Raw genomic sequence first — 107701 nt, forward strand, 5'->3', positions numbered from 1 at the left:
CTTCTTCTGGTTCTTTACCTCCATTTGTCTTACTAAATATATTCTATGTTAACTATTCCTAATGCTAACATGTTTCAAGTATTCTTGTTATTTACACGGTAGACGCCTTAAGTCAACATTCATTTCAGAAGTTGTAATTATTGTCTTTTCTTTAGTAAAGTTAAGTGAGTACCAATAACAAAAATCTTTGAATATTTTTAACATAAAAAAATAGTAAAAGAAATACAATAAAAGGGTACTCGCGATTTACTGATAAACTAGGAACTTTTATTTTAATTTGTTTAGATTCAGTCATACAAGAAGAAAGTTAATCACATCCATTAACTTGAAATATTTCAACATGTTAAATGTATATTACTCATTGTTAAACCTGATCATTTAAGCCTAACGTACTAATTATGTACAATAGTAAAAACGAGCATTGAGCTCATATCACTGTGTAATATCATATACCTGTTTAAAGGTTGGAAACAATCCATGGTCAAGAAGGTAATGATAACAGTATGCAGTAAACAAGTTATGTATGTATATATGTTGTGTTAGGAAGAAAGCCAGAAAACTAGTCTCGAGACTTTTAGGCGTCCTATTCACTCCTATATAACCCGATCACTTACTAAAATGGATCTTTCATCTTCAGGGACAAATATATTTTTCAAAATTGTAATTCGTTTTCGTTTTTCTTTTGAAAGTACCACATTAAGTTCTATTGTATCTGCTGTGATATCTTGGAGTTTTCGCTACTGTGAAAAGTAATATTATTTTCTTTTCTTCTATTTATTCGTTTCACCAAAATGTGAATTAATAGACATATGAGTGTTCTTTTTTATCAGAGAAAAGTTGATATGAATCAGTAAAGTTCATTCAAAAACGCTTAGTTGACTAGAATGGCCAAAGTTATATTTGCATTCAAAGATAAACACGTCTGCTACTGATAAGCTATATTTATTATACTTTTAAAAGAAAGCAATCACTCATCTCTAATTATACATATGTCAAAACCTGCCACTATAATAGTTGAAAATGACTTGTTATTTTTAATTACGTGTGTCTTTTTTTAAAAGACTGTTGTGTTGCTGAGCTATTATTTAACTTTAGAGAAATATTTATGTTATGAAGCTCATAACAAAAAGCTGAGTGTTAGAAAATAATGTTGGAACGTCAGTGAAAGTAGTTCGTTATTGATATAGAAATTAAAAGTTAACTGTACTGTTCATCTTGTTCAATATGTACAGTTACTAAGTATATAATGGTACTGTCCATCTGGTTAAATTATGTATAGTTAATAAGTATATAATGATGCTGTACATCTGGTTAAATTATGTATGGTGATTAAGTATATAAAAGTACTGTCCATCTTGTTCAATTATGTATAGTTACTAAGTCTATAATGGTACTGTCCATCTTGTTTAATTGTGTATAGTTACTAAGTCTATAATGGTACTGTCCATCTGGTTCAATTATGTACAATTACAAAGTCTATAACTGTACTGTCCATCTTGTTCAATACGCTATGTTCAGTACTTTTACTGGTATTATATTTTTGTGTGAATAGTTATCAACTTTATTTAAATACTCTAATAAACTTTATTCCAGTTATTAACTTTATACGTCGTATTGTTCTTCCAAATTATTATCTAATTGTCGTTTTGTGTTCAGCTGTGATTAATACATTAGATGTTTGTGCATACTGTTGTTTGTTGTTATTTGAAACTCGAAATGACCTTAATTATGAATATAAAACATAATGAATAAGAAACTAATATACTTTGGTGAAAAATATGTTCAAAGCTCTAAACGAACAAAACAATATCTTATCTTCTGTTACGGATATTTGTTGGAGAGATGTGAAAGCAAAATATAATTAAAACTATTTAGGTGACGTAGATACTAAAATTAAATAAAAGGTTGAACAGTCGTCATGTTTTTATATATTTTTGTTTAAAGATGGATGACGTTTTGAGCTAACCCTCTTCGTCAGATCGAACAGTTTACAACACTAGCGTTTAGTATTTGGTCAATTAGATCTGCGATAAATGTAATTGCTATATGAAGAAGTATATCTCTTTGACGCCATATTATCCGTATAACTTAAAAAGATTCCCTATTTGCATAGCGTTCCAATATTATGTTAATCGCCTTTGGTGTTGAAGGCAAACACATTAGCCTCAAGGAAAGTGGACAAATTTGGTTACTAAAGGCATGCCTTCAAGGACGACATCTAGTGGGGACAGGTTAAAGAGGAAGTCGACAGGTGACCCCGTCCTTGATCTATGGATCATGCAATGATTACACGGAACTAGCGTAGAGCAAATTAGTCAGGCAATCTTTGCCAAGTTTTCTATCTGTTCTTCGTGGCCTTCCGAAGATAATTTGGTCATCACGAAGATGTAACTGGAAATACCAGCTGTGAATCTGTCTTTTTCAACATAAAAAAAAATGGTGATAGTTTTCCCCCAAGAAACACGACAGTTTATAAATCGTGAATACTCCTTCGTACTACTGGTGTACTTTATTTGTATATTAACATTAAATCAGATTTATCTTGAATTTATTAGAAATATATATAACAAGAATGACAGACTACAATTCTGACCCTAAATATATTTCTACCATTGTACGTTGGGGAAAGGGCCAACAGTGTCATAGAGCCTCGTGTGCCAAATTGTGTGTCTAAGGATTCATGGTTTGTGTCCCATTACCATAAAAAAACAAACAAATCGTTATCTGTACGTTGTGTTCAAGGTGTGTTAAAAGAGTAACGCTCAAATCTCACAGTTTCATTAGGGTTGCTTAAATTAGAGACGGCTAGCGCAGATAACCCTCGTATAGCTTTGAGCGAAATTCAAGACAAACAAAAAATTACTTTGGGAGTTAATTATGAAAGACAAAATTCTTTTCACGCCTAATTTAATCATTGTTATGAATTACGTTTCGAAGAATTAAATAGAATCGTTTATTTCTAAGAAGGTAGTGGAATTCTGTGTTTATAAACGTGAATGATTCATGTTAATTTCTAAACATTATGTAGACTCGGAATATCCATGACGAAGTATTCGTTATTGTTGTATTAGAATTTGTTTGTTCTGAATTTCTCGCAAAGCTACGAAAGGGCCATCTGCACTAGCCATCCCTAATTTAGCAGTGTAAGACAAGAGGGAAGGCAACTAGTCATCATCACCTACCGCTAACTCTTAGGCTATTCTTTTACCAACGAATAGTGGGATTGACCGTAACATTATAACGTCCCCATGGCTGAAAGGGCGCGAAAGTTTGGTGCGACGGGGATTCAAATTCATGATCCTTGGATTATGAGTCGAGTGCCTTAACCACCTGGGCATGAGGGGCCAATATTCTTTGCTATTGTTGTTTATGTTTGGAGGGTTCTCTTTCATAGCTTTAACTTTGTATATGAAGGTCTATCTCCTGGTATGCTTTGGATGAAGTTTAGGAGCCTGTTGCTATCCTGAACCCTCCATGTAAGGGTTATTTGGAAGACTGTATTCAGTGGTGTGTAAGTTTACTCTACATTACTTAAAAATATTGCTATGTGAATATTTGTTTTCGAAAGGGGAAAAACGACGAAGCTCTCCAACTATAAGTTTATTTGTAGCGATATTTGCACTGTCAAGTGGTTAGGAAATTACAGTGAACCAAATATATAGCTATTGAGCATCTCACCCCTGCTACCATGGTTCGCACCCCCAGCGTCATTCTACCATATTAGTATGTGAGCAGTGTCATCCCATTGTATAGGCATATGTAGATCATCCGGACATTTGTCCTCGTGTGGTACATTTTTGCTTCTGAAAGTTAAGTGGTTTCTACTGTTGTCAGTATAAGTGATAACAGACAATCAAACGAATAATTTAAACTTCAATTTCAGAATGTGAAGGATCATTATAATAAATATACATTCATTTATCCGTAATATTTCTGACTACTCAAGTTAGGCCCGGCATGGCCAGATGGTTAAAGCACTCGACTCGTAATCCTAGGGTCATGAATTCGAATCCCCGTCACACCAAACACGCTTGCCCTTTCAGCCGTTGGGGCATTATAATATTACGCTCAATCCCACTAATAGTTGGCAAAAGAGTAGCCTAAGAGTTGACGGTGGGTGGTGAGGACTAGCTGCCTTCCCTCTAGTCTTACACTGCTAAATTACGGACGGCTAGCGCAGATAGCTCTGGTGTAGCTTTGCTTGAAAATTCAAAAACAAACAAACTAGTAGCCTCAGACCATGAGTGTGTGTGTGTGTTTTCCTATAGCAAAGCCATATCGGACTATCTGCTGAGTCCACAGAGGGGAATCGAATCAGATCATGAAGAAATTTAGAATAAATTATTATTCTGACGCTCTGTTTCATGTCACTGAAGCCTTGAAAAATTTCTTTGTTTATAGTTAAGCACAAAGCCACACAATGGACCTTCTGTGCTCTGGCCACAGTGGGTATTGAAACTTAATTTTTAGGAGTTTAAGCAGGAAACTGCGTTTTCTTTTCTACATTTATTTACCTAGTGCATTCAAATGAATTAATAAGGCATTTTATAATTTTTGTCGAATTTGTTTGTTATTTTTCAAAAAATTCGTTGCAAGAAGAAATAATATATTTTTCTCCCGAAATTTCTCATCCTTCAAAAATAAACACAAACGAACAACAAAACACACACAGATAAAAAGTTTGTCAACAAAACTCACATAAAATTGGATTTGTTCTTGTAGATGGAATGATGAGAGACAAGGATCGTGGCACCCTTTGAAATAAAGTGTCAAAGAAGAAAGATTTTTCACTAAACATATAAGGTATAATAACAAAAATAAAGTTTCTACTTTCCGGAAAAGCCATTTTATTGAAAAACTTCAGTTGTACAAACCCCACCCCGACAACTATAAGAACTTTAGCTGATTGAGCATATGCCACAGATTGAGCGAGGCTTTGAAAGGTGTTGAAAATTACCATAACAGCCAATTCTGTACCGTTACTTTCAACGCAAAGACGTCAAATGACTTCAGCTTGATCGTGCTTGTTAAAGTTATTTGTTTCTATTTATGGTGCGTTATGTGTTTCAAGTGAAAATAGCAAAGGACCTTGGTTTGAGAATATTTGTTCAGCCTCTGTGCGTTTTATGTCATGTTTTTCGCAAGTGCAAAGCTGACTAAAGTAACTGCCTGCACTGTGTCCACCACTGGTATCGAACCACGATTTTTAATGCTATAAATTATATTTTACCTTTATAAGTTTCATGCTATGAGGGTAGGGGGTTGGCTTTCTGATTGAGATATGAACATCAGAGTTGGCGAGCTTTACTCAAAACTACACGGTGCCACAAATTATTCTCCACACGCTTTTAGCTGCAAACGCATTATAAGAAAGACATTCAGTCCCTTAACGTCTTAACATTACTACCCTTAACGTGGTAGGTAATATGATAGTGCTTGCTAGCTGCCTTAACTTTGGTCAGTAGTTAGACACTAGAGATGATATTAGATAACCTTAGTAGCTGTGTCATAAATACAATATATAAATCCACACTAGAAAGATTCAATGTTATAAAATATCCATTAAATATGGCGGCATTTTTTAGTATATTGTGAATCCACTACCTGTGTTTATTTGTTTTGTTTTTCCTTTACAAACAGTGCAATCACTTGAAGGGGTAACAAACTACATGTAATACCTGAAGTAATCATTGTACATCCCTGAAAAGCGATGAACTTGGTCATACCAGTACCTATAAATATAATATATTTATTTTCAGGGTCTTAAAGTGCTTCTCTGTCGAATAATTCAGAAGAATAAATTTGTATTATTATTGTTGGATAAAATTCATTTTTTTTATAAATATAAATGGTGAGCTAAAAGAAAACTTGAAGCAACTTACGTATAAAGTTGAAAAAATGTTGAACCCTAAATTGTAGATGAAAACCTTCTTTATTTTGTAGGTTAGTTTCTATTTTAGAATTTACTGTCTTAACCATTAGAAATATGACTGTATTGGTTTGTTTTGAATTTAACGCAAGACTACACGAGGGATATCTGCGCTAACTGTCCCTAATTTAGCGGTGTAAGACTAGAGGGAAAGCAGCTAGTCATCACCACCCACCGTTGGTCTTTTACCAACGAATAGTGGGATTGACCGTCATATTATAACGCTTCCAAGGCTGAAAGGACAAGCATGTTTGGTGTGACGGGTTGAAATATGAAGTTATATATTATACTACCGTAATATTTTGATAATAAGATCCGTTATTAAAAAGGTTAATTAATTCATCTCCGAAACTATAACAAAAATCAGTCAGTATTCTAACTTAGTCATATCATGAAATGTCACATTGCAAATTTTCCCGTTTGATCCACAAACAGCCGGATAAATAATTTTCATCAATGCATATATTTATTCAACTGGTTTTTGCTTGTTTCGTAAAACAAACTTGTTAATATGTACTTTTCTTATCAAAAAATAAAATAATACAAAACAAATGACACATTTTTAAGCAAAATTAATTACACAGGGTGTACAAACATCATGTTCTATGCTACTCGTGTGACAATAAAAATTTGTTTGTTAGTTTGTTTTATATGAGTGTTTACATTCCTTTCAAGCGCGACATAATGTTTAGTATTTCTCCGACACTACACTTTGATCAGCTTAGTAGTGTCAAGCACTCCGAAGTTCTGGTTGAGGACGTAGTATTTCTCGGACTCGCTGCAAGAGATGGCAGCTTCGGGGTCAGCACAAGTCATGGTAGCTTGGTCGAATACGGTCAGGTTTCCACATATGAAGCTGTAGTGCTTCTTCGGTGGGACACACACGTGAAAGACCTTACAGTCATTGGACATGTCAGCGTAATATCCATAGATTCTGTCTTGGCACGAGAAAGAAATATCCAAGTTACTCACTAGAAGCTCTGCTCCCGCAGGTAACTTGAAGGAAAAAACTTCGGACTGGCGTCTAACACGCTAAATATTTACAATTTGAGTGGTTAGTACATGGTGTTATGTAAAAAGCTAGGAACAGAAGATAAAATTATGAACATATAACATATGGAAGGATATATTTCGTATCAATGTCACATGGTACTTGCATATATTCCAAAAACAAAGTCACAAAACCAAAAAATCATAATTTGAGTGTTTTCTGAAGGTAGACGTACCTCTCTTCCTCAAAGCTAAATTATGGAAAAAACCAAAAAAAACTTCGAGTTATCAGGTGTTTAGTGATCTGTCCTAAATTCGAATTTCTTGTATCATCTGTGATAAATTACAAGGAACAACAGCTGCCAAAGTTTAAATTACCTTAGTGCAGGGTTTCTCAGCCTGGGTTGCATGAAACCCTAAGTTTCCGAAAACCGGATTCAAGTGTTTCGCAAGAAATAAATTTGTTTGTTTTTAAATTTGGCGCAAAGCTACACGAGTGCTATCCGCTCTAGCAGTCCCTAGTTTAGCAGTGTAAGACTAGAGGGAAAGCGGCTAGTCATTAACACCCACCGCTTTTTACCAACGAATAGTGGGATTGACCGTCACATTATAACGTCCCAACTACTGAAAGAGCGAGAATGTTTGGTGTGACTGGGATGCGAACCCACAACGCTTAAATTACAAGTCGAACGCCTTAACCATGTGGTCATCCCGGCTGCTTAGAATGCTAACAATTTAGAACGATGTACATAATAAAAATTGCTAGCCGATTGTTCAGTTAACCACCTGGCCATGCCGGGCCACACAACTTTGTAACAGTAGTAATACTGTAAACTTATTTACAAATATTATTGTGCTACTAGGTTAAAACAAATATATGTTACTAGGACTAATTACAATTAAATAAATTTAAATTCATGTTATCTTTCATTTTCCCCTGCAACAATAATATAATAAATATAATGTGTTTCTCTTATAAATGTAAGCTTCACAGCGGTATGTTTCAGGACTTAACTGGGTTTCAATAATCATAGTGAGCAGAAAACAGAAGCCAGTTGTGTAGCTTTGCGCTCTTTTACAAACAAAGCTCACATATATATGTAAGATAGGGTTCCAGTACAAATACATTTTCGAATAATGGTTCGATGGTAACATAAAGGTTGAGCTACTGGTTTGGTATATTTTGTACTACGAATAAACAGTTGTATATCTCATTCTGTTTTCTGTCGAGTTACGACAACTAAAGACAGGATACTCTGTATTTGAAGAGAATAAATATTTCTGATACTTCTGTTCATTAGCTGAAACATAGAAAGTTACTGAGAAAGCAACATTTATTAATTTGAAATACATAATCATCTTATAAATTTTGTGATCATGTTGGTAGATAAACTGTTAATAAATGGAAAGAATCAGTCACTATCACGTGAAGATGAAGAAAACACAATAAAAAAAGGTGTTAATTAAGCTTCCTGTAAAACATGTTTAGGGTTAGGTCAACTAATCTGACCCCGACAGCAGTTGAACTAGAACTTACCAAGAGATTTGAAGCTCTTGCAATAACAATGCAGACAGCTAGAAAAAGAAATAAAAAAACAGGAAAATTTCAACGAAATACACTGAGAAAAAATGTTATTTAAATAGTAAAGGGAAATTATTGTTGACTTTCTAAGTGAATTTGACAAAATCATTGAAAGTTAATATGCATGTGGTTATGTATTCTGTTGAGTTTCAGTAATGGTTTCTATTATGCATAATTTGTTTTATTGTTGGTTTGAAAAATATAATTATTTAATTAATTATATGCCAAAATGTAAATAATTAGTAAAAGTAAACACAATCTCAGTGTTTTACTTTTCTGTTGATATTTATATTAAAACTCTTATAAATTGATATTATTACAATTTTAGTTTATAAATAGATAAAATAATTCCTTATTACAGAGAATTTGATTGGGATCGTTATAGATTTTCGAACTTCAAGAAATGTACTGGTGCTACAGGTAGAGGAGGTTTAACATTGAGAAAGCGACTTACCCAACAGGAATACAGCTTTCATAATGATGTTTGCTAACACGAAAAAGAAACAAGAAAGCTTTGCTTCAATTGGTGGAAAATCTTGCGAGTTTGTGAGAAAGCTAATGCTTTGGTTAAATTGATATATTAAATAGTAAAACTGAATATGCTAAAAAGAAAGAGTTATAGCCATAATTAAAAAAAATGTTTTAATTTGTATTAATATTAAAAAAACAAACAGTACAGATTGGAATTTCAGTGTCTGAGAAACAATAGGTCTTTAAAAGGAGTAACGAATTTTAAAAATAATATGCAATTGAATATAGAATATGAAACCAAAAATTTCAAGATCTTTATTTTAGATAGTCATTCATTTATATCCGTGATCTTACCTCAGCTACATAAAACCCACAGCCAGCGTCTCCTAGGGAAGATTAAATATTTTCCTTGTTCATTTTCCCCTTTTATATCAAACTTGAGTTCTCTGGTGGCTTCAAGGATACTATCGAAGGAGATATGTGGGTTAGGAAGTGCGTCTTAAGCGTTACGGAAAAATCAGTCATTTTAAGTTATTCTACGTCATTAGGTCAAGGGTCAACCAGAAGATGATCCTACCAGGTGAACAAGGTTTGTTTACTTTTTCGTGTTAGAAACAGAGTTGTTGAACAAGTAGCTAGAATGCAAAACAAAATTAGAAACCTGTTCATCCAGGGTTACTAGTTACAAATAAAACATGTAATTTATAAATGGCATTTATTAGCTTGTAACAGATTCGTTTGGCGAGATACCTAGAAACTAAAGAATGGTTGAGTTGTAGCTATGGCAACATGGCAGATTCTTGACAACTACTGTCATGTTTCAGTCATGTAACATTTCGAAATACAACAAAAGATAAACACTTGTATAATTTAATGTTGAGGTAAAATATTTCAGAAAAAAACCCCACAAAAATATAGTTTTTATAGCACTATAAAATTCTCGAATGAAGATTTAATTGTTTGCTTGTTTTTGAATTTCGCGCAAAGCGACTCGACGGCTATCTGCGCTGGCCGTTCCTAATGTAGCAACGAATAGTGGGATTGACCGAAACATTATAACGCTCCCATGACTGAAAGGACGGGCACCTTTGGTGCGACTGGGATTCGAACCCGCGACCCTCGGATTAGGAGTCGAACGCCTTAACACACTTGGCCATGCCTAAATTTTGAATCCGACTAGTGGCTTAGCGATATGTCCGTAGACTTACCCCGCTAACAACCGGCTTTTGATACTGGTGGACACAGCACAGATTGCCATCGTGTAGCGAAGATTTAATATCGAGCAAGAGAAATATTTCCTCTGCAAAAGTTACACATCAGGGGAGAGGACATGCATCGTGGATTCCACGGAACGCATTTAAAATAATTATACTTTGGATAAGCGGATTCTAGCGATGTAAGATCCGCAGATATGCCGCTGTGCCACTGGAGGCTGTTTATTATGTAACTTACGTAAAACTACACAATTTAAAAATTCTTTGTTGTTGTTTATATCCCTTTGTTTCCACCATATGAAGGTTACTCATCCTACAAAGTTGCTAAACCGAAGTCGTCCTTGGGTTTGTGGCATTCGCCATGCCCACTTGGCGCTAATGTGTTGTTTTGTTTTGTTTACAAATGTGCTTTGTATTTAATACCTTGTATTAGAAAAATAACATTTAGTTGCCAATGAGTTTTGGCGAGAGTCACAGAAACATTGAATACGTAATCTATGAATAACTTGGGTTTCACCTGTTTCAGGTTAGTCAATAAAACGTAAGCGACTTGCTAACCTTGTTCTCAGGTATTAAAGAAAGTTTAGATGTTGATAAAATATGGAATAACCAAAGTAATAAAGATAAACTACTTTTGTATATATCTTGCTTTATAATTTTCGGTTCTAAGTAGATCAGTTTAAGATTTAGCATTGCCATTTTTATTTTTAACATTCTTTTTCAAATTATAAAAATAAGAGTTTTTAATAGAAAATAAAACTGTGATATTCGAGATTGTAAAATTATTACAAAACACGATGGTTAAAACTTGAAAAGCTTAATGAAACAATATGTCTGTCGAATAGTTTAAGACAGAATTTTTAAAAAATTGTCGTCGCGCAATAAATTTTGCCAGAACTGTAAATCAGTTGGTCAAACTTATAAATTTTACATTTAATCGAAAAACAAACAACAACTATTGTTCTCGTTCAATAAATAAATAAAATAATAATAATATAACACTTTTAACAACTTTAAATTCGTATGAACAATACAAATTACAATAAGATAACGTGATCATTAGTATATCTGTATTTTATTTTTTATGTAATTACTACTCTATAATTTACTGATGATTATATTTCGCTCCAGCTGGTGCAGCAATAAGTTTAAATTTCGCGCAAAGCTACACGAGGGCTATCTATTTGTGTGCATGAGCTATCCTTAACTTTGAAGCGATAGACTAGAAGGATGGCAACAAGACAGCTTCTGATTCACACAGCTACTCTTGTCTGACCAAATACTGGAATATGACTGTCACCTTTATAACGCATCTATGGACTTCATATCCACAGTCCAGCACGATAAATCTTAAACCTTTATAGTTTACCTTGTGTTCTTCCTCACAGTTGCAGCATTTTGGTTTGGGGTTTTGCTTAGTGCTTTTGTAATATGTGGTGGTTATCTTCACAGCCTACACAACGCGCAGTTGCTTGACATACTGCTGCTACATGTCCAAACCTTCACTGAAGTTCGGTTGTTTGGTTTGGTTTGTTTTTGAGCGAAATTCAAAACAAACAAACACACTGATTTTTACCTTTACACAGAACTCAAGGTGAAAACTCTTTAAAAACTATTTTATTATTCAGTTGATATAATGTTGATATAAAGGGTATGATGTTGATAAGGATATAATGTTGTTGAGGTTATAACGTTACTAAGGGTATAATAAACATTATAATGGTATAATGTTGATAAATATATAATGTCGTTAAGGATACAATGTTGACAAAGATATAATGTTGTTAATGTTATAATGTTGATAAATATATAATGTTGTAAATGTTATAATGTTGACAAAGATATAATGTTGGCAAAGGTATAATGTTGAAGACTCAGAACAAAAGATAGTGTCTTCTTGAAGAAATATGAGAAACCAAAGTTTTACGTTATAAACAAAACACACCAAAATGAAAAATTAAACAAAAAACCTTTTTTAAAAAATATGGTTATAATATAATTAATCAGAGGTTGGGATTTACTGTTTTTAACAGTCCTTCCTCATGATTTTGTTTACCTATTGAACTTCATTTAAATGTATTTATTTAATTTCACTAATATATATTTATATGTAAATATTTCTAATTTAATTTAGGTTGCTATACCGTGAAGAAAAACAGACTGAAAACCTAATAGAAAGTGTCACTTTGCTGAGACAAAAATGTTTGTTTTTGCAGTATACGTTTTGCAAATCCAAGTGTTACTACGATCGTGGGCCCGGCATGGCCAAGCGCGTTAAGGCGTGCGACTCGTAATCTGAGGGCCGCGGGTTCGCATCCGAGTCGCGCCAAACGTGCTCGCCCTCCTAGCCGTGGGGGCGTTATAATGTGACGGTCAATCCCACTATTCGTTGGTAAATGAGTAGCCCAAGAGTTGGCGGTGGGTGGTGATGACTAGCTGCTGCTTTCCCTCTAGTCTTACACTGCTAAATTAAGGACGGCAAGCACAGATAGCCCTCGAGTAGCTTTGTGCGAAATTCCAAAACAAACAAACTACGGTCGTAAAGTCGTATTATTACTTTTGACATACATGCATCTAAAGAAAACAAAATAAAGTGTAAAAAGCAGAGGAGATGATGAAACGTGTCAAAGCAGGTGAGAGGAAATGTGTTGAAAGAAGCTAAGATGATGAAATGTGTTGAAAGAAACTAAGGTGATGAAAGGTGTTAAAAAGTAGCTGAAGTAACAATATTTGTCGTAGGAGCTAAATAAATGAAGTGTGTTTAGAATGTCTGAGGTAAAAAATGATTTTATAGTAGTATTTGTTTGGCCCTCTAACGGTGTCAATTCGTGCAACTTACCACCAATTTGTTTATTGAGTATTTTCAACTATGGTAATGAACAGATTGATTTAATGTTTTACAAATTCGATATAATTTTACATGCCCACCTTGTTACGCTAACGTATACGATAAAAATCGTGCATTTAGATACAAGAGAGAAATCACACATTCCTTTTGTGAAGAGCCAAAGAACGTTGTTGTTTAGTGTGTACTAATGCCATTTAAAAGTACAATTACAGTGTCCTACTCTTTGTTTTGTTCTCATTTCAACCCTGTAGCTATCCTCAAAGTAACGAGGATTAAATCAAAACAAATGAACCAACGGTCTTTTAACATGTTCCACGAAAACAGAAGAACATGCCATTCTTTTCATTTTAATTCGCATGCTAGAATGTTTGATTTTTTCATTGAAAATGTGATAAATTTGTAGACTTTGTCCTTGATTTTATATACATTTTCTACACAACGAATCCATTACTTACCCTACAGTTTTTATATACATTTTCTACACAACGAATCCATTACTTACCCTACACTTTCGTTTCCAGTGATATTTGAAGAGAAATGTTATTTTGTTTAATATTTACATATTTTACTATACTAGGCTATTAGTTAATATGTTGCCTCCTTCGTGACAATAGGTTTAATAATTATTTGTAATTTTAGTGGGTTATTCCTTTGGTTTTAAAGGTGCCACAGAACAGCGTCCTCCTTAGTTTGTACTTGTTAAAGGGAAACTGCTTTCCAACTCGACAGCCTTTCCATGACATATACTTATGAAGTGGGTAGTCTCAAACAGTTCTGACCCAGTTAGCAAGCAATGCAGAAGAATGACGTAGAAAATTCAACATCTCTGTGTTATTCGTTCAAAATAAACTGTGTAAGTTACTTACTTCTCTTTGATAAGTTTTTTCTTATCCTCTGGTACTTAGCCCTAATTTCCTTGCTGCTCAAACTCGCTGTATTATCGGTGTTAATATTATAAGCTATGCCTAATCACGCTTTCTCCCTTGATTTGTGTCGATATTCAGTAAAAATCGAATTAAACGTAGCTTCTAGAGAAATACTTCAGATCCTGTTAGCTCAGCGGTAAGCTTGACAACTTATAATGCTAAAATTCGTGGTTCAGTACCAGTGGTGAGCAGAGCGCGCGTAGACTGTGTGTAGTTTTGTACTCAGAGACCAAACAAACTGAGAAAAATCAAAGCATTTTTAAATACGTTCGAGCACCAATTAACAACTACAACTCCTCCTCAGTAGAGATGGATACTCATACGACTATTTCTATTTTGCAAAAACGTAAAAGAAAAGAAAGCAACGATACAACTTGGCGAAAGCGAAACGTTTTACAAGCCAAAAGTGTAATTAGGTTTCTTGGTCGTTTGCTGTTAAGTGTAAAGCTTTACAGTTAGTTTTCTACACAGAATCCACAGCAAGGATGGAACCCTCAAATTAAGAGTTATGAATATCTTAAAGTCTATCGCTGAGCCACCGAGAGTGGTGTATTTAAAAGAATACCCAAGCTTGCTAGTTAAAAAAAACCAACAAAAAACTGAAGATAGTCTATGAAGTTTTGACTACCATAACGTTTCGTTATGGTAGTGAAATTGAAAGTTCTTCACGCCTGAAACTAACAGTAGAAGATTGACGATGTTGGTTATATAATTAAGGCTATTACATTGAATTTGTTGTTTCTATACATTATGTTAGTTATCGAAAAAACAAAGACAAAAATCGTTTTATACCAATATGAAATGATAGTAATAAAGAGAAGTAACACAAATCCTGTTTGACAGTGTCACCTACAAGTAACAATATTAGATATATAATTAATAAAGATACTGCAAATCCTGTTTAACAACGAAACCTGCAAGTAACAATATTTGATGCATAATTAATAAAGGTACTGCAAATCCTGTTTAACAACAAAACCTACAAGTAACAATATTAGATACAAAATTAATAAAGATACTGCAAATTCTGTTTAACAACGAAACCTACAAGTAACAATATTTGATGCATAATTAATAAAGATACTGCAAATTCTGTTTAACAACGAAACCTACAAGTAACAATATTTGATGCATAATTAATAAAGAAACTGCAAATCCTGTTTAACAACGAAACCTACAGTAACAATATTTGATGCATAATTAATAAAGATACTGCAAATCCTGTTTGACAACGAAACCCACAAGTAACAATATTAGATACAAAATTAATAAAGATACTGCAAATTCTGTTTAACAACGAAACCTACAAGTAACAATATTTGATGCATAATTAATAAAGATACTACAAATCCTGTTAAACACCAGAACCTACAAGTAACAATATTTGATGCATAATTAATAATGATAATGCAAATCCTGTTTAACAACAAATAGCTGTTACACTATTCTGTCACGACGACCTTTAGCGTTAGATTAAATGAATCACCGTGTACAAGTGAATAAACTTAAAACAAACAGCAGTTGTTAAAGTAATATTACTTTATAATCTGGGTTATTGAAGACTGAAGAGGACTTTTATATTATTATTTAAACCTTGAAACTAAAGAAAGTTGCTTGAATCTTTCTACGTCTTCACCGTACTCAACAAAACGGTTATTTGCTCTCTAACCACCACGGTTTCTAGATTTGCAAGCCTGCTGTATCACTGAAAGCAATCAACAAAACAAAACTAGAAAAGGTGTAATACAACCAAAGCATAATGTTAGTGAAAACTGTCAAAACATAAGAATATCTTAACTGTTGTAATATTAATGTGTCAGTTGGTGTTTTTTTTCGTGATTTCTTAGTTAGACAACTGCTTGCTTTACTTGCGTCAGTGGAAGTTTTCTTTTTGGCTTCTCAACTAGACAACTAGCCAATAAAAGCATGCAGCCGTGCTTGCTCTCTGGGCTTGAAATTTTACTTTTCATTAGGAATAATAAAGTTTAAACATTATAAGAATAAATAGAGATTGTATGTAAATATGAATATCAAGGTGTGCTTCTTTCTTTACAAATTCCTGGATACGCCACGTTTTATACGATTGTCTCTCAATAGAACTGACGTTATTGTTTCAACGAATGACGAAATCGACTTTTAATAAATTCCCGGTTTTGCATATACGAGTATTGTTAAAACGTTAAAATAACGCTAATTCTTTCTCTTTCTCATTTTAGAGAACTAGCTAAAGTTTAATAAGAGGACTGTTCTCATTTTTTACACATGTGAAGAAATGAAGTTTGTGAACATTAAAGAGTTTGTTTTATTACAATAGGTGACTTAAAAAAACAACAACCAACAGTTAGAGGAGGCCTAGTTTCTTTAATCATAGCCAAATGGGAATTCGTATTTCTTCACGGCTCGTCAGTATCACAAGATGTTATCACTATCACGAAAGAAGAAATATAACCACGTTTGTTTCGTTATATATTTGTTCAAAGTTTCCAAACATTTTGTAAAATGAGATGTCGCTTTCGTTTGAGGGAAAAGGGGGAGAAATATTTTTTTTTTTAATTTCGCGCAACGGGGATTCGAACCAGCGACCCTCAGATCAGAAAGAGAACGCCATAGCCACCGGGCCTAGGGAAGAAAGAAAAGAGAGGGAATGAAAGAGGTGAACAAGATAAAAAACAATTTATTCTACGCAGTGACGTAGCCACTCGGTGTGGGCAGAAAATTTGAATGGGATAATAATAAAAAGGCTGAAATTGATTAAACATCTGAATGCAACTGTCATTAAAAACAAATCAAATCAAATCAAACGTAACCCGAGGGTTGCGGGTTCTAATCCCTATGACACCAAAACATGCTCGCCGTTTCAGCCTTGGGGGCGTTATAATGTGACGGTGAATCTCACTATTCGTTGGTAAAGAGAAGCCTAAGAGTTGGCAGTGAGTGGTGATAACTTGCTGCCTTCCCTGTCATCTTACACTGTTAAATTAGGGATGGCTAGCGCTGATAGCTCTCGTGTAGTTTTGCGCGAAATTAAAAACAAACAAACGTAACAGCGTTAAAAGAAATTTTACTTTTTAAATTGAATGATACACAAAGAATTTACCATATATAAAACCTGTGTGATCAATATTTCTAGATTTTACAGGGGTGCCGAGCCCCCCTTCCCGGCCACGTATCTGAATCTCGGATGGTACATTTTATTTTATTAAGGTCAAGAAAGGTAAAGTTTTACTCTCAGTCCTGCCATACAGCTTCGAGATAAGAGAAAGTGGACTCGCTTTTGTTAGTCCACTAATTAACACAGTGGGAGTTAGGCTTGTAGGAGTATACATAGCCACTACCGGGTACCATAGATCTTATCAAAAATGTTCAAAGACCATGACTTCCTGCTGATCCCCATCAGTGATCTTTTTCTAGATTATTGAACATCACATTCTAAAGTATGAGTAAAATGGAACCACGCGACTTATTTCACATGCGTTTCTTTAGTTATTTGATAAAAAAAGTTTATACCTTCGAATTTTTATCTCACCTGATAATAGAGCTTAACAAAATTATCTCATACGTTATATATAAAAGGTTGGTTGACAAAAGTCTAATTCTAAATACCTCAGGTAAGCCTCCCACATAGGTCTAATTTACATATTTATTATACGATTTACAAACCCTCTCACTTCTATACAATAGCATAATGTGTCGGTCCGGCATGGCCAGATGGTTAGGACCAACGATTCGTAATCGTAGGGTTGCGGGTTTGAATCCCCGTCGCACCAAACATGCTTGCTCTTTTAGCTGTGGGGGCATTATAACGTGACGGTCAATCCCAATATTCGTTGGTAAAAGAGTAACCAAAGACTTGGCGGTTTGGGTGATGAATAGCTGCCTTCCCTCCGGTCTTACATTGCTAAATTAGGGACGGCTAGCGCAGATAGCCCTCGTACAGAGTTGCGCGAAATTAAAAACAAACAAACAAAACATAATGTTTTGTCGGGTTTCGACACGTGGGTGTTGCAAACTACAAATAGTTTATGTGTAGCTTCCTATATCTATAATTAAATAAACAAAAAACTTACATTTATTTAGCGATGTTGAAAAGGAGGTAGGTAAAAGAGACATCTGATACCTTAAACATACATGTTTAATTATTTATGTTTAATATCGCAGAATGAGCACTTTGAATGTCAGAAAAATCTATTACGTGATTCAATGTTACTTATTGTTGTGTAGAACGATTTTAAAGAATAAACTTCTCCATTCATCCATAGGGAAGCTGTCTTTCAAGGTATTAATGTCACGTTCTGGACGAATCTTAATTATATGTGTAATGTATTTTTTTTTCGAGTCCTCAAATCACTTACGATCGTGGGGTATATTGTGCTAATTCTCGGGCAAGTGTACTTGCTAGTGCCCACATTCTCTCCATGTAACTTCACTTTTTAATATCAGAGACAGTTATGAGCAGATAACCCTCTTGTTGCTTTTCACGAAATCCAATAAAATAAACACACAATTTTTGCTACAAATCGGAGAGTACGAACGGATTTTACAAAATTCACAATACATATATACATGTAAATACTGTTCAGTTTCGAATTCAGATTATTAATTTATTCCATTTCTCGCGGCATGACGACATTGTTTACTTCATCAGCTGAGTACAAGAATAAAAATATAAAATAGCTTTTTTTTTGTGACTGTGCGTGTATGGATGACGTTTGGCACACTTTCTGGACACTGACCACTGACTGTCATCGCCTCGTTTTGTCACTTCTTTGCCTCGGCCACACACTTCTGAAACCCAATGTGTAAAAGGAAAATTACCCAAATTCACAAAACATTCCAGTCTTCTGGTCCTCACGAGTGGGTGACGAAGGAGAATGAAAACATTTTCCAGCCTCCCAGTTGGGACAGAACGCTTCTAGCGCCCCCTTCTCTACACTGAATAACTGGCGCAGTTTCTGTTCTGTCTGTAAGAAAGCTAGAAATACATCAATTATACATGATTTGTGAGACACAGAGGATACGATCGAGTAACTTAAAATTGGATTCGTATTATAAAATATTCCAAGGAATAATAGCTCATTAGTTGTTCGTTTGTTTTTCTAAAAAGGGAATTCGTCTGTTATATCTAAAAGTTTATAAATGGAGCTGATTTTAATGAGAAGTAATTATCAAAGCAGTTGTTTGAGTATCTCTAGTTTTTGCTTGGGTAATTAGGTGATAGAGCCCGTTAAACCTTTTTTTACCACGGTTTTGGACTGCCCATTAGATTGGTATTTTTAACGCAGTTTTGTTGATTACTTTGAAAACTGGCGACTAAACAATGTGGATACAGAGGTCAGAATAATTGAGGATCACGTGCTTTCACGGGTTATGCAAGTACAATATATACTCGTATACATAATTTTAATGTAGCAGAGAGTTCTATTTTGTAATTAAGACATCTACAGTAAAAAATAAAGAACGCGATGTGACGTTTAAAATAAAAGGCAGTGGTATTAGATAAGACAAAAAACACATTCTTGTCCTGGTAGCAGTATTGGTAATACTAAGTGACCCCAAAACAAATTCTTCTTCTGACAATTGTGTTGTTAAAACTAAGTGTCCACAGAACAAATATTTGTTCTGGCAGCTACATCGTCAGAATACAAAATACATTCTTGTTTTGACAACTATAATTTTAACACTAAGTATCCATAAAACACATTCTTGTTCTGGCACCTGTATACACACTAAGTATACACAAACGTATTTTGAGGCTAACTTAGGTTCAGGATAATGTCTTTCAATGCAGTCTTTTCGATAATGAATTTTGTCAGCAATTTGCTGGAATATAACTTGAAGAATATGAGTTATTTGGACTGGTCAGCCAGAATAAATGGAGTTGTTTTATTGTATTTCATGTGAAGAAATAAGTTCGGAATAAGTTGGTTGGTCATGTTTGAACAAAGCCAAACGGGTTAATGGGTTATCTGCTGTGTTCACAGCGGGGAATCAAACACTGAATTTTAGTGTTCTAAGTCTGTATACCTCTCACAGGGGGACAAGTATACCTCTCACCCTCTCACAGGGGACAAGTATACCTCTCACAGGGGACAAGATAAATTCAGGTTCTTTGGTTGAATTCTTTCAGCTTTCTCATCAACACTTGAAAAGAGCCAAACTGATCAGTTTAGTGACGCCAGTATAAAGAAACCCACAATTTACATTTGCACAAGTAAAGTTACACTTGGGTACCTTTCGTATAAAATACCATCTCTCATGAATTAATAATAATACAATCCTCATCCATCTCAAATTAAATCAAATACGAATTTATTTGTGTGTGTTTTTTTCTTGGAGCAAAGCCACATTAGGCTACCTACTGAGTTCATCGAGGGGAATCGAACCCCTGATTTTGGAATTGTAAATCCTAAGACTTATCACTATACCAGCGGGGTACACGAATTTATGAAGAAAACAAATCCACATGTTTCAGATTTGGTATTTAACTTTGCCCAAGGAAACAAATTTTATGTAATACTTCTCTCGAAAACAAATACCATGTAAATGGATTTTTATTAATTTTCTCTTAGCTGTGATAGTTGACAGAAACGTTTAACCTTGCGTGGGCTCTCAGCTCAACTGAGCGCTCCGCACTATGGCGTAATTTGAGTATATGTGTCAATCCAACCTGACAAAAAATGTCTCACAGAAATATTCAATTGAGATTTCCTCCCAAGCTTGATCGTGGCGTCCCTGAAAATGACGTCCCCTGTTATTCGACATTTTCAGCATGAACGGTTTCGTTTGAAAGACACATGTGCTAAACGCTAAAAATCATAGAAACTAAAGTCTTAATCATAGCTGCCTCTAGTTTAGAACTTGACAACTGAAAGGGGAAATGAAAGAAAACAGCCCCCCTTCATCTTCTTGGTACACTTAACCAAATAGTGGGATTAATTGTCTTTCTTATGACTCGTTCGCAGTGTGACCAGCGACATATTACATACTCGTATCTTGATTAATCCAATTCATAGTTTGACAGGCTAATCGCTAGAACATGATTAATCCATTTCTCAACTACATACATTATATTTATTGAAACAAATCAGTAGTTAAATACTGAAACACACAATATAAGCCATAATTCAAAGAAAGTGAAACCAACAAGTACAAAAATAATTCCAAAAACATTTAAACATTTCAATAAAGGCCGGTTAACAATTTATATTGACAAAGACGATAACGTTAGTCTGATGTCAGATTTCTTTGTTAATGGTTTCTACTAACTAAAATGATAATAACGTTAAATTTATATTGTCAGCTCTTATTGTAGATAGTGTCTTCTGATTAGGATGATGAAAATAGGCTTATGCTACTTATTATTATGGAAGATTCTGTTGCCCAAGACGATAACGTTAGCCCTGTTATGTCAAATATCTTTGTAAATGGCATCTTCAGGCTATAACGCTAAAGTTAGATTTATGTCAATCATCTTTATAAACCTGTATTGGCTGAGACACGTAAGGCGTACGTACGCTAGATATCTTTGTGAAAGGGTTTCACTGATTCCAAAAAGTAACAATAGGCTTATGTCAGTTATCTTTGTTAACCACTTCTACTGACCAAAATGATAAGTTTATGTCAGTCACGCTGTTCAGAGATATCTATGAGAAGTATCTCACGTTTAGATGTGATTAAAATCTAATATCAATAATATAATAAACAATAGTAATTAGTTATGATTCCGATTAGTTAATGTCCCTCACACGCATTAAGACACACTCTTTAAGTTAAGCAGATAAAATCATTAATGTATTGTTTATACAACTGATTAATGCGATCTCATGTTTAAATGTAATATATGAAAATGAAAACGAATCTTTTCGTTCACAGTTAAAAATCAGTTTGTTTGTTCTTTGAATTTTACTCGAAGGTTTTCTAGAGCTATTTGCACTGGACGTCCCTAATATAGAAGTGGCAGATTAGAAAGAAGGCAGCTAGTCAATACTACCTGCCACTAACTCTGGAATTACTCTTTTACCAATGAATAATGAGATGGACAATCCCATTATAATGCCTCCACTGGTGAAAGGACGAGAATGTTTTATGATGGAGGTCTGAATTCATGACCAACAGATTGCGAGTCGATCGCTCTACCATCACACCTAATTAACTTAAAACAGTGTTGATTACCATCTTTCATCATTTTTATAATGTGGTAAGTACGTAATCTTATACCAGCACTGCCATCTTTCTATACAGAAAGCGAGAACACGGTTAACAATTCATGTATCTTTATGTAGACAACAACCTGTTTTTAAACGATTCAGGTATCTTGTTGACCCAAAGATAGGGAGTTGACACAAGAAAGATGATGATGTCATAATTCCGTGACTGCACGAGTTGTTCCCTTGTACGGCATGTACATATAGTGATTATGGTCGATTTTTTTCTCGCTACCAGCCCCTTTTCTTGCAGATGAAATATTCGGCTAATCTTATCTTCGTTAATAAGAATGATGTTACGTATATTAATGAAAAGGTTATAAGTATTGAATAGTTTTATTATTATACCCAAGCCAACTTGATGATAGATTACAAGTGTAAAATGTTAATGGCAAAAAAGTGCTTTTTTGTTCACACACACAAAACGGAAATACATCCTGTAGAAAGGGAGGGGGCGCTGCTGCTCGTTTTTGATACAGTTTTATTTATTTACATTTGTTTTACGCCCGGCATGGCCAGGTGGTTAAGGCGCTCGATTCGTAATCTGAGAGTCGCGGTTTCGAATCCCTGTGACACCAAAGATGCTCGCCTTTTCAGTCATGGGGCATTATAATATGACCGTCAATCCCACTATCAATCCTTCCAGTGATGTAGTAGTTCAAGAATAGTCTTACACTGCTAAATTATGGATGGTTAGCGCAGATAGCCCTCGTGTAGCTTTGCAAGAAATTCAAACCAAACAACTGTTTTAACAAATCAGGATTTAATAATACTTAACAATGAGTATTATAGATAATATAATAGTGGTCGGTAAAAAGTTTCAACACATACATATATATAATATACACTGGAATACCAGACTATTTCATTTACTCCCTCTCCTTTATTTCTTTCTTCTACCAGTTTCTTGATTTTAAAGGATACCATTCAGGACACAAGTTTACTGAATCTTTTTCTTCTCTGTAGCCCCATCCAGTGATACAGTGGTAGGCTTACAGAGTTACAACGCTAGAGAGCGGGTTTCGATACCTGTGGTGAGCACAACACAGATGAACCATTGTGTAGCTTTGTGCTCAATTTCAAACAAGAGAAGAACTTTGATTTTCTTTGATTCTTAAACGGTTTCACAGTTTTCTTAAATATATATATATATATGTCTTGTCGAACATATATTATTTCATTAATATTACACTGATAATGGAATACACTATTTATCTGAGACTTAATAAAACTGAAACTGTACAGCGATCATGATAAGCTAACTTAGGAGTTGTAAGAAGACAAAATTTATACAATAATGGAGAAATACAGTCTTCCAGGAACTGCAAACAGACGGAATTCATAAAGATAAACCGACCACCGAGTACCCCGTTTCTAGAGTATCGTGTTTTCTCTTTGTTAACCTGAAGATGGCCTAGGAATGTCAAAACGTTTTTTTTTCCTGCTTATCACTAAAAGTGTAACATATTTTAACCACTTTCATTATTCATATATTTGTGCAGTAGTTTTAAGCTAGCTACGACACTATGGTCAAAAGCAGCTTTTACACCAGACTAATTTTATTGGTCACTTTGAAGTCGATGAAACATTTCACATCTCAACTGAAATTGCTAACTTAATAATATTCGCACGTCTTCATTGTTGTGTAAACACTGACATCTGTACACATTTGGCTCAATAATTTTAACATTATGGTTCAACAATGTTAAGTTTTTTGTTTTTGTAACGGCTGAACAATTATAATGCTTTTTTTGTTATGGCTTAACAGGTTTAATGTTTAATCAGAAATAACTGCTATTTTCGTCCTTGCATAGCTTAGTTTTGAAGCAGAAAGAGTGAAAGCTCCTATTCTCTGCAGACAATGGATTACTCGCTGCTAGTATAATTTATATATTAACTAATTTGAAGTTTCGTAATAGTTTTGCAAGGCTAAAGCAAAGACCCTCGTTAAGTGCAGATAAAAGCGAATGTGGTTTCGAATCCGCCTCCTTAAATTTGTTAACACGCTCTGTCCTTGTTTTTAGGGTTATGTTAAAGTCTGTTGCTTTTATAATAATTTTCTCTTCCCCCATCCTAATTAATGACTTGAACAATGAGTGTACATGCGCATGCCCATTTGTGCATGATTGAGATGTATATTATCTTCTTTGTTTTCAAGAGCTACTATAAGTGAAACTTCCTCAACATTAATCCTCAAGTTATTAACTTATTTTGGTTTTGTTTGGTTTGGTTTGAATTTAGCGCAAAGCTACACGAGGGCTATTTGCGCTAGCAGTCCCTAATTTTAGTGTAAAACTATAGGGAAGGTAGCTAGTCATCGCCCCCCCCCACTCATCACCGCCAACTCTTGGATTACTCTTTTACCTTCGAACAGTGAAATTGATCTTAACACTATAACGCCCCCACGGCTGAAAGGGCAAGAATGTTTGGTGCAATTTTACTTGGTAAAAGAGTAGCCCAAAAGTTGGCGGTGGGTGGTGATTACTAGCTGCCTTCCCTCTAGTCTAACACTGCTAAATCAGGGACAGCAAACGTAGATAGCCCTAGTGTAGTTTTGCACAAAATTCAAAAACAAACAAAAAAGCTTACTTGTGTAAAAATCAGTATGTTGAAACAATAGAAATAAGGAAACAATTATTAAACGAGCTAAGTAATAATAACAATACATCACATTAGGACCGTGCATTCTTGAATACGAGTTAAATGTATTTGTTTATTGTTAAGCACAAAGTTACATTACGTGATCTCTGTGGTCTACCCGCCGTTTTCGTGTATATCGAAATCAGAATGGTAGCTTTATTAGCCCTCAGACATACTGCTGAGCTATCATGGCGGGATTAATGAATTTTTTACCAAAAAAGTTTAAAAGAATGACTGATTGAATGTTTAAGGACTCATTATTTATCAAATTATTTTAAAATAGAAAACACGATAAATTTTCCTTTTGATGAATAAGGACACGCACGAAAGAATGTGAACAAGGGATACACAACAATTTTTTCTGGGCTTCCTTAAGACGTATGGTCCTAGGCTCGGGGAAAATGAGCTAAATAAGAGATTCAACTATGCTCTGTAATCAATAGAATGATGGACAAGTGATTTGATGCATAAATAGTTTAGAAAAATATGTTGAAGAAAAAGTGATATAGAACGTAACTCCATATTGTTTTAATAACAGCAGCAATGAAATGATGGAATAACATTTCCACACAGTTCTTTATTATCAAAATTATATAAAAATATACTGTATTTTAGGACAATACACTGATTAGTTTGTACATTTCTAGAAGCAATTTTAAAGTTAAGCATGCTTTGCTGTGTAGGGGTTGAGTATGTTACGTCAAAGCGATTTTAAATGTATAAATCAGCAAGTTACGTGACATGTACATCTGATCTAAAGTCGCTGTAGAACTATTATATAAGAAATTTGTTTGGCATTATGTGGGTAGTGTGATAGCACGAAAAAGTAAAAAATGTACGTAACAGGTCTTTTTGACACATAATACACCTACAGTAAGATTACAGATATGTAGATATCACTTGTACTTATTAGCGATGGAAAAATTATATGTATCAACTTGGGACACCAGGACCATCTCGAAAGAGATCTAAGTCTCTAAAAATTTAATACAACACGCGTAACTTCTCTGTAGGTAATTAAGGATTCCCAAACAGGTGGATTTACTTTTTTGTAACAGCCTGCTTTTACGATGTTCAGAATCTAGTTTCCCCTCGGTAAACTCAGTAGATAGCCCGATGTGGTTTTGCGATTTGAAAAACAAACACACACACCGGATCTGGCTCCCCCACATAGAAATGTTGTGCTGCACTTGCAACAATACAGGCTTGTCACCGCTAAAATATATTCGTGCTTTATGTTCTATGTACTATTAATTTTATCGGATATACATGAAAACTGTGCTACTTTTCAGTAGACGAACAACAATTTTTACTCTTTTCTATTTATTATCAATAAGAAATTTATTTTCTTTTATATCCAGGTATTGTGTTACACCGTAATTATCTGTTTTTACGTTTATTATAAATCTATAAATTTACATGCAATAACTATACGTACTTATGGTTCACGTATTGATCAAATAAGCAATAATAATAATAATAAACTCCACTCGAAAGTTAACAGAAAAATATGATTTTAGCTAATTACATATTAATACATGTCTGCTTGCAAATTAAATATTGTGTACATTATGTTCAGTTATTTGGGTTGAAGGTTGTTTTTCGTAAGATTTTCTTCTGATTTGAATTTTGAACAAAGCTAAGAGGACTATCTGGGCTAGCCGTCCCTAATTTTACAGTGTTACAACATTACAGTGAAGACAGTTAATCATCACCCCCCCGCCAACTCTTGGGCTACTCTTTACCAACGAATAGAGGAATGACTAACATTATAACACTACCACGGCTGAAAGGGGGATCTTGTTTGGTGTGAGGGGGATTCGAACCTGCGACCCTCAGATTAACAGTAGAGTGCCTTAACCACCTGACCATACCGAGCTTGCTCTACTGAATTAACGTAAAAAAAACGGAACATTAATATAATAATATTTAGTGTTTCTGTTTATTCCGTAGCTCTACATAAACCGCTATTTGCACTGACTTCTAAGTGACACCAAACGAATCATATCGATTCCGATCTTTGTCCAACGGGTTGGGTAGTGAAAATATATGCCTGACAACTAAATTGGTATCAATAACGAAAGGGCCTGGCATGGCCAAGCGTGTTAAGGCGTGCAACTCGTAATCTGAGGGTCGCGGGTTCGCATACCCGTCGCGCCAAACATACTCGCCCTCCCAGCCGTGAGGGCGTTATAATGTGACGGTCAATCTCACTATTCGTTGGTAAAAAAGTAGCCCAAGAGTTGGCGGTTGGTGGTGATGACTATCTGCCTTTCATCTAGTCTTACACTGCTAAAATAGGGACGGCTAGCACAGATAGCTCTCGAGTAGCTTTGTGCGAAATTCAAAAACAAACAATCAATAACTATAATATATATTTTATGTCGCCACAATTAAGGAAAAGATTTGCTTTAATAATATTAATTCTTCGCCATATTCACAATTAAAGCGTGGATACTCTTTAATGAAATTAATTATATAATGTAATTTAAATTACAATATATAAGTTAACCCTTTAGAGGACCCACATGTTTCACAAAACGTCTTTAGTGGGATTTCTAGAAAGCGGACCCAAAATTTGGCACTGGTTTACGTTACAACACGTAAACAAGTAATCCTACAAATTATGCTTCATAACCTGGTTAAAGAAATTAAAATTGCATTATAACGGCTCTGCAAATGTGGGCCATGAGCTCACGGGTTCTTTGGTAAAAATATACGCGTGACAACTAAAGTATTAATATTAATAACTATAATATCAGTTTCATGTCGCCACAATTAAGACAAATATCTTCTTTAATAATATTAATTCTAAGTCCTACTCACAATTAAAGCACGAATCTTCATTACTGGTACTAATTATATACTGTAATTTAAATTGCACTATATTAGTTATATTTGCTTACTAAAGTAACTGTTGCTTCAGCGTTTCTTGTCTAGATCAGGGCTGATGAAACCAGTCTAACTAATGAATATGGAAAAATAAACTGATATTTGTCTAGCTGAGGTAAAGAGAGTTTGGCTGTTCAGATCAAAGCTACAATGTAGTACATCATGGAGATTGTTAACAAAAGAGTATCACGATGAGTTACGCTCTGTTGCTGTTAGCCTCACTTTTGATTAAGAGAAGTCACAGAAACTGGAGAGTGATAAAAAAGGGACAGCTGTATTACACCTTATTTGAAAGCTTCACAGTGTCCCACAAATCATTAAAGTAACAATGATAACACGTTCTCTCATCTCCCCCCTTCTAGTAGAACAAAAGTCCTCGAAGTATATAATTCTGTGAGCTCTTTGTCCTGTGACCTACACAGAAAAGTAATCTTTTTGCCGGGTTAGGGCTAAAGGTGAACCAACAGACTTTAACGATACAAAAGAAAATGACAGATTTTTAAAGTAACAGGATCAACTATGTGAATTTAATTAGTAAAAAATGGGTCATTAAAGGCCGTCATGAAAACGTTAGAGAAACTCTTCCTGCAATTTGACCAGGGACTTCTTACTCCCACTCATTCTTTTGTCCAAGATGGTCATCAGAAAATGGTGATGGATATAGGATAACAATGCTTCAATATTTACCATAAACACTGCTGTTGCAAAACACATTGTTCCTTGAAATAACACTCATTAAACTGTGACGTACAAGACAGGAATTACCGTAATTTTTGGTATATAAGGACTGGATTTAATTGAGATAGTCAAGAACTGAGGCCTACTAAAGTACTTTTAGACCCAAGAACTAGTCAGGTATGATGTATAAATTCGCTTGTTGTTTTTTTAAACCAGACAAAATCTTTATATGGATTTTTTTTTACTTAGTCCTTCAGCTAATTTAATATATTTTAAGTTGCGTTTACTTTGGCGATCATTTGACTTGAATTTATTTACCCTGGATATGTTTTTGGGTTTTAAAAATTGTTTTTTGGATAAGAAAACTTGTTAGCTATTGTCCAGTGGGAGGTTAAAAACCTATGAAAAATATCAATTTTTTTTCAATCAAACTCCAATAAATCGAACGAAGCTGGATTCCAGATAAAAATAAAAACTGGATTATACAAAAGTAAACTTACAATCTACCGTTTTAACGTGTTTTTAATAGTTCTTTATATGCAATATTGTGTTTTATTTCTTTAACTAAAGCACCTCACAGATAAATAGCTCTTTGAACAATACTCCCAAAATATTCAATCTGAGTAATATCTGATTTAGGCTTAAAAGTTGACTATTAAACAGATGAGAGCATCCAGCATCCTCGAAGTTTTGTCCTTTTTTTTCTATATGCTGGAATCGAATATCAGGTGTTTCTTTCTCACAATAATTGGTTATTTTCTTAGCGCATAAAGTTTATTTGTTTCTTTTTAGCTCAAAGCCACGGCGTGGAATCGAACTCTGGATTGTAGTGTTTGAAGTTAGTGAACTTAACGCTGACTTATCGAGAGTAAAGTAATTCAGTTTTAAAAGACGTGGAAGAAAAAGGGGTTGCCCAGCAACCTTGTGCGCAGACTTAAACAAGTTACAAATAGTCACAAAATATTATTTTGTAGGAGGAAATAAATGGAACCAGGAATTACAGCGACATCAAAGTCAAGGACCACCACTACGTAACACATCCCACAATTAAGTTCCAAGGTTTTAGTAAAACAACTCAATTTTATTTGTTCAAATTCGTGCTTTTTTAAAAAACACTGTAGATTAATGGGTGTGGAGTGTTTTAATGCAGAGGTTTCAAACATTTCTCAGCACGAGACCATTCCACATGCATATTGAAATCCCTACCCAACGAATCAGAGGGTCGCGGGTTCGAATCCCTGTTAAACCAAATATGATCGTCCTTTCAGCCGTGGGAGCGTTAAAATGTGACGGTCAATCCCACTGATCGTTGGTAAAAGAGTAGTTTTAACCCACCCGGCCAAGAGAGCTGAAGCAGACTAACTGAGTGGGTGCAAAATAAATTTAATTAATTAAAGCAGATTCCCCTGTTGACCTCGTGTGTGATATCTCTCTTCTACATGAGGAATACACGTATAAAATATTGTTTGTTTGTTTTTTAATTTCGAGCAAAGCTGCACGAGGGCTATCTATGCTAGACGTTTCTAATTTAGCAGTGGAAGACTAGAGGGAATGCAGCTATTCACCACCACCTCTTTGGATACTTTTTTACCAACGGCTGAAATGGCAAGTATGTTTGGTGTGACGGAGATTCGAACCGCGACCCTCACGTTACGTGTCGAGTGCCCTAACCACTGGCCCATGCCAAGTTATGAAATGTTGCACCTTATATTGAATTTCACTTACTGTAACTGAATAAAGGCTCTGAGGTTCATACTAACACCAGTCCATGATTTTCTGGAGGCCATGAGAGGCTATGTACAAACGTAGTTTATTTTATTTGGTTATTTTATTGAGTTTTGCGCTAACCTGCACAAGGACCGTCTGCGCTACCAGTTCCTAATTTTGAAGTGACAGAGGAAAGGAAGCTGGGCGACACCATTCACCGCCACCTCTATTGTTGCCTTTTGCTAACGAAGGGATGAATTGACCATAATATTATAACGCTCCCACAGCTGAAAGAACAAGTACATTCGGTGAGGGGGATTCGATCCTGCGACCCGCTGATTATGAATCAAGTAACCTAACCACCAGGCGAACTTGTTTTGTTTCATTGTTCAACAGTGTTGTGGGAAGTAAAAGTCAAATTGTTGGCCATATTAATTGTGTTTGAAATATTGATGGGACTAAGGATGAATATTATAGTGAAATGACATACATACTAGCGCTGAATAAAACACAGACTTGTTCAATCCCTTTACAGAACGACTTCAGAAACGTGATTTTGATTTACATATTTCATATTTAAACATACGTTTTTATTAAGCACTCAGTTATCGAAGACCGTTTATCAGTGAGGAGTTCTATACTGAGTAGCAATAAAAAATATATTTCTATATTGTCCCGCAACAAAGATTGACCCCTATGCTGTGTAAAATAGATCTTGTTCGATCACCTACCGATTAAAGATAAAGTGAAATGACAAATTATTTCGCTTATTTTAGTCGTTAAAGGGTTCTGTGGTTTATGTTTGATCTGTGTTCTAAATCAATCTGCAATACAGGGTTCATCAGCTGTGGGTAGTAAAATATAGCAACAACAGAAACTACACTGATACAGTAATTTCTAATTGCTTTATGGCCTGGCATGGCCAGGTGGGTAAGGCACTCAACTTGTAATCCGAGAGTGGCGGGTTCGAATCCCTGTCACATCAAACATGCTCGTCCTTTCAGCCGTGGGGGTGTTATAATGTGATAGAGAATCCCACTATTCGTTGGTAAAAGAGTAGCTCAAGATTTGGCGGTGGGCGGTGATTACTACCTGCCTTTCCTCTTGTCTTACACCGCTAAATTAGGGACGGCTAGCACAGATAGCCCTCGTGTAGCTTTGCGCGAAATTCAAAACAAACCAATTGCTTTATATTTAATTTTTTATTCTTCCCACAATATTTTGAGAAGCGACTTGAAACCTTCCTTGTAGACTTTACCCCCGAAAGTATAAAAGAAGAAAACTAACATCAGCAAAAAGTCATAAAAAAGCCTCGAAACGGAGGGTCAAAAGGCGTTTGGGTTTTTCTCAACGCTAAATTCAGGAATTTACGTGAAAATTAACAACAGCATGTAAAGGATTGTTGAAAGTATCGCAATGGGCCCCAGAATTAAGTATCAAATGTTTTTCAGGGACTATCTGAACTCCATAAGCGAACGTACTTCAAAAGTAAAAGAAACATTAACATTAACTTCCAATCACAGGACATTACCAACTTACATCAATAAAATAAAAATCAACTTGGAAATGACTATAAATAATTAAATATATTGTTGTTACGTTCTTATAATTTGTTATTGTTGTTTTTGAATTTCGCGCAAAGCTATGCGAGAGCTATCAAAGTTAGCCGTCTTTAATTTAGCAGTGTAAGAGGGCAGGCAGCTAGTAATCACCACCCACCGCCAACTCTTGGGCTACTCTTTTACCAACGAGTAGTGGGATTCACCGTCACATTATAACGCTCCCACGGCTGAAAGGGCGAGCATGTTTGGTGTGATGGGGATTAGAACCGCGACCCTCAGATTGCAACTCGAACGTCCACTAGCCGCCATGCCATGATGGGCATCTTACTTATAAAGATTAGAATGCATTGTTTTATCAGTTTAGTACCCTCGCAGTTAACAGTGTTTTCGGACATAAACCCAACCGTATCTTATGAGTTTTTTCCAACCCTCATGGTTCATTAAAACAACAATGAAAGCATTCCTTTCAGTAGTTGCTTTCCATGTATAGTTTATTACTATTGCATTATTTAAGATATTTCCTTCATATGTTTCTTACTTTATGATGTTTTTCGTAAACTGTCTCCATTTTGTTTCTTCGTTGTTTTACCTAAGTATATTAAACAAACGATTCACTGCATTACTTTAAAAAGAATTTTTGTTGCACTAAAACAGGAGTGAAAAGACTGCACAAGAAATGGAGGTACATCTACTTGTTTCGGCGGTTCTGATGAGTACCCTCATTTGTACCAGTGTAGTGTGGTCGGCGTCATTTCGAGTAAGTGCATATAATTCATTAAATCCGTATTTCTGTTCGAAATACAGTCTTTCGCTTCGTTACGTTTCATACTTACTTGTTTAAACGTTAATACAAGTCCTACTTGGATTTAGTGAAACAATTTTCACGTGTGTCATAGGTTATTGCTGTTAAAGAAGTAAGCATTGTTTTATGCATAAGACTAGAGCAGAGGTGTGTGAATGTGTCTCTCTTAACACAATATTTTTAACGGATATAATCAGTCAACGACAGCGACAGAAAAACAAATACGGGACGGTTTTCCATCCATTATTTCTTATGTGTACTGAAAGTTATATACAAAAATGAGCCTATGTCTTTGTTGAGATATGCTTATAAGCTTTCTATAATGCCAACAGTTCAATTTTATTTATATATTAGAGACCCCCAGTAGTACAACGGTATGTCTCTGAGCTTACAGCTCTGAAGGGGAGCCAAAAATGATGATTTTTATGAGACGCATCTAGCCAATCAGGATTAACACATATACGTAAATGGCTACGTAGCGTAGAATCCCTAGCTGAATAAGGTGATCAGTCTTATTTTCACACTCCTTCCAAGACTTGCAAAATAACTATCTTGGGTGAAACCGTTTTTGTTTTTTTTATGTATATTTATATATATGGGACCATAGGCCTAATTAGTGGAATTAATTTCAATACTGATGGTATTTGTTCAAGTTTGCTTTCGTGTGCTACTAACATGTTAGTAGGGGATCTGCAACCAACAAAGGCAAAGATTCCCAGGAAATTTGGTGCATGAATACTTCAAAAAACACATTTTAAAAAGTCTAAAGAGACTATCGGTAATTCTAAGGTTAAAATGACAACACGTTTATAGCAGTGAAATGCATATGAAAACTCATTGAAGCAACTGCACGATTTTTTTTAAAAGTGATGCCACAATCTGTGTTAATTTGAGGACAATTAAACTTTACTTTTAAAAATATCTTTTTGAAAACGATCATTTATAATTACTTGTAAAAATATATTTGTATGAAAATAGGTAAAAATTGAATTCAGTTTTTTCAAACATTTTACTGGCTTAAATTCCAGATTTTAGATCCCCCCATGTTTTTCTCAACTATGTGTGTGTGTTTTTCTTATAGCAAAGCCACATTGGGCTATCTGATGAATCCATCGAGATAAATTAAGCCTCCGATTTCTCAACTAAGTTATCCTTCTGTTATATAACATATAGTGTTCAGATAATGTTATAAAAAGTGTAATGTGTTTTTTATGTACAATATTAGCATGTATAAACCTATACTGAAGTTGTTATGACTTTGTTTCGAGTCTATTCTGCAGGATAATGTACAAAATATCACGTTTTCTTAAAAATGATAGTTTAGTATGAGAAACAATTATTTATGATTCAATGTACAAGGAGACAGTATTACCATACATGTTTATAACTTAAGTTCTGGTGTCCAGTGATTTAGTGGAATACTTCGCGTATTTTAGTAGTTACTTATACGTGTTACTTTGAACTACTGACCTCTTGTATTCCGGCAATAATAACACTTAGAAAACTCTAACTGCATGCAGTTTGAGAAGTTGATGTAAGTACAGAATGTTTGTTTTAGCTTACAGACAACGAAGTGAACATTAACATAATTTATGTTCATAACTTAGTTCTGTCATTTTATTCGTCTTCAATGTAGCAGAAATTGGCGAGGCTTAGCAGTAACATAAAATGAGAACAAAATTTCCAGATGTCGCTTTCCAGATTTCTTCCACCTCCAGATCAATGTGTTTATCTTTTCTTTATCCCAGAGCAGCAACTCCAAACTACATTCACTTGAGAAACGACAAACCTCTGACCAGGACTATCCGACCTACAACACTATCCCACGCGACCTAACTTTCTCCTGTAATGATAAGATACCAGGATACTATGCCGACCCCCAGACCGACTGCCAGGTATGTAAGAAATGTTTTCTTTCATGTTTCAAGAGCTAGTTTTGTGATTAACAACTAATTACTTACACTAGGCATCGCGTTGTCTCTATAAATACTCAAGTGACATTTTCATCATTTCACGATCTCTAATAACTCGTTTCTTTAATTTGTTTGTAATGTATTCGTTCTGTTAATGCTAAGACGTCTAGACGTGTTACGTGACGATAATTTTCTTGTATTAATTATAAGAACCCGATGTTGCTTTAGATATTGCATTTGATATTATGTGACGTATCCCTCCCGAGAATTATTACCCATAATGCAGTAGCTTCATATACTCAAGTATAATAATAAATATAATTGTAGGAAACTATATATAGAAGCAGGTCTATCACGTGCGCAGAAAACTTTAATCCACTGTGGTATAGAACTGAGTATTTCATCTTGCTTAAAGATCCAACAGTTTTATGGGTGATAATTTTCAACTTTCTAAAACAAATAAATTACTTTCTTAATAGGATTTAATGGGCACAAAGCGTAAGCATTGGTCATGTCATGGGCCTTATAAGTAGGACATGCATAGCAAATCGTGAGACGCCCTCTGTAGGACAAATCTTATCTTTATTACAATTGCCGGAACCTAAGAACGAGGTCAATTACATGTCCTGAGATCGAGGAGCAGGGTTCAAGACTGGATTTAGACAGGTGATTAGAGAAGAGGGTAATCAGAAATAAACAAACAGTGGCAAACAAACAATGAAAGAAACGAAAGAAGTCAAAAGTTGTAGCGGAAGTATTTAAATCGTTAGATTTGAAGCTATCCTTGGAAAAATTAGCCTAGAAGAAAACAAACAAACAAAAAACTTCTAATGTATTACTAGCGCATCTTTAGCAACTTTCTACAGAGTGTGACATAAGCTGTTTAACATCAGATACAATTTTGAAGCAATAAAAGCATTCTCAAACATAGCTCGCTGGAACACAGTGAAGTGTAGAAATGTCTCACAATTATTGAAAGTTTGAGACAAATTTTGAAGAACACTATGAAGTTCAGAAATCAGTGATAACGACAAAACCCACTTGTAGAGAAATATATAAATCTTTTATGTAGAGAAGTAAACAACGTTTCGGTCATGGTCAGCTTCACAAAGAAAGAATGAACCTGACGATGACCGAAGAAGGTTGAAACATTAAAATTTTTCTCAACCCAAACCAGCCGTTTTTACATATATATTAAGCTCAGAAATGTCTAATAATTATTAAAAGTTTGAGATGCACTCAAGAAATGAACAGGAAAAAAAGTAATTTCAAACGTTTTTCCTAAACTTTAAAAGAACACAATATATTTAAGCTACGTGCTGTTTTTCTGTGTGAATACTGTACACTTTGGTGTCTTCTTAAAAGACGGATTCACTTTAACATTCTGCTATTCTAAGATATTTAACATTCTGATATTCTAAAATATTTCAACATTTTAATATTCGTAAATCTTTTAACATTCTGATATTCTAAAATATTTTAACATTTTAATATTCGTAAATATTTTAACATTCTGATATTCTAAAATATTTTAACACTAATGTTCTTAGATAGTTTAACATTTTAATATTCTAAAATATTTTGACACTAATGTTCTTAAATAGTTTAACATTTTAATATTGGTAAATATTTTAACATTCTGATATTCTAAAATATGTTAACATTTTGTTATTCTCAACTATTTTAACAATAATATTCTTAAATAGTTAAGTATTTTAATATTCGTAAATAGTTTAACATTCTGATATTCTAAAATATTTTAATGTTTTGATATTTTAAAATATTTTAACACTAATGTTCTTAACTTGCTTAACATTTTAATATTCATAAATATTTTAACATTCTGATACTCTAAAATATTTAGCATTTTAATATTCTTACATGCAATCTCGTAACTTACTTACTGGAAAAACAAGAAAAGAATTAGTACTATAGTATGTATAAACCCTAACCTTAAAAAGTAACTAGTGAGAACAAACTTTTAATCGCTATATTGAAAATCTTTCTTTTCTTTTGCACTTGATAACTAGCACTAACTTTTTTGATTTCAGGGATTTATAAAAAAATATCAAGTATTATTTTACGATGATAATGTACTTGTAAACTGCTACAATTCTCGTTCTTTCACCATTACTTTACATTACATTCATTTGAGAGAACATCTTTGAACTCGTATGGCTATTTAGTAACGACCAATGAAATATTAAATTGTACATTGACTGACTATCGATAAGATTTGGCCCGGCATGGCCTAGCGCGTAAGGCGTGCGACTTGTAATCCGAGGGTCGCGAGTTCGCGCCCGCGTCGCGCTAAACATGCTCGCCCTCCCAGCCGTGGGGGCGTTATAATGTGACGGTCAATCCCACTATTCGTTGGTAAAAGAGTAGCCCAAGAGTTGGCGGTGGGTGGTGATGACTAGCTGCCTTCCCTCTAGTCTTACACTCCTAAATTAGGGACGGCTAGCACAGATAGCCCTCGAGTAGCTTTGTGCGAAATTCCAAAACAAACAAACAAATCAATAAGATTTTGAGTGGTCACCTAGTGACTACAAATGAAACTATGATAGTTGTTTGTTGCTTGTTTACGTAATACGTGATGACCAAGATAGAAAGAGGCAATATGTTGTTCTGGCACAATTAAAAAAAAAGAAAAGAAAACGTAATTAAGAATAGAGATCGAAGTGAATTGAAAATTAAAATATTTGACTTCATTTACTTTTAAATTATTAAACCAATTAAAATCATTTAAACTCAGAAAACTGTTGAACACGCAATTATAAGTTTCGGAGGATAATTTAAGAAAACAGTTAAAAATTCTTATTTTGTGAATAACCGCGGTTGTTATTTTAAAACATAGACAGAGACTATATGAAGTGACACCTTAACTTGTGTTCTGAAGCTATTGTCTTTGGTTAAATAGAATATATCGAAGATGTTTTATTAATCGATCATTTATGTAAACAAATAAATAAAGAGAAATGTCAATAAAGAATCGTCGTCACAATTAATAATCAATGACCTGAATAATAAAATATGTATTTAACAATAGGTTTGGCACTGGTGTACACCTAGCGGCTATAAGTACAGTTTCCTGTGTCCTAACCAGACGATGTTTAACCAACCTTATCGTGTGTGCGACTGGTGGTACAATGTTGATTGTGAACAGGCCACCAGCTTTTATGATGTTAACAATGACCTATACATCGTTAATGGAGAGTCAACGCTTGAAGCCTAATATGGAACGTCATTGAGTATGTGTGAAAACAAGTGTCCTTTAATTTAAACTATATTTTGTTTATAAATTCCTCTATACATAATATACATAGGTGAAACGGGTGTTTTTATTTGGCCAACGTGGTTGTGGTGTCAGATAATTCTTTTATAATTGGTGGTTTTAATTTTGTGAGTTTTTCGAGTGGCACAGTTATCTATTATTTTATACCTTTCGTAACTAGAACTCCTGCAATATTCTTTAGATATACAACGTAAAAATATGATAATTATATATATATATATATATGTTATGTCCTCTAAGTAAACTTATATACTGTTTGGTTGATGTAAAGTCAATTTTGTTAACCATGGAATATCTTACCGATCTGGTTTTTGTAACACTAATTATGAATTGCTAAATTTATTATTTTTTACACAGTATTTTTCATCACAATTGGTAAATAATGTACACAATAAAAATATTTTTAAAGCCTTTTACGTGACTTATTGAAGGTATTTTGTGTAATGTTTGATCCTTTAAGATTACAACTGGAATTCGTTTTATTACTAAAGCATGGTTATGAATTTAAACTAAAAGTGAGTGCAAAAATATCGCGTCAGAAGACGTGTTAAGTAGCTTGTCTCATACTTCGAGAGCCGACCAAACGATAAAGGTATTGCAGACCTTGTGTTCAAATAATGTAAAAATGTGTTGCACACTGCTTGGAGATGCAATCATTCCTGTTAAAGGAATACCCTCACTTCACTCAGTTCTTCAGAACTGTACAAACAATTCTAACAATGATTTTTCAAATAATTTGCTGACTCGTGGAATTAGTATTATTGGATGGCATGACGGAGCTAAAATTATTTGAAAGCGATTAATCATGGTGCATAATGATTAGAAAAACTTAGTATTGATCGCTTCTTATTAATTTTTTATTGTATCTCTGTTTTTGTCAATCAAGTTTTTTCTTCTATAGATATTTTTACAACTCACAATGTAGTCTGTTCCTTTTATTCTGTAAACACAATCAGTTACAAAACGTGTAAATAATATTCAGGATACAACCATAAACATCTATATTTTAATAGGAAGAATATTTAATTTATATTTTAAGTCATGCCTTAAAGTGGTTTTAAATTGTTAGTTAATTAACACGTTGTGAGAAGATCGTTTCTTATTGTGACGTAGCAAAACTGATCGAAATAAGTTAAATTAAAACAGTGAAAACTTATCATTCCCAGAATAAACTATTGATTATTTAAAAAACAAAACAACGAATTAATTAAATAAAGTACCTGTTTTATAAACTAATCTTACTCACTGTAAATTGTTATAAAATAAAGCAATGGATTATTTTAACAGCATGATTTTAAAAATCATTCGAATTTATTTGTACTTTTTATCCACATCATTCACTGAACACTATTTTTAACCAACAGATTTTTTTCATAATCTCCCACTGATTCATAAGTAAAAACCAAAACGATGTTATGTTGTACCCCGTTTTTCTCAAAATACATTTTATAAAATAATGTTTTTTATTTGATTTTAGAAGAAAAAGCGATTGACATAATTGTAATATCGACTATTTGAAAGCCAAAATGAAATATTTGAAAATATTTGGTCAAGCATTATTTATCTGTAATTGAAGTTTTTCTTTATGCTATACAGTTTATTCGCTTATACGAATATTTATGACTTTATAGTATATAGGATTTGTTAATTATGAGAACGCAGTTCAAACAAAGCGTATTTCTCTATCATTACTTTCATCTTTTATGTGCTTATTAATTTTATAATTGACATTTGTTTCGCTTGAAAGACTATACAGATAGTAATATTAAATGGATGTGATAGGTTATGCAAAATCGCTTGTAGGTCAGACTGTGCTACGTTGGGAATAAAGATGTCATGAACAGTATTACAAAACTTATAGTAAGAGAATTACAACAAAGGTCTAAAAAAATATCTTTATCGTAATTCGGTAGACTTCATTCAGTCTGAATTATAAACAATATTTCCAGTACCTTCTTGGCAAGACAGCGATAAAAATGTTTTTATCATAATCCACTAGACGGCGAAACTTGAATTGAAGGATGTCACCACTCATTCAATAACATACTTCATATATTAAAAAAACTATATATTTTTTCTTAATATACGTAAAGACATCTAAAGGGTGTTACGTAATGAATCGGAGACGTTACAACCCGTGTTACATAGGAGTGCGTGGGTGTCAGAAAGGGAAACAAATTGCATAACATAATTATCGAATGATTCCTTAACTGGTGTGTTTGTCGTTTTGAATTACGTTAGATTTTGTCACCAAGATTTTAATTGTTACCGAGGAAATGAATAAAACCTAAAACCGTAGAAACTTTTAAAAAGTGTACAGAGCGATATTTTTAGGATATCAAGATAAGTAAAACGAAAGTTGACAAATAATAACAACAAAGAACTGAAACATCAATTTGCGTGATGAATTTCACTGTATTAGTTTTTTTCTGGTCAAGAGCACTTTTTTTTTTAATTTTATCGAAATATAGTCGATAACTAAATGAACTTCCGCAGGTTTCCCGAAAGTTTTTGTTTCAAGAGTAAGTAAAACCAAAATCATGAGTAACAAATATTTTTATTTATTGCTTTTAAAATCATATGTGATGCTGCGTTCTAGCTTTGAAAGTGTATGATGTTTCTTGTCATTCATGGTATCCACATGTTTTACTGACGTCACGACAGTACAAATTACAAAGTTAAGTGTCACTTGTGTGACACCATTTTAGTACCTATTGACCGATTGACAACAAACACACTACTGTTTGTTTGCTTGTTAATTTCATGCAAAGCTACACGAGGGTTATCTGCGCTAGCCGTCCCTAATTTAGCAGTGTAAGACTAGAGGGAAGGCAGCTAGTCATCACCACACACTGCCAACTCTTGGGCTACTCTTTAACCAACGAATAATAGGATTGACCGTCACATTATAATGCGCCCACGGTTGAAAGAACGAGCATGTTTGGTGGGACGGGGATTCGAACCCACGACCCTCAGATTACGAGTCGAATGCCTTAATCCACCTGGCCGTGTCGGGCCCACTACTGTGTAGTGATCGAGTAAGTAGAGCAGGTGACCCCTACAGGTAGCCTTTTGCCCCCTTTCGGAGAAATTAACGACTTAATTTATTATTTTACACCTCAGTGTAAAAACAGCTTGTCTTCTATATTTACATGTAATTTTGGTTGAGTAGCAATTGTGTACTGTTTAATTATTTTTACCACTTATATTTATACTCCACTAAACCATTAAATGTATACTTATATCTTTTAAGTTGTATATGGAAACTATTTCGTGGCTTATCTATACAATAAGTTGTTCACAAAAGTTATATCTAATCATCAACTCAACTTTATTATCACTGTTTTGAACTATTGATGGCTATTTGTAACACGGATTGATTGATACACCAAAAATAATTTACACTACGGTGAAAAGAGTAAATTATTTTGTGATACGTAATATTAGAACAAAAGTGTAATTCATAAATACATATGAAGAAATTTGATTCCTAGAGGACAATATGAACTTTAGAACAAACAATCTCCAACACACATATTTGTCCAACTGAGATGTCAATATATTTTATAATGCATCCAACTAAGTCTAGGTGACGTGCTTCAGGGAAGAGCAGAACAATTCCAATAAACATTTTGAATAACTTAAGCTTTCAAGGTTCAGCTCTTAATGCTTGGCTAATCCAGTTTCTCAAACTTTTCCCTTCTGTTGCATTAGATATAAACCATCATGGAATTGTCTGGACGTGTGTGCTAATTGTTTTAATTACGAAACATTAACCCTTTCTACTTTATAGTCACTTGTATGTATACATACCGATATGTTTTTATTACTAATTAGAGATACATAAGATAGAAACGCAAATGACTTCCTACATGAGAACTGCAACAAGGGTTACTAAGCACTTTGTAATCCTGGTTTTTATTAATTTTCAACGAGGGTTAGTAAGCGTTGAGAAATCCGTATCCTGGTTTTCACTAATTTTCAACAAGGGTTAGTAAGCGTTGAGAAATCCATATCCTAATTTTTATTATTTTTTAACCAGATTTAGTAAGCGTTTAGAAATCAATGTTCTGGTTTTTACTAGTTTTCAGCAAGGGTTAGTAAGCGTTTAGAAATCAATATTCTGGGTTTTGTTAACTTTTAACAAAGGTTGTTAAGAGTTTTGTAATCTATATTCTGGTTTTTGTTAATATTGTTCACTCTGTCTCATAAAACACTCGGATGATTGCAAACTATATGTTTTCGTTTCTTTGTCCATTTTATTTTATATATCATGAGTTGTAAACGACACATCAGTCACGACTAGAACACAAACAAAATTTGCTTTATACCATCCTTAAATTTAGTTAATATATACGAATTCGAGAAAACTAGTTTTCACAGAACAAAAATATTTCCAGACAATACCAATATAATAAACGGATTTACATATTAGAATATGTAACATTATTAGAGTATGTAACATTATTAGAATATGTAACACCAAGTGTGAAAAATATAAAAAAGGAAATTTATTTATTTACAAGGAACTAATCTTTTGTAAAGAAAAAAAATCATAAAGTTATTTAAGTCCAACTATAACATTAACGAAACTAGTCAGAATAACAACAACAGTTTGAATGTCAGTCAGTAACAAAAATCTACACTGAAATATTATTTTAGACTGCGGAATTAAAATTAAAATTTAAAAAAGACTTACGTCATCTTATTAAAAACAGTTATGTTTTCAAACCAGGAATATGTTTACATATCTTTACTTTCGAGACTGGAAGATCTATATTAATTAACACTAAAAGGAAATTATAAAAGTATAATATAATAAACAGAATGAATTAATATTAATTATATTATGATAAATAAATATTTATATCGGCTCTTCAAAAAAACAAAGTTTGGCATTTCATTACACTCTCACAATCTTCTTTCCTTATAGTAAATTAACGAAATAATCTGTAAGACAAAACAAAAACGCCCCTCAGTGGCTCAGCGGTATGTCTGCGGGCTTACAACGCTAAAATTCAGGTTTCGATACCCGTGGTGGGCAGAGCTCAGATAGCCCATTGTGTAGAGTTTGTGCTTTATTCAAAACAACAACAACAACGAAACAAAAACCTACTATTGGAATTTCACAAGATCTTTTGATATCGATATGAACAAATACGTTTAGAGATATCACCTTAAATAAATACAAGATCAATACAGAAATAACGTTAAACTTTGGAGATTGACACAAACCACCTAAAATGAGGTTAAAGAATACAATAATACGAAGAGATAACCTTGTAAGAAACTGAAAATAAATCATATACAGAGGAGGAAAAGATAAAAAGTGTGTTTCATCTATAATAATAGCTGATTATTTATCAAAATCATTGATTTGTATTATCCCGTAAACCAATATTTCCATTTTTTAGTGAAGACGCATTTAAAGTATAATCAATCAATAAACCTTCAATATGATGCTACGAACCTTATAAATAATAACTGTCAAAATACTGTGCAATGTAACAGACAGAAACTGTGATCATGGTTACTTTAACGATAATCATTGCACTTACGATCATATATTTTACTTTTAATAAATTCGCCAACACTGTTTTTAGAGTGTAACAAACATTACAACAAGTTTCATGAATTCCGGAGACAGGTGTACGTTTATCATGAAAGACGACTTGTACTAGAATAACACTGAATACACAACTTATTCTGAAACTACATAAATGGTGAGTATATCTCCACTGATTGAGTGTGCCGTGTTTTGAGAAAAATATATCTTTCGTGTTATTCGACCGATTCCGTAACAATTTTTTGTATCCGCTGAAAAAACATCTCATTGGTTTCTGTACTTTCAGCTTCTCCTTCCAGCCAATAGGTGAGTATTTTTCCTTTTCCCTGTAGCAAGAAATAATGATTTAATAACATGTACAGTTTGGAATATCTTTCAATGCTATCATTTTACTACTTACTAGGTTAATTCTTTGTTCTGTTGTTAAGTACAAAGCTGCAACATGAAATAGATGTATGTGCCTTGCTAAATGCAAGAACCGAAATAAGAATTTTAATATTTTAAGCCTTCAGGTTTACCGTCAAATCACTGTAAAAACCGGGGAAGGAGCTCAAAGATATGTGGGTTATATTTTATAATTTTTAAGGAATTATTTTAATTCAGTTTATAGACAGAAATAAAAACAAGTCCGTGATATTGTGATATAAATCCAAGGACTGGGAATTACCGAAAAAATTTTATAATTTATGTAAGACTAACTAGTATTTAAAACAAGTAACTAAATTATATATTACTTAATCCAGTTACTGAAGTCAAGATAGTTAATATATTACATTTTATATATATTGAATCTTATTAATTCTTATTTTCTGCGTATGTTACCTTAAAAATATTTGGTTTAATTAAATAAACAAATTAGTTTGTTATATAATTTTTGCGCAAAGCTACACGAGAGCTATTTGCGCTAGCCATCCCTAATTTAGCAGTGTAAGACTAGAGGGAAGGCAGCTAGTCGTCACCACCCACCACCAACTCTTGGGCTACTCTTCTATCAAGGAATAGTGGGATCGCTGTCACTTTATAACGCCCCCACGGTTGAAAGGGCGAGTATGTTTAGTATGACGAGGATTCGAACCCGCGCCCATCAGATTACGAGCTGAGTGCCTGAAACACCTGGCCATGCCAGGCCTGCTCAAACTTACACAAAGGGCTACTTCTGTGTCATCATCTCTTATTTTGAGATGACTGATTAGAAGGAAGACAGATAGACAGTAGCACCAACCGCAAACTCTCGAACTACTCTTGTCTGAGAGATAACGAGATTTGACTGTCACTCTTCCAGAACACTCGCCGCCAAAAGTGAGGAGGACGTATTTGTGTAAAGGCCACGCAAAACTTTAGTTCTCATATTCATAATAAAGGTACGTTAAAATCGCTTAGCAACGCCTATCCCATAAACAAACATTTAAGTGCCTGAAAGGAATTAAGCATAGTTTAATTTTTATATGAAAAGTTACACTATACATTTGTGTATTTTAGAACATCCAACTAAGGTATGAGTATTAATGAACGGTTAATCCATATCTTGTTATACGACATGAGACTCTGGGGTACGTAACTATTGTAACATTATCTAGTTACCGTGAGTATATTCCATCGTCTTATCGAATTACTCAATATATTAATATAAAGTAATGTGTTTTTTTTTGTTAATTTCGCGCAAAGCTACACGAGGGCTATCTGCGTTAGCCGTCTCTAATTTAGTAATGTAACACTAGAGAGAAGGCAGCTAGTCATCAACGTCTTTGGCTACTCTTTTACCAACGAATGGTGGGATTGACCGTAACTTTATAACGCCCCCATGGCCGAAAGGGCCAGCATGTTTGGTCCCGTAATATGTTTTCAACATACAGTAAATAATTGTAAGTAATAAAATATGAAGATGACACTTACCTTTAACTCAACCTCCCCTCTTACTGACATAATGAATGTTCCAAAAATGTCTAAAGTGGCCTTTGAAGTGGGGCTAACATGGATTTTGTTTGCTGAAAAAAAATCTCACATTTAAAAATATATAACAGTACACATATTTTCAGAACTATATGTTGTTTTTTGTATTCTTAGAATAATAAACTTACACAGGAGAAAAGCAAACGTATAGAATATTTCTGTGGTTGAATGGATCAAGATGAATAGGAAAAGTAGGTTCGGGTTTGTTGTAATTTTCGCGTAAAGGTACACGAGGGCGCTAGCTGTCCCTAATTTAGCAGTGAAAGTTTTGGTTTGTTTTGAATTTCATGCAAAGCTACACGAGAGCTATCTGTGCTAGCAGTCCCTAATTTAGCAGTGTAAAACTAGAGAAAAGACAGCTAGTTATCACCACCTACCGCCAACTCTTGGGCTACTCTTTTACCAACGAATGGTGGAATTGACCGTCACTTTATAACGCCCCCATGGCTGAAAGGGTGAGTATGTTTGGTGTGACGGAAATTCGAACTTGCAATCCTCGAATTACGAGTCGAATGCCTCAACAACCTGGCCATGCTGGGTTAGTAGTGAAAGGAAAGTTAGCTAGTCATCACCGTCCACTGTCAACTCTTGTGCTATTTTTTATTTTAGCAAACTTTAGTGGAATTGATAGTCACATTATAATGCTCACACGGCTGTAAGGGCAAGAATGTTTGGTGAGACAGGGCTTCTAACCCGCGATTTTCCGATTGTGAGTCGAGCGCCCCCTAACCACCTGGCCACGTCAGCCCCGAGAAAATTAGGGTATACGTATTTGAATAACATGAACATACATCCAACTTTTCTACAGCTTGTATTAGATATTAGATGGGGCCATTTACATCAAGCTGTTGGGTTAAGCAAATCGTCGGTACATGTTGACAAAATCCACTCGAAATAAACAATGCAATCTTTCAAGCGCTGAATGAATTTACAATTTTTAGTCTTCTTAATGAAGTATACGTATGTTGTTAGTATAATTCTACTTGTTTATCAAATACACCAAATATCGCGTGTGCGATGTTGGAAGAGTCAGGATCATGTCCTGAAGATAATACTTTCTCTGTTTGTCTGATTTGAATTTAGCGCAAAGCTGCAAGAGGGACATCTGCGCTACTCGTCCCTAGTTGAGTACTGTTGAACTATATGGAAAGCAGCTAGTCAACACTACCCACCACCAACTTTTGAGCTACTCTGTAACTAACGAAGAGAGTGATTGACCTTCGCATTATAACTTTCTCATGGCTGAAAGGGCTAGTATGTTCTGTGACAAGGATTCGTGCGTGCGACCTACAGATTGCGAGACGAGTGCCCTAACTACATGGCCATGCCGGGTCTAGATGATGGTGGAAGTCCAGTTACCATAAAATACATACCAATCAGCACATCACATCACTATCCTCATTCCTTAGTGATGCTGAAAATATTAGGAACGTTCTGTGTGGTGGCCAACTGATGGTGTAGATTAATTAGTACATGAAGTAAGCCTTTGACACCAATGATATGAATGAAGATTGATGGTAACAGAAAATTGATATGTTTACGATGGAAGGAGACATAATTGTGACATTCCCCTATTTGATCTGATATTTACCAATAAAAATGGCTAAATTGGAAAGATGGAGAAGTCAGGATATACAGCCATACAGAAGTTAGTCCTCACTTTAAAACATCCAGTCGACAATCGGTACTGGGTCTCTGATTCAATGAAACCAAAACAAAATCACTGCTCCTTTGACATGATGAGTAGAAAATCTAATTTTGGATGTGAATGTTACTGGAAACACCACCAGTCTAGGCTTCTGGATCGTTATGGGTAAAGTATCCATGCTCCTAACGTGGAAACACTTAGTTTGTGTATCACCCACCAGTACTCGCCTCTTCCACCTACGTTTTGCACATTCGACATCCTAACAGAACTCTACAGGGTATTGAATTGAAACCTGCCATAAATTAACGTCTTTGTAGTCACAGAATACTCTGTGAGTGTCAGTTGCACACTTTGTAATTGGCTATGTTCAATCACGTTGTTTCCTGTATACCTTTTATGGTAAAGGACTGCCATTAAGTGTGGTACTGGTGGCATGCCTTCTAATGGGTCATGCTCAGACATGGTGTACTTTTTTACCTGCAAAGGCACCATTCTTAAGCGTGAAACTTATTTGTTTTATTTCGCGCAAAGCTACACGAGGGCTATCTGTGCTAGCCGTTCCTGAGTTAGTAGTATAAGACTAAAGGGAAGGCAGTTATCATCACCACCCACCGCCAACACCTCTTGGGCTATTCTTTTACTAACGAATAGTTGGGTTGATCGTCACATTACAATGCCCCCACGGCTGAAAGTGCGAGCATGTTTCGTGTAACGGGGATTCGAACCTGTGACCCTCAGATTACGAGTTAAGCACCCTAATGCCGGGCATAATCTTTTGTTATCAGGTTACATATACCATATTATCTTCAGCTGTTGAAATTGCATTTCCGCCCCATTTGTTTCGATATGCAGGACATGCAATTACTGCAGATCAGTGCACTTCATATATCAACAACTAAGATGTTCAAATATGAATAAAACGAATGTAAAACATTGTTGTTAGTTGTAATTAATTGAAGCTGTAATTAATACGTAATTTAAAAGCCCTACCAGGCCCAATGATACTTTAACATATTTTACGTATTTAGCTATTTGTTCTCTTTTTCCTTCATTTATTTTCCTCGGGATTAAGTCCATGTTTTGGACCAGGGAGGGTCAAGCTCAGCGTGGACATCTTACCCTGTGTGAGGAATTGTTACTGAATCCTATGTAACAACCCTTCTTACTTTCTTGTTACATTACTCTCAGTATGTTACATTTTATCACTTGTAGGCAGTTTTAATTATCTTACCCTTTTCGTGCCATGTCCAATTCACGTGTTCCATTTTTAAGGCTATGAATATGAAAGACTCAGAATGTCCATCATTTTGTATGGTGAGCGACATCTGGTTAGAGACAACTCAACTTGTCATGAGGGAAGTTGTATTGACAGTGTCAGGAAACAGGAAATAGAATCGCATTTCTTTTTCTCTAAGACTAACCATACCGTCCAGCATGGCCAGATGGTTAGGGTCGGGAGTTCGAATCCCCTTCACATCAAATGTACTCACCCTATCAAATGTGGGGGCATTATTATGTGATGGTCAATCTCACTATTCGTTGATAAAAGAGTAGACCAAAAGATGGCTGTGGGTGATGAGGACTACCTGGCTTCGCTCTAGTCTTAAACTGCTAAATTAGGAAGGCTAGAGCAGATAGCCCTTGTGTAGCTTTGCCCGTAGTTATAAAAAAACAACAGCAACACATAAACAAATCTAACCATAACCAGCAGTACCCACAACTGATTTAAGAAGCTTACCTTCACCATTACTCTCCATACGGGAAGCTGTGTTGACAGTGTCGCCAAACAAACAGTAGCGTGGCATTTTCAGACCAACCACACCCGCAGCACACGATCCTGAAGTGATGAAACACTCTAATTAATTCCCATCTATGATTATTAACACAATTCAACATTTTCACAGGTTTCTGTAAAATTATTTCTAATTAACCCCCCAAAAAAAAAAAAAGAAAAGAAAGAATGAATGAGCAAGAAAACTGGATTTACGAATTCTTTATCTAATAACGACATCAAGTACTATCAAGACCTGATGAACAGACTTACTGAATTCTTAACTCAGTGAGTGGTTATTTACAAGTCTTCTTTAATTAACAGATGTCTCCTACTGGTAATTATTCTAAGCTACTCGGTTTTAAACAATTAGTGGTGTGCATTTTACATTATAGACAAGTAATAATCAAGCTTTCTCAGACCGTTAACCTGATGAATTCACAGATTCAAAAGTTTATCTAAATTTTACTTATTTGTTGTTGTTTGTTTGAGAATTAATGAATAATATATTCAATGAGTGGTCATGGCCCAACCCTCAAAATTTCTAAGACTTACCGGATCTCGTTAATTTAGCAGATTGTCAGGACCCAGACTTACGGACCAACGTGCTGAGACTAACTCACTTACCAGTGTGCATTCCAATTCTGATTTGCATTTTTCTGCCAGGACGGTGGCGGATTTTAAATTTACAAATAGCTTCTCTGATGGTCAGAGACATTCTTGCAATCTCTCGGGCGTGTTCATTCCCGTTGGGGACTGGTACTCCTGACACTACCATATAGGCGTCACCAATGGTTTCTACCTAGAAATAACATCTCCGCTTTTACTTATTTGCCGTAATATTAAAAACATGACATTATTCAGTTGGAAGAAAGTAAGAATAATTTCACCAATCTTTCTTTTCCTTCTCACTGGCCTCAGGCCTGGTATAACCTGCTGGTTAGAGCACTTGACCCTCAGTCTGTGGTTGATCATCAGACATGCTGGACCTTTCAGCCATGGGAGAGATACAATGTGATGGTCGATCCCACTATTCGTTGGTAGAGAGTAACTCAAGAGTTAGCGGAATATCACTTCAAAATTAAAGATATATAACGCAAATAGTGTTCGAGTGGCTTAGCGCAAAATTCAACAAACCAACTCAATGGCCACGTGTTATTGTTTTTTATCTTAGCAAGAAGTTCAGATACTCCACAATAGTTTTCGTTATACCGTAAGATTCAGTATACGTTAGTTCCTCGAAGGAACATTCGCTTTACTATGCAGAGTTGTTTTTTTAATAAAAAAATGAACTACGTGTTTCTAACATTGTAGTTTTCCTTTTTTTTAACTTGTCACTAAAGAAGATACTTATTTGTTTGTTTCCGAAACTTTCACGAAGATACACAAAGTCTAGTTGTGCACTCATCCTTAAGTCTGAGATGAATATCCACCGCTAACTCTTGGGCTTATAATACTAGGTGGTTTCTGACAATAACTTTTATTGGATATTCGCACCTCGATGATTCGGAGAGCATTTTTGAGTAACGGGCCACAAACCTTACATCTCAAATCCACAGTCCTAGTAGTTAACATGCTGGACTGTGGAATTTTGCGACATTCTAGAAGATTCTCAATTATCACTACAGCAAGTCACTTGCTAATCAAATCTAAAAATGTGTAAATGTCGCAAAATTCAAAACATCTCCTACGTTTTTGTGAACAATAAATAAAACTAGAGTTTTTACGAGTAATGTTGAGATGTTGTCAAAAGTTTTTGTTTGTTTTTGAAATTTCGCGAAATTCCTTCTGTTGTTAGTTGTTTTATTTTCTTAACACCAACTTGCGAGGTTTTCACCAAACGTGTAAACAGACTCTTTGTTTGTTGTACAGCAAAGCCACATTGGGCTGTTTGACATATCCTCACCAGCGAAGTCTACAACGGTTTTTAACGTTTTAAAGTTCGATAGTTTACCACTGTTTCACTGGGGGACTTCTATAGATTCAATAACCGTTTCAAACTTTTTTTTTCTTTCACGGTAGCACAATATATACAGATTCTAGAGTCACGAACGTATACTGTTAATTAAATAAAACTGACCCAAGAGATACCGACATTTCAGAATAACTTCTTTATACGTAACCCCACGGTGATTCAGAGATAAGTCTGGGAATACTAATAACACAAAGAACGAGATTTCCATAACCGTAGTGGGCACAGCCTAGTTGTGTAAGTTTGTGCTATATAACGAACAAGTGAAAAAAATCTTAATATGTGAATTCAGGCTTAACTTTAGTGTCGTAAATCCATTTTATATTCACCCACTTGGTCCTAGTATAATAATTACAATAACGCGATAAAACTGTCTCTCATTAATGTTTAATTTCACTTTAGGAGACACGAATAATAACTGTATGGTTATTAATAATTTCTCTTAGCTTAACTCGTCATTAATAGGGTTGTACACTTGTAGTATCATTTTTATAATAGACGTCATTAATATCGTAGATAATTTTATAAATATTAACTGATATATTTGAATATGTAGATAGAACATTTACAGAGTATTATCTGTTTAAAATAACCTACGGGAGTACTTGTTACATTTGAAAAAAAATGTATTTCATTTATAAGTAAGCAGATCTGCTGTTTATTCTCTTACATAACTACTAATTACTAAGTTTGTGTAACTTGGTATATTTTTAATTTGAAACACATTTGTCGCTGTTTATATTGTTATATACTGGTACAATTAATTAATTTTGTGTTTTCTCTGTTCTTTTTTTAAGTTAAATCAATTTCTATGTACAATGAATACGGGTTGTTTTGTTTATAATTAAGCACAAAGCTACGCAATGGACTATCTCCGTTCTGCCCACTACTGTGCCACAAGGGGGATATGATTGTTTGTTTTTTGAATTTCGCGCAAAGCTACACGAGGGCTATCTGTGCTAGCCATCCCTAATTTAGTAGTGTAAGACTAGAGGGAAGGCAGCTAGTCATCACCACCCACCACCAACTCTTGGGCTACTCTTTTACTAAGGAATAGTGGAATTGACCGTCAAATTATAATGCCCCCACGGCTGAAAAGGCGAGCATGTCTGGTGCGACGGGATTCGAACCCGCGACTCTCATATTACGAGATGGACATGAACGAGGGACCTCAGGACTAATTGAGTGGATTAATTACATGCCTGATTGGATTTTTGTTTTATTATTTTACATGACTCATATTTTAACCTTGGAAGTAACGAAGTCATGACCCCACAAATAATTTGTGTATATTTATACTTTAGGAAAAATTTGTTTAAAGACTGATGGAGTATATTAAAACCCTACATGTAATTATGAGATTAATTGAAATTACAACATTTCCTCACATTTTAAACATAACAGTCTGGTTTTCCTATAGATATAATTTAATCACCTTGTACATATTATAACTTCCCCATACCCAGTGATGATACAACATTTAAAACACTCGTACGAGCTAGTTTCGTTTCTGCATAGATAATTCTAAGGTTAAATGAAGATAAAACATAAAAAAATACTTCCTCACCTTGTAAAGGTTATGAGTTCCCCAAAGATAATTCTCTGGTTAAGTGCAGATACAATACAGGAAACACTTCAAATGTACATATAGTAGTTTCGTCATATATAATTCTAGAGTTATGTGATGATATAGTATAAAAAACAAAACAAAAACATTATCTCACCTTGTATACACCATAGTTTTCAATAATTGCATCGAAGGTTGTGTACAAGTCGTTTAACAGGTCGACCACCTGAAAGAAAACCAAACATTTAAATGGGGTTGCCTTGAAAATGAAATACATAAAAGTAAAAAATTAAACTCATTTTTCTTTCTCTACAATGAACGAAAAATATGTGAGTATATCTGAAAAAGTTATGAACTAGTTTTATAACGTTTTTTTTGGCATCCTATCAAAGAATATGCTAATAAAAATAAACATTTGCGATGACTTAATGTATTAATTGTTTGGTAAATCATAAAAACCACAATTCTACGTGGGTTAAAAATTATCACATCGATTTAAATGTGTAAGAATTTTATTTTCGCTTAAAGAATACTATAATTAGTAATTTGTTTCATTCGGCAGTATAATCCTTAAATGACTTCACAGATTGAAATATTGATAATAAGACAAAAATATGTATACGTATGGACAAATACCACTCGAAGAAGTAATGGTATATTGCTGGTTTAAAACATCTACTAGAGAAATGACATTACTAATTATTAATGATCCCATTTAGCTTAGCCTAAACCAGATGAAAACGTTATAATGCTTGTAGAGCAAAGAAAAAGCCAACAGAAGAACATTTATTTACTTCTTATTAATTATGTTTAGCAGGAGGCACACGGCAGTCCCTAATTTTGAATTAGTTAGGAAGCAGCTTGTCAACAACATACACTGCCATCTATCGGATTACTATAATCGAACCGAAAAGCAGGAATGCCTTACTTATTAGTATGCCCCCTTCCCCAAGTAGCAAAGAGTTTAGATAATTGCGATAGGCAGAGCGCAGACAGCCCATAGTGTAGCTTGGGGCCTAATTATAAACTTATTAGTACACCACAACTTCTATGTTTGGAGATCATTGTCTTTGTTTGTAACGGGTCGCAAACAATAAATAATCCGATATATATATATTTTTACTCCTATCTATTTGTTTTAAGTTGGCAGTTAGACAACAACTAAGACTCGAGCTAGATCAATCGAAGAAACAAAGTTAATCTAACGATGCGTTAGTTACATGCACTTACCGGATTCTTTTTAGCAATGTTTTATTCAACTGGTCAGTCGATCATACGTTATAGTCCAGATGGATAAGGTTATTGTCACTTAATTATTTTTTAGAAACTACTTTCACGAAGATTCAAACGCTATTGAATATTAAATAACTCACTGATAGATTTAAAGATTGTTGAAGTGAATATGAAGTCCATCCTACAGCGATATTTCTTACTAATATTTTCTTGTAAACAAAGTTGAAGTATCGCTTAACATATATGAATTATTATTAATTGTATCAACACAGTTCACATAAGTTTAACGATAAAAAATCTAAAGGTGTATTTTTTGGTGTGAGCGTATGTGTGTTGTTGTTGTAACTTTAGTTCAAATTTTGCTTAACAAGGAAAAACAAATTTTCTTACCTCCATTGCTGTACTCTCGGCTGAGAGCGAAGTGAAACCCACAATGTCACTGAAGTAAATAGTTACACATTCGAATGTCTCAGGTTTAACGTGATGTCCTGCCTTCAGCTGATCGGCTACGTACCTGAATTTACAAATTAATAAATCAGGTGTTTGTGAAATAAGAGAGTGTCTACAGAACTCATTCTCGGATTGTTTTAACACGAATGATAAAATTTAAGGAAATTTGTATGAACAATTAAGATAAATTAAAATAGTCAACGACCAATGTTAAATAATACACAATTAACACTTTTAGTCGCGGTATAGCGGCTCATAGAATGGTTCTGTACTTTTTTTTTTACTCGAGTAAAATCGTTTAACTTATAGCTCCATCTTTTGATTGCTTTGAGATATACTTACAGCCGCGACTATTAAAGTTTCACTTTACATGCTCCGACGTCGTTAATACATGAGGATAACGTGAAACCATGTAGAGTGCTTTTCTTATGGCCGTTGATCAGTTTTTTTTAAATACAAAATAATTGTGTATTATATAACGTTTATAATCGATTATTTTAATATATTTTTAACACGTTATAAGCCTATAGCTAGCCAATGGCCTCTTATGCTTCTACTAGAAAGTAAGCATGATGAGACACGTGGTTTTATGTAGGTGCACAATATGTCATTAACGTATCAAGACACTGAATTTACGAAACTAACTTCAATGAGGCATTAGGTTATTTTCTTATAAACATTCATATTTAGTGTTTTAATTGTTTCAATTGATTATGTTTTTAAGCTCTGTGGTATTTTCAGTGTTAAGTAATATTAGTACTATTTAAAACACGTGATAAATAGAAACATTATCTAATGAGTAAAACATATTCTGATTACACATTAGGCTTAGTAAGTGAACAAGCTGAATGATCCCTTGACCTCTTACCCCTCCCCAGGCTAAGGGTCTGCGTTGTAATCTGATTTAGTTTATCTATGGTATTCTAAGTATTAAGTAATTTTATTACTATTTAAAGCACGTGACAGAGAGAAACTTTATTTAACTTGTAAAACATATTATGATTCCATATTAGGCTTAGTAAGTGATGGATTACTCCTTGACCTCTCATCCTCCAAGGGTACGGGTCTGCGCTGTAATTTGGTTTATTTTGGTGTTTTGAATTCACAAAATGTTGCAGTTCATTCAAAAACAAGAATAACAAAAAATAAAGAAACATGTTTTTGAGTTATCAAATAATCATATAAGTATATATTATTACTTGATAGCTGATTCGTTATCAAGCTATCTCATGCAATGGTACCAATTGACATCCATGCTTTAAACAAATACAACATGGACATTCTGGTTATCGACTTTTGTTTTTCTACTGAAAATACCGAATTTAATATAAATTTTGTCTTAACACTTTTCTAATTGTTACTTTCCTCTGACAAGTATGATCTAGTGGAATATGGAAAAATAACCTTCTCTAAGAGATTTTGTTAGAACCTAAATACATTGGTGTATTCCTAACATGAAATATCTATCTACTTGAACAAACTACCGTGTTTGTACCTCGAATTCTCTTCGGACCTAAAATATGGAACTGAATACATTAGTTTATACTTACCATGAGGCTCTCTATTTAGACCTGAACACAGAAACTAAATACGTTAGCTGGTTCTTATCACCAGTTCTCTATGGTACTGAAACCAGGAACTGAATACGTTAGCTGGTTCTTATCACCAGTTCTCTTTGGTACTGAAACCAGGAACTGAATACGTTAGCTGGTTCTTATCACCAGTTCTCTTTGGTACTGAAACCAGGAACTGAATACGTTAGCTGGTTCTTATCATCAATTCTCTATGGTACTGAAACCAGGAACTGAATACGTTAGCTGGTTCTTATCATCAGTTGTCTATGGTACTGAAACTTGAAATCATATGTTTACTTTGTTCATAGAGAAATATTTAATAAAAATATATTTTCTAAAGGTAAACAAAGCATACATTCTTATCGACTCCTGAATAATTTAAAAGAAAAAATTATTACGAAAAGTTAACGTAATTTTGAGGGTTTGTTAAAATATTATTAATGTTTGTTGAGATACTGACGCACTTCAGAGATGAAATAATTAATGAAATCGTGAGTGCGTTAAAAGGGTTATGTTCAACTGCTACTACTTGGTGAAATAGGATAAGATGAGAGTTAGTCTGTTGATTAACTGCCTTTCGTCTAATCTGCCAGGTTTTAAAAAAATTAGTGACAGCTAGTACAAGTTACTTTTCTGCAGCTTTGTACGAATATTCTTTTGTATTGTGGCATATCACACAAAGCTACTCGAGGGCTATTTATGCTGGCTGATCCTAATTTTGATGTGATAGATATAAAAGAAGATAGCTAGTAAACACCACTCACCTATAATTTTGGGCTACTTTAACAATCCTTTTTATATGCACACACTATCCCAATGTACACAGCACGTTTTCATTTTGTCCATAACGGGGCGCGAACATGGATCCTAAGACACACAGTTTGGCTCGCTAATCACTAGGTCAAACTTAGTCAATTTCTTCTACCAATATGATATCAGTTTTACTTTTAATACATCTAATTTTGACAACAGCCACACACTTCACACTTTCTGAACTGTAAATGAGCTCAGAAACCACATATCTAGGTTTCAGTTGTTCACAAAATGGCTTCCATTTCTAGTTAGAATATGTCACAAATCTTACTTTGGGATCACCTGATACAGAAGTTCCTCACTCTTCTTCTTCTCTTCTAGGAAAGCAGATGTCTTTTCTTCCACCAACTGTTCCAGGTTTGTAGCATATTGTTCCATTCGAGTCAGGAGATTGTCCAGAAAATTCCCACTTCCCATTGACCTATGGAGTGCGAAACAATTAAAACTTTTAAATAAACGGAGTCCCAAATTGATGTCTACGATTACAAATGCAATGAAACCATTTATACTGTATATATTTATAAGCATAGGCGGTTTTACCTAATGGATAAATGCCCAAGGCCCCACACATGAAAGGGCCCCCGATGCTATGCCTTTTAATTTTAGTCTACTTTTCAGTTTTCTTATCATTATGGGGCCACATTTACCGAATTCTGTCCAGGACTCCAGAATGACTAAGGCCGCTACTGTTTATAAGTAATATTAATTTAGGTAAGTTGGCAGCATTCCCTTCTCCAGATTACATCTTAATACCAGTTATATGTTGCAAATACAGAAACCGAAGTGATACAATATGTTCTGCCAAGTAATGCGACACTGTATAGGGTGGTATAACGAGCCTCGTCGCTAAAACATTCCACTAGAAATTATCAAATTAATTTGTTTTGCCTGTACATACACAGCAACAGAGAACATTCATAAATAAATCCTACACGGATAGTTAATGGTAATCCCAATGCAAGAAAATAACATTCCTTGTGAAGTCATATGAGTTAGTTCCATAGACTAACGCCAGAGGGAAGATAGTTCCACATTGTGCCGCCAGAAGCTGGAATTGACCGATAACGACATGTCATAAGTTCTAATTACCTCAGTTTCATCTTTCACCGATTGTATAGCTGTTTAACCATTAGTACAGAAAAAAAGGAAAAAAAATAAAAAGCGTACTTTTCAGGAGCAAAAAAAAAGGTAAGACCAGCCTTTCAGATTTCAAAACAGTTTAGTTTATATGATTATCCACATACCAGTTTACTTGCAGTCTTTATGTCTAGACTAGACCGTTTTCCATGTTATATATAGAAACTTTCAAGCTGTAGGTATATCACACATATATCTTAATAAATAAAGTGAATACAGCACAGATCAAGCATTCATTTAGTATACTTCGTATGAATATACATATACTAGTTTAATTTAAATAACTAGTCTTCAAAGTATATTTTTCGTGTTAACTTAACGGTTAAAATTTTCAATAACCAACCCATCAATCACATTAACTAAAGACTAATACAGCATACCTAAACTTAAATGGGTTTTGATACACAGTAAAATTATTCAAACTTGTACTCAATGTTTGTTTCCTAGATGAGCCTAAAATGGCTGTTTTCATTCGTAACTTCTATTAAATTTGATTTTACCCACATTTCTTAAACTATATATCTACCCGATAGGCCTGGCAGAAACAGATGATTAGAGCGATCGACTCGCAATTTGCAGGTCGAGGGACTAAATCCCCGTCCAACCCCACATTCTCGTCCTTTCAGCTGTGGGGCATTATTACATGACAGTCAATCTTATAATTCGTTGGTAAAACAGTAGCCCAAAAGCTGGCGGTGGGTAGTGATAACTAGCTACCTTCCCTCATGTTTTTCACTGATAAATTAGAGATAGCTTGTGCAAGTATACCTCATGTAGCTTTGCGTGAAATTCCAAACAAACAAACAATATATTCAATACAAAGCATTTTATTCTTAAGTAAAAACAATGAATATTATAAAATGTAACATTTTTAAGGCATGTTTCGTAACAATAAAGCCATAAGTATATGATGTTATGCTGTACCAAATACTATCGGCCCGGCATGGCCAGGTGATGAGGGCGCTCGACTCGTAATCTGAGGGTCGCGGGTTCGAATCCCCGTCGCACCAAACATGCTTGCCCTTTCAGCCGTGGGGGCGTTATAATGTGACGGTCAATCCCAATATTCGCTGGTAAAAGAGTAGCCCAAAAGTTGGCGGTGGGTGGTGATGACTAGCTGCCTTCTCTTCAGTCTTACACTGCTAAATTAGGGACGGCTAACGCAAATAGCCCTCGTGTAGCTTTGCGCGAAATTCCAAAAACAAACGAACTATCCTGTGTCGTGACTCTTTCTTCACGTATGGTTTACTCCAAAAATAGCGAAAGAACACGAGTATATAAAGTTTGAATTTTTTCTAATGACTTTCAGTAGTTCCAGACCAAAAATGTTTTATAAGTTACATCAAAAACATTTTTTCGTTTATTATTTGTCATAAAAAACTTAAAATACACCCATTAATGCTAAAAGCTGCCCTTAGTTTATTATTTTGGTAATTTTACAATTGTAATCAAGTTTATCTTCTATTTTCTAATATACAACATAATTTCTATACGAAATTTTATCAAAATTTAATGTATGAAAGTGGTTTCTAAACACGTTGCTGCTCCGCTGTGGCTCGGGTATGTGCACGTGTTTCGTTAACAAATCAAAGTTGGACTGAAGAGGGCACGTGAACGTGTTCAGACGTGTATCAATCCATACAATCCATATATGTTTTTAATCCATACAAACTTGTTCTTATCGTTCCATTATGGTGGACTTAACCTTTATTTTTCTTTATTTTAAAAATTATTGCGTAATAATAGGTTGGAAAACGATTTACAAGCGTAATTAAATGACCCATTTTTTAGGAAACATACTACATGTTTTGGAGCATTATTATTAAAACTTATTATTCACACAGAAGGACGACGACCAATGTTCTGTCGAAACATGTAGCATGTTCTTCCAGAAACGAATCATTTAATTATTTAATATTTAATAAATAAATATTAGCATAACGTGCTACCAGCTCATGTATGGTAAGCAACAACCTTGTCTGAATAGCCGTAATCTCTATTTGCCTTTAGTAATAGTATAACAGGAAACGTGTATTGAGGTTTAATGATTTATGGGTAAGTTAAAATGTAAATTAAAATATACTGTGTGTAAAAGTATTTTTACAAAAATAGTCAAACTGTGTTGTATTACGTATACTATACTATAACTTAGAAAGTTGATCATGTTATTGTAAAGATAGTAAATTTTACAGTTAAAGTTATTATGTCGAAGTCACCGGTTAACAAGCCAAACTGGTTAATAAGAACTTTTGGCGACACTCTATGGGACTAGGTAAAGCTGTCAGAACATTGTGGAACTATCTGTTCCTTGGCAGCCTTCTGTGAAACCATGTGAAACTATTAAAAAATTGTGGAGCTAGATGTTCCTTGTTAGCACTCTGTGGAACTAACGTCTATTGTGTCAGTTCGTTACGTGATAATCCACCTTTTGAGTTTCACTTTCTGATGACAGCCCAGTGAGGCGACTTCTTTTGATAGGTCCCCTCACCACTCGAAGGGAGTTATTTCAGTTTCAGGTAAGTTAATCTGGAGGTCTGTGTCCTTTTACAGAGTTGTGTTGGCCGGTACATGGAAGGTTATTCATGTGGGTGATAGCTTTTGTAACCATGAAAGGTAAAATGTAAAATAACACTAGGTGGCTTCACGTCTCTATTATACCACCCTTGGCTAAATGTCGCTATTCAAACACTTAAGGTTACATGCCACTACTATAACACTTAAGGGTACATGTCACTATTCTAACACCTAAAGTTATGTCACTATTCTGACACTTAAAGCTACGACACTTTTCTAACACGTAAGCCTACATGTCACTATTCTAAAACTGGAAGCTATGTCACTATTCTAAAACTGGAAGCTATGTCACTATTCTAACACCTGAAGCTATGTCACTATTCTAAGACCTAAAGTGCTACATGTTACTATTCTAACATTTAATGCTACGTGTCACTCTTCTTACATTCTAGGATGCTAGTCTTGGCTACATGCTAATGTTATAAATAGTTAGATTTGATTAGTCAGTCACTTATGATTACTAACATCCTAGGTGTTGATGTTATTGGCTAATAATTTACCTAAAGATTTCGGCTTGTATGTAAGGTAAGTGTTTATTATTTTTAAGTACCAACCTTACTTCTTAAGTTCTTACTGTTGAATGATGAACATAAGTTACTTTTCAGGTTCTGACTGTTGAATGATGAACATAACTTACTTGTCAGGTTCTTACTGTTGAATGATGAACATAACTTACTTGTCAGGTTCTTATTGTTGAATGATGAACATAGTTACGTTGCAGGTTCTTACTGTTGAATGATGAACATAACTTACTTGTCAGGTTCTTACTGTTGAATGATGAACATAAGTTACTTTTCACGTTCTTATTGTTGAATGATGAACATAGTTACTTTACAGGTTCTTACTGTTGAATGATGAACATAACTTACTTGTAAGGTTCTTACTGTTGAACGATGAACATAACTCACGTGTCAGGTTCTTAGTGTTGAATGACGAACATAAGTTACATGTCAGGTTCTTACTGTTGAATGATGAACATAAGTTACTTGTCAGGTTATTACTATTGAGTAGTAAACATAATGTACTTGTTAGGTTCTTACTGTTGAATGATGAACACAGTGCACTTGTCAGATATTTGCTGTTGACTGATTAAAAATAACCTTACTTATTAGGTTCTTACTGTTGAACGATGAACATAATGTACTTGTCAGAGAATTGGTGTCGACTGGTAAAAATAACCTTACTTTTTAGGTTCTTACTACTGAATAGTAAACATAACGTACTTATTAGGTTCTTACTGTTGAATGATGAACATATCGTACTTGTCAGATATTTGCTGTTGAGTGGTAAAAATAACCTTACTTATTAGGTTCTTACTGCTGGATGGTAAACATAATCTATTTGTCATGTTTTTATTCATCACTATTAAATATAGCCTTACTCGGATATTATTGACGACTGTGAAAGATAACCTTACTTGGCAGGATGTTTTCAGTAAATCATGGTGAGCGTAACCTTACTTGGTGATTTTCTTCATCTGCTGCTTGATGGAGGAAAAGGCTGGCCTGGAAGCTGGGTTTTCATCCCAACAAGAAAATATCATGGATTGAAAGTCAGATGGACACTCATCAGAGGATATCTGTGGCCGGAATGGTGGCGTAGTTCCCCGTTTAACCTTGTGAATTATTTCTGAAAGACCCATTCAAGCACGTATGTAAAATTTCTTTAAGTATTATCAATTACGTAAATACACTACCACTTAAAAAAACTCGTTTGAACGGTTTCATTCAGATGTATGAAAATATAACAGAAAAGGTGATTACAAATACGTATAACGGTTTTACAATAAGAAGTAAAAAAACCTGTTTGCTAATTAACGTAACTGCAAGATAGACATGTATATGTCTATCTACACCTACACCTTGATTTATGGATGGCTATGCTTTACAGGTCCCGAACAAGGTATGAAAAACAGAAAAATTAAATTATGAAAATAACGTCGATATAGCATTTAGTACTAACAATTACTGTTTGGGTTTTCTGAGTATTTGAATGTAAAATTAGTGATTTTATGCGAATATTTTGAGGTTTTTGTTTCGTTTGCACTAAGTGTTGTAAGAGACAAAAATCTTGAAATATTTTTATGCGTTGTAATTTGTAGACAGACGTATAGGTTAGGGTTAAAAAATAGGTTAAAAATACCTTGAACAGTCGTAAACGTACACTCTTTTATTACTTTAGTATACTATATTAAGTCTCCATCGTATAATACAAAAGGAGATAGAATTAAATATTTAATTTTAATTTAAAGATTAACTGAAATGATTTAATAACAACAGTTTAAAAGAGTGATATACGATATCTTGTTTTATTACATTATTACAATTATTGTCTACAATATTTCTGGTTATTTTTCATGAACGGTTTAGGTGAAAGGCATTAATGTAGCCTACATTTTGTTTTCATGCGAGGGTGTTTAATATTTGTTACAAAATATGTTTAATTTTTTCCTTTAAATTTTGCACAAGCTACTCTAGAGCTATTTGGGATAACCGTCTCTAAATTTGATGTAATAGCCTAGAGGGAAGATTGAAGCAACCTATTGCCAGCTCTTGGGCTACTCTTTGTCAAGGAATAGTGAGACTAAACAATACTCTCACGAGTGAAAGGGTGAGAGTATTTGGTGACGAATTTCGAACCCACTACCCACAAATTGCGACTTGAATGCCTTAACCACCAACTTCTTTTATATGTGCCACTGTTTCTTATATTACATCATTAAAAAAAAGTCCCTAATGCTGAATTGACATACTAGAGGAAAGACAGTTAGGGTTATTTTAGCATAGTAGTCCCGAGCTTTCAACTGCTAGACTGGAGGGATAAAAGACACTCAATGGCATCTACCACCAGCTTTTCAGTAACTCATGTTTGACCAACGAGGATTAGGACGTTATTTTTGTAGTGCATCCACGGCCACAAGGTGCAAAGAGAGGTTTTGCGGCAGCGAGCCGCCAACATTGAAACCTCGCATTCACATTCCGAGAGCGCTAACAACTAGATCATGCCTGGGCCAACTCGCTTCCGGAGCCATGTTTTATTATAATATCAAGCTGTTATTGTAATTAAACTTTATCTGTGATTATTTCACTTAAATATTCTAATTGGAATATCCTGATAAAATCAGATATGTGATTCAGACTGGTATTTTTAATACTTACAAGAATGTATCCTGAATCGATAGAATTTCAATTTTGTTTTATGAATTTCGCGCAAAGCTACACGAGGGCTATCAGCGATGGGTAGGCAGCTAGTCATCACCACCACCGTCAGCTCTTGAGCTACTCTTTTACTAACTAACAGTGGGATTGACTATCATATTATAACACCCCACGACAGAAAGAGCGAGTGTGTTTAGTGCCAGGATTCGAACCTGCAGGTTGCGAATCGAGTGCTCTAATCACCAGGGGTTGGCGTATTTTTAAGTATTTTTGTATTTTTCGATGTTTCATGAATTTTCTCTGCAAAAAAACTGGGGAGCGGTACTAATACCAAAGCTCGTTCCTTTTAGTGATATAAAGTGTTTGTTAATTTAGCGCAAAGCTACACGAGGGCTATCTGCGCTAGCCGTCCCTAATTTAGCAGTGTAAGACTGAAAGGAAGGCACCTGGTAATCATGACCGAGTACAAACTTTTACCACTCTTTTACCCAGTAATTGTGGGATTGATCGTCATATTATAATGCCTCCACAGCTGAAAGGGCGAGCATGTTTGGTGGGACAGGGATTCGAACCCGCGACCCTCAGATTGCGACTCGAGCACCCTAACCACTTGGACATGTCGGACTGAATCCTTAGATAACAACAACAGATAAATTAGAAAACAAGAAAGTAAGTAACTCTCGCACTCTTGGAAGGTAAACCTTACTTCTCTGCGAATCTCTCTCGAACGATGCATTATGTACGTGGTTATTAACGACTAGGCTAGAGATCTCTAGCCTCCATATATAACAATTCCTAATATACACTACCGACTGCAGTTGGATCAGTTAATAAGCAGCATCAACAGATAGGTTCTGTTCAGCTTTTTGAGGCCCGGCATGGCCAAGCGTGTTAAGGCGTGCGACTCGTAATCTGAGGGTCGCGGGTTCGAATCCCTGTCGCGCCAAACATGCTCGCCCTCTCAGCCGTGGGGACGTTATAATGTGACGGTCAATCCCACTATTCGTTAGTAAAAGAGTAGCTCAATAGTTGGCAGTGGGCGGTGATGACTAGCTGCTTTCCCTCTAGTCTTACACTACTAAATTAGGGACGGCTAGCACAGATAGCATCGAGTAGCTTTGTGCGAAATTCAAAAACAAACAAACAAACAAACGACTCTTTGAACTGAATACCGGGATTTACTGTTATTTTTGTCACGAACCCTCAGTTGAAAGTGTGTATTGGTTTCATTTCTCGAATCTTATACTTCTCAACCTTCACTGATCACATCAGTTCCCTGAAGAAAGATATGAAGTTCGTCTTCCAAAAGCACTCACGTTTGTCGGGTCTTTTGCGTTTTACGTTAATGATAAAGTTCACTTAGTTACTCATGAACCAAGCTTACCTTTCGGCCTATACATCTTGTTCGACTTCGAATCAGTGGACTCGAACGGCTCTAATCTAGTAACGATTTCTTGAAGAATAATCGCAAAGCTGTAGACGTCGCCTTTTTGTGAACCTTGAAGACCGAAGATTTTATTACGAATGTGTTCAGGGGCCGTCCACAATAATGTTCCTACAGGAAAGAGAAGGAAATATTTAGTCACTAAATACAGTCAAAGCTATTTCCTTGCTAGGTGTACAGTCAATCAAAGTTGATTTATTATACTAAACGTACAGTATATATTGCGACACGAAGAAATAAATAAGTAGATTGTTATAATATTTGAAGAATGTATGTTATATACAAGTACTAATATTATGTATGCATTGAAGAAATAAAGGAGTTGTCCTTAATATTACAAGAGCACGTATCATCTACGTGGATGTGGTCCACAGGTTGACTCAATTAGCAGAACCTTAATATTGCAATAACACGTATCATCTAGGTGGGTGTGGTCCACTGTTTGACTCAACTAGCAGAATCTTAATATTACAATAACACGTATCATTTACATGAATGTGGTCCATTGTTTGAGTCAGCTACAAGTCCTTAATATTGCTATAATACGTATTATCTACGTGGGTGAAGTTGAGTATTTGAGTTAACTACAGAATTTTTATTTTATATTTATACGTCACCTACGTGGGTGCGGTCGTGAGTGCATCTCGGCTTGTGATAGTAGCGATTGCAAACCAAAGTCGGACACTTTCACCATGAATCTTCCATCGATCAAACAGTTGGTCGACTTCAGATGACCATGAAATTCTATTGAACTCTGATGAAGAAACGACATTCCCTGGAAGATAATGTGGACTATGGATTATATATATATAATAAATATATATAAGAACAAAAATAAACAATACAGAGAAAATGAGAGGGACAGAAACAATAAATAATTTATTTTGATACGTATTTAATTGACTAATTAATTGATTATACGATATTGGTTGCTCCTCCTCCTAATTATGAAGTCCTGTCGCAGCATGTTTGTTATTGCGCATATCAGGTAGCGTTACATCGCTCCAAATTCCTAACCACCGACTATAACGAGCAACAGATCAACAGCAACTATTTTTACTTCTCTTTCTATTATTATTCATTATTTTACACATATTATTATTTATTTTTATTTCCAACACCAATCACACAATGTAAATGAAACTGAATTAATTTGTTCTATTACAATTATGCGCTTTAGAAGTTTGGTAACAGCTCATAATATGTTTTTTTTCTTCAAACGTATTTTATTGATAATAAACTGTCAACTGTGGTTTTGTAGACCATTGTATCGGTGAGCATGAAACTTTCAAGTTATGGTTCGTTCAAAGTGTGCACTAATAATTCTCTCGATAGAAAATCACATTTCAAATTTGTGTGAGAGAAGTGCACACGAAAGCCCTTGTTCAAATAAATATGTGTTTACATTAACGTCAAAGGTAAGCAAACCACTAAATGTATATGTAAAAACGGCTCGTTTGGATTGAGAAAATATTTTACGTAGAAAAGCGAACAACGTTTCGACCTTCTTCGGTCATCGTCAGGTTCACAGGTTTGTTAGGAAGGTCAAAACGTTGTTTTCTGCTCGTCAATAAAAGTGTTAACACCCACACCAGCCGTTCTGAGAAACAATTTTTTATTTCATCTGGGTTTCTCTTAATGAAGAATCAAGAAATGAATGTCTTTAAACTATCTTAAATAGATTTCAATGTATTTCTTTATTTGAGGAATTCCGCGGACGGTTTTCTACATTAGACACCCGACTTTTGTGGTGACAGACTAAAGAGAATACCATCCACCGCCAGTTCTTCTCTGATCCAATAATGGAATTAGTTCGTTCCTTTTATAACGTACTCATAGTAATAACGTTCAGAGCAAGATTTACTTTTATTATTATTACCTTGTTCTTTTTTGGTAACGGGACACAGAACACGGAAACTCATCTCCAAAATCCGGTATGGTTATTACCGGATAATGTTCGACACACGTATGCTGAATTTTCTCTCTATTCTCAGATCATTTTAACGTTTTAAAGCCAAGTACAATTTTTTAAAGACTGTATTAGTGACATTTCAAGCTGAAATATTCCCATCAACTTACCTCTACAATGTCATTTATGATGGAACATCGAAAGGGCCAATCAATCTTAAAGGAATCGTTATCCAGAAGGTCCTGTGTTATTAAACATGAATATTTTAAACACCTGGAGATCCTGTGTTATTAAACATGAATATTTTAAACACCTGAAGGTCCTGTGTTATAAAACATGAATATTCTAAATATCATCTTAATATCTTTCTGAGACATGAGGTTCTGGTTTAAGAAAACAAAACTTTAACCCTATCTACTAGACTTTAATGAACAAACATAGATGTTTAGAGTAACAAAAAAACACTGTTAAAATAGTCCTAATACTTTTTTAGCCGACCTATCTTGTCTTAAATTAAAAAAACGGAAACTTTTTATGTGATTTGATAAGTCATAGATACTTATCGAGTGATTATTTTTCATTGATGTCTCCTATGTCAATTGAGATTTAACCTTAACATGTTAAAATGGTCAAATCCTCTAATTACAGTTACTGCCAGCCAGTGTGCTTAATTTATGTAATAATACAATCTGGTGATGTTGTGCTGATTATTATAACACCAGAGCCCTATCAAAATTTGGCAGACGTATGACGTCATCATAATGGTAAAGATCTCAAAAGCTAAGTTCAGTTGTTGTGAGTCCATTTTAGGTAAAGAAAATGTAGTTAACACCAATTGTTGCCCCCTAGTGGCACAACGGTATGTATGCGGACATACAATGCTAGAATTCGGATTTTGATACCCGTGGTGGGCAGGGCGTAGATAGCCCATCATATTGCTTTGTGCTTAACTTCAAACAAACGCTAATTATTTGATACGATTTACAATAGTACTAAACTGCATATTCCTACAGTATCAAAAGAAAACGTGTAACTCAACTTCCTTTATATCAGCAGCAAAACAAAACAAAAACAAGAGCGGTTTGCCAAATAAAAATCAGTAACATTAAAACAAGTTTTATATTCGCATACTATTAATTTGCTGTCTTTGTAAATGCAGTACACTGTTAACAACCTTTACTTCTATAATGCCTTGTTGTACATCTCCTGTCCTGTCAATACAACTAGCCAAAAAATAACGACCTTCTTTGTATATCATGTAAACAATAAGTCGTTTGAAGACGTGCGGGTTTTGAACACAGAGTATAATTGTAAAAGTTACTTTTATTAAGTGTTTTGATAACCACGTGACGTATGACAAAAAACATTTCACCATTTTAACTCTCTAACACATGCTTTTAAGACAAGACGGTTACATTGTGTCTGATGCCTGCTCCTGAGAAAGGATGAAACACTGTGTACTGAGAGGTCTGCGAGAGGGAAGTCTACTATTGGACATGGGGAATCGCAAACAGGTAGAGTGTTTTCTGGCACTCTAAGTGTTTGATTACACTATGTAACAAAATTTTTACTTTCTCTTGTTCCTGGGCAGAAAGCATTATTTCCCAATTTCTAATGCCTAAAGTAAATGGAAAAGACCTATTTTTCTCTTCAAACTTTGTTTTTCTGACCTGGGTTACAAAATTTTCAAAATTACACATTTTCCAGAACAATCCAGGTAGATTCAGTGCTGATAGAGAATTTTTCCGAACTTACAAGAATTTTCAAGAACTTTCTAGAATGTTTTAGAAGCCTCAAAGCTGTGTTGCTTCTTAATGGAAATCTTTCTAGAATGTTTTAGAAGCCTCAAAGCTGTGTTGCTTCTTAATGGGAATAAGTATCCGTCTCTTCCCCTGGCTCATTTGGTACACCTTAAAGAGGAATACAACAGCGGCAAGACCTTGCTAGAAGCCTTGAAGTATGATGAGTGTGGCTGGGAGGTTATTGGAGACTTCAAAATGGTGGCATTCCTGATGGGTCTCCAAAGAGACTTTACCAAGTTTTCCTGTCATCTTTCCCTTTGGAAACAGGAAGCACTGACCACTTCTCTGTGGGGAGGCACAATGTCAAGTGTGAGTCAGAAGGTATTGTTCCCACCATTGCACATAAAGTTGGGTCTTATGAAACAATTTGTCACAGCTCTTGATAAGGAGCCTGCAGTCTTCAAGTACCTTCGAGACTTTTTCACTAAACTGTCTGAGGCAAAGGTCAAAGCTGGTGTCTTCGTTGGACCACAAATAAAGAAGAAGATTTTGGAATGCACAGAATTCCTCAAGAAGCTCAGTAGGAAGGGAAAAAAGCCTAGGGCAGCTTTGTTGCAGTGGTTTGGGGCTTCTTTGGCAATCACAAGGCCGAAAATTATGTGGAACTGGTTGAGGCTCTAGTGATTAACAACGGCAAAATGGGCTGCAGGATGTCCCTGAAAGTCCATATACTTGACGTTCATCTTCAAAAAATTCAAGGAAAACATGGGAGCATACTAAGCGCTTCCACCAAGATATACTGGACTTTGAACGCCCCTACCAAAGAGCGTATAACGAAAACATGATGGGAGACTATATTTGGGGGCTGATACGTGAAAGTGATTTACATTACAGTTGCAAATCTCAAAAAAACTACTCACTTTTGAACCTTTTTGTTCATTTTTGTATAACTGTAGTATAAATACATGTAAATCTTGATTCATATGTTGTTTTATTCAGACCTTAGGTAAATGAAAATGTGCAAATTTGCCCGTCTTTACATAGAAAATAGGTTAATTTCTAAATTTCTTTATCCAGGTCACAAAAGCAAAGTTTGAAAATAATAATGGTCATTTTCTGTACTTTTACAACATAAGCAATTTAGAACTAGCACATACTATCCAGGAACAAAATTTGCGTTACATAGTGGTATGAAATACACTTAATTCCAGGTATAAATTGAGTAGCTTTATATATGTAGTTTCTGAAGTGTCGGAACTCACTTCAAATTTTACGTGCCCGAGCGGTGCTCTGGTGCACCCCAACAGCACTACATCCCTAATCCAAACTATTTATAACTGCTTCATAGTTTATGACAAGTTTATATTTTAAACTGATATGATAGTAAGACGACATGTTAAAACTATTTATCTTCTGACCTGAGCCGTAGCATACATCCTCGGTATATTTATATTTATTCTGTTTTTCTATTGTTGGTCAGTTTATACCTAAGAGGAGTTTTTCTTTTAATTTTCTGACCTTAAACGGATGTTTGACAAACGCAAACGAACTTGGCAGGTGTTTAGTTTATAGAGAGACAAACTTGGCAGGAGTTTAGTTTATATAGAGAGGAGTTTCAAGAATTCCCTCCCCAACTGGAGTGATCAGGAACGTTGCGGTTCCTCTTCGTCCCCTCACGTGAGATGTTATTTAACTGTACTTGAAACTTTGCCTGTATTTAATATTTAATTTTTTCTTATTTAAGGTATGAAGTGCGACGGGACATTATAAAATTGGCGGGTGAGAAAAAGCGAAGAAGTGAGCCAGTCCAGAGCCAGACAAGCAGATGTCAATGTAAATATCAACATAAAACGACCTGATTCAGGGCTGGGCAGTAGTCTTGGCTGGCATCTAAAGAGTCAATGTCTGGAATTTGGATGTGGGGGGAAACAGGAGTGCCCCAAGAAAACCCACTTTCACAGGACAGGCGCCGAAAGTTTTACCTGTCCTGTGCCCGAATCTAAAAGAGAAATAAATATAAACATGTATCTACCTAATCTGTGCTTATATTTCTTGTTGAGTGATTTGTGGTTGTTCAAACATGCTATATGATGAAATGTATTTTGTTGATGCACTGGATAGTTTACATAATGATGCAGTTGGTTTGTTTCTGGTTTCTGCTTTCAAGTAATATTTGTAAGATATTTCTGTGACCCTGTTTCTAAGAGTTGGTAAGTTACTGATTTGGTGTATATATTTGACCGGTGTGTATATTGGTAGTCTGTTTGCTGCTCTTAGTATTTTATTTTGTTGTACTTGGATTTTCTGTAGTGTGTTGTTAGAAATATTGTATGTGACTTGACATCCGTATTCTATTAACAGACGGATGTAAGCATTGTATATTTGGATGATAGTCTCTGGTGAGCAGTTTGAATGTTTGCTGGATATGGTCATTAAATATGAAATGCGTTTTTTTGATGGATGAGTGTATGTTGTTGACATGCTTTTTCCATGTTAATCTTGAGTCAAATGTGATGCCAAGGAATGTGATGTGCCTGCTCATGATGATAGGCGTATTGCCAAGTGTGATATTTACTTTTGTCAGAGTTATTCTGTCTTTTTACTTTCCTATAAAAAGTGATTGCTTGTGTTTTTGTTGGATTTAAAACTACTCTCCACTTGTTGCTCCAGCTCGTGACATTGTTTGGTGATTCTTGAACGCGAGACATGGCCATTACTGGGTTTTTAGAGATACTCCAGAGAGCAATGTCGTCTGCGTATTGTAAGTGTACGTTAAACTGAGAAAAGTATATCACTGACAAAAATAATTTATAGAAGTGTCGACAGGACGGATTCTTGGGGCACTCCTGCAGTTATATTGAAAGATTTTGATAAAGTTTTATTGACCTTTACTTGGGCTGTTCTATCAATTAAGAAGTTTGATATCCATTTAATAATAGTGGGATTTATTTTCAGATGAGTTAATTTATATTAATGGCGTTGTGTCAAACACTGTCAAATGCTTTTTTAACATCCAAAAATACACCTATGGTTACCTGATTGTTTTTAAATGCTTTGTAAATTGATTCAGTGAGTCGTGTGAGGTGATCTATTGTTTGCCTGTTTTTTCTGGAAGCATTTTGAGGTTCGGATGGAATGTTATTTATTTCACAGAAATGGAGGAGTCGATTTGAAATGATTTTCTCCATCAGTTTGCCAAGACAACTTAAGAGACTGGTAGGACGGAAGTTATCAGGATGTGTCCTGTTTGTTTGTTTCTTTGGTATCGTGGTGATAATGGCTTTTCTCCATGTGTCGGGATAATAACCTGTTGTTAGTGAGATGTTCATGATATTGGTGAGATGTTGTAATAGAAGACTGGAACTTTTTTGTAAATAATATTTGGTATTTGATCATGTTCTGTGGTGGTGATTTTTTTATTGATTGAATTTGAATGGTTTTCTAGTGTCTTACCGGGGAATTGTGGCGTGAAGGAAGATTGATTTGTATGTATGTAGTTATTAACATGTTGTTGGCGTTGTGTGTCAAAGTCGACTGATTTTAGGTCACTGAATGAGGATTTGTAGTAGTCGGCTAATAGGTCTGCTTTCTCCGAGTCGGTCCTTGCGATTGTGTGTGATGTGTTGTATGAAGTAATTTGTGTTTTTGTCGGAAGAAATACTCTCACTTTTTTTCCAAAATTTTTTTGGGTTATTATTTTCAAGATATCTGCGTTTTTATAACCAGAAACTTTAAAATACAATACCCTTAAGCTGCCCCTGGAGATAAATTCTGAAATCTGGGAGGTACACGGTTCGTCAGGACAGAATCCGATAAAGCGAACTAGATTCTCGTGTGTGACGTTCCTCATCTGAAATAAACACGAATTACAAGTTTTATTAAGAAACTCACGGCTGAAACCTTTTTAATACATGCAAAATGAAAACAAAAAAACATGTGACAGTTAGAATGAAAACGCTAATTTTTGCAAACCTTTAATATGTTTGGAATCAATGACAAAATGGCCAATAAGAAATCAAAAAAGACAAATTACCCTGGTGGCAACAAAACGAATAAATTATGAATATATGTGAGTGTTTTCGTATAATAAAGACACAACGAGCCATCTGCCGATTCCCTCGAGGGGAATCGAAACCCTATTTTAGTCTTCTAAATCCCAAGACTTACCACTGTTCCACCGGGGGACAAGTATGAAGGGTAACGGGAATGAACAGTTCTTGAAATCATACTTTTAACACTCAGATTTATACTACTTCATAATTAATACTTAACTCGGGGGACACGTTTACAACTACTCCCCCGTGGCACAGCGACATGTTTGCAAACGTATCCCACAAGAAATTGGGTTTCAATACCCGTGGTGGGCAGAGCACAGATAGCCCTTCGTGCCTAACTACGAAGCAAACAAATATACACCAATAAATATCGAAAGAAGTTATAATTTCAACGGTCAGTTTTCTATTATTTCACGAAAAGTAGTAATAAATTAAAGGCTACTGATAATAATAAATAATTATAATAATAAATTAGAGGTTACTGATAATAATAATAAATAATAATATTATTAAATGAAGGTTACTGATAATAATAAATAATAATAATATCAAATGGAGGTAACTGAAAATAGTAAATAATAATATTAAATGGAGGTTACTGATAATAGTAAATAATAATAATATTAAATGGAGGTTACTGACAGTGATAAATATTAATATTATTATAATAAGAAAACTTAATTTTAAAAGTACCTGGAACAAAAAGTAATAACAATGAAACTAACGTTATATGCTCTTCCACAATAAAGGGTATTAACTAAGTTCAATTATTTCGTCCCCAGACAAATATAACTCAGAGAATATAGCTTTCTTTTCATGTTTCGGATATCCATTTAGTAAGCTTCACCTAGTATTAATATCCACTTAGTAAGCTCCACCTAGTAATAATATCTACTCAGTAAGCTTCGCCTAGTAATAATATCCACTTAGTAAGGTAATCTACTTATAATATCCACTCATTAAGCTCCACCTATTCATAATATTTACCCAGTAAGCTAATCTACTAACAATATCCACTAAGTAAGCTAATATGCAAATAATATCCACTCAGTAAGCTTCAACTAGTAATAATATCCAGTCAGCAAGCTTTACCTAGTAATTTGTTTGTTTTTGAATTTCGCACAAAGCTACTCGAGGGCTATCTGTGCTACCCGTCCCTAATTTTGCAGTGTAAGGCTGGAGGGAAGGTAGCTAGTCATCACCACCCACCGCCAACTCTTGGGCTTCTCTTTTACCAACGAATAGTGGGATTGACCGTAACATTGTAACGCCCCCACGGTTGAAAGGGCGAGCATGTTTGGCGCAACGGGGATGCGAACCCGCGATCCTCATATTACGAGTCGCACGCCTTAACGCGCTTGGCCATGCCGGGCCCTCACCTAGTAATAATATCCACTCAATATTAGTATATTATCATATAGTTAATATGCTCCATGTACAACTAGTCTGCAGACTTGTCTGTTTTGCACTTTTGCATAAACATACTCGAGGGGTCATTTGCGCTAACCGACCGTAATTTAAAAGTGAGGTAACCAAGAACAGCATTTATCAACCGTTTTAATATCATGGACTAGCTCGCTGTCTCCTTAAACTACTGACCCACTAAAGTACAAGTACAAAACAATAATCACGATTTACATATTAATAAATTAATATCCTGTCAGTTTTTCTTTTTTGGTTGTTGCTGTTTTTAAAATCCGACTGATCGGCAAAGTAGTTCTGATAGGCCTGCGCTGGTCTGCGGTTCGGTAATTGACAAACATGGATTAGAAGAAAGGTTCATTCGCTTACACCTGAGTCAATGACCCGTTAAGAAAACAAGCGGATTCGCCTAAAACGGTCACACGGTAAGACAAAATAGATTGGTTCACATAAATTGGTGAGCATAACCAGCTGGTGGCAACTCTCGAGTTATTTTTTTTTCAACGAAAAATGAGATTCATTGTCCCGTTATATTACTCCCAAGGCTAAAAGGGCGAACATGTTCGGTGACTGGATTCGAACTAGACCCTGCAGTCCCGTCATGCTAAATAATAGCATGACGTATTTCACTTATTATAAAGTATTTATAATGAAGAAGGAAAGTCCTGGTACAGGCTACTTCGACATCTTACCTTTTTGAAATCCAGAAGAACATCTCTCGACACATGGAGTCTTTTAATATCCAAAGGTTTTACTGCTACTTTGGTGCCCTGTACATGAAACCAAAAACTTTACGATTCAGTAGTAGCTCAACACTAATAAACTGGACGTAGCACTTTTCTCATTGATTTATTAGTATTCAGTAGTAGCTCTACACTAATAAACTGGATGTAACACTTTGTTTATTGATTTATGTATTTTTATAACAGACTCCCAGAATTATATGGAAGGACTAGATGATATAATCCAAACCTCCATTATTCTCCTGACTCCTTAGATTTAAATGCTCTTTTCATTTTGATTTTTTGATTTTTTTAACTTAGCATGTGTAACATATTTTCCTTTCTTTTCACCAAGTTACTGTATACCAACACTTTTGACTCATTAGATGTAACCGCTTTTATTTATCTCGTTAGATTTATTAAACTCTTACTGTTACCTTGACCCGTTTGCCTAAAGCGGTGACTCAGTAAGAAAAACAAGTCGACTCGCTTAAAACAATAGCTTAGTAGGACAAACAAGTCGATTCTTTTAAAGCGATAGCTTAGTAAGAAAAACAAGTCGACTCTCTTAAAGCGATAGCTTAGTAAGAAAAACAAGTCGACTCCCTTGAAGCGATAGCTTAGTAAGAAAAACAGGTCAACTATCCTATGTGGGAAATCGGTATGTAAAACAGCTCGGTTCGCTTATGCCAGTGACTCATTAAGAAAAACAAATCCATTCGCTTAAGCCTGAGTCAATGACCCGTTAAGAAAACAAGTTGATCCGCCTAAAACCGTTACGCGGTTAGAAAAATAGGTTGGTTCACATAAATTGGTGACTCGGTAAGAAAAGTAGTTCGCTCGACTAAGGAGATAATTATATATGTAAAAACGGTTTGTTTGGGTTAAAATTTTTTACGTAGAGGAGTGAACTATGTTTCGACCTTCTTTACATATATATTTCTCTACAGGTGGGTTTTGTCGACATCACTGAAGGAGATAATTCTGTAAGAAAAAAAAAAAATAGGCCGATTTGCTTAGGCCCGTAAATCGGTAAGAAGTGGTTTTGTTAGATCTCAATATGAGTTCTAATATTTTCATGTTTATGTACAAAGCTTTAATTGTAAATTTTATGTTTTAAAAAGAGCAACACTAAACTAAATATTTTCATTGAAAGAGTATAAACAAGTAATTTAACCACAATACTTCTAAATAAATATATATTTTGAATACAATAAACTATAACTGCTATATTTCCTTATTACTTATCTATTAAAGGGGGAAACTTTACTGCAATAACAGGTGTATACACGTTTAAGCCGTCTCTTTACCTTATAGAGTCCAATTTTGATTCCCATGACGTCACTGTCGGTCAAGCCATCCATTTGTGATTTAGTACCTTGTCTCTGCAAATACAAGGAGGATAGAACACGTTACGTTAAAAGGTATCTTATAATACACGAATCTAAGCTCTGAATTTCTAGTGTTTCTCCGCTGAACTATAATAATGTTAAGGTTTCACATAACTCCTAAGACGTAGTCCACTCCTTGTATCTTATTGAGTAAAATTATAATTATAAACTATGGTTTCACTTAACTCTTAAGTAGTGGTCCCCTTATTGCATCATATTGGGTAAAATTATATAATTATGGTTTCACTTAACTCTTAAGTAGTGGTCCCCTTATTGCATCATATTGGGTAAAATTATACAATTATGGTTTCACTTAACTCTTAAGGCGTGGTCCGCTTTTTGCATCTTATTGGATAACATTATAATTAAATGAAGGTTTTGGTGGACTCGTAAGACGTGGTCCACATTCTGAATCTTACAAAATAAACTTAAGATTTATCTGTGTTAACTCAGAGTGTGAAGAAGTTTATAAAGATTCGGTAAAAGTATTAATTTTCTGAGTGAAATATGTACAAAAAACTCCCAGTATTAAGTGTTGAGATTATTGCTACACCAACATTATCTTTACGTGATGTATTGATTATATAAGATCGTATAAAGTAATGGACCTGAAATAAATTTTTTTTATAAATACCGTTTAAAACTGTATTAGAAACCGATGTAGTTCATTTCCCACCAAAAACTTAAAGGGGAAAATATTTAAACTGTGCCACCTGTTTGGGATGAGGAAGTTTTGATATTCATTTTCAAACTCCTCATTCAGGTATACATAAAACACTTACAGTATGAACACTTCATCTTAAGATACATCAATACACTTAAATTACAATGACTTCATTTAGGTATACATAAAACACTTACAGTATGAACACGTCATCTAAAGATACATCAATACACTTACAACACAATCTCTTTATTCAGGTATACATAAAATACAGTATGAACACGTCATCTAAAGATACATCAATACACTTACAACACAATCTCTTCATTCAGGTATACATAAAATACAATATGAACACTTCATCTTAAGATACATCAATACACTTAAATTACAATGACTTCATTTAGGTATACATAAAACACTTACAGTATGAACACGTCATCTAAAGATACATCAATACACTTACAACACAATCTCTTTATTCAGGTATACATAAAATACAGTATGAACACGTCATCTAAAGATACATCAATACACTTACAACACAATCTCTTCATTCAGGTATACATAAAATACAATATGAACACGTCATCTAAAGATACATCAATACACTTACAACACAATCTCTTCATTCAGGTATACATAAAATACAGTATGAACACGTCATCTAAAGATACATCAATACACTTACAACACAATCTCTTCATTCAGGTATACATAAAATACAGTATGAACACGTCATCTAAAGATACATCAATACACTTACAACACAATCTCTTCATTCAGGTATACATAAAATACAGTATGAACACGTCATCTAAAGATACATCAATACACTTTCAATACAATCTCTTCATTCAAGTATACATAAAACACACGGTATAAACTCTCAGTCTAAAGATACATCAGCACACTTACAACACAATTACTTCATTCAGGTATACATAAAACACTTACAGTATAAATACGTCATCTAAAGTATATCAATACACTTACAACACAATTTCTTCATTCAGGTATACATAAGACACAGTATGAACACTTCATCTAAAGATGCATCAATAAACTTACAATACAATCAGTTTATTCCGGTATACATATAACACCTACAGTATAAACACTTCATCTAAGGATACATGAATACACTTACAATACAATCACTTCATTCAGGTATACATATAACACTTACAGTGTAAACACTTCATCTAATGATACATCAGTTCACTTGTAGTATGAACATTTCATCACGAGTCACGAAAGTGGTTCATAATCGAGATCTTAAAAAACTGCATAAAACTACAGTAAAACATTTGGTCACAAAATCATCTTAATCGCTAGTGATTCAGTTGCAACAACCTTTTAAAACTTTACTATTCGCTGCTAAGGCTGTACACGTATAAAAATACAGAATAAACAAGCAAGGCGGACTTACAAGGAAAACAAAATCCGTTGAAAACAGCTTTATAAGTTATTATTTTGCCAGTCTAAAGTAGGGATATTAAAAACAACAACAACAACAACATAGAGAAACAAGGCTGGATATATTGTAGTCATTAAGTACTCAAACTACAAACCTCTATTCTAATTCCATGCTCTTACCTATAATTACATTTGATGGAGGCAAACAGACATTCATCCTAAAATACATCAATACATTTTCAGTACAAACACTTGATCTAGAGATACATCATTACACGTAAAGTACAAGCGCTTCACCCAGAAATACATTAGTACACTTGTACTGGGTCGGGGGTAAGCTTCAGGGCTGGTAACGCTAAATTTGGGCGAAGGTACTCGAGCTGGACATAAATAGATAGTCCTCTGTATAACCATTCGCTAACCAGATAAAAACAAAAAATTAACAACTTACAGCAGATGCTCTAGACATACTGTCTTCACTTCCACCAATGCTCGCCAGTGACTTTACTTTCCCGTCGTGGAAGATGATTTCATCCCATCGGATTTTCCACCACAGGTTGTTCAGTTCCGACTCCAATTTTACTTTCCTATGTTTGTCAGAACAATTTGTTAAAATAATGAACTCGTTTATAATAGCACCAAAGCTGGACTCTGGACAACATCAGTATATTGATAGCTGAAGATTATCGTTATTTAGCTGGCGAATCGGAATTGAGGTCGCAGTTGAGCATTACTTTGTGTGTTTGTGTGTTTTGTTATAGCAAAGCTACTTCGGGCTATCTACCGGGCCTAGTGTGGAGAATCGAATGCCTCAAGTTAGCATTGTAAACCCGAAAATTTACCGCTGTTAGACCAGGAGACTGGGCATTACTAATGTACTACTAACCCTAATATGGATTAACATGCAGTTCTTTAGAGCTAGTGTAGAAACACACGTTAGATCTGACAAGTAAAGCGTTTGGTTTGCAGACCCATAGAAACTAAATTTCATTGAAATGATTAACTTAGCTTTGAATGGCTTCAAGGTTGAATTAAAACACTGAATTGGTATTACAATATTGTTCTTTGTCTGCTAAAAACAAGTAGTAGTTTATCCTGCACAAAATCCAGGGAGGTGATTTTATAGCAATGTGTTTTCTTCAAGCTGTTAAGATATTTTAAAGTAATATAGTTAAATAAAACTGAAGCGTTAAACAAACATTTTAAAATGTGAATAGCTTAGGAACGAAACATGGATAGTTTTCGCGGCCCGGCATGGCCCAGTGGTTATGGTGCTTGACTCGCAATATGAGGGTCGTGGGTTCGAATGCCAGTCCCATCAAACATGCTCGCACTTTCAGTCATGGAAGTGTTATAATGTACGGTCCGTCCCACTATTCGTTGGTAAAAGAGTAGCCCAAAAGTTAGCGGTGGGTCGTGATGACTTGTTGCCTCCCTTCTAGTCTTACATTATTAAATTATCGACGGCTAACGCAAATAGCCTTGTGTAGCTTTTCACGAAATTCAGAAACAAACAAACTGACAGTAGTATAAAATTACAAATATCGTGGATAACTTTGTAACAACACACCAACATTGGTGTAAAGTTATAAAAGTCGTGGAGTAAGATTACAACTATCAACATTATTCAATCAATTATTCATTGATTTATAAGTTAAATATATAATAACAGTTTAATATTACATGAAAGAAAGCAGTGCAACATTAACTTATTGTCTTATGAAAGAGAACACGTATCGTAGTGGTTTGTTGTGACATTAAAGAAAGCGGTGCACACGTAATAATACATGTATTACAGATAATAACGGCTCACTAAAGTAGGAAAGAAACAGGTAAAGTACAACATAAACAACTGTAAAACCGTAACAGTTACCACGATGTAAAATTGTATGTGTGTGTTATATACTTAAAAACGGCTGGTATGGGTAGAGAAGGCACTAATAGAGGAGCGAAGAACAACCTTCTTCGGCCATCGTCAGGTTTACAAAGAAAGAAAGAGTTACAGACTGGTATCTGACCACATGTTTGAAGGCGGTTGTGTAATTCAGGGTAGGAATGTAGAGGGCGTGCTTAGATGTTGAATATATTTATTAAAACAGATAGAAAGGTGTTCCTTTGTATTGGTTTATTTCGGGCTTGAGTTGTTGTATAAGTAGGGCCTCTTTGATTTCGCGTTTATTTATATTTGTTTCCCTACTTAATATGTGGGTGTTTTTTATGGTTATGTTGTATTTATTTGATTTGCAGTGTTCGAAAACGTGTGAAGGTGACTTTTTGTGTTATTTGAATCTGGCTTCCATTTTTCTCAAATATTTATTAAAATTTGAGTGACTTTCAAAAACAACTATGTCATGCGAAGAGAGTACCTCAACAGAGCTAGTGATAACATGTTCCATCATATTGAAGAAAATCAGTTAAAAAAGAGCTACATAGGTTTAATAAATCCAGAAAATGAAATTGTTATTAAAGTTTTATAATATGTGTGTATATATATATATATATACACATTGTTGGACAAAATCTTAGGCCAATGAACCTAAAGAAAAAATATGCATTTTGCATTGTTAGACCCAACCACTTATTTAAGTAGAGCTTCAAAAGATGGAAATAAGAAAAGGGAAAATAAAAACATGTTTAGCATTTAATAGGGAAAATGTGAACTCTATGAAATTGGCCTAAATACTAGCTGATCAAAAGTTTAAGACTATACTGAAACAAAGCGTTAATCGGTAAACACGTAACGAAATTTAGTCATTTGTGTTCAAGCATTAGCGTTGTCAACATCTCCCACTGACATCTCTTGTGCTACATTAGGTAAAAACACGGCAAAGGCTAAAACGTTGACAGAGTATGAACGTGGCAGAATTGTCGAACTGCAAAACCAAGGTGTCTCTCAACGTGCCATCTCTGGTGAGATAGGACGTAGTTAAACTGCTGTTGCAAATTTCCTAAAAGACTCTGAGGGATACGGAACGAGAATTTTAAGTGATCGACCCAAGAAAATTTCGCCGGCCTTGAGCAGGAGAATTTGACGGGTTGTGCAGCAAGACACCAGTTGATCGTCGTACCAGATTAAGGCCCTTACGGACGCAGAATGCAGCTCAAGAACAATAAAACGGCATATACGGGAGAAAGGCTTTATAAACCGTAAACGCCTTCAAAGGCGACGCCTCCTTCCACACCACGAAACAGCTCGGATAAACTTTGCTGAGAAGCATCAAATATGGGACGTAGAAAAGTGTACGAAGGTTTTGTTCTCTGATGACAAAAAATTTAACCTGGATGGTCCAAATAGCTACCAACGTTACTGGCACGATAAGAATATTCTTCACGACACAGTGGCGGAGGTTTCATTATAATCTGGGGTGCTTTTTCCTTCCAGAAGGAATGGAGCTTCAGGTTATACAGGGGCGTCAAACAGCAGCTGGCTACATTGGCATGTTGGAAAGAGCATTCTTATTGACTGAAGGCCCTCGCTTGTGTGGAAATGACTGGATCTTTCAGCAGAACAGCGCTGCAATCCACAGTGCCCGCAGGATAAAGAACTTTTTCATAGCGAATAATGTGATTCTTTTGAACCTCCCAGCGTGTTTGCCCGAACTGAATCCCACTGTAAATGTTTGGGAGTGGATGGCAAGGGAAATCTATAGAAATGGACGTCAATTCCAAACAGTGCATGATCTTCGTGAAGCCATCTTCACCATTTGGAATAAAATTCCAGCCAACCTTCTGCAAATGCTTATATCGACCATGCCAAAGCGAATGTTTGAAGTTATTCGCAATGACGGCCATGCAACTAACTACTGAGACCTCTTGTTAGGCATTTCCTACCCTGTTTAGGACTTCTTTTTGGCATGATCTTAAACTTTTGACCAGCTAGTATTTAGACTAATTTCATAGTGTTCACATTTTCCCTATTAAATGCTAAAAAAAGGTTTTTATTTTTATTTTCCCTTTTCTAATTTTCATCTTTCGAATCTCTATTCAAATAAGTGATTCTAACAACGCAAAATGCATATTTATTCTTTATGTTTATTGGCCTTAAGAATTTGGCCAGCAGTGTATATAAGGTCATACGTAATTATTCTTTCAGAATAAACCATTAAACCTTCTAATAAAGAATCTAAATTACAAGAATGTGAGCTATCCTTACATAAGTTTTTTTTATAAAACACTTTGAATGGTGAAAAAAAAGCCAAAATTCCTAATAAAATTATTTTAAAAAGTATTTTGATTGGTCAGAAATTCAGAATTTCTAATTTAATTATTTTATAAAACACTTTGAATGGTCAGAAAATCAACTATTCATCCTCAAAGTCAAGTTAATAGGTACAAACATAGTTAGATATTTAGATATTCGATCTTAATCAATGAAGCGATAGACAAAAATACTGAAATACTCATGGAATTTCCAGAAAAGTAGTTAAAAACATGTGTCTTGCTCTTGTGCAAACTTTTTCTTTCAAACATTGTATATTTTTTCTGTTTTATGAGTAACTAAATATATTGGTCAAGAATAGTCAATTTATTAGACTGTTCTCACCTGTAAATCACAAGTCCAGCACTCACAACAATAAGGATGAAGATAAGAGCAATAATCATGATGTAGCCATACACTGGAAATGGTTCTGAAAATTATTTAGTAAAACATTATGTCGCTTCTTGTATTGTTTGTTTGTAAATCAAACAGATGAATATTATTTGTGTAATTAGTGAGAATAATCAGGAAATGGACCATAGTTACCGCATGAAAGAGATGTGTTAATTTAGTATAAATATATATATATATATATACAGAGAGAGAGAGAGAGAGAGAGTGGGACGTTGGTCACAAGTTACCTTTAATTAAATAACATCTTAAGAAGTTCCGAATTCACTAGAGACCACAACTTTATCCTCAATTATAAACAATCTTACAAAGTTCGCAAGGGGTAATATTTTCCCTTAATTAAAAGATATTAAAAGCTCATTAGGACCACACTTTACCCTGAACTAAAAGACACCTTACATAGCTCACTAGGAACCACATGTTACCCTGAACTGAAAGACATCTTACATTGCTCACTAGGGACCACTTGCTAATTTGAACTAATGATATCTTACAAAACTCAACTATTGTATTTAATTTTGTGAACACTATGAGATACTATCTGAGAGATGTTCCAAAATAATTCAAATACTTCATTCCATAATCCCTTGTAAACAGTACGACGGATCTATTGTAACTATAGTATACTGCTATAATGCTTTATATTGTTTCTTTTATATGTATTAGTAATGGAAACATTAACATATAATAAATACTATCTAGCTCAGTTGTTCCATACCTTGTTCTTTGCAGTGAGGTGCGTCACCTGTAAATCCACAACGTGGAACATCTGGAGGAGGACCAGTCCAACCACCTGGCCAATGGATCTTTACTCCAGGAATGTTCTCAAACTTTTGTTTGGCACCGAAGTATGTAGCAACGGGCTAGGAGAAGGAGAGACAAAGTATAATATATATACGTAATATTAATAAAGGGAAGATAAAAGATGTTTCCCTAGAAACTAATTTCCAAGATGGAGTTGGAGACTCACTCCAGCTCACCAGCCTGTTATTGATCAATTAATATTTTACTTGTTCACCATTTCTTTATAATATTAGGATTCGTATAGTGATCTAAATAACATTAAACAAATATTTAACTGCTCTTTGGAATAGCCAGGAACCATTTATTTTAAAAGGAACAGTTTTTTTATACCAATATATAAAAATTAAGCCTAAATTTAAATGTCTTTATCCAATATTTCACAAGTGATACTAGAGATTAAATGAAAAACATGAACATAATCAAGGATCTGGTTTGTAAAGGGAAATTCGGCACCGTCGCTTCCACCAATTCTCTCTGACTCTATATAACAGAAGGACTATTTTTCTTTCTGACTATATATAACAGAAGGACTATTTGTACGTTACTCTCATCTCTCCAGTTGAAGGATCAAGGTCATTGAGTGTGTAGTCTGCTTCTCGGTCGCCGTTTGAGTTAATGTAGATGTCCCCAGTCAGACCTATATATGGGGATAAAGTATGTCTCATAGGTATGCTATCTGTATAATCAAAGCTTATAACTGTTATTTTCTATGAATACATAATTACATTTAATAATAACGTTTCATCAAAAACTGACCGGTCCGTTTAACTCTTATAAACATATAGAAACCAGTTTCTTTTGCATATGGACAGAGAATATAGTTTCTACGTGATGTTAAAGGGCAGTTATACTAATTAATTTAGTTTCGTTACATAAATGATTTTTATATTATCTATATGCATATATAAATATATACATATTAGTTTGTTATAACTCAAAAACAAGCCAAAACAAAAACAAATTAAACAAAAACCGCTGCATCACCTAAATAGATCCTAGGGTACAAGCTACAATGTGGGATTATAAAATATACCCTAGGTTTTGGAGGTGACTGCGGAAGTAGGACCCACATTGCAGTGGGGATACACGTCTACCAGTCTTAACCTCCATTCGCCAGTCTAACATAAGAAATAAAGAGTAGCAATAGTTATAGAACTAGAAATTAGAAGAGCTAGATGTGGGTCCTCAAGCCCACAACGTTTCACATCTATATCACTCTTCACTGCATGCAGACAGCTGTGAGAAGGTCACTACTCTCCTAAGTAAATAATTAACTGAAATAAAGAATAAAAAAAAGGAAATACGATGGTATTCCAATCCCCAATATAGTAGAAAGTCACTAACTGACAGAACAGCAAACGAACTATACCAGTATGAAGTGTCCCATCCAGCTGTTCAAACAAACTAATATAACTCTCAACCACCACCCATTCACCAACTTTATTGTGACTATCATGAGCTAAACAAGCCTCTTTACGCGACAAGGTGTACATCTGCATAAAGTAGTGCCAAGTTGTTAATAAAATTTTAAATAAAATTTCTATAATTTTTATTTCTTTATATTTATTTAATATGTTGAAGTTATAACAAACTAATATAAATAGTCAGAGGTTCTGATTTGCTGTTTTTAACGCAGTTCTTTCTTGTTATTTTACTGTTTAACTTCATTAAAACGTATTTATTTTCACTTATATATATGGAATACAATTACTACACTTATGTTTGATTTAATAGATTTAGTACGAGGTTAACAAATGATTTATAATCGAACAAATAACTTCCCGCCATCTTGTTAGGTCTAATCCGGGCAGTTGTGGCAACGATAAGTAATAGAATATGTATTTTTCAGTGAAGTTTGTTTTTATTTTCGTTTAATTCTGTTATGTACGTGTGTATCTACTAGTGTTCCGGTGGGACAGGACTGAGTTCGCGGACTTACGATAAAAACCAGGGTCCGATTCCCTGTAGTGGACACAGCAGATAGCCTAATGTAGCATTGTTTTGAAACAAACTATCTGATAACTGAGAAATTTACCGCAACCTAAACTTTATTTTGCAGTTTTAAATTAATATATCAACACCGTCATTAAACTTTTTCACGTATATTGGTTAACGTGTCATGACAAAAAAGTCACGTATCGTAATTTAAATACAGCGTTATCTGTAATTATTGTTACCATCTTTGAATGTGTTGTTCCACATTTTTCTTATTAGAGTATACCCATCGCTTGGGTCACCTCCTTCCTCCAAAGTCTTGTTTAGAGCGTTTGCGTACATAAGTACACAGTCATGGAATCCTGCAACAATGACATTTACCTATGGAAACAAAACATCAAACATTATTAGACATTACAACAATGATACTCAGCTAGCAAAAGAAGCAGAACATGACATTATTAGGCCTGTCAGCAATAAACTTCTCCCAACGAGAAAAACAAACAAATAATTATTAGGTACGACAACAATGAGATTCACCTAACTAAAAACAAACGTTATTAGGCATAATAACAATGATATTTACCTAATTAAAAACGAACGTTATTAGGCATAACAACAATTATATTTACCTAATTAATAGGCCCGGCATGGTCAAGCGTATTGAGGCGTTCGACTCGTAATCCAAGGGTCGCGGGTTCGAATCCCGGTCGCACCAAACATGCTCGCCCTTTTAGCCGGGCCGGAGTTATAATGTGATGGTCAATCCAACTATTCGTTGGTAAAAGAGTAGCCCAAGAGTTGGCGGTGGGTGGTGATGACTAGCTGCCTTCCCTCTAGTCTTACGCTGCTAAATTAGGGACGGCTAGCGCGGATAGCCATCGAGTAGCTTTGCGCAAAATTCAAAACAAAAAAAACAAACCTAATCAATAAAGGCAAAATAACATTACCAAGCACGATAAAAATGGCATTTCCAAACCACAGAATAATAAAAAAAAAACATTATTTGTCACAGTAAATATAAGCAATGAGAAATTAGTGAAATAAGGCATAAAATGTGTACGCTGTCAACATTTTTTCAGTTTTATAAAATATTTGACTGAATTACCAGCTTCACCAACCGATGACATCATTTAAGTAGGCCTTTAAACCCTATGTTGTGTTTTTCTTTTATTTTTCGCAGAGCCACATGAAATATATCTGCGTAAGCCGTCCCGAACTTGGAATTTATAGACTAGAGGGAACGTAGGTAGTCAATACTCCCTACCGAAAATTATTTTATTACTCTTTTATCAAATAATAAAATTTTATAACACTCCCATGGCTGAAATGTCGAGCATTTTTGGCAATGGGGTTTCGAGCCCTCGAACCGCAAGTTGCGAATCGAGCATCCTGAATATGCATGACTGCAGGTTATTGACAGTTGGATACAAAATGCAAGAAATGTGATCAAATGTAAGCGCTGTGGGTAAGTAATACTTGTTTGTTAGTTTAATTTTCACGTAAAGCTACTCGAAGGCCTACTGTTCCTTCCATTCATAATTTTGGTTTGGTTTGTTTGGGCCATCTGTGCTCTGCCTATCATGGGTTTCGAAATCCGGTTTCTAGCGGTGTGAGCCCCGCAGACATACAATTGTGTTAGTAGGGGGGTCATAATTTTGAAGTGATAGACTAGAGGGAAGGCAGCTAGTCCAAACAATCTTTTTTCAATTCTTAGACTAATTCTTGGCCAACTATTAATAGTGGGAATGACCGTCATAATATAAAACTCCCCATGGCTAAAATAGCGAGCATGTTGGGTACGTAATCCACCAATATTGACAATCAAAGGTTTAATATAATTGTCATGTGAGGTACTCATTTAATGCGATTTAGCTGTGTCTAAATTATTATCTACTCTTAATAAGATAAAATCAGTACAGCCTGAAAGTCATGCTATTCTGGGAAATGAATAAAACACAAAAACATTCCATGAATTACTACTCAATATATACACAGTGAAAAGCTATAGTTTCTATAGCTCTATACAAAAGCAATATGTTTCAATGAACCAAATCTATTATTTTATCATACATTTCAATAAAACAATTATTAAAAAATATTGTTGTGTTGTTGCGCATGGATTAACTAGGGTTGTGTAGTGATTTGCCACTAGATTGTTTGGTGATATGTATCTGGGTTGTATGGTGGTATGCATCTGGATGTGTATACGTGCTTGTTCAATAATGTTGATTTTTACTACTTCTTGTATGCACGTAACGATACACCTTTGTATTTTGGAATAAATGGTAGTGTCGACTAGGATGTCCAATCCTGATGAGTCCTTTTCTCCAAGATTCTGTCACATTTCCAACATTGTTTTACTTCTGTACAAAATATAATAATATATAATATAATACTCCTTTGTCCTTATGCTGATAACCTAAACCAATTCTATTAGCTGTATTTTTATTTGAGACTAGATGTCAAAAAAACTTTGTTAACCCACAAAGTTTTAAATACAGGGACTAAGAAATACATTTCATGTAGCCTGCTTTAATAATTTTTTTTTCAGAAACACAAAGCCACACAGATTATGTTATGGGTAACAACGCATACAGTCACTTCTTTTGTCAGTATCCGTACGGACTTGCAACTAGTCCTTCTATAAAGAAGATCCATAATCGAATCCTAACCACCACCACAATGAAATATAGTCCCTCTTAGGGTTACGTTGAAAACGATAGAAGATTACCAGTCAAAACGTAGGAAAGAAGCTGTTTGTAATTGATGTACAGTACAGACTGTTCCAAAATGAATATACGAAAAATAAAGTTGAATAACTTGTTAGTTATTTGGGATAACAACGAAATTCCAAACAAAATATTTTATAAAGACTTATAGGTTTTATTTGATTCAGTTTTCATTTTTACTTGCTTCATTATTTATCATTATTATTTATCAATGTGTTTTATTATAGGTTTCAGAGCTGACTTTTTTTTTGATTAAGATGAAAAATCTTGATATATTCTACCGATTTAACTCTTTTGGAAACAAAAGTCTACCATAATAATCCAAGGGATTTTGAGGAATTGAAACTTCCTATTCGTAATGCTGTCCTATCCATTCCTATAACTGTGCTGGCAAATGTGTTCTCAGAATGTTAAAGCAGAACTAGATCGATTGCAATGAATGATTAAAGACCTGTAGAAGTTTATTAGTTAAATAAAATGAAAGCCATTTTGCTCAGACTTTTGCAGTCATCTTAAATAACACAAATGTTATTCAACACTATTTTTGGTGTATTATTTCTGGGACACCTTCCATATAAAACATACTGCATGAATAAAAACTTGAATTAGTTAATCATGTAGGTTGCTAATAATGAGAACATTAACAGTTAATCATGTAGGTTGCTAATAATGAGAACATTAACAGTTAATCATGTAGGTTGCTAATAATGAGAACATTAACAGTTAATCATGTAGGTTGCTAATAATGAGAACATTAACAGTTAATCATGTAGGTTGCTAATAATGAGAACATTAACAGTTAATCATGTGCACTTTACCCTTTAAGTATTGGACTGGTTAGTTTGAAAAATCATAATACAAACCGTGAAAATAATGGTTTCTCTATTGACGAGAAACTATCACTGGACAATGCTGTCTAACATTAACACGTTAAAACTACAACTTATTAAACTTTCGTCCGCCGATTTATTAAGTCCTTTCTTAGATGTCTGCATAACCTCTTTGGCAAACCGTGAAAATAATGATTTCTCTACTGACAAGAAACGAAAATGGACAATGCTATTTAAAATTAACATGTTAAAACCACAACTTACCTGACTTTCTACCACTGGTTTGTTAAATTCTTTCTTAGATGTTTCTATAACCTCCTGGACAAACTGTGTGTACTTTTCACCCGTCGGTACTCTAACCGTTACAAGTAGAAGAGATTCATACATCTTTCTAGCTTCCTATAAACAATAAACATGAAATATGTGTGTAAAATCATTAAGCTATACCTTTTTAGCGAGCAACAGGTACATGTTACTTGCCGAGTTTGAGATTTTCTCTTTCAAGAATTTGTAGCGGATACTTACATGTACACGTTTTTGAGATTTGACTAAAATTATACACTTTTGTGAAGAAGATGTTACTTTTGCAAAACTTTCGACGAATAATGAATACTTTAGGAATAACTTGAACACAGTTTGGATAGTAAATATTATGCTAACATATTCCACCTGCACATTTCCTATAAACTTTCCTGAAGAGAACTAAAAGTACGAAGAAAGAGACTCAATTCGATTGGCTGATTTGAATTTCGCGTAAAGTTATGCAAACGCTACCTACACTAGCCGTCTTTAATTTAGCGGTACAAAGCAGCTGGTTAGCACCGACGAATAGTGGGATGAACTGTCACACAATAATACCCTCACGGCTGAAAAGACGAGAACGTGTGGTGGGGATTCGAACTTGCGACCCTCAGATTACAAGGCAAGCGCCCTACCCACCTGGCCAGAGACTTTAAAGCAAATAAATCTTTCGGTTGTTTACAGAAAGACATTAACATCGATTGAATATAAACAAAATAAACAGAAATATACTGTACTTTGTTATGTATAGTAAAAATTCCGACTTGAATTAGGACCGCTACCACAAGTTCATCATCTCAGAACAACTTACTGTAAGCCTGAAAGAGAGCACGAACTAACGACAACAAACACATTCTTAATGGCTGTTGAAAAGTTATATAAAGAAAACTGCAAAATATAAAGATATAAAATGAATTATTTGTACATTTAGTCTTGAACATGACTTTAACAGGTTATGCACGATACCGTGATAAACAAGTTTTCCTTATTTATTCTTGAATGTGACTAGTACGTAACAGGTCATTTACGATACCATAATAAACAAATTTCCCCATATATTCTGGAACATGACTACCAGGTGATTTTAACAGGTTTTCATGTTTAGTCTTGGACATGACTAGTAGGTTACTTTAACACGTTATGAATAAGTTTTACAGAATTATTTTCTAAATGAGGGTAATTTGTTAGAGAACAGGAAAAAGTCGTACAAACAAGTGCATTTAATAAAGAGATGAATTAATGAATACAGTTATTTTTTTAAATAAAAAAGTCATCGACCTAAGTCGTCACAATACTTTGTGTAATTAACCTAATTATTGCTTATCTGTCAGAAAAGATCCGCACGTTGTTCCGTGGGTCATCTTTCTTGTACCACGTGAATTCTCCAAAGGCTTTCTTGTTGTTGAACAGCTCAACACTCAGAAATGCATACTCCCCATTCCCCATTCCTAAATCATAGGCCGCCAACAGGATCTCTCGGACTGTCTCTCCGGTTCCAATAATGATGAAAACTTGAAAATAAAAACGCACACTTCAACTTTTTAAACTTTATGGAATCTCACAATTTTTTTACGGTAGTTCAAAAAGTTTCACTATCGTTAAAAAAACTATATTTTAGCCGTAAAATAAATTTGATTATAAAAAATAAATACGATTTCGGAAATGATCAATTTTTGGGATCAGATGATTCGTTCAATTCCACCTTACTTTTGTTTCGTTTAAAGGAGAAAGCAACACGAGATATCTAAGTCTAAAGTTCAAGCTGTAACCTTATTTTCACTGAACATACAATCTGTGACTACATAACTTAAATGAATTTTATAGTTCCAATCTGAGATAGAAAGGATAGTACAATGTGATTAGTCAACTCTTTTTTTAATTTAGAGTTTTTTATTATGCAATATACTGAAAAATAGAAATTATACAATCTAGCTTTATTACAGTCAAGGTTTTGGTCAAACAAGCATTATGGAGATCTAGAGTTGGAGATGAAGCTTACTTGGGGCTAGCTAGATGAGAAGAAAGTGGCCAGTATTTTGGATAAACAACTCTCATGGAGGTCTGGGGTTTCCTATGTAGGCTGTTTGGCTTAAATATGTGGGAACAAAAGTAGATAACGCTTCGGGTCAAAAAACCCTTTTGGAGCTCTGGATGAAGGTTATTTGAGCTAGCTAGATGGGAGAAAAAGTAGTGAACGGTCAATCGACCTTTTGTGAAACGTGAAGTTGACAATGAAGGTCATGCGACCGAAAATTTCACTGCAATTTTTTTCTTATACAAAAGACATTTTCTTAATTAGTTGTGTTTGAATGTGACCTGTATTACACATCTTATATCAGTGGACTTATTATTGTACATGATCACATTACACAACCTACATCAATGGATTTATTATTGTATATGATAATGTTACACAACCTACATCAGTGGATTTATATGGTCACACAAAACAAGAGAATATACTGACATTTTAGTGTCATTTTCATAGCCCAAAGATACAAAATGTATTATTGGCACTGCCAGGAATCAAGCCTCCGATTTTAGCGTTACAAGTTCGTAAACTTACAGCTGATTCAACGGAGTGATATCTTAATGTAATGATCACGTTTGGACAAAGGTTTGGTAGTATGTATCTGATATTTCTAAATATTATATCTCACTTTTGTTATAAAATTATATATCGATATTTCTATACTTCAGTTATCTACAGAGGTGCTCCTATAGGCTTAGCGACGTCTGCAGGGCTATGACGCTAAAAATCGGGTTTAGTTATTCCTAGTAAGAAGAGCACAGATAGCTAACTATGCAGTTTTGCCTTTGACAGCAATCAAACCAGTCTTCAGATTCTCACTATACCGACTTTCATGTACCCCTCCATACCACGTCTTCAGAGTTTCACTATAACGGCTATCATGTACCCCTCCATACCACATGTCTTCAGAGTTTCACTATAACGGCTATCATGTACCCCTCCATACCACATTTCTTCAGAGTTTCACTATAACGGCTATCATGTACCCCTCCATACCACATGTCTTCAGAGTTTCACTATAACGGCTATCATGTACCCCTCCATACCACATGTCTTCAGAGTTTCACTATACCGACTATCATGTATTCCTCCATACCACATGTCTTCAGAGTTTCACTATACCGACTACCATGTACCCCTCCATACCACATGTCTTCAGAGTTTCACTATAACGGCTATCATGTACCCCTCCATACCACATGTCTTCAGAGTTTCACTATAACGGCTATCATGTACCCCTCCATACCACATGCACACAATACGACTGTGCAAGTACATACTTTGATAAACCTTATAAATCATTTCTCTCAAAGTCATTGCGCATTAAAATATTCTTATGTACTTCAGATACCCTAAGAATACCATAATTAGTGTATTAGTTGTTATTAATAATTTTTATCAAAACTTGGTTAAATAGATGCATAATAAAAATAACCTATAACAAACTGACTAAAAGTGTAAAATAGAAACGACACACAATAAAACTAAAACCTATAACGATTGGTATTCACTAAATCAACAGTTGGACACCCTCGCATTTTTACGATACATTCAACTATTTGTTTACATATATATATTTATTAAAAGTAAAAATCAAGACTGATTTTTCTGCCATAATGATAGATAAAACTAAACGTGTTTCAATTGACTAGTTTCGATAACACAGTTACCATCGCTAGAGTTTGTCACAAGCCATACTATAAACAGGCTATTATGTGTTTCAATCAGCACCGACTAGTTTCAGTAACACAGTTATCATCTCTAGAGTTTATCACAAGTCATATGATAAACAGGTTATTATGTATTTTAACCAAATGGTTTCGGTAATACGTAATAATGTGTTTATTTTCCATTATACCCAAAATTTCGGTTTTGTTTTATTCATTACTCTTAACAGTTGCTCATGTACCTGAAAAAAAGTTGTGTATATTATCTTAAATATATTGCCAGCATGGTCAGGTAGGTTAAGGCGTATTCAGAGGGTCGCGGATTCGAATCCCTGTCACAGTAAACATGCTCGCCTTTCAGCCGTGGGAGCGTTATAATGTGACATTCAATCTCACTATTCGTTGGTACAAGAGTTGACGGTGGGTTGTGATGATAAGTTGCCTTTCCTCTAGTCTTACAATACTAAATTAGGGACGGCTAGCGCAGATAGCCCTAGTGTAGCTTTGCGCGAATTTCAAGAAAACAAACAAATCTTAATTACATTTTTAACCAATTACTTTATCAGTAACTTTATAATTTCTAAAATAAATATTTTTTTGAGTAAATTATCTGTAAAGTATTATAAAATTATTATAAAATTAAGTAACTTCATATAAATCTCTTTCTTTCCCTCATACACACAGACGACCCAAACAAAGTCTTACTTCTCGCGGATTTGTCCAAGTCCCACAGCAAACGGGTAAAATTTGTTTGAAGTTTAGACTGACTAGAGAAAGACTGAAAGTATGTTCGAACCTCGTGGTCAACTTCCTTTAAAAAGCTTTCCATGCTATCATGTATTAACGCGCCCCACCTATCGGTGTCGTCATACAGCACAGCAATTCGATGCCAGTCAAAGACGTGAAAATATATCATGATGAAGTGGACCAGGCGTGATAAAACTATACCGTTTCTCAGTAGCGTAGAAAACAATATTTTGTCCAGGAATGTGACGTCCATTCCGCCCGCAGTGCATATCGGTGTTTTCCACGAGGCGGCCATTTTTGCCACAGGTTCCAATTCAGGCGAAGCACTGGGGCCAATGAAACAACTGACCTGCTGATTGCAGTGCTTTTGGGCTGCCAGCACCACTGCATGTGTGTCAATGCTAGTTGGAGATATATTGTATGAAGCTATTTCAAATTTTAAAGCCGGATATGTGGTCTGTGTTTTTTTCACAGCAATGTCTACCGCTGACTTTACAACATGATATTCATATTGTAATTCTCCATCCATTTCAGTAAATATTCCCACAAATTTAAAGACCGCCTTGTTTGGGGCAATGCCTTCCATCTTTGGGGCCATCGTTTGTTCACTTCCGAACAGAGAACACGAAGTCAGAAATACGAGAACTGAACAGTAGGGTTTAATCATTTCCATGGTGTACTGCGTTTTTAGTCACATATGCAAAAATGACTATCCATCTATCTTAACTTTGTAGAGGTAAGGGCCATCCAGCTGTCTTAATCTTGTGTAGGCAAAGATCATTTCATTGGAACCGCCAAGTTATTTGTCTTTACGTTAGGTGCTTTATCTCTGTCTTTATATAACTTTCAGTTTCTCCGTATAAATCTCGACTTACATTATTTATAATATAGTACGCTAAAATAATGACGATAATAATGATGCACGAAGAACAAGAGTTCTGAAATAGAATTATGGCCATTCTTACACTACTGGTACTTTACAGACAGTAGTTTATACAAGTATATATTCACACGTGTCTTGTAGATGGAAATGAATCAATAAAGGAAAACTTACATTAATTTAAATAATACCTTCCGGACTATTTGAAACAACGACACTGTAATACTATATCAAAGCGTTATTCAATTTGAATCAAACGGACAACTATTTTTGTCTTTGACTCAAGAACATATGACAGTTATATAGTGTAATTTTTCTAATGTATGGTAATATTTCTACAAAATCAGATGAGGTATCATTCATGTTCCAAGAAAGAAACTTTTTTTTGGGAGGTATTTTCAGCTCGATCAGACCAGCTAAATTATTATATAGTTACAGGGTGATAGAGACTTTCATATTAAATGTCCAGTTTTATTACAGTTTGCGAGAAAATACAAAAAAAAATGTTTAACTTATTAGTAATCAAAAATTAACAAGGAACACGAATTAGCACTTCATCGATACAGCAAAACTGTAAGACTGAGTTATAGTGCTTGAAATTTAATAGTTTCATAGTATGCCTAAAATATACCGAAGTATCATAAAGAAAGGATGTTTTTGTTCGGTTGAACATGCTTTTTTTGTTTACAAATAATAACAAATGCCTAATACATTTACAAATGTAATGTTGACTTACACTTTATAGCAAAACTCGGAAAGGTATGTGACGCCCTCCATAATTTGAGCTAATAGCCAGATAGAACTAAGCTACCTGATAGCACTTACCAGCCACTACCCATAATAAGGGATTGACTGTCACTATGTAACGCACTAACAGCTTAAAATGATGTGAAATGTTTTGTGATAGCGCATGTATTCGAACTACCCTCGCCAGCTTCAAAATCCAGAAAACTCAGCCATATGGCTAACTGCGCCATTAAAACTTTATTATTTACATTAACCAACTCTGGCGAGCGAAGCCAGACACAGTTCAATGTAAAAACTGTGTTATACATATTAAGCCATTCCTGTGTGTTAACTATCTAATATCAAGAATCTTCTGTCTGACCCTGGACGTATCTTCTCCTAAACGAGTTGACTGATTCAGACCAGACTTATAATACTAACTTGTTAATCCAAAAGCAAACAAGCTTATTCTAAGCTTTCAAATAGATTAAATATACAAATATTTTATAGATAGAAAATCACACCTCAACCAAATTCTTTAAGTGTAGGATTTTGAATAAAATTTCAGTAATTCGGCTTGTTTTTCACAATAGCTAGAATATCTAGATACGATACGGGAACTGAAGACTGCTGTTTAAGTTTCCTGCTCTTTTCCGGGTTGGTTGTTTTGAAGTATAGGGGTGAAATGACGAGCATGTTTAGTGCGAGCGCCATTCGAACCCGCGACACTGGGATTACGTGTCGAACGCCTTAACACGCGTGGCCATGTCGGGCTGTTGTTGTGGGTTCTACTAGGTTTAGAATAAGCGCTTAAGCGTGAATCAGAAGTAATGCATAACAATTATTTTTTAGGATATTCCTTACTTCTTGGTGTAGGTTTCTTCAGAAGAAAATTAAAAATTATTATTAAATTTAATGCATTAAATGTACCAAATTCAGATAGTAGAAATCTTAACCATGTCTCTACTGCGAAATAGGCTGCTTTGAACAAAAAGTGACTAACTTCTTTACCATTTCTACCAAGTTTCTCGACTTAACTGCTACATCTCATTTCTGATCCTTTTTCATTGTCTTACAAGAACTTTCTTGGAGAATAAACACTTCTAAAAATCGTCACAGAAATTTTGCTCATTTTTGCCAACTTGTTCGTGTTAGTTTTTTATGTTATCAAGAGATAAAAAGATGACCCGCAAAACATTTTAAGTAAGATATTGAAAGTTTATCACAAACTTTAAAAAAAAAGCTTTTTATAGACCGAAAGTTCACTTTTACTTATAGACTTTTGTCGGATCTGCTTGGCATATTATTTTCCGCTCAAAAAATATTAGTCAAACTACATATCTACTTAACTCTGTTTTATGATAGTAATTTAATAGTATATCATGAAACACAGCGTGTGATTTATTTCAAGTCAATCTTTATATTCTGTAAAGTTCTGTAAACTATACTGACTTATTTCAGTAATTAAACTCATTCTTAAAGGAATTGTTGTTACGTTTAAAGTTGTATTGTTGATCACCGCTATCGAAACCCTACTTTTAGCGTTATAAGCCCTAAGACATAGCAATCAGCCATGAAGGAACTAATAAAATGAGAGAAACATTTGAAACTCAGTGGTGACCTGACTGGTTTCAAATTTATTTCGCAAGGTAAGCATATGGCAAGAAAAAAATTCCTGTTGTCAAACTAACCACTCCATGGAAATTATACCCTCTTAGTAATAAATTTTTCTAGGAAATCAAATACGAATGTTTATAAGATACACTTAAGCTTATTTCTTTTTCATATAAATTAATTTGGGATTTAATCGCTGTTAAGCCTAAAGCTACACAATAATTTATTTGTTCTGTGTGTACTGTCGGTAACGAAACCCGGTCTTTAGCGTAATAAGCCTTCAGAATTATTGTTGAGAACTTTATATTTATGACTAAGCTAGTAAGAATATCCGCCTTACTAATCTTTAGTTACTAGCCAAAGGGAAGGCAGTTATCGGGCATCACCCTATCACCCACCATTCATGCTAAGAAATACTAAGGAACTGACTGTCACTTTAATAACGCACCCACAGCTTGAAATAATTGGAATATACCTGAAGATGACCTCGGAAGGTCGAAACTTTGTTCTTTTCTTATCAATAACAATGTTAATACCCATAACAGCTGTACTGAGATATATACTATGGTATCGCACGTTTTCGAACCCTGTTCGCCAGCTTCGAAATGCAGAGCTTTACTATAGGGCCAACCCACGACCCATAAACTTTATTAGCTATATATTATTATTTTACCCTTCAGAGTTGCTGCTGAGCAACTGTTGGTTGTGGTTTGTGTTAGAAAGATGTAAGAGTAGAAACATTAACAACTCACCGTCAGGAATAAAAACTACTGCAATTAAAATCGGAAACATTTACGTGAAGTAAAATCTAGATGTAAATATTACGAAGATTGAAAACAAAATATTGGAGGTTATTTACTAAAAAGAACTTTACCCTTATTTAAAGTGGTGTTTTACAAAGTCTGTATATTCAAATTGACAACTTTGTTTGTTGAAATGTAAAATATAAATAAGTATAATGATATTGTTTGTTTAATGTCCATGTAACTACGTAGTAAGGTGTGTAGAGATCTTTACCAAAATTGTTATGTAGGTTTACAAGGTCCATGCAGGGTTATACACATTTTGCGCTTTTCGTATGGGTGTTTTTACCTTTTACTACTAATTCGCTCCCCGTAGATGGGTCTTCACCAGATTTGGTATGGATGTTCGATGGGCCCATGGGGAGGTACACACAAAGTTACTGTTTCACATTTTGCGCTTTGCAGCTTTCAAATTCACTGAGAAAATAAACACGCAAACTTTTATTTCCTCAAGTCACATGACACTGGTTTTTAACTTTTTTATGTGTGTGTCACGAATACTTGTGTTTATTATTTTCCACAAAAACACTGAATAACGCCGTTTTGACTAAACAAGATATTACTGCGTAGTGTTATACACACCAAAGGGTTTTGTGACATTTCCTGTGTCATGCCATTTTATAAGAAATACGTATACAGAAAGCAACTTTTCATGTCCTAAGATAACCTTTCATTAATCACGATTTTACCTAACTTCCGTTCAGGATTCGGGTACTCCAGCTAGTAACAATTACTTTAACAAACAAGTTAACTTACTACGAATTCAAATAACTCCCGTCCAGAGGAAAGGCACTTCATCTAGTAACAAATACTTTAACAAAGAAGTTAATTTACCACGAATTCAAATAACTTCCGTCCAGAGGAAGGGTACTTCATCTAGTAACAAATATTTTAACAAGGAAGTTAATTTACTACAATTTACAACTTCCGTCCAGGGTACGGGTACTCCAGATAGTAACAAATATTTTAACAAAGAAGTTAGCTTATTACGAAGTTACATAACTTCTGTCGAGGGGACTGGCACTCCAGCTAGTAACAAATATTTTAACAAACAAGTTCACTTACTACGAGCATTGTAGGTGAAGTCAAAGAGAATAGTGGTGAAATTAGGTTTTAAAACAGAGTCTGTGGAGAAGGAACTAAAATACGTTCTAACTTCGTGATCCACTTCGGTCAAAAATCCTTCCATACTCTTACGAATCAATTGACTCCAGGTTGGTGTCTCATCAGACAGTACAGCAATCCGATGCCAGTCCAAATAGTGAAAATATTGCATTATGAACTTGCACAGTGTAGAGAGTTCTATCCCGTTTCTTAAAAGCGTTGAAACATATTTTTTAGAAAAGAATAATGTAGATATTCCTCCAGCTGTAAGAATTGGTAGATTCCAAGCATCAGCCATCCTAGCAACGGGACCGAGTTCTTGGCTAGCACTGGGTCCTATGAATCCGCTTACGTTGTGAAGAAAATACTCATTTGCTGCTATTACCGTTGTATAGTTTCTGTTGTCCTCCTTTGAACTCTTATAGGATACCAGCTCAAAACGTATGTTTGGATAGAGCCAGTTTGATTTATGAATAGCTAATTCTACTGCAGATTTCATGACATCGTATCTGTAAGGAACTTCTTTATCAAAGTCAGTGAAAATTCCCACAAGTCTCGAAACAAATTGTTTTGGAACAGTTTGGCCAAATTTGGATAGAACAACAACGACAAACATCATTAAGGCGTTCATTTTGTAAGTATTTCCTTTTGGGCTGATCACAGTAAATTAGAAAACTAAGATAATGAACGAGTTGAGGTGTCGAAGGAATTGCATAACTTAGAAAGATGTATCGCCGACTAGTGGTGTATAACAGCAACAACGTATTTATAGTTTCCTAAAAAAAAAACCAAAAAACCTTTTACCTCAACTGATAAGTGGGTTGTTAGAAACACATTTCAATATGAACGAAATTAGGTTTCTTTGAGCGGTTTCGAGTTTTAAAATGATCTACTTATACGTGATTTGTTTTTTTGCAACATCTGATTTCCCTCAGTTTCTTTAACAATAATAATAATATTTGAAATCATATTAATAAGACTAATGGACTCTTGTTTTTGCAACATTATTTGAAATGCCTCTTTAGAAAGGTGCCCCGAAATAGCCGCCAAGACAAATCATCGTGCATTGAAAGCTGTGTTTAAAAACATACAGTCAGTGCTGTGTCTTATAGAGTAATAATATAGTGCAATAGTCTAAGAAAGTGTTTTTGACATTTGTAAAGCTCTATCTTCAAGTAACTAGCTATTGGATAAATTACATTTCATGATATATAAAAAAATTCGTTTCAAACTGGTATCAACACAGCCTTACTTTAAACTTTCGGTGTTAACAACAATAGTTATTTGCATTGTCTCGAAAGTGGTATTGAAGTGTTGTCTTAATCTTTTACTGTTGGTGACAATAGTAATTGTTTTTTTGAAGGTAACAATCGTTAGATTGTTATTATGTACAAAGTTATACAATGCGCTCTGCTCTCCACGATTATAAGAACTGAATTTTTTGCGTCCTAAGCCTGCTGACTTATTGCTAAGCTACTGGAGGCGGTTGTAAGTCAGTAGACTTACTTCTGTATCAGCGGTGTATGGGATGTACTGAAGGAAAATTTTCTCCAAACTGATTTTTGTATAAGTAGTCGTTGTCTTTGTCTTCAGTGATAACAACAATAACGATTTGTTACCCTAGTTTGACTGTTTTTTTTTTTTTAATTTCTCGCAAAGCTACTCAAGGGATATCTGCGCCAGCCGCCCCTAATTTAACAGTGTAAGACTAGATGGAAGGCAGATAGTCGTCACTACCCACCGCCAACTCTTAAGCTACTCTTTTATCAACGAATAATTGGATTGACCGTCACGTTCTAACGCTCCCACGACTGAAAGAGTGAGCATGTTTGGTGTGACGGGGATTCGAACCCGCTACCCTTAGATTACAAGCCGATCGCCTTAACTCACTTGGCCATGCCGGGTCACACTGGTTTGAAGGAAGAATGTTTCTTTCTTTGGAATTAATCACAAAGCTACACGATTGGCTATCTGTGCTCTGCACACCACGAGTATCGAAACCCGGTTTTTGGCGGTGTGAGTCCGCAGACATACTGCTGTGCCACTGGAGCCCTATAAAGAAGTATTGGTAGATATTAGTGATTATAAACAGCATACCCGGACATAACATTTTTTGCCAAGAAAAAATAAGTGAAAATGGTTTGTTAAACGGTGATATGAAAATAATCTAAGAAACGTTTCATCTTTGTTGGGACTATTTTGAATAAGAGAAGCAAAAGAGTTTGAAAACGTAAACATAAAGCTGCTAGTCTTGCGAACATCTATTCCCACCGTTACTGAAAGATAACGTATAAATGTAAAAGCACACGAGTGTATTTTTAATGAATGAACAATCTGCTTAGTATTTACTTTCAATGAGTGGTTTAGGTGCATTAAAGTGAGATAAGAAAGTCTGTCTTTATGCACTTTGCAACAGCATGTACCGATATATATATCTATTCGAGGAAAACCAGTAAATGATCGTTCAGCCTCAGATTGCAATTCATGTGCAAGAGCATTTTGATGCCAGGAAAGATGTATTCATATATGAAATTTAATACAACAGTAAACTGTTTATCTGGACACCGCATCTATCTTCTGCCCGAGTTTGTTTTAATTCACTCAATTATACTTCGTAAGGTGAGGTGAACCACAGTTGAAGTTGTATTTCTAATACATCAACTGGTTTGTTAATGTCTCTGTTTCTTGTGCAGATGACCATTATTAGAAGAAAAAAGTCATAACCTGGACATATCTTCTTGTCAGATCTACTGCAATGTTTCCTTGACAAGTAATCCAAGACTGGTATGACCATAGAGTCTTTTGTCATAACGAAGAGTTTGATACGCTGACTTTTGCTTCTGATTACCAGACGTTTCGCTGAAAGAAATTTCAGTATCTATCTGTTAGTGATTTGGTATTACTAAGCCATCTCTGAGATTCCTTCTCACCTGAGGAACAATCGGAATTATTTGTAACCCTTCATGTATCCATCTGGTATAGTTGAAGAATGTCCGTGTCTCAAGCCACAGGTTTGATAACATTACACACGTATGAATGTTATTAGAAACGAAATTTTGTAATATTTGTCTCATACCAAGACCTCTCTACTACTGCTACCAAGATATGGAATCAAAATGCTTTGAAAACAAAAGTAAAATACATTTCCAAAGAAGAGAATCTGACGAAACAAGCTTGCATCTCTATTCAGAGACCAAGCAACTTTGATTGTGGGTGCGAAATCTTTCAACTGAAGTGTATGTTAAAATGTTGTCATTTAGGAGTTATGTTGAAACAGAATAAAATTAAGAAGGTTGTTGTGTTTAACACTTGGAGAGTTTGTATCCAAATCCAGTGTGTTTGCGTAAAGTGAACGTGGATTTTGATTCTTCGTCGTCTCTTGAGAGCCTACATGACCATGGTGCCACCATAAGCCCGATCTCTCATTATCGTAGGTGGAACGTTGCTGTCTTTAAAAGTTCGTTCAGAAGTGTTAAACTAGTCATTCACTGGAGTTGATTTGTTACCTCAAGAAACTGCTGACAAACCGTGGTACAGAATTACAAAATCTAGTTTGAATAACTTGACCAGTACCTTAATACCATTTATTCCATGTCTCCTAACAACGTCCTCAAGAGTTAACTCAACAGTAAGCTTGAAAGGTTACAATACTAATACTGCATTTAAAAACAACTAAACAAATGTTCATCTATAAATATAATTCCTGTATATATAAATAAATGTGTGTTTGTGTGTTTTGTTATAGCAAAGTCACAGTGGGCTATCTGCTGAGCCAACTGAGGGGAATCGAACCTCTGATTTTAGCGTTGTAAATCTGTAGACATACCGCGATAAATCAGATATATGAAATATTGTTTTCCATTGTTTAATATCGATGTCTTGTTCACCAATCTTCAGTCAAACACACAACATTGTATTTAAATTATACTTGAACAAAATACAATACTGTTAATTTCAAACAACTCATTTCTACAATAGGTCATTAGTATACATACAGATTTACAACGCTAAAATTCAGGGCTCAATTCTCTGAGGTGGACGGAGCACCGATAATTCACTGTCGGTATTGCTTTGAAAAATGAAGTTGCTATTAATACCGTACAGTTTGGGTTAGGGTATTCTCTTAACAATCGCATAACTAAACACAAATTTTTTACACTCATTTATTTTGGAAATCTAGAAAGCATCATATGGGTAAGAATTAATCAGTCTCATATTTTTTTAAGTATTAAGAAGTTGTGGTCTATCATTAGCTTTGTTGCGTAATGATTCGATTGTGTACTGGTAAATCTGTTCAAAGTTACGAAGTCGATTCAGTCAATGAGGCCTAACGTGACTGTTGGCGAAGTCGATTCAGTCAATGAGGCCTAACGTGATTGTTGGCGAAGTCGATTCAGTCAATGAGGCCTAACGTGATTGTTGGCGAAGTCGATTCAGTCAATGAGGCCTAACGTGATTGTTGGCGAAGTCGATTCAGTCAATGAGGCCCTAACGTGATTGTTGGTTAAAGAGTACCACGGTCACTGAGAGAAAAAAAGAAACACTGAGAACAAGTCATGGACAGCAAAAAGTTACAGTCGATCGTTAGAATCCAAAATATTAACAAGTGAAATTCTATACACAGAAATATTCGTGTATTTGTTTCATATTCACATTCACATTTATATTCTGTGTTTAGAAGTATGGTAGATAATAAAGATATCGCCGAGAGGGGTTTTGTCCTTGTTATTGTTGTTTTAGAAACTTATCAGTCGATGTATTACGATAATGTCGAAAGGGTTTTTGATTTTATAGTTGTTGTTGTAGAAACTTATCAGTCGATGTATTATTAAGATAACATCGAGAGGGTTTTTGTTTTTATAGTTGTTGTTGTAGAAACTTATCAGTCGATGTATTATTAAGATAACATCGAGAGGGTTTTTGTTTTTATAGTTGTTGTTGTAGAAACTTATCAGTCGATGTATTACGATAATGTCGAAAGGGTTTTTGATTTTATAGTTGTTGTTGTAGAAACTTATCAGTCGATGTATTATTAAGATAACATCGAGAGGGTTTTTGTTTTTATAGTTGTTGTTGTAGAAACTTATCAGTTGATGTATTAAAATAACGTCGAGAGGGTTGTTGTCCTTATAATTTTTGTTTGTTTTGGGTATAAAGACCTAAGCTGGACAAGTCATCCTTCACTTTGAAATGATAGATTAAAGGAAAGGTAGCTAGCCAATATCAGTCGTATCAGCAACGAATAGTGGGATTAACTGTGTCATTATAATGCCATCACGGCTGAACTTACAATGAATCATCGGATAAGTATTAGTCGTCAACTCTTGGACTACTCTAATCAAATATTAGGATTTGAATACCACTTTTATAATGCACTCACAGTCCCAAGGTAAAGAGCACATTTTTGAGGAAACAGACTTTAAACAGACTTTATGGCATGAGGAATTTTGTTCTCATGGTATGGTTAATTAATTCTTAATTTATGAAGAAAAAGATGGGGGGGGGTTTCCTGTTACATTCACAAGTTGATTTATGGAAAATTATGTTGGGACGGTCTTTTTTAACTATTCTAGCTACTAAACTATCTCGTAAGTTTGTTTATGAAAATTATGTTGGAAAGAATTTTTTCGTCAGAAACAGATACATGGACTGTTTATCTGTTTTCTGTATTTCGTGAAAAGCTACACGAGTCTTATATGTGCTAGCCTTCCTCGATGTAGCAATGAAAGACTAAAGGAGAGATAGCTAGTCATCACCACCCACCGCCAGCTCTTGGGATACTCTTTTAGTAACGAATAGTGGGATTAGCTGTATCATTATAATGCCATTACGGCTGAACTTACAATGACTCATCATTTTCACTATTAACGACGTTTTCGGCTGTAATCTGATAATATCTTATGAAGTTCAGTAGCTTTCAGTATATCATGATCTCAGCAATGGAACAACGGTAAGTCTGAAGGCTTACAACGCTAAATTTCGATACCTGTAGGTTTGCCCTCGACAACAACAAAACCGAAACTGTTTATTATAAAGAATGAAACCATATACTACAAAACTGGATAGTATAATCAGAAAAAAATAACTGTATTTATACTATAAACGTTAAAGTGTTATTGTTTTTAACAGTTGTGGTGCTTAGACATTTTGTGTTGTTTAAGCCGTGCTGAGGAAGTTTTATATTCTAATGTATGAAACATAAGTTTTCATGTTACAAAATTACCTTACAAGTAAACTACAAAGCTATAGGTTTGTTTGCTTTTTTTCTACGTTCATAATTTAAAACAAAATTCTGTATAATGATTTTTATTCATGTCGCTAGGGTATTTTGCTTGCTACTCCAGATATAATATCCATTCTAGTGGAATACCGTTACCAATAAAACTTACCTTTCAGACATTGAGAACAAAAGAAAATAACCGTTACACAACGAATGTAACAGTTAAGATATAAAAAGCTAGAAAATAACAATAAGACAGTTTTTATATTTTTCTCGTAAGGTTACGTGAAAGCCATATGTGCACATCTATCCCTAACTTTGAACTGATAAATCAGTACCACCCACAGACAGTTTTGAGGGGTAACTCTCTATTTACTGAATAGAATTGATTTGACCGTGACTGGATAGCAGTAAGTTTATTAAGTTACAACGTTAAAACCTGAGGTTCGATTCCCTGCGGTGAAAACATAAGATAGCTCAATGTGGTTTTGCTCTAAAACAAACAGCCTTTGACCTTCACTTTTATAGCACACAAACAAATGCGCGTTTCTTGCTTAAACGTTAGCCGCTTCCGGTCCTAAGCTTTCAGTGTAAAAGGCGCATAAATGTGAATAAAAAATGTACATAAAAGTTATGAACAGGACAGTTACATACGTCTTGCCACTGTCGCTCCATTTCTCATCATATGAGTGTAGTTTCTGCTTGAATCTATTCCTTGGAATTCTTCAGTGGTCATGGACACTTTATAAAAATGTTGTCTTTGGAAAGCTTCGTCGATAGCTTTTGCAGTTACGACACTGAAGCTTACACTCTTGTCGAACAATAAATAGACATGATGCCACTGGAACATCTCCAGAACTGAATTGACCATAACAGCTACTGTTTTGGAACCCGAGGTCATTCTCATCAAGGTCGAGAAGATATGTTTATTTTCCAACGTGCCATCAAACCCGCCAGCTGTACACACAGGGATTTTCCAAAAGGACGCCATTCTGGCAACAGAATCAAGAGCTAAGCTGCAACCTGGCCCAATGAAAAACTTTGTCTTTTCCACGAAATACTGTTCCGAAGCAAGGGCCCCAGCAATATTGTACGCACAATCGGAGTACCCTTCACGGAAAACAACGTTAAATTTTATGTTCGGATACATTTTTTGAGCTTTTTTTACCGCAATCTCTATCGAAGGTTTGGTGAGTTCCATTCGAAATGGCTCTTGGGGAGCATCGGATATAAAGATACCAGCCATTTTGGCATCATATACAGCTCCTCCTGTCAATTTTAAGATATCACACCGCGTTATCAGCAATGCCACAACCAGATACTGTTGCATTGGTTTTCTTAATAATTCCAGGATAGAGGTTACAAAATTCTATGAGAAAATGTCGTGCAGAGAATCATCTCTTACGCTACACCCAAGAAGGATAGTTCCATGACATTAGGTTATGACGTGCATTTGTCTTTTCATAAACTGTGCCTTTAGCACGAAATTACTTACTAAGAGAAACGAATGCACGTTTAATATCAAACCACATTTACATATGACCTTCTTCTTTGGATTATTATAAATCTGATTTCTGTCATTTGGAACTCATTAAAGAATAATGTTAACAGGCTTTAATTTGATAAACGTTTAAAATCGAATCAAGAAAAAAAATCCTCATTAGACTTTCTGAATACTTGTGTGTTTTGTTTTTTTTTCACTTACAGCAAAACCATATCGGGTTATTTACTACGTACATCGAGGGAAATCGAATTCCTGATATTAGCGTTATAAATCTGTAGACTTACTGCTGTACCAGCGGGATACTTCCTAATGCTTAAAAATATCAATAGTGAATTAACTCATGTTTTGGGAAGTATTATGTGGTTAATGAGACATTTAGCTTTGTGTAAAAATATATCATGAAAGTCAATTAAGTAGGAAATATTTTCACGTTATTGCGTACTACATTTTAAAATAGTCTGAAACTGAGCTAAATTGTAATTTAGCTTTAGAAGTTAAACAAATGTCAATATGTATTCAATTTATGGTACTTGCTAACAAGATTGACACATACAGTTTCTTTCTTAATACCAATATGTTTTTATACAATGAAAATAATAAAATATATAGCAACGGTCATTGAAAATAACGATCTATGTACAAAAGTTTCACAAACTTACAAACAGTATCAAATCTTCTTTCTGGTCTAGAACTTCCTTGATGTTTTATCGAGGGCTTATAATGAGCGAGTTAATTTCGGGTTGATGTAGGTATAATTCACTTGGCAAAGAGCAAGCTAGCTCTGTTTACTTCTTATTTCGCTGGTCACACGCTGAATCATTACACCGTTGAAGTTATGTAATGTTGACGTAAAAAATGTGAATTTGCTGAAGTTAAACTGTTTGTAATGCTCGAAATTTATAAACGTTCCTGGTCAGACATCTAAAGTTCCTGATTACTAAGTGTCATTCACAGGTTTGTAGTGTACGAACTGTAGCAAATCAATAATATATACACTGTCTCTTGGCGCGACGCGTTGATTACATTTATAGGCGTGAGAACAGTTTCTAGAAATTTCAGCCTGCAGAACAATACTGACGATACACTAGTGTTTACGTACACACATATATTGTTGATTCATAAACTCGAGAATCTTCTACTAATTTTAATGAATAGCCAGGAATTTCTCCATATAAATTTAACAGTATAAGTTATGTACATTTCTAAATATACATTTAACTTAAATAAACATCGATGTTAAAATAGATATTATAATAGTAAATTTGTTACAATGTACAGTTGAATGCTGTTTACTTCTTCCTAAACTATCCCTAAAACAATAAAAGTTCCTTTTAACTCTTGGTGTAATATCTCTTCAAAT

The 107701-nt window shown here is 34.7% G+C and overlaps 4 protein-coding genes across 5 annotated transcripts; 1 reads left to right on the forward strand and 3 right to left on the reverse strand.

Annotated features, from left to right (window-relative positions):
• Positions 1-6373: 6373 nt before the first annotated feature.
• On the reverse strand, positions 6374-9442 carry LOC143254996 (uncharacterized). Its single transcript, XM_076509956.1, has 4 exons — positions 9327-9442; positions 8956-8988; positions 8457-8494; positions 6374-6961 (listed from the first exon to the last, which is right to left on the reverse strand). Exons 2-4 carry the CDS (start codon positions 8975-8977, stop codon positions 6635-6637), a joined length of 387 nt encoding a protein of 128 aa, XP_076366071.1. The 5' UTR covers positions 8978-8988; positions 9327-9442; the 3' UTR covers positions 6374-6634.
• Positions 9443-10582: 1140 nt separating this feature from the next.
• LOC143254995 (U-scoloptoxin(01)-Cw1a-like) lies at positions 10583-38940 on the forward strand. Of its 2 annotated transcripts, none has more exons than XM_076509954.1 (4): positions 10583-10712; positions 32298-32400; positions 34194-34340; positions 37408-38940. In XM_076509954.1, the coding sequence occupies exons 1-4, from the start codon at positions 10684-10686 to the stop codon at positions 37591-37593; spliced, it is 465 nt and encodes a 154-aa protein (XP_076366069.1). In that variant the 5' UTR covers positions 10583-10683; the 3' UTR covers positions 37594-38940. The 2 variants fall into 2 exon arrangements, with proteins under 2 accessions (XP_076366069.1, XP_076366070.1); XM_076509955.1 differs by lacking the exon at positions 10583-10712 and adding an exon at positions 28437-28551.
• A 2291-nt stretch (positions 38941-41231) lies between these two features.
• Positions 41232-83869, reverse strand: LOC143254997 (atrial natriuretic peptide receptor 1-like). Its single transcript, XM_076509957.1, has 18 exons — positions 83793-83869; positions 83162-83306; positions 82378-82462; positions 78286-78421; positions 75671-75745; positions 74331-74408; positions 71907-72011; positions 66590-66661; positions 65132-65285; positions 64451-64621; positions 61369-61537; positions 56469-56618; positions 53751-53874; positions 52285-52353; positions 49216-49390; positions 48556-48654; positions 45113-45204; positions 41232-43545 (listed from the first exon to the last, which is right to left on the reverse strand). Exons 1-18 carry the CDS (start codon positions 83796-83798, stop codon positions 43435-43437), a joined length of 2016 nt encoding a protein of 671 aa, XP_076366072.1. The 5' UTR covers positions 83799-83869; the 3' UTR covers positions 41232-43434.
• Positions 83870-85404: 1535 nt separating this feature from the next.
• On the reverse strand, positions 85405-94088 carry LOC143254919 (atrial natriuretic peptide receptor 3-like). The gene is made up of 4 exons (XM_076509829.1): positions 93449-94088; positions 90389-90555; positions 89009-89143; positions 85405-85563 (listed from the first exon to the last, which is right to left on the reverse strand). Exons 1-4 carry the CDS (start codon positions 94086-94088, stop codon positions 85405-85407), a joined length of 1101 nt encoding a protein of 366 aa, XP_076365944.1.
• Between the last annotated feature and the right edge of the window lie 13613 nt (positions 94089-107701).

This window comes from Tachypleus tridentatus, chromosome 7 (assembly GCF_004210375.1).
Source record: "Tachypleus tridentatus isolate NWPU-2018 chromosome 7, ASM421037v1, whole genome shotgun sequence".
Taxonomy (NCBI): Eukaryota; Metazoa; Arthropoda; class Merostomata; order Xiphosura; family Limulidae; genus Tachypleus; species Tachypleus tridentatus.

Coding starts and splice junctions, on each gene's coding strand:
- LOC143254919 (XM_076509829.1), bottom strand. CDS start 94,088: ATGGCCCCAAAGATGGAAGGCATTGCCCCAAACAAGGCGGTCTTTAAA. Junction 90,556..93,448: donor CTTGGACAAATCCGCGAGAA/GTAAGACTTTGT, acceptor TTTATTTTCAAG/TTTTCATCATTATTGGAACC. Junction 85,564..89,008: donor AACCAGTGGTAGAAAGTCAG/GTAAGTTGTGGT, acceptor TTGTTTCCATAG/GTAAATGTCATTGTTGCAGG.
- LOC143254995 (XM_076509954.1), top strand. CDS start 10,684: ATGAATAACTTGGGTTTCACCTGTTTCAG. Junction 32,401..34,193: donor TGTGGTCGGCGTCATTTCGA/GTAAGTGCATAT, acceptor TCTTTATCCCAG/AGCAGCAACTCCAAACTACA. Junction 34,341..37,407: donor ACCCCCAGACCGACTGCCAG/GTATGTAAGAAA, acceptor ATTTAACAATAG/GTTTGGCACTGGTGTACACC.
- LOC143254996 (XM_076509956.1), bottom strand. CDS start 8,977: ATGAAAGCTGTATTCCTGTTGG. Junction 8,495..8,955: donor GAAAGCTGTATTCCTGTTGG/GTAAGTCGCTTT, acceptor TTCTTTTTCTAG/CTGTCTGCATTGTTATTGCA. Junction 6,962..8,456: donor CAAGAGCTTCAAATCTCTTG/GTAAGTTCTAGT, acceptor GTAAATATTTAG/CGTGTTAGACGCCAGTCCGA.
- LOC143254997 (XM_076509957.1), bottom strand. Junction 64,622..65,131: donor GCACTCACGACCGCACCCAC/GTAGGTGACGTA, acceptor TCTTTCCTGTAG/GAACATTATTGTGGACGGCC. Junction 49,391..52,284: donor AAAACTATGGTGTATACAAG/GTGAGATAATGT, acceptor TGTTATTTCTAG/GTAGAAACCATTGGTGACGC.